Source organism: Coloeus monedula, assembly GCF_965178545.1.
Source record: "Coloeus monedula genome assembly, chromosome: 5".
NCBI lineage: Eukaryota > Metazoa > Chordata > Aves > Passeriformes > Corvidae > Coloeus > Coloeus monedula.
The window spans coordinates 6,370,546-6,513,908 of NC_138785.1; the positions used below are offsets into that span (position 1 = coordinate 6,370,546).

The 143,363-nt window shown below is 40.1% G+C and overlaps 5 protein-coding genes across 9 annotated transcripts; 3 read left to right on the forward strand and 2 right to left on the reverse strand.

The window, feature by feature from the left end:
* Positions 1-12,587: 12,587 nt before the first annotated feature.
* Positions 12,588-24,432, forward strand: PLK4 (polo like kinase 4; the record flags this gene model as incomplete). Its single annotated transcript, XM_082281246.1, has 16 exons — positions 12,588-12,617; positions 13,116-13,211; positions 13,663-13,758; positions 13,853-13,967; positions 14,822-15,854; positions 17,399-17,499; positions 18,691-19,064; positions 19,500-19,604; positions 19,976-20,078; positions 20,530-20,679; positions 21,048-21,178; positions 21,572-21,663; positions 21,881-22,019; positions 22,808-22,948; positions 23,849-23,955; positions 24,333-24,432. The coding sequence occupies 16 exons, from the start codon at positions 12,588-12,590 to the stop codon at positions 24,430-24,432; spliced, it is 2,913 nt and encodes a 970-aa protein (XP_082137372.1).
* Positions 24,433-25,542: 1,110 nt separating this feature from the next.
* MFSD8 (major facilitator superfamily domain containing 8) lies at positions 25,543-35,681 on the reverse strand. 2 transcript variants are annotated; one of them, XM_082282398.1, is made up of 12 exons: positions 35,550-35,681; positions 34,401-34,486; positions 33,414-33,457; positions 32,134-32,374; positions 31,704-31,817; positions 30,933-31,077; positions 30,263-30,321; positions 29,626-29,734; positions 28,515-28,649; positions 28,038-28,141; positions 27,676-27,935; positions 25,543-26,951 (listed from the first exon to the last, which is right to left on the reverse strand). In XM_082282398.1, the coding sequence occupies exons 1-12, from the start codon at positions 35,651-35,653 to the stop codon at positions 26,736-26,738; spliced, it is 1,617 nt and encodes a 538-aa protein (XP_082138524.1). In that variant the 5' UTR covers positions 35,654-35,681; the 3' UTR covers positions 25,543-26,735. The 2 variants fall into 2 exon arrangements, with proteins under 2 accessions (XP_082138524.1, XP_082138525.1); XM_082282399.1 differs by lacking the exon at positions 31,704-31,817.
* A 146-nt stretch (positions 35,682-35,827) lies between these two features.
* Positions 35,828-56,050, forward strand: ABHD18 (abhydrolase domain containing 18). Of its 3 annotated transcripts, XM_082281221.1 has the most exons (14): positions 35,828-36,025; positions 38,083-38,237; positions 39,165-39,273; positions 41,870-41,954; positions 42,446-42,546; positions 44,203-44,281; positions 44,373-44,467; positions 44,983-45,000; positions 46,882-47,020; positions 48,787-48,876; positions 49,151-49,252; positions 50,147-50,525; positions 52,536-52,698; positions 53,313-56,050. In XM_082281221.1, the coding sequence occupies exons 3-14, from the start codon at positions 39,182-39,184 to the stop codon at positions 53,362-53,364; spliced, it is 1,395 nt and encodes a 464-aa protein (XP_082137347.1). In that variant the 5' UTR covers positions 35,828-36,025; positions 38,083-38,237; positions 39,165-39,181; the 3' UTR covers positions 53,365-56,050. The 3 variants fall into 3 exon arrangements, with proteins under 3 accessions (XP_082137347.1, XP_082137346.1, XP_082137345.1); XM_082281220.1 differs by lacking the exons at positions 44,373-44,467; positions 44,983-45,000; positions 46,882-47,020 and adding an exon at positions 38,682-38,840; XM_082281219.1 differs by lacking the exons at positions 44,373-44,467; positions 44,983-45,000; positions 46,882-47,020.
* Positions 56,051-58,926: 2,876 nt separating this feature from the next.
* On the forward strand, positions 58,927-88,011 carry LARP1B (La ribonucleoprotein 1B). Of its 2 annotated transcripts, none has more exons than XM_082282073.1 (19): positions 58,927-59,403; positions 67,051-67,112; positions 67,858-67,917; positions 69,744-69,912; positions 71,343-71,486; positions 74,243-74,386; positions 74,493-74,661; positions 78,479-78,623; positions 78,822-78,996; positions 79,796-79,968; positions 80,138-80,509; positions 81,358-81,478; positions 81,995-82,200; positions 82,592-82,698; positions 83,177-83,334; positions 84,836-84,980; positions 85,473-85,582; positions 85,800-85,927; positions 86,133-88,011. In XM_082282073.1, exons 1-19 carry the CDS (start codon positions 59,181-59,183, stop codon positions 86,352-86,354), a joined length of 3,033 nt encoding a protein of 1,010 aa, XP_082138199.1. In that variant the 5' UTR covers positions 58,927-59,180; the 3' UTR covers positions 86,355-88,011. The 2 variants fall into 2 exon arrangements, with proteins under 2 accessions (XP_082138199.1, XP_082138200.1); XM_082282074.1 differs by having other exon boundaries at positions 83,180-83,334.
* Positions 88,012-91,708: 3,697 nt separating this feature from the next.
* PGRMC2 (progesterone receptor membrane component 2) lies at positions 91,709-104,391 on the reverse strand. The gene is made up of 3 exons (XM_082282130.1): positions 104,040-104,391; positions 94,195-94,350; positions 91,709-93,144 (listed from the first exon to the last, which is right to left on the reverse strand). The coding sequence occupies exons 1-3, from the start codon at positions 104,365-104,367 to the stop codon at positions 93,047-93,049; spliced, it is 582 nt and encodes a 193-aa protein (XP_082138256.1). The 5' UTR covers positions 104,368-104,391; the 3' UTR covers positions 91,709-93,046.
* Between the last annotated feature and the right edge of the window lie 38,972 nt (positions 104,392-143,363).

Here is a 143,363-nt window from a genome sequence, read left to right on the forward strand (position 1 = left end):
TCAAGTTCACAAACACCAAATAAAGTTTACCAGACTGGCATCTCTGGGCCTTAGAATGACAGTGGAGGAAGTATTCAGTGTGTCAAACAGAAGCAAGCTGTCTACCACAGGAAACTTTCATTTTCTTCCATATTACAGAAAGTATGAAATACACATTTATAAATCTAATTTGACAGGTAGAACTATAAAACGTATCTAAATTCACTAAGTTGCCAAGACTGTGGAAATTTTAAAGATAATTATCCTACAACTTTTAATTAGACAAGAGAGTATTTGCATTTGTCTTTGCTTGCAAGAAAATAAACAACCATAGTCCAATTTGCTAAATTCTCATGATAGGGCTTTTTCAAGACAAACTAACTGAGCTCAGACAACAGAAACTTATTTTTCAGTATTGTCTTGGGGGTGCAACAAGCCACTAGAGAAGTATTTTATCTTGCTTTCCTTTAATACAATGTCAGTAAAAGCACCACTACAACCTGTTTGCCCCAAAAAGGGCAGTAAGAATTGTCATTTGTCTTAATACACTAAACTGTTGATCAAAATCCTTTGTAAACAACGGGATATATACAAAAATTACACCTTTATGCTCAGGTGACATTTTGTTTTCATGGATGACGCCAGTAAACCAATTTTCAAAGCCAGAAGAGCAGACACGTATCCTGACGGTGAAGTATGAACTGAAAAAACAAGAGAAAAATATTATTATTGTAGTATATTATAGTAATATTATTTTAGTTAGACTTAGGACAATTAAATTGTATTTTGTTGAGGAAGCCTTCAAATCTCACACTGCATCCATTGTTACCATCTTGAAATCCACCTGAATGAACTAAGCAGATATGATTACCCAAGGGATTCAGCTTCTTTGCAAATCCAGCTGCTTGGTTGGTAACTGAGTGCTAATTACAGCTAAAAATTTTCAAAAATTACTTCAAAGGGAGTCAGTCAAGATTTCCAACAGAATAGCCTAGGGAAACACTGAATAGATTTGTATTTAAATTGGTTTTTAGCTCTAGGTATCCGAATAGCAGTGTTGCTACACAGAGAAATCTGTCCCCTGGTTTTCAGTTTGTCTCACTTTGCAAGGCAGAACGTCACTCACAAGCGCACATGATGCAAGTGCTGACCCCTGAGTATCTGCACTGATTTGAAACTCCTTAGCTGTGCTGTGATGATGTTATTTTCACTTTGGGGTGAGGAATTCTTTTTACTGATGTGAGTTGGTGCAGATTGTGTGATGAATTTAATGATAATTCTACACTAAGCCAGGTCTTCTTAATACAGTTCAAATACTGAGACCAGACTTTTTCACAGAATTTATTTTGACTTGCAAAAGTTTCCTCTATTAGAAACTACCACTTAGTGCTCACAAGTGCTGTACAATCAAAAGAATCACAGAAAAGGCATCTGGAAAAACTTGCACAGTGGTTCATGTCCTGCTCAGGAACAGGGCACAATCTGGTGCTGTGTTCTATACAGCAACAAATACAGACACCTACAACAGAGGCATCAGCCAAATTAGCACATCATTCCAAAGACCTCATTGTTTCCATAACACAGGCATGATGTCAGCCTGGCTCTAGTGGTAAATCACTGACTGAGCTCACCCTTGGTATCTACAGAGACAGGCTCGACTATACCACACCAAGTTACAAATTCTGTAACTTCACTAAGATGGACAAAAGATCTGAGGGGAAAAAAGCTTATGCTCTCATAAATGGTAAAGTACCACTGGACTACCAAATGCTGGCATTGTAGTCCAACACAATCAGTAAAAATAAAATACCCACCAGTCTTTGACAGCATTAATACAAGCAACACAATATTCCTGTAACATAGACTCAAGGCCACTGCTGCAGGGCCATTAACTTCACAGGAGGGTTCAAAGTTGGAATGTCCATAAAAATGTGTTAGTCATTGCAACAAAGCCTTATGCCACACCAAGGATTTTACTCAAAACAGATTATATTTAATAGCCAGCTTCTCAGAAACAATCATTCTTTCAACAAACTATTTTTTTCTTCACTTATATTACAAATGACTTCCCTCCAGCCACACTCCTCAGCTAAGGATGAAACATGTTGTCAGTTTTACAGATGAGTAAACTAAATCACATGGCTAACAAGTTTGACTTGTTTCTTAAAGATACAGATTTAAATAAAAAATTCCTTCTCTGAAATAAATGGAATTTCACTACCAAAGAAGTAGGAAAGGTGAGGAAACAATTTTTCTTCATCTTTCTTTCTTGATGAGCACAGCAGTGGCACAGTCAGTTCCAGGATGAAGAAGTTTTCAGTTACTCTTTTCTGTCTGAAACAGATGCTCCCTCTGGAGAAGTTGCCATCATACAGACAGAGGAGAGCCACAGCCCTTTCCTGTGTGAGGCAAAGCATCAAAAGTGATACAGCTCTCAAGATATTTATTCAACACCCAGCCTCTCTCAACACAAAGATTCTGCCATCTATGAATTAACATTTCCTCTGAGCATGCTGAAGAGAGAAATGCCAGCCTCCCGAGCCACATGAAGAATCTGCAGAAAGTATAAAAAAACCAAACCAAAACCTGGGCTACTGAAAGTAAAAACAGAGACTGTACTGCACTGTAGCTATGCTACTGTTAGTCAGACTTAAGCAATAAACATGCCATGGAAAGTTCTCAAGGAAAACCAGTCCGGTCTCCCTGGTAGGACAGAATATCAGGGAGCAGAACTGAGCTCAATAATTAAAGCTGAGCATAGGCTTTTGCTTAAGAAAGGAGTTTCAAAGCTAAGCTTTGAACACACTGCTTCACATACCTCCAAACTTCAGGCACACTATACCCCTGCAAATATACCCCTGCCAGTTTGAAACTGCCTTGATCAAGTCCTGGTGCAGCTGCAGCAGCACAAAGCTCAACACAGGCTGCTTAATCCCCAAACACAGGCCCAGCCTCAGGCTCCAGTAAAACTTGGCACCCATGGTTGTAAGAGAAGTGGCACAGATGTGAAGCAATTAGGTCAAAGTATTTCCGAGACTGGAACATGAAGGGGAAAGAAAAAAAAGTGAATTTTACTGGTGAAAAAACCACCCCATTATTCTGATTTTTCCTCCTATTCACTATGAGCAGGCCTGTTCACTATTGAGGTGCAAATGCCACAGAAGCAATATAACATCCCCCTTTTTGAAAAATTTAAATCCCAACCTAGGAATCAAATTGCACCTTTGTACAAAGCTATACAACTTTTCTAATTTCAATGGAACTACAGCTGCTTATGTTTAGAGCTGAAAATAGTCCACTACAGTTTCTGTCTTTGGAAAATGCTGTCCTATGATTGCTTCAGAAGAGTTGCATGGTGTAAGCAGGCACTTTAAATTCATTTTCTGCCAAGATGACAGAAAATAACCACATTTATTTAGTTAGTGATTGGTTCTATTGCCGAAACTGACAGAAATCTTATTCTCTTTTCCTAAGCTCCTCTTATTTTAGAGGAAACTGAGGTTGTTATAGCCCTGCAGCTACATGAATGTCACAGGTTGTTTGGGATCCCGGGATACAGCAATGGTCACTTCAGCTTGTTCATTCACACAAGGTTTCTACACTTCATGTGACACAAGGCAATACCTGATGGCTGTGTGAATGATCCTATATATTCACAGTACAAATAAACACACCTCATACTGTGCTGCATGTGACAGGTACATGTGATTCCTCCTTTGCTGGTTGTGTGAAGCATATAGACAGAGTAAATCTGTTCATTCTCTTCTAACAGAAGAATGAATAAACAGTTCTACCAAGGCAGATTAACTCTATCTTTTTACCCAGGATGTCTTAAAAGAATATCTGTACTCAGTAAGATGTGGGCTTTTTAACTCTAAAAGACTGTTGAGGTATGAATGCCTCATTTAGTTAATATCAAACCCATTGCTTACTATGTCTTCCTGCATGGAGGCATTAAACTGCCATTCAAAATCCAGTTGTTTTTTTTTCCAGGTCTTTTTGCATTCTGTGGAACAGAGGCAAACTTCATGTGCTCACAGTAAACTCAGGGTACAGCTAAGTGCTAATCCCTGAGTTCTGAAAACACATATAAGAACAAACACTAATTAGAAAAAGGATTAAAATATAAGACAATAATTACTCTCATGACTCTTGCATAGTTCAATATGGCTTGGAAACTCCATTAACAAAGGAATTGTGCCTAAGGGAGCAGTCCGCCTTTGCAAGTAAGATTGGCTGTCAACACTGGCAGCTACACTCACTGCTGGCAACTGAATATTCATCAAGGGCAACCAAGGAAATCTCCAGTGAACACCTAAATAAACTGTGAGGAGGAAGGTGGAACCAATGCTGGCATTAGGCAAGGATAAAAACAACAGACCAGTGAATCCTGAGACACCAAACCACGCTGAGCGTGCACTTCATCCAATGCCTATCTGCAGGGTTGCATTTCCAGTGACCATGGCACTCAGCTGCCACGAGAAAGGCAAAGAAACAGGTGAAAAGGTTTACAGAGCAGAAGACAAACAGGTAAAATTCCACCTGAGGATAAACGAGACCAGCGTCACCTTTGGATATTGTGATGCTCAAGATGGAAAGAGAAAGAAATAGCAGACTGAACCTTTAACATGAATGAAATGCATTTGAAATAAATTGATGCTGCAGTCTTCTCACTTTTCCAGGCTGAATTCAGCTCAGATTAAGTCCAAGGTGGAATGTGCCTTGCATACGCCAAAAACTAAGCATTTTTTTGTTTAGTTTGGGTTTTTTCCCAGGTTATCTTCTGAGTCATAGAAGAACACTACATTATTTGAATAGTTTGCGACTTAGAACACAAAATAAATTTACAGACAGTGAAGGTGTGGATAATAACCACAAGGAATATGCTCCTAATGGAGCACAGCCAAAACAAAAACTTTTAATGAGTTTTACTCCAAGCTTCAGTATAAACAAGACTCAGAGGTTTTGTTCTCAAAGATTTTGGCACAGTGGCTTTTAAGATAAAGTATGTGAGTGGAAACACCTTTTTGTGCTCATCTGTAAGATGTACTTACTGCAATTATGACATTACTACATTTTACCTAAGAAGCAGGGTATGAAGACTCCAGATCACTGTAAACAGTGAACATCCAGCAAACACATTCCAAAATTCATGATTAAACTGCTGAAATACCAGACTGAAACAAGTGCCTGGTAATGAATTGTTACTGACAGAAATTTTGCTTTTCACCACTCAAGTTTTTATCAGACAGGTGATTCTAAATGACAAGAGCAAGGTTTCTCATCTCTGAAAGCAAAGCTGAAAGGTGAACTCCAAAAGCATTTGTGTGGGTGGGCACCAAATCAAAGAAAATTCTCATCTGATAAAATTTTATATTCTTTGTAGAAACACAGAATTCAATTTAGTCAAAAAAGAGACAGAAGCAGCCAAGTCTCCATGATCACGTACTTTCTCTTGAATAAATTAACAAAAAATCCACAACAAAACCCACCACAAACATAATCTGGGTTTGATCCAGTTTTGGTTTGGGTAAATCAGTCCATCGCTGACCAACTTTTCTAGCATTACCATCCAGAATGAAGAATATGGGAGAAAATAATCTGTAAGGGATCTTCCTTCACAGGTCAGTCATGATAAAAAGGAAAACAAAACATGCATTTCAGTGGTGTTAGGCATGAAAATACCCCACGGAAGTTTTGTGACTGTGTAACTACAAAGTTCAATTTTTAAAAATAAATTGTTCTTGACAGCAGCAGCTGGCAACAGAATTGCACTGACTCTCTCATGCTGCTGACACACCCTTGCAGGCTCGCAGGACTGCTGAGTGCTTGTCCTGCTGTGCTTTCCCAGCTGCAGCGCCACTGAAACACGCACCCTGCCCAGGCACGCTGCCGGTGAGCTCATCCCTGGCAGGTCACAGCCATCTCTTGAGCAGATGCTGGGGAAGGTAAGGCAGCATTTATTAGGATATTTAGAATAGAAAGTTAACATATCAAAGCAGAATCAGACAGGGATCCTTTCAACACCTTCCTGTGCCACACCTTAATTGTCTTAAGAGAATGAATGATGCACTATGTGGTTTATTTCCTTTCCTCCCCTTCACCTGAGCTCGAGCTGAATGTGTTATTTCTAGCATCCTCGCATATTAAGGCAGTCATAAGTGAGAGCAGTTATGCAAAACTTAAAAAAAATAAATCTGAAGTAACGAAAAACTCAAATTTTGCCATGTCTAAATGACCTTTCTTCACAAGCACAGACATCTTCCCAGTTCTTCAGGGATGAGGGAGGCTATGACTGAGTCCTCCAAACCATTTGTGCCTTCTTGGGGAAGAGAATAAACCTTACTGGAATACTGTTACCAGCCAGCAAATCTGCACTCAATACAAGGCATCAGCCTGCCCATCTCTACGGTACACCCAAAAAATTGTTCCATGAACATTTGTCACTAAATAAGTAAATCCAGTAATAGGAAATTTGTACTTTTGGCAGAAGAGAAACACAAAGCTGAATGGTTTGAAGCCAAAGATAGGTAAAGTCACTCTAGGAGAAACACATACATTTGAAGTGGGGTGATTAACCACTGAGACAATCTAGCTCCAGGCACCACAGGGTCACTGGCACTGGACATGTTTAACATGGAAATGAGATCCCTGGAGATGGAATTGCAGAGCTGTGGGCCCACAGACACACACACTACCAATGCTCTTCCTTCTCTTCAGTGTAGACAACAATGTAGTGTGATTCTGTCTGCTCATGGCAGCTGCAGTAGAGTAACTCAAAGATTTCTTTATTTCTCTCTTGGTTTGAGCACATTTTAGTAACATATGTCTGGCAAAACTTTGGGTCCCACATGACAAATATCTTAATAATTACTGCAAAAAGCCTAAGTCAATTAATTTTGTTGTTAAGATTGTACAACATGTTGGTGATATGACAGACCAGATAAACCAGAACTACTATCAGTGATAAGGCAGGGTCAAATCAACTAGGGGATTCCAAACTGGAATTCAGATACTCCACTGGGGTGGGGTAAAAAGTCCAGAAGAGAGAGAATCAGACTTAAAAATGGCTGAAGTGTTCTTGTGTGATTAAAAGAAGAAATAATACAGAGAATAGTGCCAGTGTGAGAAAAGAGTTCAGCAGTTTAAAAGAAGCTCTATGATAGACCTTTTCACAGACACACTGACACAGAGACAGGTGGCACTACTTGGAATCTGGACTAGCAACCAGCAAAAGGACCATTAAAAACTCCTGTTTATAGGAAATAATCACAGAACTACCCTTTATGTCTCAGTTCAGCAAAAATACCATTGTTTGATATGAAGATTTTGGAACTGAAAAATGGAGAAGGCTTAGATTTGTATTTTATCAAAGGTGTAAAATACTGAAAATTTAGAAGACCATCAATGGCTCTGTTATGAAAACATGAGGGCTGCAAGAATAAGCTTTATTGGTAACATAGAATTAGAAGGGATCATAAAACCAGAGTGCTGGGTATCCTAGGTGATGAATCAGATGACACTCAGAATTTCAGTAACAGAAGTGAAATAAAATCCAGTAATACACATTCAAGGGTCATGCATGTGTAGATTAATAAAAAATAATTATGCTATAAGAAGATGTTTCTAAATTTGAAAAATTGTAACAAAGGAAGGATTTGAATGCAATTGTTATGAAGACCATTATAAACTGCCAGTATAACAGGACTGAAAAAGTAAAATGTGATCTTCCAAAGTACCAGGAGGAGTATTTCTAGTAAAAGAATAGCATCACTCACTAAGTGTTAATATAATACCAGCAACTCATGCTGAGAAAAAGGTGGATTTATTACACAGGAAGTGCAAAGAAAATCTACAGATTGACCTGGGTAACAGGAAACATAGCACATGCCAGGAGTAAGATAGCTTGGCTTGTCTATAGAGGTAAGATAAAGGCTTTAGGAGGTCAGAAATGTTGTCTGTAGGATGCTGTTAGAGAAACAGACACTAGCACCACATACACTGGTAAACTAGACTGTTCCAAAGCATCTGTTTGACCACTGCTCTGCTGCTCAACTACCTGAGCAGCATAAACACAGTTAATAGAAATAAGTGAATAGGAAGCATTGTTCTCATTTAATAATTTTCATGATGCTCAAATTACAAAGGGACACATGAAGGAGCTGTAATAACAGCACACTTAGCTAAAGAAATCAAGTCTTGGCAAAACTATTGCAAGGATGGTGACAGGAAGGGGCAGAGGGGAGGAATACATCTGTGAAGCCATTGGTTGCCTTATCCAACTGTTCCTTCTCCTCCTCGAGCAAGAAACAAACCTTCAACACACCACAACCTAATTTTTCAGAAAATCACCAACTAGGCCTTATTTTTTGTTTCTTTGCCAAAAATTGATCCATTGTGATTATGGTTTAGTGGGAAGGTAAATTTTCTGAATAAAACCATGAGCCAATTTGAACTTGGAAATAACACCAGCGATCAATGTCCATCACAAAAGTAAAATGTCAGGAAGACTGAAGTTTTCATGATACTTGAGTGTCATTGAAGGAGAAAAGTGTAAAACTGGGGTAATTTTTTTTTTTTTTAAGTCCTAGTGGTCAAACAGAAGCCAGGGCTGATGGATCGTTATATGCTCACAACTCATCATCTACCCAGGACGCACCAGCAGAGCAACCAACAGCGACATATTTGTAAAATGTAACTTTATTCCCTGTACTGATTGCTTTTTATTGTCCTTCTTACTCAGTTCCTTTTTACTTTTGTTGCTAATCAGACTTCTCCACTTGATGAAGTGTGATCTAAATCTTCACATTTTGGTCATGCAATGAAGTTGCAGGAAGGCCTGCATGCCCTGTTTTAAGGGAGTCCTATTACTCTCATAAAATTATTTAAAGAAGAATTCACGACAGGATTTCTTTCAATGCTTAAGCATTGAGAAGAAGAGTAGATTCTCTGCGATAAAGTTACCAAGGGATTTGTTACATCGTTGGTTTGCCTCATGAGCTCTGCTCGCAGCAGATGCTGACCCCTGCAGTCATAAACGCAACCCAACAACAGAATAGTGATTCGAGCTTCTTTTGAGACAGAAAGCATCACTTCACTGCATGTCGCAGCTTGACAATCAGTGGAGGTGCAGCTTCTCACTTGCTGAAAGGCCCTTTTAAAGGGGAGACATGAGAGTAAAAGAAGCCAAACTAGACATTGGCATCGACATTGACCTCCCAATCTTACGCAAGAAACATGATCATTTTCCAAAGACTTCCTATTTTTAACCTCCCAACCACTGTGCAACCCCAAATATGATACACACTATGCAACAGAAATTCAGAGAATTCCATGCCTGTGCCCTAAAGAACGTACAGCTTTTCAACGGTGATGGCTAATTAAAAAAAACAATCACTTCTACCTATTTTGTAGAAATCTACAAATTTTGTCTCCTGTATGGTCTTGCACCATATTTTGTATGCTGTTGGTTATCTAGTTTGCCCCCAACATCAGTATGTATCAGTCATACTTTTAGCTCATGAATTCACTCACACAACTCTTCTCATCACTCTTCAGGTTAATAATCTAGCCTTGAAATTAAACGGAAAGTCTCCTTTTTGCTAATCTTCCAGCCCAGTTACTCAAGCCAGTGATGACTGTTAATGTTCCACAGCTCCACAAACCAGGTCTATTTAATCACTCACACAGCTTCTGGTTCACCTTTAAGGATTCTCAGCAATTGACACATACATTTATCCACAATCTATTTCACACCCATGACTGCACAAACCTTCCCAAGAGCCTCCTTCTCTGAAGAAGAAAGTGCTGCTTGATTACAAGCCACCTCTGTATTTTATTTCAACAATGAAAGTTGGCAGGTCGTGGGGGAACTGCTTGAGTTTATAGCCACAAGCTGGCAAACACTGGAGAAGGTGAAGTGCTAAATCACTCCACCTCCTCCTCGCATCCTGGATGCCTGCCCTAGCAAAAATAACTTTGGGAGCACTCCCCTGGTACAGAAGGAGCCAGCAAGACATTTATGAGGTGGGATAATTCAGAGGGCAGGCTAAAAAAATAGAAACCAATAAAAATAAAAATCTTTTTCCCAGTCCAAACCAATTCCTTGATCTGCTTCACTGTGTAGCTACATGAACAGTCCTGTCACACAAAAAAAGCAGAAACAGTGCTTGAGCTTGTGTAAACAGTGCTGCATCTGAACATCAAGAAAAAGATAAAAACACAACTGAACAACCAGTTGAAAAATAAGAAATGGAAAAAAAATTATTCTCAAAAACTGGGGAAAATTTGTTCTGTGCAAGAGACTGCCACCAGCTCACTATATGGATTGAGTCTGAACATTGTTTGAAGGCATGCTTGCCCAAAAATGAATTTAATTTTTAATAGAGCAGCTAGGAATATAAAAGCACATGAGATTGCAAACAAACTGCTGAGGTAATGGAACTTGAAGATGTTCCCACACATTTTAAATTCACCTTAACTGCAGAAGGGAAATTCATCAATGACACCCGGCATCCAGTGAAGGCCTCTAGCCCATAAAAATAAATTTGTTACAATTGTGTTGCTTTGTTTCACATCAGCCATGAAGTGCTGTTGACCGGGTCTAATTGCTACTGTGACAAAGTAAACAAAAGTGAAATGAAGGAGCCAAAGGACACATGAGAATCTCCATACACAGCTCCAGGATTTCGTTTTACTCTGTATTTTAGATAAAACACAATACAAAAGAGTCACTCAATACCTTTAAAGTCACATCACTCAGGGGCCTCCTCAACAACATGCTAGTACCTCAGGTTAAACAAAGATTTGTGTCAAGAAGAGCATGCTAAGGACAGGTGATGGAATGAGGTTCATTCCTGATTATCTTGACTTGCGTTTTTCTTTAAACTCACCGTTCAGAAATTATTTCAGCAGAAAAATAGTTGGAAATAGCATTTTCAGAAAATTAAACAAGGTACTTGGGAATTAAATCCACAAAAGGATTAAAGCAGCTGCTCTGCCTTTGCCTCTCAGTTTTGCTTGTACTTGACACTCATTGTACCTCCTTGTCATAGAAGACAACTCAAAGAAAAGCTGTGCTATATTCAAATAATAATTACAGCAACGACCACCATGAAACCAGCACAATTCCTGTCTGGAATCCCTTCTGTTAGTCTGGAACACACTAACAGAAGTGGGAGTCGCAACGCCTTTGAAAAAGGTTTAGGACCCAAGAGGAATTTGTTCACAAAACCATGACTTGCAGCTGAAAGCAGTGTCCCTTGGGTCAATATTGGGGCCAATACTGTTCAACATCTTTGTCGGTGACACGAACTGTGGGATCAAGTGCACCTTCAGCAAATTTGCTGACAGCTCCAACTGCATGGTACAGTCAACATGCTGGAGGGAAGCGATTTCATCCAGAGGGACCTTGCCAGGCTTGAGAGTGGCCAAATTCAAAACTCATGAAGTTCAACAAAGCCAACTGCCAGATCCTGCACCTGGGTCGTGGCAATCCCAGGAACACCAACAGGTTGGGCAGAGAAACGACTGAGAGCAGCCCTGCAGAGAAAGACTTGGGAGTGATGGTTGGTGACAAACTCAACATGTGCTGGCAGTGAGCACTTGCAGCCCAGAAAGCCAAGGAAATCCTGGGCTGCAACCAAAGGAGTATTGCCAGCAGGTGAAAGGAGGTGATTCTTTCCCTCTTCTCTGCCCTGGTGAGACCCCGCCTGGCTTATAGTTCTAGTGCCCCGATACGAGGGCACAGAGCTGTTGGACAAGTCCAGAGGAGGGCCACAAGGCTGATGAGGACTGGAGCACCTGCCCTGTGAGGACAGGCTGAGAAAGCTGGAACTGCTCAGCCTGGAGAAGGTTGACTGGAGACATCGGAGTAACTTACCAGTATCTGAAGGGATCCTAAAGGGAAGTGGGAGAGGGCTCTTCATCAGGAACTGTAGTGATGGGACAAGAAGTACTGGATACAAATTGAAAGGGGGGAAATTTCGGTTAGATATTAGGAAGAAATGTTCTACTGTGAGGGTGGTGAGACACTGGAACAGGCTGCCCGGGGAGGTTGTGGATACCCCATATCCAGCAGTATTCAAAGCCAGGTTGGGTAAGGCCTTGAGCAACTTGGTCTAGGGGGCATCTCCCTGCCCCTGGCAGCGGGGGTTGGGACTTGAAGACCTTTACGGTCACCCCTGAACATTCCATGACTCCACCATCCTGTGACACCCCGGGCTGAGGCGACATCGCGCGCGCGCCCCTCACCGCGCACGCGCCGTAACGGCTGTTCGGGGGGGGGGGGGGGAGGATGGACGGGCACGCGCCGCCCCGCGCACGCGCGGCAGCTCCTCCTCCCGGCCCGGCCGCGAGGGCCGCTCGCGCCGCTGCGTGACGCGCTTGCGTCAGACGCAGCCTCGTCCCGGGGCGGGGCGGGGCGGGGCCGGGCGGTAACGGCGCGACTTTTCAAAATGTCGGCGGGGGGGGTGCGGAGCGGCCGCCCCCGGGCCCGCGAGCGAGCGGGGCTGCGCCGGGGCGGGCGGCCCGGGGCGCCCTAATGGGCAACCGTGGCCCAGGCCTTCGGCAGAACCGGTAGCGGGACCCGAGGGAGAGCGGCCGGCGCCATGGCGACCTGCATCGGCGAGAGGATAGAGGTGCGGCGCGCAGCCCCTCCCGCCGTCCGTCGGGGCCGCGGGGCGCGGGCTCGTCCCGCTCCCGGCGGGTGTTCGTGGGAGCGCGATTCCTCCCGCGCCTTCGCCTCGTCCCCACGTGTTTGTGGGGAGCGGCGGCTCCGCGGCCGCTGCCATGGCAGCTGGGGGCGGGTGTATCCCGCGTCCCGGGAGCCGCGGCGGGAGACGCGGCGGGAAGGCGGCCGGGCCGCGCTGGCCCGGGCAGCGGCAGCGGCAGTGCGAGCCGTGGAACGCGGTGCCGGCAGGAGGATGCAGCGGGGCTGGCTGTGCGGCCCCGCCGGGCCCCGCTGCCGTGCCCCGGAGAGCTCCCCCCAGGTACCCCCGGGCCGCCTCGCGGTTTGCCCGGATCTCGGGGCTGTGTGGGCTCCCCAACCCTGGTGGGAGGGTCCGCATCGGGAGAGGCGCTCCGAAGCCTGACTGACAAAGCCCCAGGCTAACAAGGCTGGTTTGTTCGTGTTGCAGGATTTCAAGGTGGGGAACCTCCTGGGGAAGGGCTCCTTCGCAGGGGTCTACAGAGCAGTATCCCTGAAAACCGGCCTGGAAGTGGCCATCAAAATGGTAAGGCAGGCGGCCAAGGAAGTACCCGTCTCCCTAGAGACCAAATGGAAAGTTGCAACAGGTTGGGTTTATGCAGTTGGGCATTGATGTTTGAGCTGAGTGTTTGTATATAACGGACATTAAGATTAGGATTTGATCCTGAAAGATGCACCACGACCAAATAGACTTGCTAATTAACAGAAATGCTTTTTAGTATTGACTGTATTTAGCCCATCTGCCTGGCAAAATCAGAATTAGGTTTCTCTGTTCAAGTATTTCAGAAAAAAAATTATTAGTGTTAGTATTGATAATGTTAACACTTGACTACTTTCAGTTGTGGTGTTCCTCCAATTATCTGTTATACTTGTTCATTACAGATCACAAGTTAAACAATGTGAAAACTTGCTTATACTTAGAAATTTTCAGGCAAATATGCACTGAACATCTAAATTATGCTGTGATCCACTTACAGATAGACAAAAAAGCCATGCACAAAGTTGGAATGGTACAGAGGGTTCAGAATGAGGTGAAAATACATTGTCAGCTAAAGCATCCATCTATACTCGAGGTAAGAATCGTGGGGTTTGTAGAGAGGGCTGTATATGTGACTTGCTGCATAGTCTACAAAGTGGAATTTCAATTTTCCTTATTTTATGTTCCAGCTTTATAACTATTTTGAAGATAGCAACTACGTATACTTGATACTTGAGATGTGCCACAATGGTGAAATGAGCAGATACATAAAGAACAGAAAGAAACCCTTTTCAGAAGATGAAGGTGAGGTTTGTTTGTTCTGTGGAGCCTTCTGCATTAATGTTTTGGTTCACTCAATAAATATTTAATTCTAGAGGAAGAGTATTTAAAACTGCCATTAGAGTTTCTATACCTCAAAATTGTGTGGGAAGTGATAATCTAGAGATTAATTATTATTGTACATGTGTTCACTTGCATTTCTATATATATTTGTTTCTGTTTGTGCTATGTGGAGTTTAAAAAAATAGTGATCTTAGAAGGCAGAGGTAGATAGAAGGTAGAGCTTACCTTTGTACTTAGAATTGTGCTGAAATGTGGTTCAAGACTGGGAAGAGGAAAGAAGAACAGGAAAACCAGCAACTTCGGCCTTTATTGCTTCCAGATGCACCTCACTGCTCACTTCTTGCTCAGTTCTTCCATCTTACCTGCTTCTCTATCAATTTCAAATCTAATTCTATGAAGCTGCTATAGATAGGGATTTTTTGCACCCAGGTCACAGGACTGGATTAAAGGGGTACTGCTATACAGGCATCATCAATTTAGCTTGTATCTGTTTCCAAAAGTGATGAGCAGCTTAGCTTTAATGCTTAAAAACATAATTTTAAAAAGTTTAGGCCAACTGAAAATATTTCCAGTCCTGTTTCCTGCATTAGAGAAGTTTTCATGAACTTAGAACACAGTTGTGCCATTTTGCTTAAAGTAGAAAGGAGAAAGTTAATTCCAACTTCACTAGTCTGACACCTGAACACCCTTGTAACATTCTTTTTATTAAAAACAAAAGAAAACAGAAGCAAGATCACTAGCAGACTTAAAGCTGAGTTATTTTCAGAGCTATGACTTCACATATAAGACTGCAACACCTGTTTTTGTTTTGATAGCGCGGCACTTCTTGCATCAGATTATCACGGGTATGCTGTACCTCCATTCCCATGGAATACTGCACCGGGACCTCACCCTCTCCAATATCTTGCTCACAAATAACATGAATGTCAAGATTGCTGATTTTGGATTGGCGACTCAGCTGAAGATGCCTCATGAGAAGCATTACACCATGTGTGGAACTCCGAATTACATCTCTCCGGAGATAGCCACGAGGAGCCCGCACGGACTGGAATCCGACGTGTGGTCTCTGGGCTGTATGTTTTACACTCTTCTCATTGGAAAGCCGCCTTTTGACACGGACACGGTCAGGAACACGCTGAATAAAGTGGTGTTGGCAGATTATGAAATGCCAGCCTTTCTGTCAAGAGAGGCGCAGGACCTCATACACAGGTTACTGCGCAAAAACCCGGCAGATCGCCTGAGCCTTTCCTCAGTGTTGGATCATCCTTTCATGTCCAGGGGTAGCTCTGCACGGAGCAGAGACTTGGGAACCTCTGAAGATTCCATGGACAGTGGAAATGCCACCATCTCTACAACCTTCACGGGCTCTTCCAGCATCAGTACCAGTGGTTGCTTGAAGGAAAAGAAGAAGCTGTTAGTTGGACAGCCACTCCCAAATAAAATTACTTTTTTTCCTACAAACAAGAATTCCAGTAATAATTCATCGGGGGACAGAAGTGATTCTTTCCAGCAGTGGGGAATTCAGGGAAAGGAAATGGGTGTAAGTGGCAGGGGAAGAACCATGCAGCCTAGTGAAGAGAGGCCACATTCCCGCTACCTCCGAAGAGCCCACTCCTCCGACAGGTCTGGCACATCCCACAGCCAGACTCAAGGCATATCCAACATCACCGATCGATGTCACTCTTTGGAAGTGCTTTCCAAGCCTAAAGTAGGAACAAGGGAAAACACAGAATACTTTTCACCTGCCAACAGCTATACTGATATAGGAGAAATATTTAAGGAGAAGACTTCTAGTACTTCTGGTTCTTTTGAAGAGCAGATATCTCCACCTGTAAAAGATCAACCACAGTAAGAATCAGTTTTTATTCAGATGAAATTTAGAGCTGGTATTGTCCATTATTGTCTTCTTTCCACGTGCAGCAAGTTGAGCATTTCTTTCCCCATGGTAATTGTAGTAGAGAGCCTTGCAATTGTTCTTTGTAGAAGAGACAGATGAGGGGAGAAGGCATTCAAACTGCAATTTACAAACATCTTCACTTGCTGATCTCTTTAGGTGGTTTTTTTTCTTATGCTTAGAGAAGATAAAACAAAAAATCAGAAAAGATTAGGTAGTAGATTGTAAAAGTGGTGTACCAGAAAGGGAAGTGTCAATCATAGGTAATTATCTAGAAGTTAGTTCTGTACTTAGTTGTAGCTTCTGTGTGAAAATCCTGGGTTCTTTCTATAGACTTTACATCAACAGAATATCGAAAGTACCATTTTCTGTTTTGATATAAGGACTTCCATATCTTAGTTCCTGCCTTTCTCTCCACATTAACAAGTGGCATCATTTCCTATATTTTGTCTTTGCAAATCAGTTCAAGGAAAAGACAAAACAAGCACTTTTCCCTGTAGGAAAAGTAAATGGATTAGGAAATTTTTCTTGACTGTTCTCAAGTGTTTGACATAAGCAAAGTTAAGTGGGCATGTACATTCTTTCTACTTTGAGAAATGTTTGAGGAGTCAAAAATTTATGCAAATGTTAATGTAATGCTTACTTTGTTCCCCATGACTCCATAAAGCCGTGCTGAATGTAAACATGAGAGAATATTAATGTGAGTGTGGGGATTAACTTAATGGTTACCACTTTTTTGCATAGTTGATGATGGGAAAGCCTCTTGCCTCTGTAGTTAGCTTGCACAGCAATCTTAAATGCAAGGTCATAAGACCTAAATTAGATGCTTTATATTCTGTGGGTTTGGGGTGGTCTTGGTGATAAGTGAGCCCTTGCCAATGGTAGTAATCATCACAGAAAGAAAGTGCAGACAGGTACAGACTATGGAGATAGAAAACCTCACAGGAGCTTAGTGTGAATTTACAGCAGGTCAGTGACTCTGCAGTAACTGGTTTTGTGTGTATTCTTTATCCTTCAACATGTGGATTATATCTTGAGTTCACCTGCGCCTACATATATGTCATCATCTAAAAAGCTGGTAAAAAATCTTTATAATTTCTGGGATTGACTGTATTTTATAGAAATTCAAATTATTTTGGGTGGTAGGATTGGCATCTTTCAGCTGCGTGTTTGTTGTGCTGAGTGAGATACAGTGGGGTCATGGGTGTCATGTCATCACTGTGTCTTCTCCAAGGCTGGAGGATAAGAGCCAGATGTAAGAACAGCAGATGCTGGCAGCGTTATCATAACTTTTCATTCCATTTGGAAACTATTTTATTTTCTTATGCCTTACCCCATGAAAAAGAAACGTGTTCTGTGCTGCCTAGAGCTACAAAATGCCACCTGCATTTCCTAAATATTTGAAGTGTTGTGGTTTCTGCAGCTGTAGCATTATAACTTTTGTTGTTCAAGTGTCTTTGATGCAATCTTGGTTATGTGTGTAACTTTTATTTTGTAGCTCAAATTATCTGTGCCCAGTGAAGCCCCAGGTTGGTTTGTTAGAGCAGAAGTCCCAGGCTGAGACGATGCAGCAGTGGCTTGGAAGCATGCAGAAAAATGGTGTGTTACTCATCAGTTGTTTACTTTTGCACTCAAGTTAGTGACTTGTAATAGTTTCAGTGGGATTTTCTATTTTTATATTTCTTTGTACATCAAATGTGAATACTAAGTTTCCTAAAACAAGCTCGTTACTTTCTACTAGTATTTTAGAAAAAAAACCCAAAACCAAAAAACAAAGAGGAAACCAGAATTTTAGACCCTGACATAATTACTCAGTTGTGTAAATGTGTAAGTGTAAATGTATGACAAAATATTAGTAGGTGACTTGAAAGCCCTGTTAATTTAGTTGTGCAAATACAGCTAAATAAGAGAAGATGGGACCTCAGTGAATGAGAAAGATAATCAGGCTGCAGAAGGAGGGGTGGAGGGAAGGACAAAGGACACAGAAGGGAAGGAGGTGTTCTTTGTTGTGCATCATGTTACATCATTAACAAATAATGTAATTTAATCATAAAAATAAACCACAAATCTATTCTGGCCTTTTTTGGTTTGATATTACTGGACTCCTTCCCTTCCTGTCTACAGGGAATTGGAATCAGAGAACATATGGTCTGAATAATCTTATTTGATTTTTGGTCCCTTCTCAACTGTTCGGCCACGTGGCAGAAGGAGCACAGTAGTGATGTGGGTGAGGTGAAAGTTGATCAAGGGCTTAAATATCAAAACGAGGGAAGGAGTTATAGGAAGGTTAAATATAAAAATAGTAAATACAAGGATTTTAAAAATAAAACAAGGGATTTGGAGTATGCATTTAACATTTTGAGTACCAAAACCTGTGGTTGATGGTAAAACACTAGTTAGACAAACTGGAACTTACATGAAACTCGTTACTAGTGGTTATCTGAATGGCAAATAAGCAGTCTTTCAACAGATTAAAGTAACTATTTTGTAAGAATCTATTTGAAATCTTAGTATTTTGTTTATAAATTATTTTTCTAAATTATTTGATGTATAAAAACTGAAGACCATCATAAGTGAAATATAGGAACAGCTTATTTTAAGTAGCACTGGAATTTTGCTAGCAGTGACTAAAAGGCCTGATGATTTGGACTGAGGATTAGAGAAATCCCATTCTTCCCTTAAATAAGCTTTCTAAGACAATCCCTTGAAAAGCTTTTAAAGCTGTACTAGAATTTTTTCTTTCTGGCTATGACTCCTTGAATTTACAATGTCCCTTTGTGATGCTTTCAGTTCCTCTGAGACCACCTGCAGACCTGACTGGCAAGAGTAATGCACGTGGAGGTTTTCGGTACCATCTGGATGTGCAGCAGGATGCACCAAGAAATGCATGGAACACCTTAAAAGATATAAGGAATCACGATGCATCTGGTGACTGTCCACATTCTTTAAACCAGAGAAACCCAAATAAATGCATCCCTGGAGTTCTCTGCAAAAACGAGAAAATTCAGCCATCTCCTACCTGTGGCCTTTGGTCAACTCCAGAACAAAACCAAACTTGGGGCCAAGAACATTCAGCACACCAGAAACCTACACTGCGAAGTGTTGTGTCACCTCTCACTGCTCACAGGCTGAAACCCATCAGGCAAAAAACCAAAAATGCAGTGGTAAGTATCAGTTCTTAAAATGGGAACGAGTGAAGCGCTTAATATAGTGTGACTGTCTCTTAAAAATCACTTGGTGAACTAGAAACATGTTTTTGGGAAACTAAATCTAGAGTAATTTAAAATCATATTAATAAGATGCATCTTAGTTTTTGTGTAGAGAATACTTAAAACATAATGGAGCAGACCTGTCTGTGTTTGATTTGTCACTTGAGAAGCCACACCTGCAGTGACCAGGCTGATACCCTTCAGTCATCTCAAAGTGCTCTGTTGTAATAGCACTAATAACAAAAGTTACTGTAAGAAGCATTTGTAAGTTTGAAGTGCTTTTAAGGAAAAAGAAAAGCATTTATTAAAGCATTTGTGGAAAATGTAAAATCTTACACTTGCGGAAAGTAAAGGTCTTTTTGTTTAACTTGTATATTTAATATATTTTAGGTGAGCATCCTAGATACTGGGGAAGTGTGTATGGAGTTTCTGAAAGAACATCGTTCACAGGAACTTGTGAAAGAAGTCCTCAGAATATCTTGTGATGGAAATGTGGTATGTTTTTGATTTCTTCACTGTTGTATAAAGGGCTTAGAGTTCATTTAGAGCTGTTTTTTGCTTTTTAAGTGATTATTTCTTTTGAAATCAAATGTTTATATATGCACAGCTGTAAACTTTCCCCCTCCATAATAAAACCATATAATATAGGGAGCAAGCGATTATTTCACAGAAAAATTGGATTTGACTTTTGGAATAGGTGAAGTATTGCTGAAAAAGTGCTGCTGTTAAATCATTACTTAGAGGAATAGAGCTTTCATGGTAAATCACAGTAATTAATTAAAATGTGTCTAATTTCCATACCTGTTAAAAGTGCAGAGTGCTGTAGTAAGTTGCAACTTCACACAATTTTTGTTCCCTTTTTGTAGATTGCAGTTTATCATCCAAATGAAGGAAGAGGTTTCCTTCTTGATGACAGACCTCCTGCTCCTCCTGAAGGCATCTGCATGTATAGTTTTGACAACTTGCCAGGTAACCTGGAATCTATTTTAAAATTATTATGATTAATGTGATATTTTAAGTGAATCTTGTGACTTTATCCATTTAGCTATTGCTTTTCAGATAACTCTGAAGTAAAACTCCTCTCAGAATTAGATCCAAACTACAGTTTAATAGGAAGCTGTTTTGAAACTTCACAGGAAAGTGTAACTCACAGGTTTTAATTCCTTTTATATGGGAGCTTATAAGGACTCTCCCCTTTACAATGTAGTGTACCAAAATTAAAGCTCTTATAATCTTTTCCTCATTCATACTGGGAGCTGTTGGTGGAAATAGGTCAGTTTCTTTAAACGTACTTCTGTCAGGTACTTAAATATTACTCAAAACCTTTAGCTATCAAATACATAATTACTTCTCTTCAAGCTGATGCACAGTGTTTAATCTGCTAACTTCTAAAAAAGCTTGTTTTAATTTTCTTTTTTAGAAAAGTACTGGAAAAAATACCAGTATGCAGCTAAGTTTGTGCAGTTGGTGAGAACAAAAACCCCTAAAGTGACATTCTATACAAGATATGCCAAGTGCATGTTGATGGAAAATTCACCCCCTGCAGATGTTGAAATTTGTTTTTATGATGGTATGTATTCATTTTTGCAGTTATGCAAGTAGGTAAATCATGATTTTAGAGCTGCACTAAAATATTGCCTAACACTAAACAACCACCACTCCAGTCTGAAGAAAATTGTGCACTATGAACAGTTTTTTGGCCACATTCTAGCACTTGTAGATTAGTTGATTATTTAATTCCTTACAGATACCTTCTTCAGGAAGTACATGTTGCAAAAGTGTTATTTAAATTATACTTTGTTTTTATTCATGAGCTCTTCTTTCCATTTACCTTTGATAGGTAACCTACTTTGTGAGAGACATATCCCTACCCCAAGCTTTCCATGGTTAACTGGTATCATAACAGCTCACACTGAAAGGGTTCACATTTCCTTGCAGGTGCAAAAATACATAAGACAGCTGGTGTAACTCGTGTGATTGAAAAGTCAGGGAAATCCTTCACTTTGAAAGGAGAAAGCGAAGCAGGGTTGGAGAAGGAAATCCAGGCTTATATGGATCATGCAAATGAGGTAAGGTGTTTTACATAGACCTTTTCCAGTGCAAAGCAACTTCGTGAAAACTCAGCTTCCCTTTCACAAGTGGGCTTCCAATGTTGCTTTGCTTGTTTTTTATGACACTGCTAAGGAGGGAGGATGGTGTTTCTTGGAAGAGCAATATCAACGTAGAGGTAACAGTTAAAATGCTTCACAACCAAGACTGAGAGGAAATTCTCACTATTTTGTAAAGCAGGTTTGCCTGTCTGGTGAAAGGATTAAACACAACAGATGAAACTGTTTAATACAACTTGAAAAATTCAGTACCATTGCAATTGCCTTGTGTGGGCTCACTTGCCACACTAAACATGTATGAAATATTTATACAGTTCTCAATTTCAAACTGTAATAAACCCCTTCTCATTTCAGGGACATCGAATATGCCTTGCACTGGAATCTGCTGTTTTGGAAGAAGAAAAAAGGAGTGGAAGTGTTCCATTTTTTCCAATAATTGTTGGAAGGTAATATCTTTCAGTTCAAAATACTGATGTATTTGAATATTTATGTGTTTATTGAATACTTATGTATTTGAAATGGAAAACAGTTCTGCAGAAGACTTCTGCCATCAGGTGCTTTGGATGGTCCATGGTAAAATGAAGGAAGACCTAAGTCTCCTCACTTGTTTCTTTAGTCCCTTTTGGACAGACTTTTTCTCAGTTTTTCTCATTATTTTTCCAGAAAACCTGGTAATACTGAATCACCACAGGCTGTAGCACCTCCACTGTTGGACAAGACAAACTATTCAAAAGAAGTTGTGGCACTGGATAGAAATAAAGCTGCTAGTTCTACTCCAGTTCAGACTCCAAACTGTGCTCCTGTAAGTACACAAGGACACACCATATTTTACTTGAACTAATAGAATTATATTTGTATGGACATAGGCTTTTATTAGCCATTTGTGAGCATATTGACTAGAAATGTTAACTTTGATTTCACCTAACTTTTGATATCTGAATTTAAGATCATCTGAAAAATCAGCATACTTCAAAACTTTACCACAAATATCTCCTGGGAACAGAGTTTGAAAATTGCTTACTTGTGTTAGACACAAGCAGAGTCTTCAATTTGAGAGCTCTGATGTGGCCTCAGTGGTGTATAACAAATGGTATCACAAGGGTTATTGGCACTTGAGGGTGTTCTGAAATAATCGAGTGTTAGTGTGTATGCAAAAACAAGGGCAAATGAAAATATATGTGTAGCCAGTAAGACTTTGTGAGCAATTCCATCTGGTTTGTTTAAAAGGCCCACCAGGCTTTGGTTCCTGATAAAACTTCCTCAGCTGACTGAATTATATTGGGGTCTTGGCACACTGTATTGTGAACTTTGTTGAATGTACATCAATCTACATTTGTTGGATCTGCATGTCTGTTTGGTTGTGTAGCTCGTGTCCCTAGTACAGAATCTGACCATTTTCACCTGACTGAAATGAACTTGACAACAGAAGGCTGTGTTCCTGTGGGGTTTTTCTACTGTAATGCTGTTAAATGAAGCATAGAGGCTAATCTGTCTGTATTCATGAACAGGTGGCAATTGACCACTACAGCTGGTACCTTATCAGGAGGATTAATGCCAAGGCTGTTAATTCTGTGCATCTCTGGGTTTTAGGTGGTGTCCTATGAAAAACCTACATTTCTGACTAACCCTGTTGAAAAGACGTGCTCCTCTGTTCATCAAACGGAATGCAGTCCAAATTCAGCCCAACTTGTCAAATCTGTTTTTGTGAAAAATGTTGGCTGGGCTTCTCAGGTGAGAAATTAATAAAGGAGGCATATGCCTATTCTCTTTTCCTATTAGATCTGAGATATGTATTTTTAAGTCATTAACTTTACATTATCGTTAAACTTGGTTTGTGAGGAATCATTCAGTTGTGCGCCACAGTTTAAATCTAAAGTTTGTATGTGGAAAGGTGCTTTTAAACAAATGGCTTAGATAAATACCATGGCAAACTACATAAGTAGAAGAAAATAATAGTTCAGTATCTCAGTTACCACGATTTTCCTGTGGCTATCATTGCCTATTTCAGTGTCTTTTGTCATTTAAATTTGACTCTAGTAAAAAATTGAAAATGTTAAACTTCTCTGTTCATTATTATAGATGCAAAGGTGTCATGACAAAGTTTTTAATAGCTTTGTACCAGATCTGTAAAAGAGAAATGCATCTTCCTCTACAATAGGAAAAGCTGTTTCCTTGCAAAACCATTTTCCCTCTGCTCTTCTGTTGGATAAGCTTTAGGTTTAAAAATTGTTCTTGGCAATCCAGATAAAGTAAGCTTCCTGTCCTAACAGAAGAAGTTATCTGTATATAGATATTCTTTAAATTGTGTGTAGTTGTGAATTCTCACAAATGGGCCTCCTTTTAGTGTTTGGCCCTGTATAACTATTCTTTAGGAGTGGTTAAGCTAAAGATAATTCTTTATCTGACATTGACAAGGATAACTAAAGCTGAGAATCTGAAACCTGAGGAAGTCTGCATGAGACTACTTCCTCCAAAGTAATATCCATGCAATCTTTATCTTTAAAAGACTGACCAAAATACCTAAGTCTCTTCAGCAATTTTAAAAGCTGTCAGCTTCCATTTTTAGAAAAGTTTGAGGTGTGGAATTCTGTATTTCTTATGCTCAAACCATAACATAACTTGTCTCGTCAGCTGACCAGTGGAGCAGTATGGGTTCAGTTCAATGATGGATCCCAGCTGGTAGCCCAAGCAGGTGTCTCTTCCATCACTTACACTTCTCCAGATGGCCAGACAACCAGGTGAGTCTGTTCCTGCCATAAAAACAGTCCAGGTAACTCAGTACAAGGCTGTTGTACATCAGGTAACTTCATAGCCACTACTGATTTTGCTTTGTAAATATTAAACCTTAGCTTTGCCATCACTTCACAGTTGAGTAGCTTATGTAAGCTTAATAAATAAAGAGAAGCACCCAGAGCTGTGACCAAATTCTGGATAAAAAATGAATAAAACAAGTTGGGCATGCATCTACTCGGTCTCCAGAGTACAGCCACTATTCCTGCATAATATTAAAAACAGGGAGGGTGAGAAAAGCAATGTTTTGAAATAACTATATTGTCATGAAATACAACAAGTTATTTAAGCATCTCAATTTTTCTATGCTGCTTTGCCTCTCTAGATATGGAGAAGATGATAAATTGCCAGAATACATCAAAGAGAAGCTGCACTGTCTGTCTTCTATTCTTGTAATGTTTACCAGTCCAGCTGGTCCTCACTGATTAAAGAAAACTGGGTGTCACAGCACAAAATCTTAATAAACTCACTCACTGACTCCCCAGTAAAGTGACTGATCTTACTCCGCTTATGCAGAAATTCTTCCAAAATCTGGTAAAAGGTTAGGAAGGGGAGGGCTGCTCTGTTTATGTGTAGCAAACTGTGTGTGAATTATCATACAAAACATTCTTTTCATTAAAGTGATGGATAAACTGGCTCAAGCAAAACTTCAAGCAACTTAGTTCTTGACTGCATTAAGTCTTTGGAAATAATCTGAATCTGTTGTATTTTTTTTCTTACTCCACTGCTTACTCAGTGCCAACAATCAAGGAAAATGCATCTGTTCAAGTATTTGTATTTGTAAATAACTTATATTTTTATGTCTTACAAGTAATATATGTAAATATGTATATGTTTTATAACTCTGTTTTTATTTTTTGTAGCAGCAGCTTAAAACGTCCCTGCACAAGCATGTTATACAAAAAAAAATAAATGCAGTGGTAATTGTCTGGATCTATTCATTTGTTTCATGGTCAAGTAATGGTTAAAGGGTAGGAATTAATAACTTTAGGTAGTTTTACCTTGTTTTACACCTTGAGTAATACTTACAGCAACTGAAGTAGCATTAACAGTAGCTTTTCTCCTATGCATTTTGCTTCAAGTGTGCTAACACTCCTGCTGATGCTTGTGTCTGTACTTAAATACTCTATGACTTCCTTATTAGGCAGGAAAAGATCTTAAATGGAGTGGGATCTAAAACGGTGTTGGAAAGGGGAGGGTGAAGAGTTTCAGAGGAGCCTGGTGCTGGCTGTGTGCAAGCACAGCTCAGCTTAACTGATTCAAGCCAGTTCTCCTTATTCAGCTACTGTTTAAAAGACAGAACTTGGATTACTTTGTCATGTCCAAATCAAGGAACTAGCTTACAAATAAAGAATTTAGCACTAGGAGCATCAAGAACAATATACAAGTAGCACTTACTATGAATTAGCTTATAAAAGTGAAGTCCTTTTTCACAACATTTTGTGATTCTGTAGCAGGAAAGCCTGTGAGGGAATAAAACTTCTGTATCCCCTTCAGTCAGTATTGAAAAAATCATCTTTTAATTCAGTAGTCTCTTAGTATTTGAACAAGTGAGTACATAGGAATCCACAATTACATTTATTAAATTCAATAAGCATCGAATAGTAGGGACATGAAACAGCAGCCACAACTCTCATACTGGAGTTATTCCAGAGGTTTTTTTCCCAGCAGCATTAAAACAGCTAAAGAAACCCATATGGATGAGCTTAGGCCCCATTATGAAGGAAAATTACAATCTCACTTCTTAAAACAAAGTCTGAATGACTAAGTGTAAATTCCTGTTTCTTGTACCCTAATAGCAGAAAAAATAGAAGTCTGCAGGTAACAGTGAATGCCAAGGAGCCAGTTTTTTCCTTTCACTTAATTACCACCTCTGCTCAGCACAGTGCATTCATTCTCACCGAGCACAAAAGTGTAAACTATTGGTCTTGGACTTTTCCCTTGTAGTTAAGAAAAGCTGCGCATCTTTCAACTCTGTGCAGGTTATCTCTCTTGCTGCAAAAAGGCATTCAGCAAAACAGGAGAGGAAATATTGCACATATGGTTCACTGTAGTTCAAGTAACAGCTGCTGAGACTGATTTTCAGTGGCTCTTGATCAATTTAAAGGCCCAAATCCCACACCAACTACCTGTGTGGAGGGTACCTACCTTCCTCTATGCTTCTGTCACCTGTCATTTGAAATCCTGGAGGAGACATAACAGGTTCCAGAACCAGATGGTCTGTATTAATCAGTGCTTACAAGCCAACAAACCCAACATCAGAAGGTTTGCTCAAGTAGTGGTGTCTCCGTACAAAGTGCATGCAGCTCAACTAATCTTGTAGTTACAAAACAGTTACCAATCCTGATTCACAGAATCAAGATAATATTTTTCTTCTTTCTGGAAAGGATGCACGTAACCTGTGACCTTCACAGCTGCATTCAGTGCACACATGCACCATTTAAACTGTACACACTTCAAATGTGCCACTGTATCGCTCTAACCTGTCAAATTCCTTCCTCTGCTGCTAGAAACACAGAACACAAAAGCTCAGTTGCAGCAGGGGTGACCAGGTATTAGGGTATGACCAAGTTAAGTGTTCTGTCAATGTGTAAGTAAAGGTGTACAGTCATTGACACACAGCCAGCAAGGTCAGTGGTTAGGTACTCCTCATTAAAAAGCAGTAATAAACTAAGTATTACTTCTGGTTGGTTTTTCTGTTTGTTGTTGTTTTTTTTTAAATACATATTTAACAGTTCTCTTCCTGCATCCTCCCATATCTGACAGAAAATGCAATTAGTCTCTTGTATACTATCTCCAAGAGTAAGAGAGAGGCTACAACTACTCCACAGATCAAGCTGAATGCCCAGCGTGGCCCCAGGTGAGTGTAGATTTGGCTGACAAAAACAGGCCCAAGGATCCGTGCTCCACTTCCAGAGGCAGTCAGCCATCCCATGTAGACACCCTACAGCAGATCAAGAGCTTATGTAAGTGATACAGGAATTATTTGGCTGGCCATTAATTCCAACCCATTAGCCTAACTAGAAAATTTAGAAGTATTTAAACAACCACTTATCTTTCTTAACTCATTAAGACACTTCGTTAAGATTACTTTGTTTCCAAGAGTACTGCTCAGCCTCTCTAAGCATTAATTCCAAGGGTCCACTCATAGGTGCTCTACTGGTTTCTAACAAAATGCATTCTGGCTCAAAGCATTTAGTCTCTTTCACCAAAATGTAACATGAAAAAAATGGGGAAAAGTGGAATAAAATCTTTTGTTCAGCAATAATGTAAGTTTGCTATAGTGTTTCACTACTAAGAAATGCCAGTACTGAAGGTCTAGTAGCATTTGTAGTCTTTATATAATAACCTTGGTAAGAGGAACATTATTTGATATTGGTATTCCAAATACATAATTGGTAGTTACAAAAAGGACTCTGCCAGAATAGTCATGACATTTCCACATTGTAAGATTTGCATAAATAGCACAAGCTTTGCTTTCTAATTGCCCTAGAGACTTGCCTTGGATTTTAAAAAAGATTGGAGCTCCTGCAAAGTTCTGCCCTACTTAAAACACACTATTATTTTGCTGATGACAAAAAGAATTTTTTACTAGATCCCTCATTTTAATAAAGAGAGTGCAAGTCTTGCAGAGCAAATGAAGTAAACCATTTAGGAATTGTGCTTACCTGAGGCTTTGGTCCCAGGACTTTTGAGTATAAAGTGTAGGACATGACATTACAAACTGGATAGCCCAACCCTATGAGCACATCAGAGCTGAGGTACTGGGCCAGGTAGATCATGGGAGTATTCAGGCACCAGGACTGTGTGACAGGGCAGCCCACAGGGTCTCCTGTGTGGTTGGATGGCAGCTGCATCTCTTGCAAACTCCAGAAAGGCATTAACATTTCAGTGGGGGCTGTTCTGGGAATGGAGTTGTTCTTTATTTCTGTAAAAGTAAGTTATTCATATCATTAAGAACAAAAGTGCAATAAAAGGCTTTCAAAAGAACACTACAAAGGTAGGCGGTCTAGTAAGACTTGAACTATACCTTGCCACTGGATATTTGGTAGTTTCTTCCCCCAAGGCAGTAAGATAAAGAATCCAATCAAGACAATCAATAAGCCTGCATGGAGTATGGCACGCTCACCAGTCCTATCAAACATTGAAATTGCAATTAAATGTATCATTTAATAATGTAAAATTTATGTAGCTGCTAATGACATAGCCCATTAGTTTGTGGAAATTGTATCAGACCAAAACACCGACAAAAATGTTACAAAAGCACAGTAACTTAAAACCTGCTTTTCTTGTGATTCAAGAGTAAAAGACAGTCAAATAAGGGGGTTATGTTAACAGAATAAAAAAACAACCACAACATCAAGGCTGTGCCAAAATTGGAGGTATTTCATTGTCATAGTAAACCCAGATCCATTACCAAGTAAAAGATTTGAGTAACACAGATTTGGCCTTGCCATAAAACTTTCCACACATAGCCAACATAAGTAACAAAATTCCAAGAACTTACTTTTTTGATAGTATTTTAACCACCATGAAAACAGTAACTGATTCAATGCCAATCACACTGAGGATTATTCCATTATAAAAAACAGCTTCTTTCCTGGTCCAGGAATACATGTCCATCGTCAATGGAGTAGCTATACTAAAATGACAGAACAAAAATACAGTAATCATAAAAAGCTGCTTCTACACATTCATTGCCATACATGTATTATCCCAAACATCAGTGCACTACACCAGCCATACTCTGAAGCATCATTAATCGATTTCTGATAGTTCAGGTGGAGTTAAAGCCAAGCCAGGGTAATAGAGACAGAAAAAAAATCAGACCCTGTGAGAACAAAAATAATAAACTTTTAATACTGTTTCAGTTTTAGCAACCAATCAGTCTCTAAAACCTCAGTTTTCTAAAAATAATGCAGTTTTACAGAGCCATATTGTAAAACAAATTTTAGCTACATTAGAGCTCAAAAAACTTGCAGAATAAATCTTACATCCTCAAAGTATTTTATAAGTTAAAAGAATGAAGTACATTTCAGCCTGAGATAATACTGTCATGTTTTACTTACTTTCTTACACACAAAAATTTGGGAGTGGATAACATACATCTTTAGGCTAAAAAACCCCCCGTCATATAAAACAGAGTATTTAAGAATACAATTGCATTAACTCTATCAAACAATTGTTCTAATCATTACCAAAATAAGAGACACACTGAGGCTTTTGGAGCTAATCAGAATCATACTAAGAAATCATACAAAACTAAAATAAAAAATATAGAACAAGATACTCAACTGAAAACATGTTTTCTCTGAAGATTTTAGGTAGCCCAAACTAAGCTACTTTTTTTTTGAACATTCAAAAGGTTGAGGATATGGGTTTGCCTCCATTCAAAAGCTTTTACATGAATGTTTCCTATACCACAAACTCCACAGATTTTTAGTTACCACTGACCTTTAATTCATTACTCTGTATTACACATCAACTTGATTGCATATGGTTTTGGACTTCCACTTAGGAAGTTAGGAAGATGAATGGAAGAGAAAAGCTTCTATATGCACCTCCAGTCTAATTACTCTACATGTCTGAATATTTTGAGAGAAAATAGAAAAACTTACGTTTCAAAGACAGCAAACACAAACAAGATGACAAAGAAGAGAACGTTGAGTGCTACCACAGCAACGTGGTCAATGCTTCCTTCTGTGTTCTGATCCAGAACATCACTTCCTGCAGCAACATAAAAGAATTACCAGAACTGCACACTTGAGCAAGTTGGTGGGCAGCTAGGCAGTTCTACTTTGAGAATCAAAGTATAAAGTTTTTAAATCAAAATGGAATTGTTGACATTTCAATTCCACTGACAATTAGAGAAAATTATTTCCAAACTGGTTACACTGTCTGTTTTCCCAATGAGTCCTGAGTGACAGCAAAATGAGCATACTTCTTTAAATATCTTAACAATGGAAACCAAAACATTCTTTTGAAAGGTCAAAATTACACAGCAGAATTCTCAGGATGAAAATATGGAAGGATCCATACAATTTCTTTTTTTTTTCTTCTTTGCTACGAGACAGCACTATGGACACAACATGACAAATGAAGCCATTTCTGGATCAGCTAGGGAGAGATGTAGCCTGTTTTCCGCATCAACTTCCCAGTGCCTCAGACTTTAGAATACTTCTAAATGCTTCTATGTAATAAGAGAGTACTTCAAAATTAGAATCACAGAGTAAGTTTTCAAGGAAACACTGGTACCTTCTCCATCAGAATTGATACTTTTGTACTGGCGTCCCATGTCATCCACTCGGTGCTCCCTAGAAATTTAAAACTTTTTTCATTATTCAAAATAGTTATTTGATCTACTATTGAGTCAAGTTTCTGGTAAAATAATTGTAAATGGTATCTATATGGTAATTATTCACAGCTCCTTTAAACATCATCTACCAAGCTCACATCTGACTGCAGTGAATACCATCCTATTCAAGAAAGGAAATATTCTAGTGGGATAGTATCACATATCCAGATGCATCTGCACCAATGGGAGAATGAATAAAAATCCCCCCTGAGATTCTTAAAGGAAAGACACAGACAGTGAGATCCCTACAGACAAGCCAACCTTATTCCTCCTTACAGAAAAAACATGGGCAGCAACCACCAACACTAAAACTATATCAAGGCTAATAGTCTAAGATCTTTAACTTTTTAAATCAGTTTACATTCTAACCACAACATCACCAAGATTCATTTATGAGCATAACAAAAATACAGGTATTAAAGAAGGTAGGAACACTGAAAAAATAAATAACAATTTATAGTTTTAGCACTCCAGGTTTCAGGTTTATTACTCCTGCTGAGCAGCGTATTATTTGCTACAAGTCACCCACATGAACGAAGTAGGATATTTAATTTTTTTTTACTTGATTACCTGAATATGGCGAAGATGAGAATAATATTAATAACTCCTAAGAGAGCTCCAAATAAAACTGGTGCTGTGTACATGTTCAGCTGAAGACAAAGGAATTTCCATGTTACTCCTTCTTCTCCAATAAGTGTAAAACATGTCTGAAAAACTTAAAAATATCAATGTACTGTGAAAATTTTGAGAATCATTAAGAAAATATTAGAACATATGTAGAGCATATTAAACTGGATAAGCACAGTTATTCTAATTACCAAGTAAAATTTAAGTATTATACCTGTCAAACCTTTTACATTTTGAGAATCCTACTCTAAATAAACCAAACGGATACTAGTGGGATCTCAGCTAGCCAGAAGACTGCTTGGTTACATACAAACACACTGTATAAATAACATTATGACACATAAAGAACTAAATTCTGAGTGTACCACTGGTTAATTTTCTTGGCAGACAGATGATTTACTTTTTTCCTCTTGCTTCTACATGGAAAACCTCAGTCCTGGGACTGGATTATCTCTCATGCTAAGCGCAAACTAGAGAGAAAAGATGCAGTAGGGGGGTTTAAATGAAACTTTAAATTGGTGCAGAGCACTTGGACAAGAATGTTTCATTTTTATTGGCTTACAGAAGTACAGATGAATGGATCCCATTTATTCAATTGTGATATCATTGACAAACTATGCCTTAAGATCCCCTACATACAGCTGCTGAGGATTCCTACTTCCATTGCCCAATTTCAACCTAGTAAGAGAAGTGAGGAAAGAAGACATGCTTTACCTGGCCCTAATATGAAGCCAACTGCTTGGCAGGCACTGGTATTGGCCATGGCACTCGTTCTTTCCGTCAGAGAAGTGGCACCCGCAATATACGATCGAACTACAGCCACATTTCCTTCAAAAAAACCCCAAACCCAAGCAAGTGTTCATGTAAATATCAAGTCATATCGTTAAACTGTTGTTGAGTGACATTTATTTTAAGGGTTTGCTTCTTATTTTGCAAGAAAATAAAACCCAGCACTCCCTCTAGTATTTTTGCACAACAGCACAATTACACAGTTTTGTGACAAATTGCTATGGGCCAACTCTTTGCTTTGTTAAATATTATCATTCACATAATGGTAAATCTGGTACTAAAATACAACGTTACCCATCTTACAGAAGACACAGAATGTAGTAATTTTCAGAAATGTAAATTCTGCTGTGGTTACCTGCTCCAAACCCCACGAGAGCACGTGCAGTCAGCATATAGTACTTGTTGTGGGAATGGGGCACGTGGACGTAGGCATAGAGACAATTTGCAGCTACTGAAATAGCAGTGGAAATGACCAGAGGTTCTCTCCTGGGCCTGTAGTTGGACCACAAGCCAAACAGGGGAGAGGCAACCATTTGGCCAATGCTGTATGAAGCTATAATCCAGCCCAAGAAACTCGCATCCGCTGTCGGATCAATCTGCAAGAACACATGAATCAGTTCTGTGGGTAAAGCACTGGAGTGGTTTTTATTACCAGTAACACCCTTTTAGACTTAGTACCTGGGATACCAAGGACTCTGTACTGTAATGTTTTGTCTGGGGTAATAAACCTTGGCTCACTCCCTCCAGCAATGCACCAAATCAATGAAATCTGCTTCACTTCCCAGCCTGGGAATGGCTCACTTGCAGTAAACTCCAGCAGTTTTTATGCAGCACTGCTGATGTTCTGGGCTAGAGACAGAACTTCAGCAATATGGCAGGCACTTTCCATGCCAGCAGCAAGGAGTCACTTCCATTGTCTCTGCACATGCCTGAATCTGTCCTGATTTACAAGGCTGGTAATGCATTTTCTTTTCTTCTGCAAGAATTCTGCACCAGCCTTACTTTTCAGTGACACCTCTAGGTCCCTGTCCAGGGTATGTCCTTCCAAATTTGCATTTAAAACTGCCTCCTACAGTTCCAGGGGCACTAAAATCCTACCACAGATTAAATTCAAGGTTTAGAGACTTTTATGCTGCTTCTAAGATCACAACTAAGAGGTGAAAAACCCCCAAAGAAACTAAAATCGCTATACAGGAACAATGGCAATCCCCTGTTAGGAATATCAAGATCTACGTGCAACAATGTGACATTTACAGAGCAACTTGTACCTCCAGTTCCCTTTTTCTTTTTCTTTTTTTTTTTTTTTTTTTTTTTTTTTTTGCCAAAATGCAGACAAGTCTTGTGCATGATGTTTTAATAACAAGATTTCTATTGGTTTGTTGTCCAAGAAATCATGATATTGGAAAACCAAACATTTCAGGATTACGATGCACCCTTGCTAATTCAGGAAAAAAACCTGACAGATTTTGCAAGAAATAATAAAAGCTAAGTGGATGGCAGAATAAAAGTCTCTTAAAGCCACACACTTCCCTTCACTTTTTGTTTTCCTAAACAAAAAGCCAGTTTTTGTACGACCTACTTTCTGAGCAGGAGTTTTCTGTTCTTACTAATTAAAAACCAAACATATTTACAAACCTTTTGGAGATACGGCCACACAGACATAATTACAATTGAGAAACCTGCAACACAGTAAAAACAGAAGTTATTTTATTTGCCATTTTTATCAGTAATTTTTTTTCCTGAAAAAGTTAGTACATGTTCCTTCTTCTGCCTCTAAGTGTATTATAGTCTAAACCTCTGCATTTCCTGCTTTCTTTAAAGAGTGGTAATTCCTTCTATCAGGAAGAACTATTTTTAAAAGATCATTTTATAGGTGCATACACATTAAACAAAAAAACTCCTGTGTTGTCCTCACAGTGGAAAGCCGATAAGGTCCTCAAAGTAAAAGAATTTCTTGATATACTGACATATCTATATTCATTAGTCAAAGACATTTTAATTCATTAAAAAAAAAAAGTTACTGGAGCATTCTATCAACTTCAAGATAATTTCTTAGCCCACAGAAAGTCATCACAGATCAAAAATCAACAGAATCTTTGTTTCTGGGGGGAGTTATTCAGGAATAAAATTTCAATCTGTTCTGCAATGGAGATGCAAAGTCCAGTAGAAGAAAACAAGTTTTGATACATATTTTGAAATAGCATACATTCCCCTAAAGATCTTACCTCTTAAGAACTCCACATTATTTCTGTTCTCATTCCCTAGAAGTTTCACTTTGGATGATAGAAGTGCATCCTTTGTTTTGTTCGGTTCTGAGCAGTAACCTTACCTTGCCACTACCTTTTGCCACTAGCAAACCATTAAGGAGTCATAAACCACAGACTTATGCAATATGTCATTTTGTGTAAAACCAGTTTTATTACTTATCTCATTAGATGTAACTTTCTGTTTGATTTGCTAGTCATATATTTTCTATTAAAGAATTAAACAATGTACCTTTTTTGAGGTTAGAACAGTAGCATTAAAGAAGCCCTGTAGTTGAAACCTAGAAAACCCTGTAATTTTCAAAACAAAGTATACTCATTAAACAAATGACATCGAATTCCACATGTGTTGACTTACCTACACTACTGAGAAACATTGTCAGGTACATGATCCAGATGGATCGCCATCTGCTCTTATAATGCTCCTGTGTTTCAACATCATCTCTGTTTTCAAACCAAAAAGCAAGAAAGAAATCATTATCAGGTCCTCTTCTAGTTGCTCCCACATGACACTGAAAACATTTTTCACCAACCTCTCAATACAGTTGTGTAACTTGTTAAGCAGGAGTGGATTTTTGCTCAGCAAAGACTATAAAGGATTTATTTTTCTCTGGAAAAATACTAGATTGATAAATCAAACAAAATAACAGAAATGCTATCAGACACCAAATGTTACGTACAGAGATCTTGATCTAGGGGAGGTCTTCAATTCTGCAAACTCTTTGTGTAGACACTTTGGATTACCACACATCATATGAACGTTTTAAAAAGTGTGTCTTAAACCATAAAACCTCAGACATTTCCTCACAGCTGTACCCTTAAAAGAGCCACAAACCTGAACAACTCTTGATTTGACTAAAAGCTACAGCCAGTCTGTTCTTATGATGAGAAAATAACAATATACAATGTAAAAGTTGTGCGTAAAAGATATTGTTGTAGATTGCGAAGGCTGAAAAAGAAGTTAAATTAGAAGTTACAACTTAAATTACAAAGTATCTCTATTCAAATTATGTGGACTCAGGTTATAGATACATAGATGCCGGAACATAGTTTATAAACACTGTTTATGTAAGTCATAGATTTCGGCACATCTGCGATTCTAAGTTCAAGACACTTGTTTTGCTGTCAGAAGGGGAAAAAAACCCCAAGTGACCACCTGCTGCCCACACATGAAGGCCGCTATTGAACACCCAGACCTCTGCCCCACATTAATCCTGTCTGGTGTCCTTTAGGAACTTCCCAAGCGAGCGGGTTTGTGATTCCCTACACGGGGCAGCAGCCCCCGGCCCGCTCCCGCAGCCGGGCCCGGGGCGGTCCGAGACACGGGCTCCGGGCTCCGGAGCGCTGGGACGGCGGCTCGGGCCGGACCCCGGCCGGGCAGCGCCCCCGGCTCGGGCTGCCCGTGCGGGGCGGGGAAGGACCCGGCACCCACGGGCGGCTCCGCGGGGCACCCGCGGCGGTGCCGCCCCAACACCTGGCGCCGCCTCAGAGCGGAACCAGCCCCTACCTGCTCTCCCCCTCCTCGTCCTCATCCGCCGCCGCCTCTGCGGACCCCAGCAGAGGCTCCTGCCCCTCGGGATGCGCCTCCGGAGCGGAGCCCGCGGCCGCCATGGCCCCGCAGCGCCGGGCCCCGCCCGCGGCCGCCACGGCCCGCGCCGCCCGCCGCCAGGGGGCGCCCGAGGGGCCGCTCTACCGCGTGTCCGCCGCTGGGGGCGCTGCCGGCTGGGGCCGGGCCGGGCGCGAGACGCGGAGGGGCGGGGCCGGCTGCCTCCCGCGCGCGCCCCACGCCTGAGTGCCCGCGCGCGCACGCGCGCTCGCCAGGCCCACGCGCGTGAGGCGCGTCCCGTCCCGTCCCGCCCGTCCCATCCCGTCCTGTCCGTCCCGTCCCGCCCTTCGCCCGCCCTCCCTCCTCCTCCTCCTCTTCTTCCTCCGCTTCCCGCTCCCGCCCTCCCATGTGGTGCCTCAGCACCGGCAGCGCTTCGGGTGAGCAGCAAGTGACCTTCGCGGGCCGGGCCGCGCTGGGGGTCGCCGTGCCGCCCGCCCAGGGAGCGGTGCCAGAGCGGCTCCCACTGAGGGCAGGAGCTGCCGCCGCTCCCCCCTCACGGCATTGCCCGGCCCCGGGGGCGGGCTCGGGGCGCGGGGGTGGCTGAGGGGGGCGGAGGGGCCGCCGTGTCCGTGTCCTGCCTTCCGCCGCACCTTCCCGCGGGCGCTGCGGCAGCTCCGCTCCCGCGCGGGCTTGGAGGGGGGAACTGCAGAGATTTGGGATCGGGGGTCCCGCCTGCCCCCTTTGAGTGCTCGGGTCAGGCTTGCAGGGAGCTGCTCGCACCCTGCTTTAGGCCCCGGTTTTTATCCTCAGGCTCCTCCGTGTCCGTCCCGTTGTGTGGAGTTATTGTGGGGCTTGTGTCTGCCTTGACTTGAATATTTCGTGATTTCTTTGATTTTTAAGCAGTCATTTCTTCTATGAGAAAAAGACCTGGCGTTAATTGTAAGAGAGATTTTTTTTAAACAGAGAGGGAGGGTAGGGAAGTTGGTAACTCCGCCTTCTAAAACAGAGCCTCCGTGGTTTTTTCAGGTTGGCTGCTGGGTGGGAGCTTTTTCACATCCATGTATAGAATAGAAACTGCACTGTGGGCTTTGAGTGAAGTCCTCATGTAATTTCCAGGGGTGTCTTTCTTGTAACTGAAGCTATTTGCACTGGATAAAAAGCAATAGCTGATCTTTTATGTGTTGGATTTTTGGATGAATTTTCGTGTCTGTTTCTATGTTTCTTCTTAGTGTGCTTTTGTATCAGAATGCAGTTTCCATTCACAGCTCAAGATTATGTAAAGCTTTCCGTGTTAACAATATATTCGTTCAAGATTCGTAACACAGATCCTGTCTCTTGGGCCACACAACTCCACAGCATTTCTATCAGGTCACTGCTTCCAGCTGACCTGTCTCACAGAGGGATTGGGATGTGGCACGTGTACTGTCAAGTGGCAGAAATCAAGTCTCATTCTGAAATGGCCTTTGCTGATTCTTTCATTTTCGTTTCGAATCCTCACTGCTGAAATATTCCCGTTAATGTGACGTTATAAAACTTCAGTCTCCAGGAGTTGGATTTGCCTTTCCTGGCAGTAAAAGTGTTTGTAATTGTCTTTCCATGTAGGCATGGATGGGCAGTGACTGAAGCATGTCCTGCCCTTTTGTTACAGAGATACAACAGGGACCATCCTCCCAAATTTTTTATCTCAGTGATATTTCTGAGGAGTTCTATGCAGCATACTTCACATACTAGGAATATCTTTTTTGCTTGTTTTAGTGTTTCCTGTACTCTTTCCAGTAATGCTTTTATCTTGATTCTGATTAATTGAAATATCCCAAGTTACTTCAGAGTCTCCACTCCGTCAATGAAGCAGAAGAGACAATGAGACAATACTTTTGCCTCAATCAATATTACATTTAAATATAATGTACTTGCCTAGAAAGATGTTTTGGCACATTCTTGGTGCAACAGAGAGCTTGTCAGGCCAGACTTTGGACTCCAAGCAAAATCTACATCTTCATATTTTTGAAACAAAAGGTGCCCACTATGACTTTCTGCTCATTTCATGTATTTATTTTTACCCTGTAATGATTGAACAATCCTGGGGCCATTGTGGCTTTCTAGGATGCTTGTTCTAGTATTTGAGTACCTTAAATTGTCTATAATTTCTGTTTTGATAGTAATTTATTCTAGGTGTTAAAGAGTTCTCCTTTTTTCTGTATATCAATTCTTAAATATTGGCTTTCTAGAAGTGCAGAGGAATGTTTTTGTTTATCTGACCAGAATTTTAACTTGTTATAGTCAAACAAGTTTATTTTTAAAAATGGCCATATTGGAGTATGGCAGAATAAATGCTTTTGGATGAAAATAAAATTTAAAAAACCCCATAGATTAAATCACACTGTTTTGGAGTGTGATGAGATTGAGTACATTTAGTATGGAGGGAAATATGAGAAAATGCCTGAAATGAACTTACTAACCAAGCCTTTGATTATTAAATCTGTTGTTTTCTTAGGTGTACACGGATCCTGGACCTTTATTTTTAATTGAGTAACCTGTATGCTGCTGACCAAGAAACCAGACTTAAATTCTCCTTTTTAGTAGTGGGTTTTTTTTTTATTTTTTCCTTCCTCATTGGAAGAGCTCAGCAGTGGCTCCCTGTTCACTTCAGTAAGTATTGCTTTGAAAATAATACTCAGCTTGCCTAAAGTCTTGTTAGATTTAACTCTACTTGAGCTGGTGTATTTGTTGAAAGAGAAATGATCCTGGCAAGGGTTTTGAGAGTGTGATTTCTTCCCAGAAAGGAGTCAGAGGAGCATTGCTTTGAAAACCGTAAGAAATGGCAAAATCGGAACGGAATGGATAAAATAAGGATTAGGATATGTGTTTAAAACACCAATGAAGGCAAAACCAGTGCCTGGAACTACATTTTCTCTCTCCTTTTTCTTTCCTCTCTCTCTCCTTTTTCTTTCCTCTCTCTCTCCTTTTTTTCTCTCTCCCTTTTTTTTCTCTCTCTCCCCTTCTTTCTGTCTCTCCCCTTCTTTCTGTCTCTCTCCTTCTTTCTCTCTCTCTCTCTCTCTCTCCTTTCTCTCTCTCCTTCTTTCCATTAAGAAGATGAAGAGATGAAGTCTTCTACTTGTTCAAACCCAAGCATTGTTTCAAGCTTCCATTCTGAGATGTGTTTATGACAGCCCACACTGACTGAAAAGTTTTGCCATCGTACCTCTATTGAGAGGACAGAGATCAGTGCCACTCTTTGTTTTATCACTTCAGGTAAAGTACAGTTAGGACTGGTTGGAGATGCAGTTCTGTGACCTGATGTGCCTCTTTCGTCAGCTTGTCATCAGTGGTGTAATGAATATCTGGTTATAATTAGCTTTTTAAATTCCTACAGGTTGTATAAACTGCCTTTATATTTTCTTCAAAACAAAAAGAGTTGACCTGAATATCAAGGTTAACTTTCTTGGAATACATTGGGTGGCTTTTCCTTAATTCAGAAACCAGAATAAGAAACTACTTTGTGTTACAATCAATGAATTTGCCACTCATGTTGACAACCCCTTTAATTGCCTTGTTTTTACCTCTTCTTTTTCACAGATGACAGTGTGCTGCTAATGGGTGTAAGTAAATTAGATGTCTTGTACCGAAAGCTTCTCCTCACTAAACTTTTCATCAGAGGATGGGGAAAGCCAGAGGATCTGAAAAGGTGACTTGTTAAAAAGTAATGGCATTAACAATATCTTACATTAAAAGAAAAAAAACCCCAAACCTTGAAGTAGCAACAGTAATTGCTATCCTGTACTTAAAATACCAGAAGTGTTTAAGTTGGTTTTGTTCAGGAAATCATGTGTTTCTATACCAAGGAAGTAACTGGATTTAAGAGGAGCCTTAAAAGCATTTGCATTTTTTTTCCTGTTTAAAGAGGCTCTTCTTGAGAGAATGTCTGTGTGTCGAACTATATTTTTCACTTACGTTTATATGATGACATACTTCAAACAGCATCTCTGGAAGTGTTTTCTAAAAACAACACTTGATGAATTTCTGCAGAAGAATTGTTTCTGTTTAACATTAAAGTGGCTCTTGCTATCTCTCTGTAACTTGCTAATTAGTTTTAAAAGTGTAAGATTTAATCAGAAGTTTCTCTCACAGTCCAAAGTAGTAAACTCTTTCCTTCTAGATGTCTTGAAAGTAAGAAAAAATTGGAAGTACCTCTTAATTTTTAAGCATTTGATTATTTTTGTTAATTACTATTGAGATTAACACCTGGAAGTTGAGCACTTTTATTTCTTAAATTTAAAAATGAAGTGACAATATATATATATTCTGCATTGTGCAGTATTTAAACAGGAAATGATAAATCTGCATTTATTAAGCTCACTCTTATGTATATGAAAATCAATAAAGAAAACTTTGAAAACTACTGAAATAAAATTTTGTGCACTGGATAGCAGTGGAGTTTTATGGGAGCTTGTTTTTTAAGTCCACGTGAAAGATCTGATCTGGAAATGGCACTTGGATTGCTTCGTGTGTCTGTCTTCAGTTGATTTTTCTCTTAAGTAGCCGACTGTCCTGCAAAATGAGAATGCTGGCTTTGGTTGGAATAACCAAAAATAGTGGGGTTTGTTTTGGTTGCAGCATTTCTGTATTCTGTTCCATCTGTGTATCCAAAATGGGATATTTTAATGTTTTCAAAACCTTCTCTCTTAAAAACTTTTGGGCTCTTGGTGAGACATGGTGAAATTTCACTGCCCCATGTCCACCTCCCTCCAGTACAAGTGGTGTCTCTGTACGGGGGAGCCTCTGACTGATGCTGCTGTTCACCAGTGCAAGGGTAAACTGGGCTCTGGAGGGTGATCACACCCACACCAAATGGCAATAAGGGAGTGTTGCTGGTGCTAATGGTGATAGCAGCTACAGCTCCTCCTTCTTCATTCAGGGGAAAAACCTCTCCCACCAGATCACAAGTGGTGAGGGAAGCAGGAGGCAAGCTTGCTGGTCTGAAAAGAAGAAAGTTTTCCTCTATGTGTTGCCCCTGACTGGGAAGATGAGCTGTTCCCTAGCAGCCTGGCTTCACCTCGATGAAGGAAGAATACCAGCTCCTCCTGACCCCTCACACTGGCTTGTGGGAGGAGGGCTTTTATTTCTGTTTGTTAACTCATCACTGTGAAGCCCCATTATTAAGTTATTATTAAATTTTTTATACTTCAAGCATTAACTGAGATTGAATGACTGACTGCTCTGCCTAGGTGTAATCTGAAATTTTATGTGCACACCCTTGATGTGATGAATGTTAATATCCTAGCTCTTTGTCCTCAACTCATTAGCAAGGGTTGAAATTCCTCAGCAGAGGCAAGATTTAGCCTTCACTATCCACCTAACTATAGAAACAAGACATAAATGCAGTATTTTTAGAAGATTTATTGTCAAACAAAACATCTCTTCATTTAGCATACCCTCCACTCTCATCTCTTAACCCTTACTTTCTCAGAAATACTTAATGCACTTGCTGTTCTGTATAAGAAAAGCAAAGGTTATAAAGTAGAGCTATTTTTTATGTGGTGGTTAACTGGATTTCCTTTCCATTCTTTGGCTTTTCTGTGGTGTTCGGGAGGTGAACAAGTCATTCCTCTGTACTTGTCACTCAAAACTGTTTAGCTGGTCAGGTAACGTGTGTATTTATGACCATAAGAATGAGCAAGTTATTCTTAGCATAGAGTATTTAAGGTTGAGAGGGCAAATTTGAGGGCATCAAGTCAAAATCCCTGTTCAAAACAAAGCTGACTTATTTCTTCAAGTCACTTGGCCATTCATTCATTTGAAAGGCCCTTGAGGATGAAGATCAATTATAGTTTCCCTGGGCTATTTTTCCATGTGCTTAACTGTGAAAGCAGTCTTTCACTTTGCTCCAGTAGGGATTTCTTACACTGCAACACACAGCCGTTGCCTCTGCAGTATTCATGTCCTTCAGTAATCTTGTCCTCTCACTGTACACCTCTGAGAAGAGTTTTGTTTCATTTTCTTTGTGTGACTGCAGCCCATTTAAGTAGCAGAAGAAAGCAATCAGATTTGCCCCTTAGCCTTCTGTTCCCCAGCAAGATATCTGAGCCCATTTTTTTTAACTTAAAAGCATCCTATGGTAGCTACCTACCCTATGCTGGCCTGATTAATCTGTGAATGGAAAGCTGGCTTCATGACTTTTATTTGTTTGTGGCTTACTTTAGCTCCTGAAATGTTATATAAATATGTCTCTTCTTTTTTTTAGATTAAAAGTTGAATCTTCTCTACTTGTTTCCTTTCAACAGAATATTTGAATTCAGAAAGATTATTGGAAACAGGGAAAAATGCCAGACGCTGGTTTCGAAAGATTACCCAGTGTTCATTGACAAGGTACTTAAAAGCAAGAGATGACGTCATTTAACTACATTTATTTTCCTAGTGCTAGATAAAGGTACTTAACACCAGGCTACTTTTATAGCTTCGAGCAGAGAATGGAAGGAAACAGAGACTAAAGAAGTGGCTGTACAGATACTGTTGTTTCTTTTTTTCCCAGTAGTACAATAGTTGGGAAGTGAGATGTCAAATATTAAAACTCAGAAAGTGTTCAAAACTTATTATGTGTTATCAAATGTATTTAAAATGGGACAGCATTACCCCTTTCTTTGATGCCTGTAAAAGTTTATTTAATAAAAGCAAAGCTGGAAACAAATGTTTTGACTGTGTTGATAACGTGTATCTCTATATTTGAGGAGTAGGCCTCTGCTCTGGGTTTTTTTAAGCAAGTTTTTATCCTACAACAAATTCTACTTTAAGAGATTTGCTTTCAGAGCAAGTTAAAGACTGACATAACATTTATTGCTATTGTCCCATTCTCTCTGCAGGTTGAGGGGCAATCTGACTGTAAAATCCTCGAGGGGCACTTCATTTCCCCCTTGGCTCATTGTGTCCCAGGTATCCTGCCAGTCGAATCTCTTGTAGCAAGGTAAGAGAAACCAAGAGGTATTTCTTGCTGGAATTAGTGCTGCAGAGTAATAATGGTCTATAAGTAGTTTTATTGTGCAACTAATTGATTGTAAAGCAAACTATCTGTAAATTATTTCAAACTGGGGGTATTTTGGACTAATGTGTTAAAATAGATTTGTTTTTAAATGTGAAAACAAATCTTATTCATGTGATAGTTCAAACTATGTATTTAAAAAAATCCACTAGCAAGTATGACTTTTTTTTTTTTCTTTTTTTTGTGTGTGTGTGCGCAGAAATAATATTGCACAAAGCTGTGGAATACCCTGGGTTTGTTTTTTTCCAAATGAGGGGGATGCTGGAAAAGAAGAACAGTAGTTATTGTTTTGTATGTAGCAGGAGAAGCTGTTTATATCAAAGTATATTATATTGTATTTGAAGGAGACATTCCAGCTTTCCATTTACATTGAATACAAAAAATGTTATATGTGTGATGAAGTAGCAAGCTCATTTAATTGTTGCAAGAGAATCTGGTGCATTTCTTTCTTGGTAAAAAAAATGAAAAAAAAGCGTTCTCACAGAAGGCTGGAGGCTCCCTGACAGTGCTGGTTTCACACTAACAATGCTTTGCAGATGAGGAGTGGGTTTGCAAAGGGAGCATAATTTCTGTTTGCTTTTAGTTTTGAGCTGAACTGTCATGATGAATTTTTCGTCCTAGACTTCATTAAATGTTTAATAACATAAACATAAAAGTTTGTCAGCTCACATTGATACTGACGTTGTAAATTTTGTCAGTAATACTGGTTGGTGTTTTTATATGTGTGCTTAAGCAGGTAACATTAAGGAATGTGAGACAAAAGGTTGGTAGTCAAGGAATCAGTTCTATTCCACCTTACCTCTGACTGTCTGTTAACATTATCAAAGTAATTAATACCATATTGGAAAATACAATATGGTCGTTGTTTCCTTATCTGTGTTCTCTTGTGCTTTGTAGCCAAGTTATGATATTGTTGCTTTAGCCAGTGTTGTGACAGTTTTGTAAAGCTGTACAAATTTCCCTTAAGATGGTAAGAATGAAGTGTAACAACGCTGTTGTAGGTAACAGTGCTCCATCTTGTGGGGAATAGGGGCGTCTCAGAAGGGTTTTTTTTTTCAGTAGTTCAGACTATGAATAAGTAGCAGCAGAAGACATTAATTGATTGATGTTGGGTATATAGAATAATTTCATGGTTTGTATGTTGGGTTTTTGATTTTTTTTTTTTTAATTTATTGCTCATCTTAATCTTCAATTTCAGCTGTTGTGCCTTCAGGAGAAAAATAGCAATGATGCCTAGGACAGCTGGACATGCTTGTTTAGGCTGCTCTTTATCTGAAGTTGCATTTCTCCACTCTGCAAAGTTTAAATTGTGATGATGAGGTAGTAGTCTTTTTTAGGAACATGGTCTTTCATCTTAGCTCCTTTTCTTGTTTGGCCTTTCTTCTGTCCTACTTTCAGATTCCTTTGTTTGCTGAATGTGTTCATGAAAAATGATGTTGCTGAATTTCTGGCAGTTTGCCTGCTTGGGTTACAAATACTTTATTATGTTGTTTTGTTTTTGGTTTTTTTTATTAATTTCTCTTGATGCAGCTTGTAAGTAGAAATGCTTACTCTGCTAAAATAGGCATTCATTTCTCACAGATTTCAGTTCATCATACCCAGAAGATGGAATAGCAAGCACAGACCTGTGTGCATTCATTTAGCAGGCACTGGAGATCATGTGAGTGTATAAAATGTAAAATTGGTTGTTATTGAGAAATTAAATTATCAGATTTTGTCTTACCTGTATTGTTTGTACGTCTTGTCTTTAGCACTTCTGGAGGAGACGCACATTAATGGCACGGCCAATGATTAAAGAAGCCTGTATGGCTTCCCTGTTGCTAGAAAATCCTTACTATATCCTTTTGTGGAAAACACAGTAATTATTCCTAATGTCCTCTCTGGAAGGCAGAAGAGTTACCACACTCATAAAATACCTACTTTTTGGATCCATTCCCAGGGGGTAGAAGCAAAGAAAGTTATGACCATTACATGAAACAGTTCTGTGGTACCTCAGGTAAATTTTGAGAAACTTACTATTACCACTTAAGATGTGGTTTGGTTTTTTTTTTTAAACAGTTAAGTTCTGTTCTGTCATCTTGTAAAACACTATTATTCTGTTTCATTAAATAGGATCTTGGGTTACACTTTTTCCTACCCATATATCTGACAGCGGTAAAATGTTGCAAACTACATCATCAAGGCAGATTGGATTTGATTTAGTGACAGTAAAACATTGGGAATTTAAGTTCCAAATTTCAATTAATTTGCTATTTATGTATATTATTTATTTTATCTTTTTTTTGTTGTTGTTGTTTCAATGACCAGTTTTGATAAAGCCTTTTTTACTTTCTTTAACTGGGGTCTTTTACATGGCTGTAGGAAACCTAAGGATCAGTTGTAAGTATTTCTGTTGCATTTATGGATACTGTCTTTTTAAAATACTGCTTTTCTTTTTTTCTCTTTTGAGCCAAAAGTTATCAAAACATGGATAGCTTGTTAAGAAAAAAACATTCTACAAATGATTTGTAACGTGCTAATGTGAAATTGTCTGCTCTTTACTAAACTGCTTTGGAGTTGTGTTAGGCGATCTCAGGGATCAGGAAAGTTTGCACAAGATGGACTTGCAGTGTGAAGTGACATGCAAACATCTTGTGTGAGTACAAGTCAGGGCCATTTTATTTTCCTGACTCACAGCTGCACATGTACAAGTGCTGCTGTCATATTTCAGTCAGCTGTGAATATTCTTTGGTCTGACAGTGTATTTCCATTATAATTGCTAGGGTTTTGCTTTTCCAAGACCTTTTAAGGATTTACAGACGTACAAATAAATCTAGCGTTGGTCAGTTTTTAGTCAGTGGAGGCTATGCAATATTCAGTGTTTTATAGGATTTATTCCTTCAATCAGTTTCTTAAATGTGAATTTAGAAGCCTAATTAGGAAGTCTTGGTTTTTTACTTTTTACATTTTCCAAACCACAGAAGTATTATCAGAATTCAACTGGATATGTGTCTGAGGCAAAGCTGTGCTTTTAGTCTCCCAATATTTCTGAAAGTCCAAATATGAGCCAGTGTTTTAATCCTTTTTAATCCTAACTTGGACATTTAAAAAGACTGGAAGACACAGGGAAGGTGATTTATGTAAGATTATAGGAAAGTGACAGGAGAAAGCGTGGGCTGGAATACATCCATTGGTAGGTTTATTTCCAGTTATGGGTGATCTGATGCAGAAGAATGGATTAAATAACTCTGTTCTCAGTTGTCCAGTGTGTCAGCTTTAGTAGGTCACGTATCATGTAGAGAAGGATTGTTTCAAGGGGGGGTGCTCAGTCTAATACCCCATCAGGTAATTGTCACTCTCCAATACAGGGTTACACACCACCAGTGGTTGTAGTTAATATGCTGGTGACAGTGTTCAGTAAATACAGCAGCTGCAGAGGAATCTCATAAAGCTGTAGGAAAGAGTTGCATTAGGCTGTAAATGCTGCTCTGCAGCAGCTATGTTCATTTCTGTGTGACTTCACAGTGAGCTTTGTCCTTGTGCTTCAGAGTGTCGCAAATGTGATGGTGGCATGCTGGCAGGGGAGGCCAGGAGCCCTTTGTAACCTGGCTGTGGTACTGAAAATACTCAGTGCCCCTCCCCAAGTTAGAGGTCTATTATTTTTAGAGTCCTTCTGATGGCTCAGCCAGATAGATTTCTACTTTTTTGTGTGTCTTCTGTTTTAATGCTTTGCAGTACACTGCCTGAATTTCTCAGCACCGTGACAAACTTCCCACTTTACAGTTTCAGTCTTACTGTGACACTGATGAGTGCTTCCAAAGCTGACATACTGATTGCTCTTCAAATGTTGTGTGCAATTTTTCAATGATGTAAAACAGGTAAATAAGAAAAAAAAAAGTTGTTTCTGCAAACAAGATAGTGTATGCCTAGGACTTTAGCACTTTGATTCTATTTCTAAAATGTCTGTGACAACTTCACAGGACAGAATATTACTACTAATGAGATGCTAATATTGGTAATAACTGTTTCCAAAAGACCAAGTTGTCAGTGATATTACATTAAAACCAGGTGTCTATTCCTAGTCCTCATTTGGGTGAAAAATTACAAGTGCCAGAAAATCTGGGCTTGCTTTTTCCTCCTGTTGAATCAACAGGATTTCAGCTCCAAAATTCTCTGGGATTGTGATTAAGCTGTGTATAAAAGTATGTATATATTGATAAGAACTGTCAGAGTCTAATCTTAGAAAATAAACCCTCTATTTTCCTTTTCTGGGGAGAAAAGACGGTCATGTTTAAAAAATGTCTCGGACCTGTTTGTGATGGGAGGAGCTCTAATTCTAGAATCGGCAGCTCTTTTGCACTGGCTAGAGAGAGAAGGCTATGGACCACTAGGGATGACTGGAATATCCATGGGAGGACATGTAAGCTTTTATATCTCCTGTTCAGTAACTTTTGTTTTAACTTCTCATTTGATCATGTAGCATACGGGAATGATTTGTTTTACAGTGTTGATCTCAGAAGTACTTTAAAATAAGCACTTAGAGTCATGAGAAACAAATTGTTGGCAATTCTCATGTTCTGTGGTGCTGAATTAGTATAATCCTTAATATGTACTGACAAACCATAGAGCCCTTTGTCAGCCATCTCCCAGCAGGCTTAATAAGAATATAAACTTCTCACATAATTGTTTTTTTTTCCACAAGGAGGGGTGGCAGCAATGTTTGCTGAAAGAAAGTCTGCACTGATCGATTGCTGATTCTCCCTCTTTTCCTCCTTTCTTCTTGCTTAAACCTTTGTGTTTTAATGCACTGTGTGAAATACCCCCTCTTTCTAGGCAGGTTGTAATTGAGGTGACTTTTGGTGTCAGTTCTGTTCTCAACTCATCTCTTTTTTTCCCCTGATCATTGGTACTGATCAGAGGTTTCTGTGGTGAGGTGGCTAACATTTTCTGTGTGAGTCTGTGCATATTCAAACTAAACCAGCAGTGTATCACTAAGGTGCTTGAAAGACTAATACACAGTCAAAATGTTATTGCTTGTGTCTCTGCAGATTAGCATGGGTCTGTGAGACACAGGTGCAATACCTTTATTTCTTTGTTGTTAGGAGCTCAGTAAATAATGTTGGCAATGGTAGTGTTTACTGAAAGGAAAATATTCCCCTAGAGCACAGTTTTATAACTCTAAATGTCATAAATCTACAAAGTACCTTTGATTTCCATCAACATCACCCTGCTGAGTCAGCAACTGCTGTGAAATAAATAATATTTGATGTTGATCCTCTATAGAATGTGTTTTACAATGGAAGGTTGTACACATTGATTCCAGTTCTACTAAAGGGGAGAGAGTTCTACTACTGGAGAGAATCAGAACAAAGATGTGTGGTGTTCTTGTAACTTTTTATTAATAGTTAGAATAGAATTATAGTTCAATTGCATAAATCCAGTTATTAGAACATCTAGAACAGACATGAGGTGTTTTGTATTAATAAAATAAAACTTGTAAAGAACATACCATATAGGGAACTTCTGTACATTGAACTTTCTTGCCCTGTTTTTTTCTGGTATAAACAGAATAGTCACAAAAATATGTTCTGAGAACTGATGCAAAAGTAATGATTCAAACTTAAAGGACAGAAAAAGAGTGCACATAACATGTTGAATTACTTCTCCTTCAGATTTTGTTTCCAGTACACAAAGTTTAAAAGTACAGAAGTTAAATAGTCCTTCTCATAGATTGCCTTTGTTTTGCCTTGAAATAAACTTGCCACTTGCAAGAGCTTGGTGAAAAGCTTCATAGAAGTTTTTTATAGTTTTAAACAACTAATAGCTTGTATTAGTTTTTGTAATTATAATGATAATTAATATAATTACAAATATAATTAATTATAATTATAATTATAATTAATAGAATAGTTAGTAAATATTCCATTGGGAACTCTTGCAACCAAATCCAATTCAGCCTTGAAATGAGTCCTTTCCAGAGCAACGTTTGTTTTTAAAAAAATCACTGGAGAATGGATAGTAACTTCCAAATAGGTGAAAGCATATCCACCTGCCACAATCCTTAACTCTCTGGCATCATGTGTTTCATAAATACCATATAAACAAAGAAACTGAAGATGAGAGAGTTCTTTTTTACCATATTGGGAATTCAATATTAAAATGTGTAATAAGTGCCTTTGATTCTAGATGGCTTCACTGGCAGTGACAAATTGGCCTAAACCATTGCCTTTGATTCCATGTCTTTCCTGGTCAACAGCCTCTGCAGTCTTCACTACGGTAATTAACAAATTACAAAATGCATTTTTTGTTAGTATATTAGATTGTAGTCAGAAATGTAAGATAAAAGATTTGGGCTGGCCACAAGGGAGGTGGGATTCCATGGCCTGTGTTATAACGTGCCTATGCTTCGATTGCAATAATTCTGAGGGCTGTCTGGGAACAGAATTCCACTGAAAAAATCAGGAACAGGTCAATTTCCTGCATGTATCATTATTTTAGAATGACCTCTGGGTTTTGCTTGTGTACTGAATGCTTTTATTTATCATCTCAGGGTGTGCTAAGCAAGGCAGTGAACTGGAGAGAGCTGGAGAAACAGTATTTTACACAAGCTGTGTACGAAGAAGAAATCATTCAAATGCTTGAATATTGTGGAGTAAGTATGGTCTGTTTTCCCTATCTGCTAATATTTGCGTGTGCCAATCTAGCAAATATTGTAACTTCTTTTTACTTTCACTTAAAGTAGACAATTGTTAGCTAGAACATACTGGCATGTTGTTTCTTTATGCTTTGATAAATTTGGTCTTTGAAGGAAAAACCTGAGAAACAAACCTAATATTTTGGTTGTATAATGAGTGTTAAGCGTAGCCCTTGCTACAAGTTTTCCCTTTGATCACACTTAGTGTAATCTGCAACATAAAATGTATTCAGTCAAAATTCTGATAAATAACTTTTTTTCCCCCCCTGAGATTCTTTCCCTTGTGATAGTTCTTTTTCTAATACCTTACAGCAGGAGAAGAGAAGCTGGGGTGCAGATAGTTGTTTCCTGGGTATTTGCCATTTTAAAGTTAAATATACTCCAGCAACACTGATGGAGAAGACAAAATGAAAAGAAACTTTTCAGGTTGTTCAGCTTGTGTCTCCCTAGTATTTAGAGACAGTTGATTTTTCAGTTCTAAACCTGACATTTGACCTGGTCAGATATGTTATTTTTCTATTATTATAATTAGGTCATTTAAGCTTAAATTACTGTAATTATAAATTCAGAGTTTAATTTAGAAAGAAAAACAGTTTTTTATGTCACAAACTACTGTATATATAAGAACTTCCTGCATTTTTTTAAGCTGACAGATATGTAGAATGAAATTTTCAAGAGGTTATGATGATCAGGATTTAACTGAGTGACCTGCAAGCTGAAAATAGAAGTGAGCAGTGCTGTTTGTGTCTTTAATTTTTCTTTTTTTAAAATAATGAGTTCATCTTAAAAATAAGATGAACCAACTGGTCTAAGGGAGAAACCCTTAATAAATGGCCTGTTGTCTTTGTTTAGACAGATTCTTTCAAGATGGGACAAGACTTTGTTAAAAACTTCCCTGACAGTGTGGACAGTCTGGCGGATATGGACATGACTTCCAGAATATTCAGCTTTGAGTCCTTGAATGACACTGTATCTAAGGAAGCCGTTCACAGCTTTACCACAAACAGAAGTGCTCTAAGTGCCTCTTCAGAAAGACTCTTAATACAAGATGCTCCTAAAATGCAGTGCATAAATCAAACCTTTTCGACCAGTAGCAGTAGCAATAAAAACTTAACCAGTCCACAAGGACACAGGATAAATACAAGGAGAAGGAGTGACACTTTACAGAGAGAATCCTTAATGTTCATGAAGGGAGTAATGGATGAATGTACCCATGTAGCTAACTTCCCAGGTATGTATCTCATTGTTTCAATGTGCACTTTGGAAAGCTGAACAAAATACAGTGGAGGGAAAGGTATTTTCTTCATTCTCCAAGTGCAAACCTGGTGGCACCTTTGCTGAAATACGGAAATATTGTGACCATTATTCTGTAGCATCTATTTACTACTCCATTTCCTAATTGTTTTTTCTGTTCCTTCTTGATGGCCAACTAATGACAAAGTGAATTAAAAATTTGCCTCTCAGTATCTTTGCTCATTTTTCTCCTCTTCCTTGCTGTAGCTCTTTTCAGATATGAGTTAGTGCATATTTGTATTATCTAAAGGAAGAAAACACCTGTGTGATGTGAATAATACTTAAGTGTAATTAATCTTAATTAATCTGCTAATAAGGTTTTTCAAGCAGAAATCTCATATTGACTTCAGATAGAAAGTAGCCTGCATAGCTGAGCAACAAGCTTGAATGATACTGCCAGTAAAAACATTTTGGGGGTCCTTCTGGGCTGGTGCTGGCTGGTGAAGAGAGTTTCCCAGGGCAGGCATAGCGTATAGGGGGAGCTGTAGTCCAGCATTCCTTGGCGTTCAGGACAAATCCTTTCCAGCCCTGCAAACAAGTCATTGCTTCCTAGAGCCGCCTTAAAAGGTTCTGCTGCAGTGGGGGCTTGGAATTCCTTTTGTGGCAGTCCATGGTCCAGCTGTGCATGTACCTGCTAAAGGCATCTCCTACAACGTGCTTTGACTTCAGACGGAGCTGTCTTTTAATGTCAAAACTTTCCTGATACTGGGCCCCTGTGCCACCTCATTTATTAATTCTGGCATTCAGTACTCCATTGGTACAAATGTTTAAATTTAAATAAATGTTAAAATTAAGCAAAAAGGAAACACACAATAAAAGGAACCTACACTAGTGTAGATTCTTTCACTGCTAGCCAGAGATGTTTTGTGACGAATACCAGTGAAGTGCTTTCCTTAAAGCTTTCAAAGTTATTTCAGTAGACAGAAAAAGCCCTGTAAGTTTTATTCTAAGTGCAGATATTCTTGTTTATCTAGACTTATCCAGGTATCACTTAGCTAAGCACTGACCTTGGAACTTAAGAGGATCTGTGATCCTGATGCACTTGTCAAAGTGATGAATTTCACCGTGTCAGTAGTTTCCCAGGTCTTGTCATTCCCTGGGAGACTTTGCATTCCCTGCCAGTATGGCCAGAGAGAAGCTTCAGAAGATCTCCCTAATGCTCAGATTTCATGGAAAATTGAATGGAAGACTAGGATTTATCTTAGCATTGCATATTCTCGAAACATGATTTAGTATGAAAGAAGGAAGGGTTTAAATTATTGCTGACACCCCACTGCCAAACATCTTGGCTGGTCACTCTTTAACATATCACTTATTTTCTTTTTGAAGAGAGAAATATTCTGTGTTCAACATAATTTTGGTGTAATTTTGCTCAACATCATATTGGTGTTATTCCTGTTAGTAATCTGATTGGTGCAATTCTGGTTGTGAGTAATAAATATGTGTAACAATATGTTGGGATTTCTATGTTGCAAGTAAACCATGTAGGAAACAGAAAATAAAGTGAACGCAGGCTGTACTTTCTGACCTCTTGTATGAAAAGTTGTCTTTTTTCCTCCTTGAGGGAAAAAAAATATATGAAACTTCTACACTGTTGAATTTCATAGTTCTTTTTGCCAATAAAAAGGAATCTTAAAGAACTGACATGAATGCTATAGAGTTTTGTTGGTAAGAGGAAAGACAGTTCTGTCAACTTCACAAGTCTTTGAGGAATTCCTGCTTTAGGGGTGGGAATGGTAAGGGTTAGTTTGTTTTTCCACTGATGGCCTCACTACTGTAACATCAAAAACCAGATAAATTCTGCTGGAGATTTTAGAATATGTACTTTTATTAAAGCTTAGAATAATTTAATTTTTTGTGAAAATAGCATTTTTACAACAGAAATCTCAGCTGTTGTGTTTCTACTTCTTACCACAGATAAATTCAGTTTTGCTTTGTTTTCCTTTAGTTCCAGTTGACCCAAGTTTAATCATAGTTGTACAAGCTAAGGAGGACGCGTACATTCCTCGCACTGGGGTGCGCAGCCTCCAAGAGATTTGGCCGGGGTGTGAAATCAGGTATCTGGATGGAGGTCATGTCAGTGCCTACCTCTTCAAACAAGGACTCTTCAGGTAAGGTGGACAGAAAAGTTTAAAATTAAATTTTAGATTTAATTAAAATGAAAGCTTGACTGTAAATAAGTAGTATGTGCATGAATTCGTGCCTTAGTAATATTAGGTGTTGATTTTCTAAAGACAGTTACATAAATCAGTTATATGAGTGCAGTTCTGTAGTTTTCCAAAAGTTTTAAATATTTGTGCTTCTAATTTTAAAATATAAGGATTTAGGAAGACTGTACACACCATTTAGGAAGTCTAAGCAACAACAAAAAAGAATAGCACTCTATTGGGTCAATGTATGCTAACCACTAGCTTACTGCTATTTAAAACTTCAGCCCTATTTTTATGACAGTTGCTCAAAAATTTTAAGTTATGCATGTCTCTGATGTGTTTGAGTAGAAAACTCCAAGTCCATCTACATTTGCACTTGCATTAAAGCTGGAAAACAGTCCCACTCATTCCTGGAACATCAATATATTACTGGTGTGAAGTGAGAGATCCCAGAAATAAAGGAAATAAATTGTGATGATAGCTTTGTAAATATATTTGTAAATGTATGGAAGGATGCCACTTATATCTGCCCTTTCCCAAATTGTACAAATTCTCTTCTCTTTTACTTGTTTCAGACAAGCGATTTACGATGCGTTTGACCGCTTTCTCCAGAAATACACCATGTGATCTTTCTAATGCATTCAGACCGATCTCATTTGTAATTCAGCTTACTGGAACTCATGTTTGGAAAACAAGCCTCTTGTAGTGTTGAGCAGATGGTCACTGACTGTTGTAAGCAACAATTACCAGAAGTGGTAAAGTACCAGCATTGCTTTCATTTCAACCCAGTGCCATTCTGACACAGCTGCTTCAGCATTACCTGTGAAAAACCAACAGCAGCATTTGTCGGTGCATGAATGGTTCGTGTACTTCATGTCTAATCAGATTGTGTATTCCTTCAATTCTGAATGAATTCTGAATTGTGTGTCAGTAGAAAACAGACCAGTCAAGTATCTATAAAGAATGTAAAATGTGCTGTGGGGCTAAGCTGCTCTCTTGTGTTTAGTGTAGTTTTGGTTTGTTCCAGATACCTCGGTTACCTCTGGCTTCCTCATGGCCTTGCTGTTCCTACTGTGTTATACTGTGGCTTTGCCAGCACTCAGCCTCTTGTGTTTGTCACTTCTTTTCTTGTCAATTATGAATTGAAAATGAGCCTTGGCAGAAGGCTCAGCACCAAATCGTGCAAATCGTGCAAAAAGAAACTTTGCCAATTCAAGGAAAAATGAGACGTTTTCATTCAATACATCCATGAAGTTTTCCTGCCACTGAATTGAACTGTGCCATTACAGAAGGATCATGTAGCAAATCTTCAACCAGGTTCACAAAACTGGAATAAGTGAAAATCAAGTGTCTGGTATTTAATTGTTTACATAATTCAGTTGGATAACATAAGCTTCCAGATTTCTTTTCTTTTTTGGAATGATAGATGAAATAGAAATGTCATCATTTTACTTTCTAGGCACTGGCTGATTCTAAGCAGTTAAATCGACAGCAATTATATGGTGCTATAAAGACCTGTTGCAAATACTTCAACAGATGTCCTTTCTAAAGTGCACTCAGCGCTGATATGCAAAATACACTTGCACTGTATAATTTAAAAGATACGTGAGACTAAAGGTTACTGAAACAGTTAGGTTTGCTCCTTATTTTTCAATACTTGTCTTTTTTAATTAGATGGAAAATAAAGAAATTTGGATTTTGAGCACATTTAAGAAAGTCCAAAGTCTGTTATTTCCTCTTTTGGGATCAAAAATGCCAACAAATTGCAGTAGGATAAAAGGTTGTCATTTACCAACTGTGTGGATATCTCTCCACATCTTTTTTTTGTGGTAATCTCCTATAACATTCTTTTAAAACCAGTTTGCAGAGAAGTAGAAAACTGAAACACTTCAGTATTCAGTACAGTCACGACCAGGATTACACTAAAATGAACAGAAAAATCCAGCCATTTCTCAGAATGTGTGACTTCTGCACCTTTCCAGTCAAGCACTTTTGATCTCCATGGTTACTGTAAAGGAGCAAACAAAGCTCAGTGAATTTTTGTCAGGTAGACAGGACTAGTAACTGTGAAGAAATTATAGTTCATTTGAAAATCAGGTGTGTTCAGATAAAACTGAAGAGCAACAATTCTGAATAACCCAAATTATGTAACATACAAATTTACTGAAAATGCAGAAGAAGCTCTGATCAGTCGGAAGTTAAATTGCTTCTTTCAAGTGGTTTTTCATAATTTCTTTGGACAGTGTTGGTTTTATATATGGGGAGCAAGTGTGAAGTGACTAGCACATTTGAGTAGAGTAGAACACCAAATATTTGGAGGGTTTGAAATCAAATATTAGTAAGTTTACAGATTTAAAATTGAAGTCTTGAATAGTGTACTAAAAGATTCACAGGGTTTACAAGCATATTCATCAACTAAGAGTGCTTTATAAGAGCACTGTCTGCTGTGCAGCAGCTTTTGTAGCTCTGACATTTTAATGTAATTGTGTGCTTTATGCCCTGGTTCTGTTGCAGCTATGAGAAAGGGAGATAACTGGTGGCAAGGGGAAGGGCTTGAATAAATGCAAGAGAGAAAAGACAGATTTTGTAAAGGCCGGGAGTAAGCACAAAAAAAATCAACTATGCTACAAAGTATAACATGCCAAAGTAAATATTTTCAAAGTGCACAATACTGAGAATTACACAACTGATGGGAACTCTGCATCCTGAGGTTAGTGTCCTGATGGAATTACTAACAAGGTTTAACTTACCAAAAGGGCACAGAAGGAGGTTTAGGCTAATGCCACTCCTGCTTGTGAGAGTGTCTTTTGGGACAAATGCTCCTCCTGGTTGTGAGAGTGTCTTTTGGAACAAGCAGTGAAAGACTGGTTTCTGACAAGAAAAAGGAATCACACTTTGCTCTGTAACTAAAGTCATGTTGCCAAATATGAAAGCCCAGTAAGCATTATTTAAGAAATTTCTCAGGTTAGAATAACAAAAAAAGGAAAAACATGCTCAGTGGTCTATTTCTGCCAGTTATCAGACAAAGGGAGCTGGTCTGTGAAGGGGGGAATCGTGCTGTGTACGTGTTTTTAACCCTTGGAAAATTAACTTTTTAAATCATATTTTAAGGTGAACTCCTAAGAAAGTATAAATAATCCATTTTGATGTTAAAAGAGAATGTGGTTTTAATCCAGGAGTTGCATGAGAGAAATGTTGTAATAAGGTTTCTTCCATGTAGCAGGTAAGCCATTCTGTATGTCTTAAATTTATTGTAAGACTGGCCTTGGTAATTTTTTGGTTTTAATTTTTTTCAATAAAAGTCCTAAAAACATTTAGGGGTGAGGGTTTTTTTCTCTCTTGTTAACAGGATTTCAAAATGCATCCCACTGTCATTCTGTAATCCTTTCTGTTCCTACTAGTGCTGTACCACAAGGAGAGCGGGTAATCTACAGGACGTGATAAAAGCTTCACACAACAAACACTGGTGCTGCTTTGATGTTTTCCTACATGCAGTAGTACCCAGTCAAGAAAATAAGCTTGTATCAGCTAATTAAGATACCATTGTGATTCCAGTTTTACACTTTCCAGTGCAGGACACATCTAATAAATGTCAGGTGGAGCTTCTTGTAATTTTTTCCCCAAGGCCAAACAACTCCCAAACAACTCAAAAGGAACCACTCAGGATTTCTTTTTTAGCAAGGAGAGATCACTTGTGTTCTATTACTCTAGAAAGTCTGCAGAAAAGCAACATATGAAGGAATGGAGTCTTGCTGCTTTTTCTTACTTCTTACTGGAATGTCAAATGCCTGTAACAGAGATACTCTCTAAACAGTAGAAAAGTGAAAATCCTTGGATCCTCGGAATATTATTTTTGCTTGATAGCTGCTAACATTTTGAAGCAGGTATTTTTTTATTTATCTTAATTGTTTCTGTCTTGTGTTGTTTTGGGGTTTTTTAAAATGTTGATCTGAATTGCTGTTGGTTGGGCAGGGAAGTTTCTTTATCTCAGACTGTCAGGTTCTCTGCCAGCTTGGCTGTAATGATAAGTTACACGGTATGGAAAGGAGCTTTGGGGTGGTCTGTAGCCATGTAATTCCTCCTGAATTTTTACCCTATATGAGTAAAATGCTGCTATTCCATGCAATCCTGGAATTTGCAGTGTTCCCTGGTACGCTTGGATGCTTCCACACAAGATAAAACATGAGCATTAAAATGAAAATAAGAACTGTTATTCTCTTGGTTTCACTTGGTGTGTATCAGCCCCTTTTGCAAACATGAGCATTTTAAGAACTGTGTTCCCGAGGACAATTTTGCCAAAGAAGTCTGACTTGCACTGCTAGAAAGTAATAAGGAGGATACAAGTGGACGAAATGCGAAGGATGAGTCTTAGCAACTTTTTATATCCTCTTCAGTCCCAGTCCATCCAATAAAGTCAGCAGGAAGCTCCATCCTACAGAGCAAAACAAGTATGGAAAACTTTTTAAGTGCCACGTAACTGATCAACTTCAGTGCTTTTTTGCCCCCCACATAATTAGCCCTTAATTAGTTCCCTGCTTTTTTCCTGTTCTGTTTAGGTTCCTGTGCTGTAGTATTCCTGCAGTCCCAGCTGGCCTACTCCTCTGCTTCCTTGTCTTCTAACACTTGTATGGGAAAAAGAGGAAACAAGACGTTAATCCCCTTATTACTGGTGACTTAGGTAGGGCCTTTTTACTTTCATGTCACTCTAACCTCTGCTTAACTTCTGAGTTTGGGAAACCAAATAAAAGACATGGAAATAATTTTAAACAGTGTGACTGATACTCCTGTTTTCAGGAATGTATGCAATCAGCACATCCTTGATTAGTAAACATATGGAATCTGAAACAAATTGAGTTCTTGGTACCAAAGAAAAATGCTTCTAAGTGTTTGAAGATCTGCTGTAATTCTAATCATTCCACCTGTTTTACTCTTGATATAAATTTTGGAAGAAAGAAAATGTGTCAGTTTCTATACAAAAAGTGCTTAGAAGCGGTACTGATGTTTTTCTCTGTGAAAATTCCTCTAATGTTTGGAGCTGAAATCTGCAATTACAGGAATGTGCATTAACGTATCTATGTGGTTTGCTCCTTGTCACATAACAATTGTTTTAGATGTTTTAATTTCAAGCCTTTACCACAACAGGTCATTAATTTCCGAATATCTTGAACAAAGCAGCAGGCACCTGAGGTTTGCTTTGAGGTAGGCCTGGACTTCCACCAGGTGATCAGATCTGCTGCTGGATACACAGTTCCAGAATAATCTTAAGAATGTTTCAGTGCCTGAAGTGTCAGCTGTGGTGGGCATTTGTTTAGTTCTTGGTTGATTTTGGGTGGATTTTTTTTCTGATGAAGGGGTGAAACTGCACACAATCTCATTAGAGCGGAGAATTACATTACCCCAAACAGAACATCTTTTACTGCTGCAAAACCCAGGAAATCTGGTTACTTGTCACATGACTTCAAACATATTTGACTAGCTTTATAGAAGACTATTTGGGAATTTGCTTAGTTCATTCAAGAAGTGTTGGCATTCTTTTTTGGAAGACCTCTTGTAAGAAAGGGAGTAAAACATGGCTCAGAGATGAATGAAATAAATGGGAGAGGAGCAGGTGTCTAAAGGTGTAATCAAGGAGAATTCTGGGAGCACTGGGAGCTGGCAAAAAGGGAAAGGGGTGATTAATGTCGTACTGTGGTGGCTTTCCTCATCCTGTGACCGTAGTGCTTGTGGGATAACGCAGCGGCAGAAGTGTGGGTATAACCAGTGAGCGTGGTATGAGTGCACGTGCTACTGTGGGATGATTTTCTGGGGGATTTTTGGCAGAAAGTAGAAAGGCAGAGGAGAGATGGTGTAATGGCAGAGGTACCTGTCTGTTGGAATGCTTAAATGATACGGGATTCCCTCGCTGCTGGGACCTCAAGTATGTTCTCATGCGCCTGTTGAACGCGTTCTCGAGGCTGTGCCCCGGGAAGTCCCCTTCGCACCAACGAAACGCGCTCATCCCCCCGCTCACCGTATCGAGCTCCTCATCTCGCCGTGCAGGTGCGGGCGAGGCCTGCAGAGCCGAAATGTCCGAAAGGCCCTGGAAAGCCTCCCGGCCGCGTGAGGTCACGGCGCACGGGAGAGCCCCGGGTCCCTCCCCCGCGCGGGCGGGGCCGGGCCGGCCGAGGCAGCGTGCCCGGAGCGCCGCCCGTCCCTCCGCAGGCGGCGGCGGCCCCGGCGGGTCGCGGTCGCTGTCCCTGTGCCTCGCTCCGTGTGCCGCCCCCCGCGGCAGCGAGCGGCCGCAGGGCAGCAGGGAGCCGGCGGCGCTCGGCCCGGCCGGGGGGCGCTGACAGCGGCTCCGGGGCGGGGCGGCGAGGAGAGGAGGCGGGTTCCCCTTCCCCCGCCGCGGGCTCCTCGCCTCGGCCGCCCCGGCTGCGGCCCCTCCGGCGGGCGCACGGCCGGGCATGTCCGCGGCGCAGGTGTCGGAGCGGCGGGGCTGGGGGGCGGCCCAGGAGCCCCGGCAGCCCGAGTCCGGCTCGCCCCGCGGGGAGGAGGTGGCGGAGGAGGGCGGCCGGAGCAGGGAAGCCCCGGCGCCCAAGGAGAACGCGTGGACGCGGCGCAGAGCCCGGCGGGACAGCCCTTCCCCGCCCGCGGGGCCGGACGGGCGGCTCGGACCGCAGGAACCAGGTGCGGGGCCGGGAGCGTGTGCACGGTGCCTCGATGGCATCGCGGTGGTTTTGGTTTTGGTTTTGGGTTTTTTTTTGTGTTTTGTTGGTTTTTTTTTAGGAACGAAAAGCGCGTGTTTGTCGGCGGCCGCGGAGCCGGGCCCGTGCGCAGCGCGGCGGGAGCCGGGCCGGGCGCGCTGGGTTTGACATACATGGGCACAGGAGGGAGCGCTCGGGGCGGGGGACACGGCCAGGGACAGGAGCGCCGGGCTGGCTGCAGGTCCCGGGGCTTGCGAGTGGCCACCCCGGCCCGGCGGTGACCTCCGGCCGGCCCCTGGCGCTCGCAGAGAGGGCTGCTCACCCACTCGTCTCGTTTAGCCTCCTTCAGAAATGCCGCTTTGCCGCAGCTCTTTTTGGGCTAATTATGTAGCAAGGCCCTCGGAACGATCCGTTACCTGGGTTCGGTCTCTAGAATGGGGTTGCGGAGGCTTTAAGCACTTACAAGAGCAGACAGTTTGCTCCCTGCTGGGATTCGGTGTGTTTACATCGGAAGAGATGGGAGCGAGAGTAGCCACGGGATAATTTCCTGGCCTTAAATCACTACATGTAAGATAAAGCTGCTTTATGGCACCATACTGACTGAACAGGCGTATGGCTTTACAAAGCTGGTCGTCAAAGACCTGACTTGAAATTGCCAGGCTTTATGCTTAGGCTAGCAAAGTGTTCCTAGAAGTTTGCAGCTTCTTGGAGTATTGTTCTTGGCTGCAAATAAACTGCTGACCTCAAAATAAATACTTCAACCAGTGCTTCCCGAGAATTTCAATCTCAGCACTTGCTCCCGAGGGCACCTGACAAACCTTTTTTGTGATCTCACGGTCACTTTTATCCTTGAATTAAACATGTACTTCCTTGACAAAGAGAAATACATAATTTACAGTTTCAAGTATCCAGGTCATACAAACAGAGACCACATTCTAGACCACAAAATCTCTACTTGGCTGAACAGCAGAACTTTTGGCAACGTATATACCCATCTTTATTATCTAGACTGTTTTGTTTATGTGTACTGACGCGCTCCTGAGTGCATATTTATGCCGAGCTTCCACAGTCCGGCTGGCTGGGCAGTAGCTTGCGGTCTGCTTCATGCATGAAAGGGGACTTGTCACTCGTTTGCCTTGCTGTGGCATAATAACAACAGTGCTGCATCAGAAGCACTGGGAAAACTGCTTTTGTCACGTTAGCACCTTGTGCTTCACCTCTGTAAGGTTTGCTTTTCCAGCAAAGATAAAGCTCACAAATAGTTGTCGAAAGAAGGAGGAGGCAGAAGGCAGTGCATTCGTACACTGTGCACGTTGTCTGCTTCATTTCATGATTTTGGAGAGCTTTTTATTGTTTTTCTTCTGCAAGAAGTTGTGCTTACCATTTATGGAATTAATAATTAAACTGAGGAGTTGTACTAGAACATCATTTTCAGTGGCCAGGTGTATAACTGAGCAAATAAGGGAGTCAGTGTTGCTGGCAGTGGCACTGGTGAGGAACACACACCAGGGCGTGTGTTTTGGTTTGGCCACCACCAAAAGCACCGTGAGGAAGCCACCGTTCTTTCCCTTGTAAAAGACAAAGTAGCTGATCCTTCCTGGCTGTTTGAAGGAAGGAATTGCCATGTGCCTCCACCCGCAACAAGGGATGCATTTTGAAGAAACTAATTGCATGTTGGCAAAGCAAAATCTGTCACACTAGGCCCTTATGAATGTTGTAGTATGGAAATTAGTCATGTGAAATAATAAGTGGATGAGCAGAAATACTACCGGGATGGAATGTAGAACTATCCGTAAAGAGGATAATAAAATGTAAAAGGATCTCACATCAAAGCAGTGACTGGATCCTGTTAGACTTGTTGATCCTGGCTTAATTTGTTAAAAAGTTTCCTGAGACATGCACCTATGGTATGTTCAGTGATAGTTACAGACTTGAGAAAATTGGCTCCAGCCTCTCATCTTTGGACTTTCAATTTATCATGGGATAGGTTTGTGACAGAGGCAAACCTGGCTCTTGTTACTGAAGCTGTTAAGGTCACCAAGTACTACCAGGAAAATGTAAAATTTTGGCAGAAGAATTCAGTCAAAGAGTTGTTACTACAACTTACTGTATTTTTGTCTCAGATACCTTAGTAGGTTTTAGTCATTACAGTAAACCAAACACCCAGTGCAAACATATCTGAACTTTTCATGGTGTGTTTGTTACCACAGTTCAGTGTTTCTGGCCAAGCCTTTCATTTAACTTTGCTTTTAAGCAGAATAACTTCAGCATTACACAGCTACTTTTACATCCTCACCTGCTTTTAACTTGTGGGGAACGACTCGTATCAGTATAAAATTGCTGGTGAAATTAATAGGCTTCAGTCTAATTCAGGAAGAATTGTTTCCCTGAGAGAGTGGTTAAGCTTTGAAACACACTGCCCAGGGAGGTGTGGAGTGTCAGTCCCTGGAGGGGTTCAAGAAATCACTCTGCCATGGTTTAGTTGATAAGGTGGTGTTTGGCCAAAGGTTGGACTCGATGGTCTTGGAGGTCTTTTCCAACCTTGCTGATTCCGTAATTCTGATCCTGGTGATCGTGGTCAGAGGGAGTGAGCTTTAACAGAGGCTGCCAAGTGATGAAAGGTGCTTCTGTGATGTGCCTTCCTCCCCTCATAGTGCCGAGCCAATGTATTGCAGTAAGTCCTCACTTCTTTAGGTTGAAACTGTGAGTTACCCATCCTCCACATAAATAATTCACCCAGAATCGAATGGTTGAAATAATTTTATTTCCAAAGTTCTCCCACGACTTCGTTTGATGAAACCTTCAGCACTGCCCTTTTTGTGAGGTTGCAAAAAGGGAATCTGAATGACAAGTTCTCAAGTCTTCATGTGATTTGTATGAGCTGATGGGGGTCTCTAATGATTTATCAAATGGTTATTCAAAAACTGTTCATGAAATTCACAAAAATATTCAATGAAGCAAAATACTTGTGCTGCTGAAGTGGTTGAAGTAGGTTTGCCTACTAGTGTGTGCTTGAATGATGTACTTAATTAAAATAAGTGCACACTTAATTCTTTTATTTTGTGCTCGGTTTGTCTTTCTCCATTGTGTTTATTTCTGAACATCAAAGAATGCATTTTATCTGTTTGATATTTTGGTAGCAGAACCATTTTGCTCTAGTGCTACTGTATAAATCAGTTTGCTTTAGTCTGAGAGCAAAACAGGTTGTAAAGGTACAATTTGGTGAAGATGTACTGTGTTGCTAGGAATAGCAAACCTTAGATTAGTAAATTCATAAATGATCTGATTATCTGATTTTTTGGGTGTATTTAAGGCAGGTGTTCTCATTAGTTCTTATGAATTCATGGAATGCTTTAATAGCAGCTTCTAAAAATTATTCAAAGCAGTATCAGAAGTTAGAGCATTGACAATTTCCCCAGCCCTAAAGGGATTAAAAACATTTTCCTTGCAAAGCTGCTGCCTGTATTTTAGTTGTACATAACAGCATGTGTAATTTTGCATGGTGGGTTTTTGTCTGGGGTTTTTGTTCCTGAACTGGAGACCTGTTCTGAGACTGAAACCCACCTCTCTGTGCTGTGGCATGTGCTCCATTAAACTGTGAAAATTTTGGCAGCAATTGAGTCACAGGTTTCAGTTTTCTATGAAGAAGATAAGGCAAAAACGAGCTGAGAAATGAAATATAAGGAAAATAAATAGCATAATGGTGAATCAATCATGTGTTTGGATTCCTCTCCCCTCTCCCCACCCCCCCTCCCCCATCCCCTATTGCTGGTTGTATTGAAAAATTGACTGGTTTTGAACATAAGTAGGTGGAAAGGTGCAGGTGTTGTAACTTGCTGCCTTGGTTAATTGTTCAAATAGTGTGTAGAAGGTCAATCTAATGTAGTTTTTGCTATAAAATGCTAGAACTTTGTAGGGCAGGATGTTAGGATCACAGTTAGGATTTTTTTTTATTGTTTTGCAGAATCTCAGCTCTAAATCCATGCTCTGGATTTAAATTAATTATATTCTCCAGGAGATTATTTTGTTACATTTGCAATACTTCATCTTTTAAAACAATAGATTAAGCATAGCTTACCTTGTTTAAAAATGGAATATACTGTCAAGTTTCAAACTGAGCATTGAAAGGAAAATATTGTACAAGTTCAATGAACAGGCTCCAATTAAGTTTTGTAGAGCTGTCTTGCTGGGTGATTTTGTCTGCTCCCTGAAGCACTTCTGGTATTTATGTGATGCCCTCCCTTCACAAAAGGGAACACACGAGCAAGTAAGTCCAAGTAAAAATAAAACCTGAATATTGTCTAGAAAGCCTTACAGCATAAACAGTGTTTGTATCGAAACTAGAATGTCTTCCACCTATATTAATAGACTTTGCTTTCAGAAGAAATTGCCAATATCACGCCTCCCTTTCTAGCAAAAAAAAAAAAAAAAAAAAAAAAAAAAAAAAAAAAATTACTTGCTGACTATTCATTTGCAGAGCTTCAAACCATCCTTTTTGAGGTCCTGTTACTTATGATCCTACTGTCTTGTGATCCTGTTGTGATCAGGGGTACTTTGGTGACACATCTTACATACAAACGTTGCTCCTCAGCCATCCAGTCTGCTTTTCCTTCTCTGTTGCTGTTGTCCCAGAGGATTGCTGCAGTTTTGGTGGTTCCAAAATTCACCTTTCATTTCTCAGCCCTGTCATTCCGTTTATCTTGACACGCTGCACATGGTATGCTTGTACGGCCTTGTCTTTCTGCAGAAAATACCTCCTGTTAGGATGTGGTCTGTTAGGAAACGTGGAAGAACCGTAATAAAAATGGCTTTGGAGGCTGATTTCTGGTTTTGTGTGAAGGGCATCTCTGCTGGATGGAGTTCAGTGATTGAAAGATGATCATTGGCAATTAAACTGCTTCATCCTTGACTTTTATTTCTCCCATACCCTCAAAACTCTAAAACCTAGCGAGTAAAATCATTGAAGATCAATGAATTCTTTTATCAACACAGCATGCCACTACTGAACAGGTTCCCTCGTAGCCTATCACAGAATAAACCATTTTATTGCAGTTGGGTTGGAATTAACAAGTGAAAAAGTTTTTTTGGAAAGGCTTGTTGAGTTCTGCTGAGACAATGTACTAAAGATGCCATTTCAGGGTCGTGTTTTGGGATATTAAAACCAAACCCCAGAGTGATGTTAAGCAGAGGGCTTTTATCTGAACACACTGAACAGTGGCTCTAGGCTTGTTCGTGACAGCAGAACAGGTGTGACCTGGGTAAAACCTTTCAGTGACCTGATGTTATGTTCATTTACTCTCCCACCCTCCCTGTAGTTTTTCCTTCCCCTTTATCTTCCCTTTCATGCTTCACGCTGAAGTCCAGCTCCCACGTGATAAGCCCCAGAAAGCCGGCCAGGAAAGACCTGTTAAATTTGGTTTTGAGCATGCCTCTTTTGGGAGGACAAGGAACTTTGTGGAGGTGTTGTCAGGTAGGGAAGTACAGGGTGAGATGAGCTCTTTGAGTTCTGAAAGGGCATCATCCACCAGGCGGTGTGTTGCCTAATATTTTCTTTTTGTTTAGCTTGCAAATGCTTCTTCCAAGTCTTGCATTACTCCATTCAGATAAGAGAGATTCCTTAAAACGAGTTGGGTCTCATTCTGCTCGATTCAGATAGCTTCCCTGCCGCCTGGAATAATTCCCATGACTAAGGTAGTGCAGCAACACTGAATTTTACACTTCTGAGTGCCTCGCTACGCCCTGCTGACACACGGAGCAGAAGTTCTGGCAGAACAGTCCTTCAGCAGCAATTTAAGTAAAAGTGCTGTGAGGTGGAAAAAGGGCTTCAGTCAGGTAATTGGACAGGGACATGTGTTTACAGCCACGCTGTGGCCACTCAGTTTACCTGCACGGGTAATTGGCAGTTCTCTTGGAGAAAATTACAAATTTGTTTGCTGCTCCACCCCTGCAGTCGTTTGTCTTGTTTTGTAAAAGGGCAATTAGTTTACTACTGAGTGGCAAGTGAAAATTAGGGTTACACGGTCACTGTGCGTTTCTTAAAGCTCAGTCTGAAGTTAATTGAGGTGTGTGTTTTGTCTTTGTTTTAAAAAGGAGATCTGTAAGGAGAGGCAAAAGCGTTCTGGTAAATGGTGATCAGGATTCACTGGATTCGTGTCTGGTGAGATATCCAAGTTGTATATAGCATATACATGGAATTCATAATTTGTATGACTATAAATTATATTAAAATTTAGAGTGGAATGTGGAGTAAGCATTAGTTTGTGCTTCTAACATTTGCTGTGTATTCCAGGAAGCAGACAGAGAGGCTTTCCAGAGTCACTGGGGCACAAGGGTGGGGTTCCCAGTGTGGAGCGGTGATAAGGGAGATTAGTCACTGGATGTGAGAGAGATAAGGGCTGAGGAGGTGATGTTATCCCCATATAAAATAATCCACTTGTGATTTCAGACACGTTCAGTGTTTCAAACTTGTCTTGCAATAAAATACTGAATAAGAAGTTTCAAGGAATGGTTGTGACTCCCATCTGAATGGGAAAACATGCACTGGGAGAGCCAGGGCTTAACAAAAGAAGTTAAGAGATGGTTTCCTTTTAATTCTCAGTTCTAATCTCCAAGAAAAATTGCCAGATGCTGGTGGGTTTTGTTCCCCTGAATTGCCAATGCAAAAAGTAGAAGGCAATTGAGAAGGGTAGGGGAAAATTGCACAGAATAAGAAAATCAGATTCATGTACCAAATTGCTTATTTGTTAAGACATAGAAAATTTAAATAGACTTTTGGTTTTCATTGTAGGTTATTGAGCCTAGATTGTTAGGCCCACTAACAGTGCTTATAAAAGAGTTATTTCCAAGTATTACAATAATTCCTGGTAGAAGCATAATGGACTCTTGATCAGGAGAGCGGGTGGGGTCATTATTATAAAGTTTAGGCCTTAACTTAGGCTGGTTCTGAAAATGTATGGGTGTCAGCTTCATGTTTAGCATAAACATATCCACTGAGGAATTTAGGCATTAAAATTTATCAGTCTTAATATAGTTTTACAGTCATTTTCTCTTTTCGTATTTTCCTTATTTTTTTTCTCTTTGTTTGTTCTTGTTTGTTTGTTTTGGCTTGATTTTGAGCTATATGGCTAAACTCTATCTGGCATTTGAGTAATTACTTGTAAAAGGAAATTACTAGGAATTTGGGAATATGTAATTGTTTCTATGTTTTTTTTCCTTGTTAGTGTAATTACAGATTTCATGAATTCTGCCTTATAAATGTAGCTTCTAATAGGAGAACTTATTAAATGTGTATCAGGGGCTTTCTTTGCTACTTGTTAGGTTAAAATACCAGCATTTTGACATAGTCTTGACCTTCTTAGCTGAAAAAATGCTTAAATACAGTGTTAGGCAGTATCTTGTACACCTGGTTTGTGAGAGTATTTGCACTTATGATGAATGTGAGTTTTTCAGTGTCATATACTATTAGTGACTTCATTCACTAAAAAAAAAGTTCATTGACTTTGATATCAAGCCCTCAAAAACACTTGGGTGTAGTATGATAGAGCATGGCAGAGTTGTTAAGACACACCTGCCTTACTCATTTAAAGTGCAGCCTAATTCTTCACCTGAAAATGTTTTTCTTCCTTTTCAGAACTACAAAATTCCACTAAAGGGATAAAAGCGGGAAAACCCAGGACAAGAAAAAGCAGCAAGGTTTGTATTTGTGCCTGTAAATATTTAATATGATAAATAGCTGCTACTGCTCTAATAAAAAGGTAGAAGGTATTTTGACGTTCCAGCTGGATGGAAGTGTTATGTTATGTCTTGCTAATAGATAATTTTGAACACAGAGACAAATAAGGAAGGGAAATTTGAAATTAGGAGGGTTGCTAAATTGGTGTATCCATGAGGGATAAAGAAAGGCATTTTGGTTTAAAAAAATCAGTGGGATGACATAAAACTGTGAAGAGGCTGCAAAGAGCACAACTTGAGCACAAGTGATTGTGCTCAAGATTGGTTTTGGAAATGCTTTTTGCATCTTATGTGGTGTGTATCCTTTATGTGCATAAAATTACCATTATGACAACAGGAGACACTGAAGCTTTTTATTGAAACAAAAAGTTTCTAAAATTTTTACAGCCACCCCTTTTTAGGTTGGTTAGTACCTGTCAAGGTATTCCAAAAACTAAAAGCCTTTAGCAATAAATACCTTTAAGTCACATATGTGTAAGACAGCATTTAATCTGACAATTGTTTTATGCGAGCTCAAAAGTCGTGAGACCTCTTTCAAAAGTTGTGTGCTTGTTTTCTGTTGTATATCTTGGCTTTTTAAGAATTGCTTCTTCTAACAGCTCTGCTCTAGGGGGTAGTCTTGCTATCTGAGCCATGACTGACATCTTCCCTGTGCCAGAAAGGGCTAAATCAAGGAAGGAATATAAACTGTTTGTCACCTTTGCAGGCTGATGATTTGGGTGATATCGCAAGCTGGCCGACACCAAGTGAAATAGCAAACAATGAAGTGAGTGTCCTTTGTTATCCTCAGTATTATTTTTTTTTTAAACCATATTGGCTTATCTGTTTAACACTGTTTCCCCCCAGAATGTGCTTTGGGTGTTGGAGGGTTTCAGTGGAAGTTTTGTCAGTAATTCAGGTTACTGGTGTGTGCTGAGCTGTTTGCACTGGTACTGGAATTTGTTAGTGGTCTGCCACGGACATGTACATAAAAATGTGCCTTATTTTTTAACTCCACTGTTTAAAAAGTTTCATTTACCTTTTCTGCTGTTTCCATCTATTTGTGCACAGATGAGGAGGCCTTTGGAGCTGTGAACGCACTGCCCTCTCTTGTGGCTCAGAGCGCTTTGTGCCTGTTGTCTGAACACAATTTAGTTATTCTTAGTTATCTTATTCTTCTGATATATTTTCCCCCTCCTGGGTTTTAAGTTAACATCTATTCTGTCAAATTATCTTCCTTTCTCTTTATCTCAAGTGATAAGTGCATAATGTATTTTAGACCTCTCTGATGCTATTTAAAACAAGAAGAGAGCACAGATTATTTGAAATGGTGAGGTGCCATTTCACTCTGCTCTAGCTCTGCAGCAGGATCCCTGTGGTGCTTTTACTGTGTTCTTGGTGAGGGAAACCAGAACATTTGGGTTTAACAACATGCATTTTATAACTGAAAGTGTCCAAATTCATGTAGTGTCTGTAAAACAAAATGACATTCCGTTTGTACTTAAACTTAGCTTATTTGTCTAAGGGAAGGCTTTGTGTTCAAATTAATTATAGCACAGTACTGCAGTATCTGCTGTATGTACTCCAGCAGGTTCAAAGCTGTCTCCACAATATAGGAAAATTCTTTCTCTTTAGCAGAAATGTCTGCAAAACTTCCTGTTTTGCAGGTAAAAATAATATGGCCATAGAATGATTTGGGTTGGAAGGGACCTTTAAAGGTCTTCTAGTCCAGCCTCCCCAACCCATGTGGAAGGGATATCTTCCACTTGATCAAGAGGCTCAGAGCTTTGTCCTACATGACCTTGAATGTTTCCTAGGATGGGACATCCGAACACCTCTCTGGGCAACCTGTCCCACTGTTTCACCACTCTCATCATGACAAATTTCTTCCTATAACTTGCCTGAAACTCTTTTAGTTTAAAACCATTCCCTCTTGTCCTGTTCCTACAGGCCATGCTAAAAAGTCTGTCCCCATTTCATAATCCCCCTTTAAGTGTTGAAGGACCATCATAAGGTCTCCCTGAAGCCATCTTTTCTCCAGGCTGAACAATCCCAGCTCCCAGCTTGTGTTCATTGGAGAGGTGCTTCAGCGCTCTCATCATCCTTGGCCTCCCCTGGACTCTCTCCAGCAGGTCCATATTTTTATGCTGGGGACCCCAGAGCTGGAGGCAGCACTGTAGGTGGGATCTCACCAGAGTGGGGCAGAGGGGCAGAATCCCTTCCCTCCCAGTATTCTGTAAGACCAGCTTTTTAAAGATAATCAGTCTGAACAGTAGATACTAGTGAGAATATTTCTCTCTTTCCTATAAAATAAATTTTCATATCTGAGGGATTGATTAATGATTTTTGTGCACGCTGTCATTTTACATCTTCTGTTAAAAACCAAAAACTTTCTTTTCTTAATCTAAAAATTCATTTTATATTCTTGCAAAGTTAGCAGAAGATAAAGCTATTTAAAAAGATGCTTTATAAAACAAGACAGTTCTTAAAGTTCACCCTGCTGAAGAGGCTGAGAACAGGTAATAAAAAAGGATTTTTAATAGGTAAAGGAAATGTGCACCTCCTGCTACCAGCAGCTGTACTGCCAGAAATAATTACCTGTGTCTCTTACAGTGTAAGACTGTAAGTCACAGTAAGAAGCCAACAAATAGAAGAGAAAAGGAGGAGAAATCTGATCAGAAAAGCAGTAATGGAATCAAGGACAATCCGGAGGCAAAGCCAGATGGTCCGGCAGAGAACACGAGTGAAGATGAAGCTCAAACTAATAACCAAAGGAAAAAAGGTGAGCTAAGGCACTGTGTATGATGCAGTAAGTCACTGTTGATACAGCTGCATCGATTCCAGCTGAGTGACTCGAGAAAGCTTCTCATGATTTGCATTTGCTGGGTGAATGCAGAATATGTTGCTGTCTCTGTGTGGAAGCCTCAGCCAGGCTGCCTCTCTCAGGGTTTGGAGCGTTCTGCTTAGTCAGGTAGGAATTCTGGGGCAAAAGCAGCTCGTGCCCTGTTGATGGTCCTTGGAGCTCTGACAGTTTCTGGAAGATTTTGTCATGGCTGTACAAGCCAGTACTGTCTCTGATATATTTATTTCCCTTGATAGGTAGCACTGTGTTAATTTAACTTAATATATATATGTATGTGTGTTACTGCATATACACTAGCACATCAGTTTTCATGTTCTGCTGTTAGCTTACACATTGAAGTGATCATTTGAAAACTAAGCCAGGTTATTTACTTCCTTTCGATCCAATCTCTTACATTAAAAATGGGAAGCAAACCTGATTCGCATTTGGTCAGGAGATTGGAATAGGCTGAAGAAACAGCAGAAAGAGTTTCAAGATCTTGCTGCCATCAGCTGCTTTTTTGCCTTGGTGCCCTGCTGGTGTTTTTCCAGATCCTAAAGACCTTTGCTGTTTAGATTTATTAATCTTCCTATATACATCTATTAAAAAACAAAACCTATATTGCTTTTAATTTTTTCAGTCTAAGTGGAAATCTAAAGCAAAGCATTCCACAGGTAAAACGTGTTTTTCTTTTCCCCCCCAGTGCAGATAGCACATTTTGTGTACTTGCTTATATTTCTTAGCCACAAAAGAATGGACCCCACAATACCAATCAATACTATAGTTAAATGAATTGTTAGTGGATACTTTAGGCCATAAAAATAAAACAAAATACTATGAATGAAACAAAATGAAGCTTTGCTAGTAATTTTTGATGCATGTGAATGAACTTTGAATATCTTGAGGTGAAAATACAGTATCACAGCTAAATTCTCAGGAAAATTTGTATGATCTGTGATTGAAATCTTTATTGTGATGGTTAATTTTATATCGGTTTTTTTTACCTCAATGTTTCATATACAAGTTGTGGAATTACATAGCAATGAATTTACTGTCTATATTTAACACTGACATAGCTATAAATTTTTGGCCATGGAGCATCTAAAAAGCCATTAAATAAAAAAAATTCACCTTTATTTCTTATATTTGAAGCTTAGGTAAGGTTACCTTTGAGTTTGAGAAATTCTTGTTTAATGCATTTATTATTTAGTCATTTGTAATATCTTAAAATTTCAACGTTTAGCTTCTCCCGCTTTTTAAAACTTGAAATTAACTGTTGCTAGTTTTACAAGAAGAATTCTATAGAGTCTTTTCAGGAGCTGAAACCTCAAGTGTTAGTATAACTAAGAGTAATATATTAACTTTTCAAGGTAACAAGCAGAAATGGGTGCCACTTCACTTGGACGATGTGAGGTCAGACAGTCAAGACAGACCAGGCTCTCGAACGAGCTCCAGATTTGTGCTGGAAACAAACAAGTTAATACCTCACAACAACAGAAGGAATGAGGCAAGAAGTAAGTAGTTCTCAGTCTCTGGGTCTTGCTGTTGGTGGCAAATAAAGTGTAATATCACATGAGCTGGCAGTTTATGTCGAAACTTAGCTCTACCTGCAGTAGGTAAAACTGGCTGTTTATATTTGCCAGTAACCAGCAGCATCTGTTTTCCTCTTCGTGTCTCCCTGCGCAATCTTGTCCCACAATTTTATAATGCAGAAAGTTCGGAAATAGCCTCAGAAGGTGTCTGCTCTGTCCTACTCTGCTGCTATTCCCACAGCTTGTTGCTACCAGAGCAATTGCTTGTGGAGCTACACTTTGAACTCTGCTTTGGCAGTTCTACTGATGTTGTTTTTTCCTTTGAGCTGGACCGATTTCCTCAGCTCCCTGACCTATTTCTCAGCATGGCAATACAAAAAGCTGTATTAACACCACAAACTGGTGCTGCTTCTGGTCCTCAGGTGTTGTGAACAGAGCTTGTTGGGTGGCAGAAATCTTAGGCTGAGTGTCTTTGGTTTAAGTTTTAAAATTGCACTATACATGAACAGTTCGAATGTTTGCTCATTATAAAAAGTACTGGATGCTACTGACATGGAATTCATGAAGTCATTTTAGGAACTGGATGTAAGAGCTTGATCTGGATTTTTGAAGGATGGGCAAGGGGAGGATTTTTACCAGTTACCACTTCCTTTAAGTTTTTCCTTAGGATGGTCAAATGGCTGAAAACTTGCAGCATGAATTCTTCCTCAAGGTTTGAGTGATTCAGGACCAGTTTCAGTGTGAGAGAACATAAAACATCCTTGCTCCTTTCAGGAATGTTGTGTTTAAATTAAAAACTTCATTTTGTGCTAAGTGCAGACTTGCTCATGAGGATGTTTTATGTAGGACTTCTGCATGAGTCTGAGCCATAGGCAAAATTAGGATGCAAAATTTAAACTGGTCTGGAAAAACAGTTCAAGCAATACTTATGCATTTGGGATCTCTAAGGTCCAAATCCCCAGTGAGATACACACATACAGATTATATTCTCTGTAAATTCAGGGTCTTGTTTGACAAGACTTGAGTGTATAAGCGTACGTGTGGGGTTGTAGGGTTCACTAAAAATGGTTGCTAACCAAGATTTTTAATACATATCTTTAGTTAGTCCTTTGTTAAATTTAACAGCTCTCAATTGGATCAAGTAGGGGCTGTATCTCCAGGCATTCCTGTGGCAGAGTGGTCCCCCTGGCATCTGAAAGACTATCCAGTTACACCTTGGAGAAACTTTCAGCAAAGGTGACTGACTGAATATGGAAGTCTCTGCGAGTCTTAGGGAACTCTGACACAGTTCCTCTCACGAGTGAAGTGGGAATTACACCTGTCCTTAAGGATGAAGCCAAGGTCCCTGGGGTCTGGTTTGGACAGTTGCTATTCAATGGGCAGAGCCAGGGGAGTGGTTGACAGCTGCTGCTGGGAACAAAAGGGAGATTCCAGAGAGCCACTGCTGTGGGAATCCCATCATCAGGAACTGGGCAAAGGGATGGAGTGCACCTTCAGCACATCTGCAGATGACCCCAAGCTGAGTGCTGCAGTTGACATGCCTGAAGGGCAGGATGCCGCCCAGACGGACCTGGACAAGCTTGAGGTGTGGCCCCTGGGAATCTGATGAGGTTTAACAAGACCAAGTGCTGGTGCTGCACCTGAATAAGGGTGATCCCTGGTATCAGTCCAGACTAGAGGATGAGCAGATGGAGAGCAGCCCTGCCCAGAAGTACTTGGGGGTGCTGGTGGAGGAGAGGCTGGACATGCCCTGGCCATGGGCACTCACAGCCCAGAAAGCCAAACATGTCCTGGGCTGCATCCTGAGCACCATGGGCAGCAGGGGAGGGAGGGGATTCTGCCCCTCTGCTCTGATCTGCTGAGACCCCAACTGCAGTGCTGCATCCAGCTCTGGGGTCCCAGCATAGGAAGGACATGGACCTGTTGGAGTGACTCCAGAGAGGGCCACCAAGATGATCAGAGGGATGGAGCATCTCACCTGTGAGGCTGGGAGAACTGGGTTTGTTTAGCCTGAAAAAGAAGAGGCTTTGGGGTAACCTAATTGTGGCCTCCCAGTACCTGAAGGGAGCCTGCATGATGGAGAGACACTATTTACAAGGGCATGGAATGACAGGACAAGGGGGAATGGTTTTAAAATGAAAGCAAGTAGGTTTAGATTAGATAACGGGGAAAAAAAAAATTTACTGTGAGGGTGATGAGGCCCTGGCACAGCTTATGCCAAAAAGCTGTGGATGCCCCATCCCTGGAAGTGTTCAGGGCCAGGTTGGATGGAGCTCCAAGCAACCTTGTCTAGTGGAAGGTGTCTCTGTCCATGGCAGGGGGGGTTGGAACCAGATGGTCTTTAAGATTGCTTCCAACCCAAGCCATTCTGCAATTCTGTGATTGCCATCTTACTCTAGTGGAGGTGGGAGTTGTCCACAGGAGGAGACTGAACTGTCATGATCATTCCTTCCTGCCCCGAGCTGATCTTTGAGCTGGCACCAGAGTGTCCAGTTGCTTCAGACTGACTGCCAGTCAATCGATTGCCACCTTACTGCTGACCCCTCCTGCCTGACTCACCCTCTGGCAGGGCTGGCAAACCTTTCCTGTTCCTCTCCTGCAGCTTGAGCTCTGACCCCCTGCTTCAGCCAGCATGGCTGAGGCTGTGGATTGCCTGGGAGCAAGCTGAGAACTCTGGGGTCATGAAACCAGGAGGTTTCATTGTGATTGCAGGTATTTTGTGTTTTTTTCTCTTCAAGATTGGCGTCGCGATAGAGAAAAGAGAGACGACCATGACGAGGTGTGCAGCGTGAGGAGTGAGGGTGGCAGTGTCCGAGGATTCTCCAGAAGCAGAGGAAGGGGGAGAAGCAGAGGAAGAGGACGAGGCAGAGGAAACCCCAGCAGTATGCAAAGAAATGGATACTTCGCAAAAAATTTTAAAGCTATGTTTATAATGTTGTTGTTTTCATTTTCTAATGTTGTTATTTTATCTTCTCGTCTATGTTGCAGTGAACTTTGACTATTCAGTTGGTTATCAAGAACTGTATGGTGAAGGAGTTGACCAAGTATTTCAGCCTGAGCTTAACCCTGGTGTGATTTATTACTATGGTGATGGAACAGGAGTGCAGATGTATTCTGTGGATGAAGCACTTCTCAAGGAATATATAAGGCACCAAATGTAAGTAGATTGCTTAATGTATAAATATTTTCAGAGATCTAGTTAAGAAAAAATAACTCACTTCAAACAGTGTTGGATCCTTATTATCCGTATCAAGTTGGAGATTAAGGCGTTTCAGCTTAACTGTTGGAGTTAACTCTGACCATTACTAGTGTCAGCTCGAATTTATTCACTGGTGGGGTGGAAAAACTTGAGTAATGTGGAGGAGTTTTAAGGAAGCTGTTTCTGCATCTTGTGCTGTAGTCTGGCTCTAACTCGTATGACTGCTTTATTGATGGTACACAGCCCTCTTTATGTTGTCACGTAATTGAGATATGGATGTCTCTGAGCTTGTGCTTTTGAGTACTGTTGGTCTGTTTGCCTATAAAGCTCTTCTTGGGTGACGTTTCCCCTATTTGCTCTCAATTTCACTTTGAGAAGTCTTGTTAGTTTGATGTTTTCAGTGTGGTTCACCTGAAACATGTAACTGAGAGAGAGTAGTTTTGCAATGATACTTGATTTTTCAATAATCTGAAATGTTTACTTTCTCGTGTACACCATTAGGCAATGAGAAACCATCTGGAAGACTTGATTATCACCAGGAGACAAGTCAAAAAGGGCCTGGAAAGCACTAGTTCATTTTAAAGAGACAGTTTCCACCGCTGGCAGATATTTCATCCTCATTTCTCTGCAATGCCTCTGTGGTGGTTTTTGATTGCCCTCGTGTTCCGTACAGCAACTTGCTTATTTTATTCTCGCTTCTTTTGTTACAGTTGACGCAAAAAGGAAGAGAAAAGCCTCTTTAAAGGGCAGAAAGTATCTGACATGTGGCTATCAACTTCAAAACTTCTATTGCAGTCTTTTTTTACTCTTGCTGCCAGGCCCCTATGAGACCTGACAGTGGACATGTACCCCCATGTCAGGATAATCGGCCTGCACTGTCCTCAGACAAGTGGGGGAGGAGCACAGCCACTCCACTGTTGGCCAGATTTCTGGGCATGCAGTGTAGAATCCAGACCTCCTAAGGTAGGACATGACGATGTCCCCCTCTGCTGAGAAAAATGCCACTTACAGCATTGGTCACATCTGACTTCTGGGTATATTTGTATTTCCTTTTGGCACCGAGAGGTTGGCAGATGTTGGTAGAAGACTTGGCATGGCTGGATAACCACAGCCATTGGCTGCTTGCCTGGTGTGAACTCCTAAGGCAGTTTGGTTATGGAGTTTGCTTTCCATGAGAGGGAGATTCCTGAGCAGGGTTAGAACATAACCCCACTAGTTTTATTCTCCCTGGACAAAAACAAAAAAAAAAGAAAAAGGTGGTTTTTTATCTATTCCCTTCTTTTATGACATTAAAACTTATGGGAAACAGACTTTATTCATCAGTTACCTATTATTCACCTCTAAATGGGGGTGGCTTTGTCTGCCTTTCATAACTTAGCTATAAAATATTAAAGTGAGTATGCCAAAGAAGGAATTATACATGGAATAAAGGTACACCAAATTGTTATGTCTCAGAGCTCCTATTGGAGGCCAAAATAAATCAGGATATATTAAAGAAGTGAGATTGAATCCTAGTGGATGAATAAATTTTAAAAGTTTACCTGCTTAATAGAGAAAAATCTTAGACACTGTCCAACTGAGTTGATGTGTAATTACAGGAAGAAACACACTGCTATCAAGCAGTTTATGCTTGTCCCAAGAACCATCTAGACCTACAAGAGAGTAATATTTGTATTGCATACCAAAATATCTTCTGTGTTGTTAATTACAGGCTGAAGTTGTCAGCCTGAAAAGTTTCAGTGCTTAGCAGCTCCTCATTCCGCAATGTGCAGCAGAACCCTATTTAAAAGTCCTCTTGCTTTAGAAAATAAATAAATAAAAGTTCAAATACCAATTCAGGAGTAAGCAAAGGGACTCTGAGGAAAAAGGCAGAAGAGGAAAGCTGGAGGGGGTGTGTGTGTTTAGGTTTGTCCCTCTGCTTGGAGCAAACCTGTGCATTGTCTTCATTTATCATTAATGGTCTTTCACATTCCTTTTTCTAGAGTGATGGACATCAAGGGAGGCAGTTTGAGTCAAGTTCAGTCATTGTCCATTTCTGCTTATGGAATTTTTATCTAGGTGAATCATTACAGGATTTTACCTTTACTGTATGATTGTAAAGGTAACACTAGTAAAACATTGGTTATGGCATTTGTGTTTGCTTATCTTCTAGACTGGGAGGGGAAAAGGAACGTTGCAGCTCAGAACAGCAGACAGGATATTCTTGAAAGAAACTTCCTCTTTGTGCCCAGTTGCTTCACTGATCATACTTGGCTCTGAGTAAGAGCTTAACTCTCCAAAAGCCTTGTTCTCTTCTCTGTTTGCTTTGACTTAGTAGCAGCGTTCCCATTTGTCCCATCTTGTCCAGCATTGAGACTTTAAATTCATTCTGTCCTAGAGCCCAGTGTTGGTGAGAGCACAGTGCTGGGAACGCCAGGGTCACAGGTTCGATCCCCGCCTGGGCCATTCACTTGGGAGTTGGACTCGAGGATCCTTGTGGGTCCCTTCCAGCTCAGAATATTCTGTGTGTGATTCCATGTGTTTCATAGAGCCAGCTTTTGCTTCAAATTCTTTCAGCTACACAAAATTGGAGAAAGAAATGGTATCCAGGTGCTGCTTGGGTCGTTGATGGCATCAGAGTGCTCTGCTCTTGGAGACTTTGGCCTTGATTCCAGCTTCAGTGGAGAGACTTAGTGTTTTTTACTTTGTTGAAATTAGAATGATCGTTATTTACATTTGCATGTGCAGCTTTTTTCTTCAGCATTTTAATACCCTCTCATTTTCTTTTTGCACCCCTCTATTTCTGTAACAGAATTTTAACTGCTTTCTGTTAAGTCTTTCCCTACTTGCGTTTTTCTGAACACCATGAGGGGTTAGTATTCCTTGGATGTAATGTGCAAAAGCATGGTATGATGTGTAAGCTCTATGAAAGGCCTGGATTTCAGTCATCATGATTAAACTGAGGGGGCTTTTCATTCTTTTTCATAGGACGTTTTCTCATTCCCTTGCTCTGTGTGACAGATCATGATACGAATTCCTTGCTTTTTGTCTTCGCTAAGTATAAAACATCTTGACACCTGGGTTATTTCCTAGAGCAGCTTCATTGTTGAAGATTTGTCTTTCTGCTGTTTGTCCCTCATCTCTGTGGTATTACCAGATTCCTGAAATGTCCTTGTCCTTCTTTATCCACTAAACACCATCTATTCTGTAAGACTTTTTCTTCTCTATGAACTGTTGTGCCTTTTGGTACAGTTTCATGCCAAATACAACATTACTGGTTTTGTTTTCTCATCTTCTCACAAGCATGCTTGATGATTCAGAGTATATATCTGTGCCTCCACACTCAGATAGGATACTTAAACCTTCCAATGCACTGGAGACTGGGACAATAAAAGATGCAGTTCAGGATGAACTTATATTGCTGTGTGGGACATAACTTACGCCCTGACTGTAAGCAGTGCTTGTCCTTCATCTGTATGGAGGCCAAGACAATGTTGTTCCCTTCTGTCCATGTAAGTAATGAGGGAGGGGGTAGGTGAAGGAAAACTGGAGGATAGTTTTTGGTTGTGCAAATGTAACAAGGCTTTGATTTTTACCCTGCTGTACTGAGTCATAAGTCTATCTTAAGCTGTCGAGCATGCTTGCTGCTCTGTGGGTCTTCTGTAGTGATACAGCTGTTGAAGAATGATTCTGTTGATGTCAAAATACACTCTGTTTTTTAATGGAAGACATTAACAAGGAATCTAGGTTGCTTGAAGTGTAGAGTAAGCTCAGGTTTGTATGTTTTATTCTGCAGTGAGTATTATTTCAGCACAGAAAATTTGGAGAGAGACTTCTTTCTGAGGAGAAAGATGGACCAACAAGGATTTCTGCCTGTGTCACTGATTGCCAGTTTCCGTCGGATGCAAGCTCTGACAACGAATGCTGCTCTCATTTTGGAGGTAAAATCATTCAGAAGCATATATTTGAAAAGTTGCTTGGTTAAGTCTGTGCTGCCATTTAAAGTCAGCACTATGAAGTTAATAAAATTTTCTGTTTGTAATGACAAGGATTCTATAAAGAGGCTATAAGTGGCCAAGTTGGTGGGCTTTTTTCTTTTTGTTGGTAGTTTTTAATGTTATAATGTGCTTGTCACACAGGCCCTAAAGGACAGTACAGAAGTTGAAACTGTGGATCAGAAACTACGAAAAAGGGTTGATCCAGAAAAGTGGCCAATTCCAGGTCCTCCTCCATGCAACCTGCCTCCAACTGACTTCTCTCAGCTCATCAATTGTCCAGAATTCATACCAGGACAAACTTTTGGCTCACATACTGGTAAAAGATTTATTTTACAGAAACATAAGTTTAGTGCCGTCGGTCTAGCTTAGGAAACTTGCCTCCTGATACTGATTTCATAATAGAAGTTGTACTTTTGGTAACAGTTTATTCAGCTGCTCTGCATGCCAGCCTTGCACTTGCCAAGTCACATGGCTGATGTTAAGTAGATAAAAATGTCTCTTGTGTGTTATGGCTGTGACCATTCTCCAGAATATAGAATGGTGGACTACAGTCCTGTAGAATTAGTAACACTAATCTTAAACTAGTCCTAAACTCTGCTTCATTTTTGTGGCAGCTGAAAGTTCACTCTTTATTTGGTGCCTCCTTGTTTTGGATGTGAAACTCATTCACATTATTAATAGGGAGATGGATTTGTTTGCTGACAACCCTTGGCAAGGAAATCCTTTACTAAAATGTTGGCTGAAATTAAAGGGGAAGAATGAAGATGGAGTTAGGCACCCATCCACAGAGCTAGAAAATGATGTGGAGAAAATAGGATCCTAATGATGTTGTGCTTTTTTTTCTCCTCAACAAATGTAATGTCTCACAGCCTGTGAAGAAACTTTCCATGGAAACAAGTTCTCAGAACTGATTTTATTCTGAAATGTTGGGTGAACTGTGGAAAGCTGTCTCTTAAAAATGAAAAGAAATTCTTTGATCAGTGTTATAGTTATCCATAGGGGTAGAAAAATGGTAGCTGTGGTTAAAAGAAAGACCAGTGAAACAATTAACAAACAAGCAAAATAAAACCAAAACAATCTACAACAGGAACTGAACTACTGTTTTCTACTGCTAGAGTCTGCACCAAGTTCTCCAAGAGTGGGAAGCCCGCTGAGTCCAAAGGAAAACGCTGAAACAAGTAATTTTCAGACAATGTCTAAGGGACTGTCTACAAGTTTGCCCGACTTGGACTCCGAACCTTGGATAGAAGTGAAGAAGAGGCATCGTGCATCCACTGTCAAGCTAAAGGTAAAATCAAAACCCTTGAAGTTATGTTCAAATAAACACATGCAAAACCAACTTCGAGGTTACACTGTAAACCAGGGTTTTCAACATCTTAACATATGTGATGCTTGAGAATGCAATACAGTTTGGGAAATCATTATCCAACTCAAATATAAAACCTTTTCCAACTCAGGAGACTGTTCCTGTACCTGATCAAACACCAGATCAACACCAGCCACCCCCACTTCCCGAGGAACAAGAACAGGAAGAACTTGAATTTTTGTTTGATGAAGAGATGGAACAAAATCAGTGTCGGAAGAATAAATTTACTGATTGGTCAGATAGCGATTCTGATTATGAAATTGATGATCAGGATGTAAACAAGATTTTGATTGTAACACAGACACCCCCATATGTGAAAAAACATCCTTGTGGAGACCGTGCTGGCAACCGTGTGTGCCGTGCAAAAATCACATCAGAACTTGCTAAAGTCATTAATGATGGCTTGTACTACTACGAACAGGATTTGTGGATGGATCAGAGTGAAAATGATGCCACGGTGAAGGTAATTCTCTTTAATTTTTGACCTGAAAACCATGCCTGTCCAAACAGTTCCCAAATTAATTTCAGCCTTCTGCTATGTAGTTGTAAAATGCTACAGAAAAGTGACAGTAATTTGCAGGTCTGCTGAGCTACCTTTACAGTGGAAAGCAGACGCAAGGTTTTCATACCGCAGACTTGACCAAAAACATTGAATGAATTTTTTTTTTTTTTAACATTTTGGAGATGGTTCAAGTTTTCCAATGTTTTCTTGTTCTATGAATAGTTTGTTTCATAACAACTGCAAATCCCTACCCAGAGAGGAAGGGGGTACGTGTCAGAGATGAGATGATGAGAGGGAAGTAATACAGTCATTTTAAAGTAGTTTTGTATTAAGGTGCTGTTTGCCTTGTAGTTTGTTAGAAGAATAGTTAGAATGAAGTTACCTACACACTGAGTGGTGAGGGAAAGGGGCTTTATCTATGCCCAAAGAGGGGGTAGTGGCTTCATGGACAAATGGAGCATACAAAAGCGAGCGGACAAAGGTGGAAATGCATGTTGAGAGTAAGAGCAAGAAATAAAGGTAGAATTTAGAATATGAAATAAATGGACAAAGAAAACCAGCAAACATGAAGAGGGCAGTGAGAAATAGCAAACTGCAAGGGAGAATATTTTCTTTTTTGTTGCTGTTACGGACTTGGCAATGATTTGATGAGATTTTTCACACAGAGCATACACACGTCCCACCTGAGAGAGGTGTGGGGGTTCTTGTGTGTCAGTTCTGGCTTATTTTCTCTTCATGAAATGCATCTGTTTCTCAGGGTGGTATCTATTACCCTGCTTTGCATTTACAATTTGCTTTCTCTAATTCAGCAAGAGATTGAGAACTTTAAGAAGCTAAACCTCATTAATAAGGACAAATTTGTTAGTCCTGCACCAGAAACTGCTGATCCAACGCAAGAAGTTCCTCCAGGACCTCGAGGGTTACAGAAAGGTAAGTATGAAAGTATTTGTTTTTTAGAATCTGTAATAAAGAACAACTCTGTAGGTGTTTTGACTGTTCCTGCCTGTGCAGTATTTTAATTTTGGTTCAGTCAGCAGTCTGAGGGGGCATTTTCTTTGCTAATTTTTCAAATTGCCAACTGTTCATGGGTAGCATGGTTTCAGTTGAATGACAAGAAGCTGGCGCTTGTTCTGCTTTGTTGTCACTCTCCATCAACACCAGGTGCTCTTTGTGTGACTTGGAATTTACAATGTGTAAAGTTAAACTGAAGCTGTGAAACATTTTTTAGAAACCAGTGTTTTTATGGGACAAAGGGATGGAAGGAAATGAGATAAGAAGAATTTACTACTTGTATCATAGCATTACTGAGCAGTCACAACATCCCAATCTTATCTTTAGAGGTATTTCTTTGAGTAGTACTATTAACATTTACCGGGTTACAATGCTAATAGCATCTCTAAAGTAGCTCAGTAAAACCACCTTTCTCCTTCCTGCCTCCATATTTAGCAGAGGAGCTGGCCTGTAATTTCCTAAGTACTGAAGTACCTCCAACAGCAGGAATGGCTCGGTCACTGCCAACAGCAGTCCCAGATTCTCCCTGTTTCCACCCTGGCTTTACCCCACGAACACCTCGCACCCCAAGGCTCCAGGATCCCAACAAAACACCCAGGTTCTACCCTGTTGTTAAAGAAGCACGATCCTTTGATGTAAAGGTAAATGAAAAAACATATTTAAAAAAACCCCCAAAACCAGCAAAAGCCTACAAAACTCATCTTTGTGCATACAGTTTAACAAGGATTGAAAGGCAAAAAATTAAATGCTTGTACTCCTATTGTTATTTTCCAAAATATTTACCATATTCACTTTCTTATTTCTATTAAATGTTTTCTGAGTCTTCTTCCTTGAAAGTCTTCGTTAAAAAAAGTGTAGTGTTTAAGATTTTTGGTTAGTTACATAAGACTAATTTTCAGGTTATGAAACTGTGGTCTTGTGACTTTATAACTTGTTAGATAACAGAATATAAAACTTCTAGATCTCTGTTTTAAGTGGGAGAGAATGAGTGAAGTCAAATTAGGGAAATAAATCCTTCATTTACTTTCTTAGACTCCAAGAAAAAGAAAAACGCGCCACAGTACAAATCCTCCCTTGGAATGCCATGTTGGTTGGGTGATGGATTCCAGAGACCACAGGCCAAGAACTTCCTCTGTGAGGTAAATGTTGTTGTTGTTATTCCAAATTTATTGGCAGGTAGTTCTCACTGCTAGTGGAGAAACAGGCTATGAAAGGCAATTTATAAATACAATGGAAGCAAGAAAAGAATGCTCAAGAAAGACAAAAATATGGAATACTGTCTGGAAACAAGCTAGGCAGACTAGTGTTCACAGCGTTGTTTGATCCATGATACAGCAGCATTAATGTTACTTGAGGCACTGATGTTCACTTCAGCGGTCATTAAAAATCAGGCATGACCACAAAATCAGTAATGTTTAATTATCATTGTCCAAACCTGCCTGTTTTTGACATATTAGCACAAAATCTGATTTTCTTGAGGTGCAGCCAAACCCAGATACACTGCAGCAGTCACCAGGTGACCGTACCGCAGCTCTTGCATAGGTCAGGGTGGGTGAAAACTGATTGTGCAGAAAAGCTCTGTTTATAGGTCAGAAATATGTTGGTTTTTTTCTCCAGCAGTTCCAATGCCTCACCTTCAGAAGGAGCTCCACTGGCAGGTTACGGCTGTACTCCAAATTCTCTTCCCAAATTCCAGCATCCATCTCATGAACTGTTAAAGGAGAATGGCTTTACTCAGCAGGTGTACCACAAATACCGGCGAAGGTGTTTAACGGGTAAGCTGCTCCATGCACTTCCTCAAATTTTAGGTAGAAGTTTCCAGGTGTTGTCTGATACCAGTTTTCTTCACATTGTTCCTCATCCTTAATTTTTCTTGGGAAGGTGTAGTGGTTTGGTCCAAAATACTCATTACTGTTTATCTGCTGTGAGATAAGAGTGAGGAGAAGCACAAAGCAGGCACCAAACTTGAAAGAATATAAAGAAGTTTATTAACAGACCTAAAAGAAGAAAAAAAATTATACCACCTTCAGAGCTCTCCTCCCCCCACCTTCCTCCCTTCTCCCACTGACAATGGAAAAAGACAACCCTTAAGATGTTCAGTCTGTTTACCACTTCCATAATAACCTTGTTCAGTCCATTTAGAAAGAGAAGTCTCTTCTTGCTCGCGCTATGAAAACATTATCACAACGAGCCAGCCGCCCACTTCCAAATATTGTTCAGTCCATTTAGGAAGAGGAGTCTCTCTGCTCACGATGTGAGTCCCTTCCCCCGACTTGCAGCTTTTCCCGCAACTGCTTTCGAGGGTCCACTCTTGAAGGTTTTTGGGGTACAATTTTAAGGTTGAGCCGTTCAGAAACAAAAGTTCTCTTCACCCATCTCTGGGAGCATTTCATCTCTAAGAACAGAGGCCCTTCTCCTTCCCTGGGAGCAAAGGGTCCTCCTCATCTTCATCTCTAGGACTATCTCTGGGAGCATCTCTAGGAACTGAGGTTTTCTCCTTTCCCATTTGGAGCAAAAGTCCTCATCAAGTTCATCTCTCCCTGTCCAAAATTACAGCTGTGTCAGCATCTGCCTATCTCAGCGCAGGTGCTTTTGCTTACGAGCTGAACACTCCACCCCCCATATCTTCATGGAATTACAACAGGATACTCTGATATATCACAGCTTCACAATAGAATTTCAGCTTTAAGCACCTCCTCTCTTCCCTCAGGTTTTCAGCTCGGGGGGGGGGGGGGGGGGGCGGGGTTCCACGGCTGGAACAGGTCCATGGCTCCAGGATGGCCGTGGCCCGGCCCGGCCCGGCCCAAGCAGGGCCTGGCCGGGCCCGCTGGCCCCCACACGGGGCCTGCAGCCACCTGTGCCAGCGCCGGAAACGAGAGAGAGCTTGAGGGGGGAGTTTGCCTATTCTTAAATGTGGATCACAGAGGTGGTCACAGCTTTAAGTGGCTTAGAGAATTGTCCATATTCAAACTGGCCAGCTGATAGGTTCTATCAGGTCCCAGAGGAAACTGTAAGCAGCCCTTAGCAAGGACATCCCTTCCGGGACTATGCTTGCTAACCTATGACAGAAGGCAAACAAAATTTATTTGGTGCTTCTGTTTTAGGAACCCTGCTTTCCATTTAACTTTATGTTCCCTGACAAAAAAATTACACTCAAATTTGGACTGAAGTTCCCAGAAGATCTGGTGTTTTTTTACTAAAAGCAAGGCACTTTAAAATACTCTGGTGAAAAATTAAATTATTGGTTTTGTTCTTCCCTTTCTTTTTTTCTTCCAGAGAGGAAACGGTTGGGAATTGGCCAGTCCCAAGAAATGAACACACTTTTTCGTTTCTGGTCCTTCTTTCTAAGAGATCACTTCAACAAGAAAATGTATGAAGAATTCAAACAGCTTGCTCTAGAGGATGCAAAAGAGCACTACAGGTATTTTTTCTTGAGGCTTTACCACTCCTTTTAATGACTGTGAAGTTTACATACATCTGCAGTGAACATTTTTAGTACTGCCTTTGCCTTTTTGTAAATCTTTAAAATAGCAGTGTTTCTAAGTTTTAATAGCAAAAATCTGTATATATTTGTGCTTTGCAGATGAATAGCTAAATGGGCCACATTTCCTGACCTGTAATCAATCAGTTGTGAGTTCCACAAAATCCTGTAACTTGTTGACCATGACGAGTCAGTTCTGTACTAACACTCCTAAGATTCTTCCTTCCATAGGTGAAGACATTCTTCACCTCATTTTACTTGTTCAAACTGGTTCTTGCCTTACAAAAATACCAGAAAAATGACCACGAAGGAAATTGTCACTGTCCTTTAGCTCTTGGATATAATTCCCTTCCTTCCACCCATTTCCCCCACCTCTATTTTTCTGGGCCAAAGAGACACGGTAGATTTTTGTACCTCTCTGTTCTGTTCCAGGTACGGCTTGGAATGCTTGTTCAGATTTTACAGCTATGGCCTGGAAAAGAAATTCAGGAAGGAAATATTTGAGGATTTCCAACAAGAAACAAAGAGGGACTATGAAGCTGGTAATTATCACAGGCTTGTCACTGCTCACACTGTGGTAACATTAGTTGAAGATAATCCCAGTTCCTTGGCACTGACTTGTTACCTGACCAAGAACAGCTTTTATTCATATTCTTTTTATCTTCAGTTCTCTTAAAAATATCGCTACCAGTGAATAATTAAGTTTTTAATTAAATTTGACCTTTGTAAAGTGGTAAAATTATCTTTTTCTGTTACTAGGTCAGCTGTATGGACTGGAAAAATTTTGGGCTTACCTAAAATACTCTCAGCACAAGACTCCAGCTGTTGACCCCAAACTGCAAGAGTATCTGAGTAAATTTAAGAGACTGGAGGACTTCAGGGTGGATGTAAGTTTCAGTGCCTGTTTTAAATAATATTTGGTGTACTAATATTTTTGCTTCAAGGTAATCTGAGAGCAGCACTTGATTTCATGAAAAAGCAGCTTGATAAATCCTAAGGGCCTAATCCTTTCAGTCCTACAAGTTGTGGAAAGGCAAAAAATACCTGGCTTTATGGCAAAACACGTAACAGGTTGCCCCTGTTTATTTTCAGCCTCCTATTGGTGAAGAATCTGGCAGGAGGAGATCAGGTGAGGATTCAGGTCATCGCAGACATCAGTCTAACTCTTCTAAAACACTTTCCACCACCAAACCCCCCGCTGCCTGTCAGTCCTGGCCGCTGGGAAGCGTTTCCTGTGGGAATACCGTGCACGCCTCTGTGGGCCACAGCACTGCTGCCACAAAATCTATAGAAAGTGATGTACCAGAAAAATAGACTTTGGATGAGCTTGTGCCCTTGAGAATCAACTTTGGCATCACTCTTCTAATCTGGAGATCTTCAAGGCGAGGCAATCTCTACTACGTGATTAAAAATGTATGGAAAGACAAAGAATGGGATTCTTTTTCACGGGATTTAGTTCCAAAACACTTGCCCTAGGAGAGTTGCTCTTGGTTATGGGATCATTGGAAGGATCCTAGGGAAGATTCTTTGGCTTCAGTATTGCTTTCCTCAAGCTTTTGTTTACAAAGAACTGCATTCCTTGCATATGCAAAAAATACTTCAAGGGATGCCTTACATTTCAGCTCAGATTTCTTAAAAAAGGTATGATATATATTCATGTTATTTACTGTGCTTTCCTTACCCATATTTCCCCATTATTTGTATTCTACCAAAGCAAAAAAGATTACATTATATGTAGATTATTAAATGGAAAAGAAGGATCTATGTAATTGGTTTGCTTTCAAAGCTAACTATCAAAAAGTCTGTTTTTCTGCAAAAGCACACTCGAGAACATGCAGCTGTATATGAAACTGCATTTCTGGATTCTATTTAAAGATATAGCTTCTATTTTTTTCAGGGTCTCCATAGTTAGTATTTTATTAAGTATGGAGTTTGAGTGGACTTAACTGGGATAGTTTTGCAGGTATTTCCTTCAGTACTGGTTCTTTAATAACTAAAGCAACAGAAAACTACAGGGGAAAATCAAGCTTTTGATTTCATAGTGTCTTAAATTAACATTCAGTATCTACAGTTTGTGCAGATTGTTAAAATAGCCAACTATTCGTACTCTGGGCTTGAGAGGTGTCTTCATTTGAATTCTCTTACGATTATGAACTCTAGCAGGAGAGGCATAATTTTGAATTTTGTTTTCTCCATATTTCAAGTAATAATTAGTTTGGAGGGAAACAAAGTATTCCTTGTAAATTTTAATTTTTATTTGCTTTGTTTTGCAATATCTGAATGAAGTTCTGCTTAAATCGTGCTCGCTAAGCCTAAATGATTTCAAACAGGTCTAAAGATAATTTCACTGAATGTAAGTTATTCAAATACAAATCCATTTTTGTAGCTGAAAGGGGGGGATGTTTATAACCTGTCATGTCTTATTAACTTCATTACTTTGCTTTTAAAGACTCAAGAAGAACCAGGTGAATAACTTCTCTTCCAGGTGTAGGTGAGAGGAATTCCAGCTTTTCATTAGTTAACTGCAGAATTACTTCAGTCAACTTTTAAAGTTAAAAAGTGATATCTAGCACAGATGCCTTAAACTGACTGCACAGCCATGGATGGAGCTTTAAACTATCAGCTCTCAGAGGTTATAATGAATCTGTTAATTTTTCATTGTCCTGTGAATCTCACTGAAACAAATGATGGATGTTTGCATTGAAAGGAGCGGATGGTAGCAGTGACCTTCCCCACAGTTTATACCATTTCAGCACAAAATCCAGCCTTTCATCAGTGGCCTGTTCTCAATAAATTTAAATGAACACATACCAAGATTTTAAGTAAATATCCTATAAATATGCTGAAGTGACACATCTCAATCCTGTGTTTGATCCATGCCTTTTGCTACCCATGAAAATGATGCGAATGTAAATTTGGATTGAAATTGTATATACAAGTAATAAATTTATTTCAATTTTTCATTGGAAAATGTGCAGATTAAGCTTTTAGTGTGTGTAATTTTGTGATATCTTGGAAAATTTTATAAAAACAACAAAAAACCCTAATAGTGTTGTATATCAACTTTTTTTCCCCCAAAAAGTGTGAAGAAAAACAGCTTGAAAGAGTGTAAGGATGTAGATTTGGATGGGAATTTCTGCTGCACTGAGGGAAACCCAGCCTGTTAAAGGTGGAAGTGCTTCTTGGAATGGGAGCCAGCTTTCTGCAAGTTCAAGATGGATTTATTTTTGGCATATGATTGGGTATCTGTCAAAAATACGAGAAGTGAGTGATAAATGTGGGGGAAGGCAAGGAGAGTGAATACTTTACCTGCTGGCCTCTGGAGTTGCTCAGACACTGTCCCTTTAGTGAGCTGGACAAAAACACCACCCAAGGCCATCCACAGCTCTGGCTGCCTCTCAGGAATGCGCCTTTCACTTCCCATGGGCTTGAATCTGCCTTCTTTTCCCTTGCAGATAGGTGGGAAAAACGATCCTTGCCTTGGCTGCTTGTTTCACTCTCTGGCTTCAAGTGGTTCAGCACCTCAGTAACTGATAGTCCTTGTTGCAGGGCTGTAACTTTGATGTGTATCCAACATCCCTTCCCACACCTCTTACATCCATTTATTCCAACCTTAACTATGTCTTAAGCTGAGTTGTGTTCTAACAGTGGTCTATGACTGACCACTTTGCAAGCTTTGGACCTTGTGTAAAAATTCTCCCATGTGCTTACTGAAGAATTTCTAGGTTTTTCTTCATTTCTTCTGTTGGCAAATAACCATACAAATACTTCAAGACACTACCCTGCCTAAAATCTGATTTTTGTCATGCTCAAAATCCTGGATTCTAACAGCTTTTTAAAAGGGAAGACTCAAGCTGGCTCTTGTTCCTGTTGGAGACCAGATGATGTTTTCCTACACTGAGCAGCAGTAGCCTGTCTGTGTTTTAACAGGGATTTGGATTTCTGTGGGAGATAAAGCATTCGAATGGATGGAAAACAGTTTGCAGCCTTTGCCTCAGGCACTGCTGAGGTGACAAACGACACTCCAGGCAGAGAGGACACTTAAAGAGTAGCTGAGGATCTCTTCCTGACCAATCCCACAGCTACACCAGGCTGGATCTGTCAGCTCAAGAGCTTTCTTCTCTGCTGTCCCCTCTGTGCTTTTGGGGTTTCAGGTAAACAACGCTTCACCTGCACTTCAGCCAACCCTGGCACACAGGTTCTGTCAAAGCAAGATTAAACCAAATCTGTGAGCACCTGTTAAGAAACATTTACCTTTAACCATAGATTAGAAGCCAGGAGAAGGATTTGCTTTCCACCTATAAGTCAGTCTGCAAGGCCAGAGTTACATTAGTACTCATGTTAAGGAGGAAGGGAGTAAATAGCCAAATCTTTTGTACTGTTCATACAGAGGAATAGCACCTCTTCCTAGAGGAAATAAAACCACAGAAACTCTTACTGTATTGTCAAACAGACTCAAACAAAGCCTAAGAAAGGTTTAATGGCTCCCTGCCTTTTACAGTGAAGACAGTAAAATCAAACTAATTTTGCAGGAATAAAAAAAAAAGTTAGAAAATAGCTTAGACCTGAGATATTTAAAGTGAAACAACCCCAACAACAGAGTGCCAAACTGATTTTATGTGCTATGCCCAACTCTGAATGATAGAAATTTAAACCTCAAAGAAAAGTAGATCTAGCTCAATAAAAAGATACAAACAAGTACAAGCATGTGACATAATTCTGTAGTCCTCACTGAAAATTCAAAATGTTCAGACCATGTAACAACATGGTGCTTTTTTTTTTTTTTTTTTTTAACCTAGGAGGTTTGAAAATATATCTCCTGCCAAAATGAAGCGGTTTTGGGGAGCGGTGTACAAAATGAGGCAGAGGTGTCAAAAGCAATGATGACTAAAACTAATTTAACACCAAGTCTAGCCTAGGAAAACAAGTCATATATTAAACTGGAAATGTATTTTGGTTCTAAAGATGAGAAATTCTTCCATCAAGACCCTCATCTTGCCTAAACAAAATTTAACACAGTATCAACCTGTCATTTTATTTAACAGTGAATTTTGACCAAATGATTGACACAAGTATTCCAAGGTTGAACACCTCCATCAAATTATTAAAATTGCACTGGAGTTTGGATGGATCTGATGTTATGCTAAATTATGCTCTGTGTCAACTTTTTATAAATATGAAAGCTACAGTGTGCTTTAAAGCACTTTTTTTAGGTTGCCAGCTTTAGATCACCAGTGACTTTGTATGTAGGATGGATGAGGTTAATTTAAATCCACTAGACATCAAAATTCAGTCTATGCAACATTCTGCTGCTATGGGACAAGTTTTGTATTCTTCATAGTTACCATTAAGGTACTTCAAAGAAAAACTCACCCTTTACCCATCTTGTTCAGCTAATCCTAAAAGTTAAAATTTAAGCATTGTCCTTCTAAAGCAATTTTAAAAACCCAGTAACAGAACTATGTGTAACTTCACTGTGATTAAACTTTGCTGCCTTTCCAATAGCAAGGGAGAGGAAAATTCTGCACTTGGACTGTAAGTCACAGCAGATGCAAAACTACTCTTCCTTCAAAAGTCACCTTTCTTTCTCCAGTAGGAAGTTAGTCCATCAAGCAGATACAAGCATGAGGAACAGCGAATGTTACAGCTGTGCCAGATGTAGCAATACCAATAGCTGCACTGACTGAAGAGCAGAGAAACTCACAGCCAAGTGTCAAGAACCTCCAGCTATGACTCTGTATAGTAGAAGCTGTACACATACATGTATTTTCACGTGGAAGCCTGGGGAAAAACAACCTATCCAATTGTCCTAAGGGTGAGTTGGGCAAGCTGCCTTTTCTTGTTCCACAGCTAGACAAGCTGGGTGCCATGATGAGTTGCAACAGCTGTGCAACAGCTAAAAGTGAAAGGCATACTGTAAATGTAGTGTAAAACCTTTTATAGCGGGACTTACTTAAAAGAAAAAAATTCCCTAGTGAAGCATCCAGATATAGAACTGGTGTTTAATTACTCCCAGCCCCTGTCTTATGCAAGGAAGCTTTTATTTGTCCTTAGTTCCCTCTGTTCCATCTAAACCACATATTTCTGTGGTTAGTTACAGCAGCATGCCCAGCATTTCAGCAGAGTTAGATGAGTAGCAGACACTCAATCCTGGCCTGGACACTGCACCATTGCTCAGCTTATAAGGAAGTGACTCAAGCAGAAGCCAGCGCTTACTGAATTCACACCTTCCAGGAGCATCCAGCCTGTACAGGAGCCTGTAAACATAACTTCTATGGAGAAACAGCCCCATTTCTGTTACTTCTTCCATGCTAAAATGATTCTATTCCAAGGATGGAGATGCAAGAAAGAGAATTCAACCTGCCTTCTAGGACATGTCAGTTACACACAATTCCACAGAGGAGTTTTTGTTTATTCATTTCATTTACATCAATATGAATTTCTTTCAGTCAAATAGGAATAAAAAAAGTAGTCATCCCTGGAATTTCAGAGTTTACAGTTCAAAAGAATGTATATATATAAAAATTGTTACTGTAGACTTATCACAGGTGAAATCTGCAACCAGAGGTACAAACATAAGCCATGACACTGCTGTTCTTGTCCTGTTAATGCCATGAGACATTTTCCTTACACTCTATACAGTCAGTTCCCCCTTTTTTCCCCCACCATAAATTCACTGGCATAGGTTTAGTCTCAAATACAGCTTACCTGAGTAAGTCTTCAAGATTCCTCAACAGCTGGGACTTGAAAGGGAGAATAACTCCACCAGTACAAGGAGCAGTATTAATAGTGGCAGCTGCTTCATCTAGCCAAGACTTCTTCCCCTTTTTATTGCATCATATTCCAGCTCTGCTTAACAGCTTCTACACACAGTCTGACAGCACATGTGGTATTGTACATGCTTTATTAAAATGGTACTCGTATTTACAATATCTGCAGAAACAATCCCTCCCAAGTCTTGCATTCAGACAGACACACACACAGACACACGCGCGCAACGCCCCTTCACTCTACGGGGGTGCGAAGGCTATGCTCCCAAAAGTTAGGCAGCTTCTGGAAGAGGAGGAAGGGAGACTTTTTTGTGTGTTTGTAATTCATTAAAAAGAAGCATGGGAGTATGCATTTGGCCATCACAATGCTAATTTAAGTATATGTAGTATTAACATATGGCAGTAACACTGAGTACTCCTCTTTTACATTCTATACACAGAATGACATCAAGGTTTTCCAGTCAACAGAACATTCCAATTCAGTCTCACTGCTGCTTGTAGTGACTATGAAACCGCAATTTGGGGGCTGTCCCTTAAAACAATTCAAGTCTATGTAAGCGAAATAAGGCACAATTAATATTTGATTTGATTTAGAGGATGGGAAAAAGGGGGAGAGGCAGGCTTCAGATAATAGTTGTTGCAGAAGAAACTTTTTTACCCAATCCTTTTGAGAAAAGGATGAATTTTATCCCCATCCTAATCTACACGGACTTCTCTTAGAGAACTGAAGTATTCTGCCGGGCTACTAACGCCCACATACAAAACAAAATTGGAAATTCACATTTTTAACACCGGCTTCAGTAGCCTAACCTACTGATGCTGATGTGGATGAGTACATCTTTCTTTAATGCTGAAGGAGAAGACACACACAAAACAAGATTCAAACCTTCCTCTGAGCTTGAAGACTCACGTCTTTTAGAGAGCTTGTAAGATACACTAGTTGAAGGCTTCAGCTTACTGATAAAAAGGAATAGCATGTTTGCCTTTAAATCCCTGGCCCCTCTTCACTAACGAAGCCTAACCAGACATTACAAATAAACTGCAACAAAAAATTTGGCAGCACAAAGAATGTCTAGTATTCAAATCTTCATTTGTGAGTATATTATTTTCCTTGTACAAAACCTGTTGAATGTTTTTCCGCAGCAGATGAACTGTACCCAAAGATGCAGGACATTCTGTGATGGGGAGTAAGAGGTTGCAGTTCCGAAGGCCCCTGACTTTGGTTGTTTACAAAGTTCATTCCTGTTTAGTGTGATCCTTGGTATCTTCCTCATCTGTGTATTCTGATGGTTCTTCCCCTGGTTTTAGGAGTCTACCTACGTAGTCATATTTTTCTGAAAGAGATTTATGATTCCATTACAATTAAATACAGCTGCATTTGCTTGCTAGCCCATACTACTGCAAATTCACTTTTTCTCCTACACACTACAGTTCTAAATCTCAATCACTGAAATTGATGGTAATTTAGCAGCAAGCTTGGCCTCCGAAAGCAATCTTTCTACCATTACTTTCTGTAACTGTGAGTACTTTGTTTCCATTCTCCTCTAGCTGATCAGGCAAGATTTATCACCCAAGGGCCAAAAACTGCTGCTCTTCAATTCTTCAGCCCGTTTTGATTTCAATTCGTGTGAAAAATGATTCCCCCTCCCTCCAGAAGCATACTTCCATACTTGTCAGAAATTATTTCAAGACAAACTCATTCAACCTTTTATCTTAAAACAACTTTTAGTCCTACTGATAATTTCATGGCATCCACAGCCAACAACCTCGGGGAGGAGTTCCACCAGCTAGGCTGATGAGATTTTGAGAGTGAAATTCTGTGCTGAAGAGCGAAGAGAACAGTTTTCTTGTATAAAATTAAAAGGTTAAAAAAGATGTAGTAAAATATAGTGAAAACCCCTCTGTGGAAGAAAGGCTTGAAATCCCTGGTCTTCTCTTAACGAAGTTACATTGCACACACATTAGGGGGGACATCGCTGCACTCTACAACTTCCTCACGAGGGGACAAGGAGGGGCAGACACTTCTCTGTGGTGACCAGTGACATAACCCTCAAGTTTTGTCAGGGGAGGTTTAGGTTGGGTGTTAAGAGAAAGATTCTTCACCCAGAGGGTGGTTGGGCACTGGCACAGGCTGCCCAGGGTCACAGCACAAGCCTGACAGAGTTCAAGAAGTGTTTGGACAATGCTCTCAGGCACAGGGTGGGATTCTTGGGGATGGTCCTGTGCAGGGCTAAGAGTTGAAATCAATGATCCTTGGGGGACCCTTCTGACTCAGCATATTCTGTGATAATATTACTGTCAACACCTCTTTAAAAGCTTCCCCAAGCCCAAATCAGTAATTTTTATTAAAAGCATTTCCTTAAGCTGATAATTTGAGAATTTACCTTTAAATTGCATTTCCCATTCTCTTACACTTTCCATCTGTACAGCATTTAAGTCCGATAGGTCATCATATTCATCTCTGAGTGCATCTTTATCTAGACAGAAAGTTGCTAGTCCCCTGGAGGCATCTCTGCCAGCAAATATTCCATATGGACCCTCTGGAAACAAAAAGACAAAATTGATACCTTCACATCTTTGTTTATGGTGACCAAATCTCAGTTCCTTACATAGTCTGCCAAAGCCATATATTAAATTTCTGCAGTGATGGGAACAGCAGCAGTTTCAATGCCATGGCTGTTTGACATTCAACAGCACTGCAATTCAATCTTTAATATCACTAGGAGATAAAGTCTGCTGAGAGAAGCAGAACCAGGAAAATAGCTTTGAAGGGATATCTGGAAAAATCCCTGTCAGTTGATGCAAGCCAGTTGATGCAAATTCCAAAGGGACCAGAGGCTGGAATTCAAAAGAAATATACTTCTATTAAGCAACACATTGAATATTTACAAGTCAGCTATAAACAGAAGCAAACTGCATAGACATCTTAATTAGAAATCCATTATTATAAATAAATAGAACGTAGGAGGGCTAATTAGTGATTTCACTTCACTGACAGAATTGTAAGAGCTTTCTACATCTTTTGTGACATTTCTTACTTCTGAGGATATCATCTCACTTATTTTGGGCAGCAGATTCCCCACACCCTTAGCCTGTAATGCTCTTGAAAACAGCACAGATTTGTCACATTAGGAATATAAAGTACCTGCTTCCTCTGTACTTTTTGGCCAGTGCAAAGCAGCACAAATATCCCAATAAAATTTTGAGCAATGACTGTGAAGTAAACATTATTACCAAGACAAATAGATGATTTGCAAACCAACAATTTGCAGGATAATTTGGCTTTCCCAAATTTTAATTAACTGAAAGAACTTTAAGCATATTGTTATTTTAGATTTTCTTGACCTAAAACCAAATACCTTAAATTCAGATCAATTAAAAAAACCCAAACCAATACAAGAAAAAAAAAACACTTTAAAATTTTCTGCACTAACTGCAGCAGCCTAGCACCACAGAGTACCCAAGGCTTGCTACACAGTGCTCCCTACTTGGTGATGACCAGGCCAGAACCCTTCTCTGGCTTACCTCTCAACAGTGGCCGTCAGCCTGAAGAAAAGGCAGCACCCATGGGCAAGAATGAACACAATCAAGTGGCAACACACTGTCCTTCACCCCCTCTATTGCCTGCTGGAGCACCTCAGACCTCTTCTGCACCAGGACGAGCCATGAGGAGTCATTCCGAAAGGCTGGTTCCTCCCAGGCCGCTTGCTCCAGCCACCACACCTATCTGCTCTTGCCAGGCACTGACTCCAGGGCTGAGACAGAGGCTGAACGCAGCAGGAAGAACTCCTGAAGCAGGGAACCCCAGTACCATACGGATTAGAAGAAACTACGTCCTCACCAGAACTGATGTCGTCTCTCCACCCCGGAGTGCTTGGCACTGTAAGCTGCTTACAGCCAAACCTGAGAACAGAAGGTTGTCCTGTGTGCCAAAGACAATTCCCTTGTCTCTCTGGAAATAAACCAACCGATTTCAAAGCACAGTTTCACAAGAAGTAGGTATTAGAGAATGAACTATCAGCTGGAAGTTTGCACTGTACCACTCTGACCATAATGATGAACAGCATCTCTGTGCTCATCCTTTCGGGTATTTAGCTCCAGGAACAGCGTTCCTAAGAACTACCTCAGGGATCAAGGACTACAGGTACAGTACTTCAGAGGAACAAAGTCTAGAGAGGTATCTTTCCTATTTGCATCCTGAATTAGGTATTTATTTGAAAAGCAAGATTTAGAGACTGAAATCAATCCTACACCAACGCACTCTGCGTGCTCAGTCACTTCCACAGAACAGGCTAAGAGGCAGCAAAGACCATCATCTGCAATACAACACAGAGTTTCTTCAAACAAAAAGTCCTGCTGCAAGCAAAACAGCAATCATTCAAGTGATCTTGGTTTTGATGTTCTGATTGAAGAACAGGGGACCTATAAACAGGTCTTACAAACACCACAATTAGTAAATCCTTAAAGCAATTATAAATTGTTAATTAGTGACCCCACCAACGGTATGCTGTTCCTGGTTTTTCCTTTCTCTGAAGTGTTTCAAGCAAATACCTCCATAAATCCTACTATTTGCACAAGGTGTTTTCCAAAGTCTGGCTAATCAGAGAGTAGCACCCTGCTCCCCTTCCCTTCTACCCTGCATTTAGTGGTTAATGGAGTTTCACAGCACCTGCTGAGATGCCACCTCTTGGTCCACCAGCTTGATTCCAATTATTTATATTAAAAAGAGAATGATATTATATTTATCTGTATCAAGCACTGAACATTCTTAAATCTCAGTAATACGCTTAATTGAAAGCATGAAAGATTTTAGAATTCATCAGTTTGCATTAGGATTAATGGATGCAAATTTTCTGCAAGTATCTTGTAATCTCAGATGCTATTACACCAATATCTCTTTTCTTTTCTAAAATTGAATTTGAATGTTAACATTCCAGAATGTTTACTGCAGAAGTATTCAGAAGTCAAAGAGGAATCACCAAGCCAGGTCCAAGCACTCAATGGAATGCTAACTTGTAAAATCCAACCTTTGGACTCAGTAGACAGCATTTTAAATTCCACCTCTGCAAATGTAACTTAGAAATGCATCCTATTCTTTAGTCCTCTACTAAAAGGTAAATACTGAATTGTGACTATTAATAAATGGTGTAAGCTTGGCTTCACCTGAGCTGCTAAGCAGAAGTTCAGAGATCCCAGTATGAGCAATCTACTTCAAGATTTAAAGCTTCCATTCAGGTGCTTCTACAGAGTTTAAGTACAGTATTTTATATGAATACAAAACATACAGTTCTGGGGTTCTGCTCTAAACCCTAGTCTATTACTCACTTTTATATCAAATACTGGTGCAACAGTCTTAAAAAGGTATTTTGCATATCAGATTTCATTGCACTTGGAGAAGTGTCCAGGAAGGTGCCAGCACATAAAACCCCAGGGAAAAATATCCTTCAGGAACATGACTGAGGTAGAGACATCAGTGCAATCCTAGACACACTCCCACAGAGTTCTTTCACGGTCTGATGCAAGCCCTACCCACAGTCCTTCTTTCCTTTCCTTTTGTCTGCCCACCTATTTAGCCTGGCTCCTGCTGTAAATAATTGATAGCAGCATGACATGACAGACATGCTGAAGAGAGGGCAGGAAGAGCAGCCTGTAGCACAGGTACGTAAACCAAAGCAAGTTTCTGAAACCGTATCACAAAATTTCAGTGGGTTTTTTTCCTATATCCCCACATTAGCTATTTCACAGTCAAATATGCCTTTAAAAATTCTCCTCCCTGCCCTATTTGGCATACCTCAACAACAGGAGTCAGGGAAGTGTCAAAACCAATTAAAACACGCCTGCTACACTTTACTTGGTTATATGGAGGTACGAGTCTTCCATAAAGGAAAACTGTTCCTTTAAGAATGCTTTTCCTCCCATCATGGCTTTCACATATTAAAGCACTCTGTTTCAGAGCCTTTGTTTATTTTAGCCCTGAGACCAGTTATCAAGCCCATGTATTTGCCTGCCTATCTCCACATCTATACCTCCATGTTCATGCACCGTATTTCCCCTGTATAAAGTCCTCATTGATCTTACAACTCCACCTTGTATAAAGTACACCCTTCTCTAAGCTACAACACATGCAAAACGTTGCTACCCACCACCTGCAGAGCTTCACTTCCCTTCAGAATCCAGTTAAGAATCTAGCAGCCTTGATGAATTTGACATCCTGTTCCAGCCTGACACTTGTCTTTATTCACAATAAACTGGGTAGCTTGAGAATTGGTTTTATTCACAATAAACTGGGTAGCTTGAGAATTGGTTTTATTCACAATAAACTGGGTAGCTTGAGAATTGGTGAAGTCAAAGTCTCTTCAGACAACAAAAATGCACTTAAGATTTCTGCATCTCATTTTTGGTTCGCTAATGAAGATTTAATTTCTCTTTGCAGACAAGGAAAAATCTATTCAACCTAAAGCACCGTATTAAAAATTTTGAACCATGAAGTTTGTATTTGGAAGCACTACTTCTAATCACTTCCTCCAAAACAGGCTAAACTGCATCTTGGAACAGCACACATTTCAATTTTCAGCCAGTTTGGCCAATAGCTCCCCCAGCAAAACCTATGCTGGTATCCAACTTCAGAGTATATCCCTGGTTGCCAAAGAGGCTCTCTGACCATTTCAGTTCAGTAGCAGCTTTGTGGAACATCCCAGACTATTACTCCAACACCAGCAACAAAGGTGAACGTTGTACACTGAACTTTGGATCACTCCAAGGGGCAGCACGGGGAATACACCACAGACAGCCACATGTGGACTTTATAGCTAATGAAGTGATAGGTAAGCTAAGTACTCGTTTTCACAAGGTCCATGTGATTTCTCTAAAGAAGCCACACAGGTTAACAACAAGATGCAGTTTTGAACCAGCAGCTTTGGTTTCTTCAAGTAGTCAAAAAGCACTTCAAAGCAATCACCAAATATGCATCTGTGGGATCCATACAGCTACTGTAAATAAACCCGTTTTGGCTGAAGCTCAGCTACTCATGGACAACATTTGTTAATCTGCAGACAAGAATAAGGACTAATCTCCCCTTTAATGTGAACTAGAGCAAAGGGAGACAGGCTACAGAATTTTTAACAACTGCATTATTCTATGACTTTGCCTGCTTCTTCCACTCCAAACTGAAGTGAAAACTTCACTGGCTGTTTCAAATTTTCTATCTGAATCCTGACGTGCTTATTCAGTTTGTTGCATTTTTCACGAGAGAATGAAAAAGCTGAAAGTTAGACTAAGCCATTTGGAGATGTAGCTTGAAAGCAGAAGGCTTCTAACAACATTTATCACTGGGAATTCAAGGTGACATAATTTTAACTTTACTGCTCCAGATTTACATGAAAGGAAAGATGTGGGTCAAATTTAAGTTACAACTTGCATGGAAAGTAGGAGACCAATCCACATGCTAAAATGGGAAGTCTGCAGATGTGAAGTCTATGTGCTACGATGGGAACTGCCTAGAAACAGGGGTCCAAACCTTACTCCTCAGGCACAAGGCCAGACAGTCTCACTCTCTCTTTTGCTTACTTGCTTTTTAACTCTGAAAAAAAAAAGTGCAAGAATCAATGACCCAATTTCAACTGAAGGGGCAGACAACAAGCATTGCTAAGAGAGCATGTAGTTCAGCAGTCAGAAGCTTTCTGGAAGATAGTTGCATTCTTGAGAAGGACCAAGATTCCACATCATGGTTTAGTGAGAAATGCTCTGACCACTAGTTTATTTCCTAACAAGACAAGCTGGCCAGGTTTTTTGGTTCAGTGAGAGCAATGCTGCTGTGTACTGGATTTAACATCTACATATCACTAACAATGATGTCCCTATCACATTTAATATATCCTGCTTTGAGTGTACCTGCTTGATCAGGCCCCACAAATGTCAGGTGACTCAATGATCTCAGAGCTTTTTTCCAGCCTAATCAATTCTGTGACTGGAACATCATTGGTTTCAGTAGGAACCAGGAGTTTACACAGACCTTTTATCAAACACACAGTTGTTCAAGTTTTAAGGAATATACTGAGCTTGTGAAAAAGGGAAAAAGAAATTTAAAAAAACAAAGAGAGAACTGACAGACACACAGAGCAGAAGCAGAGGAGACAGAGTGCTGATCTTCCTGCACAAAACCACTTTACTGTTCTCCACGAACACGGCCTGGAGGCTCAGAACAACCTCCATCCTGGCAGCAAAGGCACTACTCCCTTTGAGCAGAAGGAGGGAAACAATCTCTCACCAATATGCCTGCATACACCTTTTAGTTTTACTGCTTCTGGCTGGAACTCCACTTCTTTATCCAGAAATGCTATTTCCCTGAAAAGCTGAATCCCAAGGTGAGAGACACCTCTACTACATAGACAACCAAAGAGCTGACAAACATCAGAACCACTAAGACCTCATGCACTTTACAGAAGGCATTTCTTTCCCCCAGTCTTATCCTCTGTACTTATCTGTAACCCCTCAGCCTGTTGTGTTCTTAAGATAAGGCCACCCGTAACAGTATTCTCCAGATACAACATATGTAGTGTCCCTCCTACATTTCACTCTAACCATACCCTTGGAAAGGATGGAAAAGCACCACTGCCATGTGGTCAACAGAGACACAGTGAAATTTACAGCACTCAGTTCCGAAGGAAGTCTAACACCAGCAGATTATTTTTATACAAATTATCAGAAAAAATGATGCTGTTTACTACAATGAAATAAAGGCAGTTTTCCCTTCACAGAAAATGAACTATGATGGAATATTTTTTGTGGAAGGAACTACTACTATCTAATCTATTCTTCTTGGCAAACTTGGAAAATCAGGAATCTTCATGACATCGTGAAAGATGAGTGGGATGAGAAATGAGTTGACAGTGACAACATACTGCAGTGAAGGAAAGTCAGGAAATTGATTCTTTTAAGATCATGAAACATTAAGAACCAAGAAGTGACGCAAACAGTTGCATACTCAGGGTTGCACATAATCTTGCTTTGTCATGCTCAAAGATGCATATTTTTCATAAATGCACGAAGTATTTGCTAAGTTAATCAAAAACCTGTTTAAAGCATTACCTTGGCATGCAAATTTAAATGCTAAATATTAAGATTTGCAGACATAAAGTACTTTAACTCTTACAACGATCTTCTACTGACAAGTTTACAACCTGAAATCTTGATGCAAACAAGCACAAAGTTCAATGCAACAATAAATGAAAAGTAAAAATCTGTCTCTCACTATAAGATATAAAACCAACACAGCACACACAAAAGGTATTAATGACTAGACCCTAAGTCATGAGATGTAATTACAGATGGGAAATCATCCTAATAGAGGTTCTCTGACAGTCTGGTTATGTGATATTTTTAACAGTGAACCACTAATTGTTTACTTTATTTCTTTTGGAGCTTGTGGATGATAAAAGGAAAGGCAATTAATTAGATTTAATAATCAGTCAAAGCATTCTAGGTCACTTAGTCATCTGGGCACAAGCAGAAGTGGCATTTAATACACCTAAGTGAAGTCTTGAAACAAATGGTGTATTTGCAGGACAGAGCAGCATTTTGGAAAAGAACTTGGCAAGTAAAGTTTTAAATTAAGAGCTCAATGTAAGCAAAGTGGTTTTTGGAAGCACAGACTGTTATACGTACAGCGTAACCCTTTCTTGCTCTTAGCTGAAATACATAAAGACATACCAAAGACTAACATAAACTGTGGAAGGCTTAAAGAAGACAACTTGAGAAAAACAAAAACAAACTGGGAAACATTTGGATTAAATGTTAGAGAAAATGAAGTTTTCAGTTCATGGCTGTTTGAAAGGATGGCTTCAACAGTCTACCATTACTTAAAAATACCTTAACTGTATGGACGTAAAGGGCTCTTCAATGAAATGGACCAAAGTGTAACAGGATTCACTGGACAGAAACTTAAAACCAGGACAACTTTGAATAAAATCAGAAGTTTGGTGGAAACCTTGATGAAATCTCCACTGTTGGGACAAAAATCTGGACTAGATGACTCTTCTGTGCATTTTAAACTTTCTGCTGTAAGTAGAAAAATAAGGAACATCTTGGCATCCAAACTACACTGAAGGAGAAAATACAGACCTTACTATCAAGACATGAGAAGCCACCTGAGACAGGTTATTCAACATTAACCCAGCACTCTAGACTTGCTGAAGACCGACAGTGAGCCCTCAGCCACTGCTTTCCACTGCCTTCAAAGCTGAAGCACTCTTTCTTCACATCAGTACCTCAACAAACTACTAACTGCCCACAGTCAGAAACGGAAATATCAGCAAAGCCAATGTTCTCAGCTCTCTCTTCTGTTAAAATTTGGCCATGCTTTGTTGGTACGCTTTGCACTTCCCTTGCCACACTCCAGCTATGAGACATGAAATTGCCATGAGAACTGCTGTGGGCATCTGGCTACTCTGGCTGAAGCCTTTCTGAAAAGATCTCAACCGGCTGTAGGAGACTTTTCCACCTGAACTCTTCTCAGGTCTTTAAGGCCTGCAAACTATTTATTAGTATTTTTCTTTTCAGCCACAAAACAGTTGCAAGAAAAAAAATCCCTAATATGTCTCCAAAGAGGGAAACCATGTCAGGACAATTCAAAAATCAGCACATTTGGCAGAGAACACACAGCTGATGATGCACTGGTTGAGCTTTACATGCAACACCCCAAGTTACAGATCTCATAGACGAAAATGATGTCACTTCTGTTAGAAAAAGGCAATCTTTCACTACAGGGACAAAAAAAATAAAAAGCCTTTGTCCCTCTTCACGAAAAGCTAGAAGCACTGCTTTTGAGGAAACCAGCTGCTACCAGTTATCAAAAAGCAGACTGATGTCCTAGAACATTAAGTTTTAGCTTCCTCATAATAATAGGCTTCCAGAGGTTGACAGTGTGAACCACTGATGGTATCTAGAGAAGAGAACCTAACATTTGACTGAAGTTTGATACACAAAAGGGAGAAAGCGAAGGTTTAGATCAGGGTTCAGTATTATTTCACAGAGCACTCTGTCAGCTTACTGGTGTTTCAAGTTGCACGCAGCATATGTATTACCTGCATTTTATGTCAGCACACAGGTCTCACTTTAAAAACCCCTAAATAAGAGAGACAAAAGAACTAGCCTGATTAAGTGTCATGAAAGCTGCAGCTCACCAGGCTACATTTTCTCAGCTTTACTGGTTAATAAACAATATAAAGCATGGCAAGGTACTTCAGATTCCATTGTGAACTTCTACAGTAGCCAGCGAAAAAAGCATTTTGATTCAATTACAGCAGTTTCAAATTCTGCAACTGGCATCACAAACTTTGAGGGTGAAGTGGTTACAAAATTCTAGCCCAGTTCAACCACAGAACTGCTTGTGCCTTCCCCGCCAAGAACCAAAGGCTTGTAACATGACAGCTCTGTATTTTTCTTTTTTGTAACCCCAATTATTAAATAATAATAAATGAGTACTTAATTTGAACTATTTCCTGGGGGAGTGGGAGGCATCCTCTCTCCCCTCCACCCCTCTCACAAAGAAGACTGCCATGCCTACTATGAAAACTCCTGCATAGTTTGATTAGATCAAGTTTTTCAAACCACCATTGTTTGAAGAAGAAAATTATCAGCAGTCATAACCCTCATTTCCTTTGGCATCAGTTGTGAACACAGTAAGTTTACCCACCTCATTATTAAGAATGCTGTTTATCATGAGAAAATATGCTGCAGTTTCACAGTGTACAAGCTGAATACAAAACCAGAACATTTCTTTGAAGCTTACTTTTCTGAACCTTTGAAATACACATTTCCTCTCCGAAGAGAAGTGGTCTGTCTGTCTGTTTACGAGATTGGCTTGATTTCCACTCTTCCCAACAGCAGCAACATACTAGTCCCAGAGCCCTCCTTGCCTGTCTCTATCCCGACTAAAAGTCATACTCAATATGGCATTTACACCTAAATAAATAACCAGCTGTTTGGTTTCCTCTCCTGAGCCGTAAGCGCTACAACGAAGAAAGCACTGCTCAGCTGCACTTGGGAAACCTACTAGAAGAGACAGAAGGAAAAAAAAAAAAAAAAATAGAATTAACCATGGCACATCCAAATCAAGGCATCTGGGAAAATGACGGCTGCCTGAGGACAACCCAGACCCGCTGAGCATCACCAGTGTAACACCGCCGGCGGGTCGCAGGCCAGGACTCCCCCATCCCCCCCGCCGTCTCACCGGGCCCGTAGAACTTGCTGCCTTTGGTCACGTCGAAGACTTTGCCGTTGACAGCCAGGAGGATGCGAGGGTTGCGAGCGCCGTCGAACTCGCGCAGCTGCTCCAGGGAGAAATCCCGGCGCTTCATGCGCGGCAGCGCGGCGGCCTCGCCCTGCCGGGCCGCGCCCCCCGGCCCGTTCCGCGCTCCCCAGCGCAGGTACAGCCGGTAGGCCGCCAGCAGCGCCAGCGCCAGCAGCCCCACGCTCAGCAGCATCTCCCCGGCCGCCACGACCGCACCGCCCGCCCGGCCGCCCTCAGTCCGGAGCCGCCCCTGCCCATCGTCCGCCATCGCTGCCCGGACAGCGCGCGCCCGCCCGGGACACGCCCGGCGACGGACACGCCCCCGCCCCCCGCCCCTCCCGCTCCCCATTGGCTGCCGGCCCGCGCCGGCCCCGCCCCCGCCCGGCTCGCGCCCCGCCGGCGAATCGGGACGCGGGCACGCCCCGCGCCGAGCCCAACGGCGCGCTCGCGCCTCTCGCGCGAGAGGCGCCGCGGCCCGCAGCGCGCGTGCGCGCGCACCGCCCTCCTCCCTCCCCCCCCCCCCCCCCCCCCCCATGCCTCCCCCCTGCCCGCGCGCCCAGGTGGCGTCGGCGGGGCCGGGGGCGGTGCGCGGGGGGCGGCGCTGTGCCGTGAGGGGCCGCGCGCGCCCCGCGGCAGAGGGCGGGAACCGCCGGGAGCGGGGGGAGGGTCTGAGGGCGCCGCGTTGGACCCGCGGGGCGGGAGGGGAGATTGCCAGAGGTGCCCGTCCCTGCCACCGGGGAAAGGGTCGAAGGCCGGCCGTGTTTGGCCACCGCGGTGCGGCCACGTCGTGCAGCGCCCGCTCGGCAGCTGCCGAGAGAGCGACACGTCTACCTGCGCAGGGCTCTGAGGCGGCGGCGCTGCCCGCTCGGGTGACACAGGGCCGGTCTGTGAGGCGGCGGAGGCGAAGCCTTTGGAGTCGGCTCAGGGGGCTGTTGGGTGGACTCCGCTGCTGAGGGTAAACGTACCCTTCCATTTTTGGCTGTCAGAAAACAGGGTGATTGCTAACAGAAGGCTGATGCACTAGGGTCACCTCCCGTGCTGTGAAATACATCACTGGCAGCACATAGATGGCTCTCGTATACCTCCTCACGTACTACCCGTGCTCGGGGGTGAGTTTGCTCAGTTACGCGAGGAGAATGACTTCTTAAGGGTTTTATTATTTCCAAGGGGAGAGAGGATGCCTGTATATCGTCTCAGTAGGACACCTGCAGAGAAGACAAAAGACCGGAAAGCAGAATTTAGCCCTTCTGCACCTATCACTTTGTGAACGTGTTCCCAAGCAGCCCTGACCGTCTCATGGGATAATATAGAAGAGCTGCTCTATGGATGTGTAGCAGGGCCCAGGGAATGTAAGCCTGGCTCAGCAACTCTATCTGCGGCTCGTACAGGGAGTACTTCGTACTTGAGAAACGCTGTTACTCGACGTAACTGTGGTGCTGAAGCATCCCTGCCTAATACCAGCTTTAGGAGAAATTCACAACCATGTAACTCGCTTGGAAAACTCAGATGTTTTTCTGGGAAGACAGTGCAAGGGACTAAACCAAATGGGAAATGAGCATTAAGGATACTTGGCATTTACATGAAGCCCCGAGTTTTCAACACCCTGTGTAATGATTAGGTGCTTAATCTTCTGCCCTCTGAGCCGGTTCGGTAATGACTACCTCTGTGAGGAAACAGGATAAAGTTCTTGCTAGTTAAAGACCTGCAATTAAAATACTTACCACTATTCTCCTTAACCCAGCAGGCTCTATTTAATACATGTATAAGTAAACACTATTAAGAAAGTCCTTTTATCTGAACAAGTCACAGCTCGATTGTGGTTAACAACAGTTTTTATTGCAGAATTATAACATGTTTAAATTGTCTGGGCACAGCTATGGTGCAGATCAGAAAAAGATGGAGTTGCAGCTGTATCTCTGGATTTCCTTCCCTCCTAAGTTTGATACAGATTTTTCCCCATCATCTTAATGTGTTCTCTTAACTTCCTTTGTATTTCAAAGATGGGTTCAGAAAACAAAAACAAGTGGTAAGAGATGTGAAGTATTTTTACCCATCTTCCTAAAAAGACCTTGCCTCTAAATTCATCCGGAATGGCTAAATCATTCTACATGTTTCTTTGAAAACCTGTGGTTTCCCACTGCATGAATGCCGTGGTGTGCTCAATCCTGGCAGGAATACTTTAAGAAATTGGTGTGGCAACTTCAACCGTTCATTTTAATCTTCGTTTCTTCTGTTCTGGATGCCTTCTTAAGAGATTATGTTGCTACCTGGGGTTGGCTGGGGCACCTTGGCTTAGGTTCTGTGAGCCATGGTGGCTATTTTTGATCCCCAGATAAGAGCTGGAAACCAAGAGGAGACACTGCAACCTGCCCTAAGGAAAGAAAATAATTTAAAAGACTACATTTAGAAGAGTTGTACTTGAAGGAATTTAAACACCAGAAAACAGACAACTACTAAATAAATCTGGATTAGACTATTTCCAAACCTGTCAAATTTTATTATGGTGCTGTTAGCTTGACCTGCCAGAGAAATGCCAGAAAACACAGTTTCTCACTATGACTTTCCAGTGTTTCTTCCTTGCCTGACTGGTTTGCCAAGACAAAAAGTCTGTCCCTGTACAGTGTAAGAGTTACACAACTCATAAATGGTCTTGAAAAGTCTCTCAGCGTTACTGTGCTGCTTCTGCTGTTCTTTACCTGCCCTTCTCAGTGATTATTTAGGTGTGAACAAATCTTACTTGGATCTAATTGACAGCCAGCTGTCATAGATCCTGATCCATGATTGGGAAGCCCAGGTATAGCTAATGTATATAACTGCAGGTGTCAGGGGAGTAATTGCAGCAATATGATTGAAGGAGTGAAAGGAAAATTGGGCACTGTGGGTTTTCTGTGGGGAGAAAACCCTCAGAGTTTTTCAAATTCTGAAATCCATGCACAGCTATTTCACTCATATGGATTTGATCTGAGGAACAAACAAAATAGTAATAATATTTACATATGACAGTTTCCCATGAAGTGCTTAGTAAGACCTGAAAAAATGTATGAAAGAGGTTTCTAATTACAGATGTTATATCTTTGGTTGTTTCTGAGTAATTCTTTAATTTTACAGGGTTCTTTTTCCCTAAGAAAATTTGAAGAACACCTAGAAAGTGAATAACTCATCACTATATTCACACACAGTTCTTGTTCTGCTTCCTCATCTTCTGGATAACTTACCCATTAGGAGGTGAATGCCTCAACTCAGAGTTACACTGTTCACTTTTTCTTTTCAAACACTGCTTATTACAGCCTCTGGAAAGAGGACTGAACTGAGGGAAAAGCACAGGGAGAGCACAGATTTACGAACAGAAATTGAACTCTGACACCAGCCACTCTCATGGCTGAGGCCTATTTTCCATTGATTTTGAAGCTGGAGAAACATCTCTTATCACACAAGGACAGGCTACATTCGGGATAGATTAGGAGGTGGACTGTGTGTGAAGTAATGTAGGGATTTCTGAATAAATTTGGAGTCTCAGAACAATCAATCAGCTCCATTGATTTGGGGTATTTTTAAACACATCTTAATGTATGGGATGCACTGACAATTTTGTTTTAAGCTGATACAGCTTGGAAACATTGATGAGGTCAGTGCAGTGTTTGATGTCTTATTTCAAAATTGTACCTGCCCGAATTCCTTTACACATATTTATTTTATATTTATTTAAAGTTCTACATGTAGACCTATCTAAAACTATTTAATATCATGTCTTATAATGAAGGACTGCTGAATTATTCAGGAATTTCATTAAAAAATTTGAAAATACAGTATGAACAGTCACGTAACAAAATTCGTATTGGCCTACTGTGCTGGTTTGGGCTAGGATGTTTCTCAGACTTACTGGTATGGAGCTCAATTTTTCATTGGTAAAAAAGCAACTGTTATTTCTTAGTCTTTATAAATGGTGTTTTTCATTTTAACTCTTGGGATAATCCTTGTAAAATGCTGTTGTGTTTACACGTACATACTGTTTTGTAGGATCAAAGCGAAGGAACCAGTGTCTCAAGCCAACATAAATTTTTTTAGCCATATCTGTTACAGTGTTGGTTTTTCATGGAAAGATTGGCTTCTGTAAAGGGCAAAAGCTGTTTAAGCAGTTTACATAGACATTTATGGTGCCTATTCCATCCCAAAGTCCACCTCTTTATCGAGGAGGGAGAATGGTAAATACACAGCCAAGTGTTCGTGTGTCATAGCAGTGACCTGTGTATTTTAAATGGGCACCATTCATACCATTCGATGCCTTTTCTTCAGTGTGGTGTCGTAATGTAGAACTGCATCATTCACACATAATGGGAAACAGATTGAGGTAGAGTTGTCATGATAATTAGACCTCTTCATTGGACAAAGTGTGTCAGGGTTCAAAGTCACCAAAAGTCAGTCTGTCCTTGTCAGTAATTTTTTTTCTTCTCCTTTTTGGAGGGGTGTGTGTGAAAACTGTGCGCACACATACAGCTCCAGTTCTTTGGCAAGCAGCCATAGGAAGGAGTAAATTGTTGAGGTCCTCTGTGGCAAAATCCATGTTCATTTCAGTATTTGCCCTTTGTATTTTTCTATTTTTGATAAGGAAAGGGGAGGAAGTTGAGGAATACAGTCAGATTTTTCTTATCAGGTAGGATCATTTACATCAGCAACTCATCAGTAGCCTTTGCTGCTTTCTAATAAATACTACCTACAGACCTATTGCACAGCCAGAATTTTGACTGATTTGATGAATAAGGTGAGTTTTGCTGGGTCATTTCTGTTACTAACACTCACATTCACTGATACATGGTCGTGGTATTGTCACCAGAGTCTACAAAACCTTTCCATTGGCTGAAGACATTCCTCTACCAGAACAGAACACCTTTTCTTTTCGTAGACAGCACAGCCTTTGTGTTACAGTTTGTAAACTGGGGCCTTTATCAGAGAGAAGCCTGACAATATTTTTCTTTGGAATCTCAGATCAACAAATTCTCTTTCTCTAATTTTGCAGGTGCTCAGAGAATGGAAGGGCCTGTTAGGAGACTGAGCAAAGCCACTGGTACAGATAGCAAAAAACTGTATCTCATTCCCATTGACATTGCTGTGGAGATGCCAAAGAGGAACACCAAATTCCAAACTTGCGGCAGGTACAACAGGAACAAAGGACAAGAAACTGACAACTTAATGGCATGAGGAAAAATAAGGAAAGAAAGCACTTGCTAGAAGGGCAACAAATAATTTCCAGCATCTAAACTTTATGTGCAGATAAAAATTCTATAAAGACTAATTACAAGGTCCCTGAGCACTGACTTGTATAGTGGAGCACATAAAAGTTATGACAGTGCATTTATAGAGTTTATTTTCACAGATTTCACTTTAGGTTTGGTCTGCCAAACTCTACTAGGTAGTTAAGACGAGGGTTTTGTTTAGCTGACAGAAGGTTTGATAGCCCTGCTCTTAAACATTTCCTTTTGTATGTTTTTAATGTTAATGAAGTTGCTTATTCAGACATTTTTTGTTCACTTAGTGATAAAGCAATGGCCATTATGCCAGAATTTTTGAAGAAGAGTAAAGCAAGCCAACCTGTAAGATCAGATATAACAGCATCCCATGCTCACAGAAAAGCACAGGCCAAGATTTATGTTTAATTTGACATGTCATCTAAAAAAGCAATCAACCCTTACCTGGTGGAAACTTTACAATGATTGTGGTGCTTTACAGCCAAAATTTATGGCTACCTAAGCTAACGCTTTTTAAAGAAGAAGCACCACAGGCCTCTATAAAACCTCATAACATACAGACATGTTCCAAATGGTTCCAAACCATTTTTCTAGCACCAGACCACCCCATATATCAGCAATAAACTACTCCCTAAAATGGCCTCATCTGAATGCATGCAGTTGTTCTAATTTTAATCTTCCTGATTTCTTTTCAAAAGCATGGATGCTTCCCAGAAGTGTGAGTCAGCTTAAACCAACTCCTAGCAAAAGTTTACAAGATCCAAACCTTGTCAGAGTCCTCACTTTCAGTTTCTCAAATGAAATGAAGTAGGCTACAGACAAGTGTAAACTGTTGGTAGCATAAAAGGAAGTGTTGTCCTGCCTGCCAAACCCATGTTCTGTTTCAGCAGTGGCTGAGAACAATAGCTGATATTTCTCTGCAGGTCCCACATTGTCTGGGACTTGCTTCTAAGATAATGTCAGGAGAACATAGATGAGGTTTACCCGAGTATGTTAACAACTGCTAATCCACAACTGCAAGCAATGCCACTGGTTCTGAATAAGGTTCCAGTTTGTCCTTTCAGTGATTGACTCTGGAAAACAGTGTTTTTGACATAAGCGTGACCAAATTCCTCAAGACCTTCAGAAGTGGAGTTATATTTCTTCTGGTGTTAAAACTTTTGGGAGGAAAAGTTATTGGCCCGACTTTTTCTGGGGGGAAGTACCCCCTGTGGTAGTTTATGTAGACAAGCCTTATTTGAGAAGAGACAGCCATATCCTTTTGGGGGTAATCTAGATCCTAGAGTGATGAGAGGAGTGTAATTATTGTACATATAATAAATACATTAAGTATTTAAAGATTTGAAGGACAACTGGAAAGAAGAAGAATGTAATTTTTGTGTTTTGTTATGTTTTCTTGATTGTACACATTAGTCTGAGAACATCTGAGGCTAGATTCAGAGCTTCTAATTCGCAAGTGGGCTACACTAGATACCTTGCAAATCATTGGTTATTAAAACCTCTTTTCAATAAGTAAATAATACTAAGAAATTAAAATAGGAGCCCTTGACCTGTGTTTTGCACTCACCTAGCAGGCCTGTGTATCGCTAAATAAAACAGGAGACACTGCAAAAGCAGGCTCGGTGCGTGTATATCCATCTGTTACCTCTGTACCCCTATGTCTTCCTTTTGGTTTTGAGTCATGACCAGGACTAGGCTGAAACTGAGTGAGAAATCCATGTTCCAAAGAAGCAATGCAATATTATAATTTAATGATCAGTTTGTTAAAATTGGAAGCTGGATGGACGTTAGAAACAGCCTGGAGAGAGTCAGAAAGAGGCGTCTTTATTAGAGGTAAGTGTTTGGGAACTGTGCTGTTAAAATCTATGTTTGATGCAGTCTTGCAGAAGTAATCTCAGAGCCTAAACTTTTCCTCCAAAGGTAACAGCAACCATGTACTTACAGTAATTTGTGCTGAAAAGAGATTCAAGTATGCAGAGGTGCATAGCAGAGCTCAGACACAGCATAAAGCCTGTGCAGGACTACGAACTGTTGGAAGTCAGAGTAACCTGTTTCCTCCATTCCAGTGCCATTAGTGCCTGCAAAGAGGTGAAAAGCAGCACAAAGGTACACGAGTTTGTCTCCAGTGGGACAGATACACTGCCAGTCCAACATCTTTATTGCAGAGGGATGTCACAGTCTGCTTTGCCTTGTGTGTGTTAACTTCTGTAGAGACCATAAAGATACAAAATCATGTACACCAGTGTTATGGAAGAGGCATTGGTACTCTCTGGAGATCGTGTTTTTTTTCCCTGCTTGAAGAACCATTATGCTACAGTAGATTCATGGCACACAAGTATTTGTCAGGGAGATTTCAAATAATGCTGTAATTCTTTATTTGTGCCCATCATAAAGTAATTACAACTCAATTAATGTGTAGAAGAAAATGAAGCAATGTAAGAATGTGGTTCTGCAGTAAGTCATATAAAATTTATGAATATGGGGTTTCCTGGCAGTTGAAATTTGATCTGTATTGGTGTGAGCACACGACTGCATTTTTACCAAATGAGCCAGAGCATATGTTACATTGTTTATTCAGGGTTTATGCCAGCTTTCTGTCAGTTGAGCTGGGTAAATTATGCCTGATCCAGCACAAAGTTAGAGTGGTACAAACAGACAGTCTTGCATCTGATAGGACCTCTCCTGGGACAAAATTATTTCTTCAAGCTATTTACTATCACGCAGAATGATAGCCTACCACCCTAATATGCTATAAACCCTGCAAAGACCTTAGAAAAATCTGTTTCAAGTCAAAGCTTGTCTATATCTGATTAGCTGGAAATAGACTGACAATTTTTTCCTCAGAGGGAAAGAAGGGGAGAGTCACAAATTCACATTATATTTTACATCTTAGCCAGGTACAGAAATGTTCCAGAATATGATTTGTATAGAAATCTTGAGTGTACTCATGTGTGAATGTAAATAATGAGGTGGGAAAAAAATTAGTCATAATGATAGTTAGAAACATAATTCTTGAAATTATTTGCTTAGGTTTGGGCCCATATTGTGAAAGAAAACAATTTGATTTTGTGTTTCCCACCATATTTCATCTTTTAAATATGTAGCTTCTGTGTCATATTATGAATCCTTGACATTTCGTTCTGAAGCTGAATTGTCATGACAATAGTTGTGGCAAAGTGAAGATAGCAAACCAGAACATTAGAGTGTGAACCCAATGACTTTTGAGATCTAAGCTGGAGGGCCAAATCCATCAGTAAGTATATGCAAGTATTACCAATTTTCATATAAAATAGACTGAGGTCATGTAAGACTTTTGTTGGGAATTTGTTAATTTTCATTCGAATTTCCTTAGAATGTATTAACTTATTTTTGTCAGTGCACCATTGTCAGTCTTTGGCCAGGGATTGTGACTGAATGCAATGCAGCATTCAATGACAGCACTGCTTAGCATTGTTTAGGCCACCCTGGCTACCTGTTTCTGCCTGCACCTGTACTGCAGTCTTTACTGGGCTAGAACAGCAAGTTTTGGGTGTTTTCTAGACTAGCCTATGGAACAGATTTAACTGAAGAATAGCAGGGATTATGGCAGCTTGTGCTGCCCGCTGATTTTTTTTCTCCAATCTGCAAAGCGTATGAAAACAAATGGAGCTGGGAACTTAGAGCAGACCTGGCAAAAGGGATGGCAGTGTGGAATAAACGGAAAGGAGTATTATCCCTGACAAACTTAAGGTAAGAACATACCTGTACCTCCATCCCAGGCATAAGTTAAAGTAGGAAAAGGTATCCTGGAGCAGATGCAGTCATATGGATACAAGAACACTTGAAAAGTACAGCATGTACTGGGGGCTGTAAGTCCCATTTGTTGTGGTATGACTACATCTATACCAATGGTGGTGGTATAACAGTGTGAATAAAAGTGTCCTCCTAATTGGGAGAGTGATGCTAATAAAAGTTTTCCAGGTACAAGACCCCTAAAAATTAGAATCAATAATCAATAAACAACATACTCATCTAATGTAAACATTGCACACCCCAAATTAAACAAGAAATCCTGTTATGCAGGTCTGAGCTTGTAGAGCTGTTACTCTACTAAGCTAGCACTGTGGAAGAATGCAGAAGTTACTTTTTTTAGAAGTTGAAGAGCCATTTTATTTCCCTGCATGCATTTTGGTGAACTTTCCAAAATCAGTCTTGGCACAGCTGAAGCATCTTTAGCGTTCTTCCATTACTACTTCTTCTACCACTATTACTTCTTAAAAGCTTATGTTTGTTCTCCAAATGGGACCAGATTGTACTGAGAAATTGGTATTTTTAACGCAGTTTTCTGTGGAGGAATAACCTGGGCTCCTGGCAGTACACCACTATTCAACTCCTACAAAACACTCCCATCACTCACTCCAGACACAGGCTTGGACTCCAGACCATTCCGATGTAATCTGCACCAGCGGTGCTGTTTTAACTGTAATCACATTACATTATATGCAAGTACAAAAGCTGTACAAGAAAAGAAGTTCAAACACCCTTTGGGGTTGAATTTTGCAAAAAGCTCATCAGCAGAAAACACTTCCAAGTGAAAGTTGATGAAATACACTGTTAAGGTCTGATGATACATAGCAATTTGCTACATATGAGGATACTTAACCCAGAAAGTGATTTATATATTTGACTTCTACCTGCAAGAGAAACACCTGCTGTGCTGTTTGTGATTCCAGTGCACTTGGGATGGAATGGATCCAGCTGCTGTGCAGCAGATATTATAAAGGCACTCTCTTAGACAGGCTGTTGTGGATGCTCACAGTCTCAGGACTGACCACAAATCCTGAAGTAAAGGAGCTACCGAAGATTATTGAGTATGGCTGACCCAGATACTCCAAGAGGATCCAATTTCCTTGAATGATAAGGCCTGTTAATTTGGGGTAAACCAGGTGGGAATCAGAGTCATGTGAAAAAAGAAACCCATGCATGTGATTTCTCCTGATGCATTTTCTTATGGAATAACAGCAAATTTGTGTAACACCACGCTCTAGGAGTCAGAATTTTCCCCTGCCACTTCTGTGCCCTTCCCATGAATGCTATGCTGAACTCCTGCATCTTCTTGCTCTTTGCGTAGGAAAGGCAAAAATACAGGGAAGACTAGAATTCAAACTTTTGGAGGCCACTTGTGAATTGAGCTTGGTGACAGGCCCTGGTGCAACATTGCATTAGAGCAAAAGATGTGAAGATATCCAAAAGGAAAACTCACATGTGCTGGGCCTTTATCAGAATTCAAAATAAACAGGATATTTTGAAAAGACATTGACAATTTACTCCTCCATTTTGGTCATGGACAATATGGAAGAGAATAGTTAGTGGGATGTGACTACACACCTGTGGGAGAAATATACCAAGGGATTTTTGATATGCAGAGACTTGATTTCTCAGGAATGGATGTAGCCCTGTGTTCCTCCACCTTCCTATTTCCCTTCCTCCCAATGTCCCTATTGCTGTCTGGTCTTCTCTCAAAGAAATACTCTGGCTGTACGCTGCACTGTAGAAGAATTTATTGAGAGCCATTTCTCTTACCATTGTAAGACATTGGTGTAAATATGATGCTGTGTGCACATAGTATTTATTTGCTTTAATTCCTGATGCGCTTAACATGTCGTGTGTACAGGTTTTGTATAGGTCTAATTAGCCTTTTTTAGATACAAATCTGTAAAAACCCCATAGCCCTCACATTGCACTAGTGGGGCAAAATGCACAGAAACATTTTACACAATTTATAATTATATACAATTATTATAATTGCTATACTGTTAACTCCCAGTGTGCTTAGAGCTCATTGCACAGCGATGATAATGACACACCTAACTTAGGATTTGCCCACAGATGATAGAAAAGGAATTCCCCCAAACAAAAAGTGCTTGGAAAGGCTCTAATGCAAGGCAAAACCACTTTCTGATTTCCTGGGTAGGTCTCTTAAGGTCTTCCAGCCTTACAGAAAATAAGAATAATATTGTTCTTGTAAATAAGAATTTATTTTACTTCTTTTTCATGTTGGAAAGGTAAGTTAAGGCCTTTTACCTATCCTTATCCTTCTCAGTGTTTCCTGAATTGCACTTGAGGCTTTGCTTCCCCGATGTCAAGGCTTGCCATGAGCTCTGTACTAAGAGATACTAAGAAAGGGTGAGAGCATTTCCTGTGCTACAAACAAGCTCCTATTTCCCTCACTGCAATTTCCAAAGCATTTGAAATAAGAGGTGGGAAAAGACATGTGATCTCCACTATCAGGAAGGAGGCTCAAAACCCAAGATCAAAACCTTTGCTACTATTAAAACTGAAAATTGGACAGAACTCTTCACCTTCCAGGTATTGCTTCTAAACACTGAGCTTCTCCAGCCACCTGTGTTATCAAGTGCTTACCTGTCATAGTTTAGTGGGGAATTAAAGTTAAGAGTAAGGGGGTTTTTTGGTGACCTTATGAGCTTGAGGAAATGGATAAGTGATAAAAAGGATAGGCTGAGGCTTTGCTTTTTTTAGCTGCTCTTTTGGATTGTTCCTGAGCATTACCCAGTTCAAATCCTTGAAAGCCTCATCAGTCATGCACATGGCACTCCTTGGTGACAGAATTGCAGAATAATTTAATTTGAATGGATTTAATAATTTAATTTGAAGGAATCCTGGAGGTCACTTGGTCAGTCTCAGACCAGAGCAGGACCATTTGAGATGAGATTGACTGGGGCCTTGTCCTGCTGAGTTCTGAAGAATGGAGAGTCAAGAGACACCTTTGGACAACCTGCTCCAGTGTTGGACTATCTTTATTTAGATTTTTTTTTTTCCCACAATAGCTGTTCTGTCTGTCCTACAATACATCTGTCCTGCTATCCAGTCTATGACCAAGACCATTTTTAGGAAGTAATTTTATCACTTCAGAATCTGCTGCACTTGTCTGTTCTTCAGGTCCTGGACTCTGATGTTCAGGGAGCACAGCTGGCAGGAAATCTCAAGTCAGGACACCATAGTGTTATCTTGGGAATCCTTCTGGACCTTAAAGCCGGAGAGGATTTTGTACAGGGCTTTGGATGAGACCTTAGGATAACTCCCACTGAGCAGCTGAGCTGAGGAGCACTTTTTGCTAAAGGTAGTCAGGAGGGTCAAGGTTTGCACTTTGGTGGAACCCAAATTTGATATGTGTTACTTTTGTTTCCCTGCTGGTGGTTTCCAGTCAGGTGCTAAGAACACTGTCGTTTCTCCAATCCCTGCTCTGCCCCCAGAAAGGCAGGCAAATTCCCTGACAAACACTGCTAAAGGATTTCTGGTGCCTCAGCTTACTGCAGTACTTGAAGTTGTGGACCACAGCCCTGTAACTGGCCAGTGCACATGCAAGTAAGCAATGCCAGGCTGGACAACAGTAAATGTATTGTTCCATGCACACTTTTGCCAGCAGGCTCCTGTTTCCAGGCATTGCCAGAACCCACCTCAATTGCTAGCTACTTGTTCCTGAAACCCTTTCAGCTGTGCCAGCACAGCTGTATGTGTTTATGTTTGGGAACTGGATGATGAGACTGAATCAGGTTAAACTGAATAACAGTGCTTTTCCTTCAGAATTTTTCTCTAATACCCGTTATATCCCCTGGACCTGATTTACAGGGTGACCTTAACACACGGTTGTGTTGATAAAAGTCATAGGGCTCTTGGGAGAACAGGACAGGCAGCAAGGAGGGGAAAATGGTTGGAAGTACCTTAAGTCAATACTGCTGCCAAAGGCAATGTGTCTCCAAACTTAGAGCCTTGTGATGCTGCTGCTGACAACTGAGCTGAGCTATTGCTGTTGTGTCCATCCTACAGTGAGCCTCTGCAATGCTGCCACATCCATGTACTCATATCAATTTGCTCATCAACAGTGGTAAGCTAAAGATTAAATTTAAAGAATGTAGTGGAAAGGGATCCCTCAAATATTTGTGAAGTTTTTAAAAAGGAATTCCTTCCTCTTTACAAGCACATTACTGCTGAATTTGCAGAGCAATGCTTTTTGCAGTTGTGGAATAGAATCTGAATTAGCAGTGTATTTAAAACTGAAGTCCTCATTTAAATTTTTATGTTAATTTTAGTCTTCCACTGATGTCACACAAGTGTACAGCAGGAGTAATTTTACTGAAATCACAGACATTTCTGTGTCCCTTGTGAAGTAATTTCTACCTGTGTAAAATGCATCTGAAATGCTACTAAATCAAGTCAGCATTTTTTTACTGTCTTGACACCCATATTGCAGTGATGTAAATTGTTGCAATATGAGGCATCAGTGAATAAAATTGCACTAGAATAAAAGTCTTGTGTCAGAATTTGATCCCATATAAGTGTTTTGTACTGTTGTTTTAATGGAACATTGCAAAATTGAAAAATCATTAGTAGTCCTGCCAATGCTTTAGCATTTAAAAGGTCCTATTTTCTATTTCCCCGTAGTCCCTTTATGCCACTCCATTAGTTTAAAAAGGCTATAAAGAGAGCACATTTAGCCACTTGGGAATATTTTCATTTCTGTGTTACTCTTGCCTTTGGCATAGTGGATATGTTAGGTTGTGGCTGAGGAGAAAGGGTCACGGCTGGCCCGCCCCCTTGTTCCAGCTATTCTTGGCTGCTGGAACAGCTCCTGGGGGCCCCAGGCTGCCAATTGTACTAAAATTGCTGGTAGCCTTAAGACTATTCAAGGAGTAATTAGCTACCAAATGTGGGTAATTGTGACAGAATCTAGCGAATACTGCTTTTGTCTAACAGACTAATTAAAGGCTGCACATATGAAAAGAAGAGGAAAAAACACTCTTCTTTTAAGGAAAAGAATTATTAAGAAAGAAAATTTGATCTAGTATTTAAAACGAAAGAGTTCTGTTTCTTCTAGCAGGATCTTAGAAGTTTTTGATAATTAACCTTGGAAAACAGAGCACAACTTCATTCGTAGATGAAATGCTTCATTGTGGCACCCTTTCATACTCTTTTTTGATTTCATTTAAAAAATATATATTTTTTGTAAAAGCATTGTTCAGTGCAAGAATGTTTAAAAATTATTATTATTATTGTTATTATTATTGCCTATAAAAAATCAGGAGTTCTATTTGTGCTATCAGACATAGTTTGAATTTAAAGAAGCCCAGCTGGAGATATGTCATTGTGGGTACCTGTGATCTGTTCCTCCCTCTGTACAAAATAGGATGGGGAAGGGGAATAATCACCTGCTGCTCTGGCAAGACTACAGCCCTTCATGCATCAGTAGAGCTGCGTTTGCTGTAGTTTGTACCTGTGCTCCTCCCCTCTGCTGCTCCTGCAATCAGCTGTGAATAGTTCCATTCCAACCCATTTATGTAGTGTGTGTCTTCAGTGGCACTTCGATATTTGCTAATACAATCATAAAATCTCACATCTCAGCTAAATTTTCTATGCCTTTAGCTGTGCTGCAGGCAATAGCAGGTTTCTGAACTGCAGGAGTCCCATCTATAGCTGATTATATTTACTCTTTCTCTACTCTGAAGTAGATCACAGTTATAGAAGTGGACAACCAGAATGAGCAGCAGATTGAAAAGCAAACAGCTCCCTTTCCTTCCTCCTGCCCAGCTAAAACAGATTATTTTAGAAAACAATTCCTCGTGTTCTGAGACGCTGCAGTGTCACTAATACCCTCTCAGCCAGCACTTCCCAGCCACCAGCAGCCACCTGGCCACCCTGAACAGTCTATTTCTTTCTCTTTGATCTGTACAACGTGTCTCAGATACAGCAAACAACTTACAGTGTCCTGCCTTGTGAACTGACCCACATATGCAAACATTCTGCAAAGTTCAAATCAGACTGAATTCCAGACATTTTACAGGCAGGAATACAAGTGTTACCTCATTATGGCAGCTGCCATAAAACTGCTCTTTTATAGCCTGCTTCAAAGAGCAGCTGATACAGCCTTGTCTCCCTGTTTAAATACCTTCTTACTCCATGTTCTGAAAGTGGATTAGAAATAACGTATTGCGACTGCTCTTCACGATCCAGAACAAAAGGCAACAAAGCTCTGTAACTGACTGTAGACTTCAACTAGAATGGGCAGTTTATGATTGTCTTGCTGGGGATCAGCAGAGTTTGTGGCTAATACTTGCTCTTTTCTCCTGTATCCTCTCTATTGATTTGCACTTGGGAGTTCATCTAAGCAAGATGTTCTGCCTTGGTGTGAGAGTTCCTGTGGATGTAGGAGAACATGGTAGCTCTTTGAACTAAAAATTTGGATGACTGAATGGCAGCTCATGAAAAGGCTCTTTGGTAAAGAGCAGCAGTGATACTGGTTTAACAGGACAGTCCAATCTGAAAGAGTCTTCAGGTGTTGACTGCTTTTGAGGCTGAGGATAAAAGTTCTGTGCATGATGTCTGTGGAAAGATGTCAGAAGGCCCATGACACAGGGTTTCAAGCGGTCTCCTTGTTTACAATCTTTATAACAGCAATTCTCTTCTCCTTGGTATTAACAACTGGAAGCATCTTAAAAACAAAAGGCAACCATTGCAGCCCAAAGAAAGGAAAAGAAGTAGAAATTGCTCTGTAGCCTCATCACTCTTTTGTACAATTCAGGAAAGAAGAACCCAAAAAATAGGAACAGTGATGTCTGTACCTTTTCAAAAAGTCTGACAGCTGATTGTTGTAAAATGTGGAATATATAAAATTTTCTTAAGAAAGGGTGTTCTTATATGTTTGATCTTTGTATACTGTCAAGCCTAAATAGCAAGAAAGTAGATTAAAACTGTGAAACAGGTAGCAGCTAGCAAGATCTAAGTGATGTCCAGGTGTTACAAAGACAAATTACTTGTTGGTAGAATTGCCTTGTTAAGGTTTAGGGCTGGAGATGCTTCAATGATCTCAGACCAAGCTCGGAAAGAAGGATGTAGCACTGATAGAGGACACAAAGAATGCAGAATTTAGGGGCTACAAGGATGTTTGGCAGAACCCCCAAGATACGGAGGAAACTAATAACTCTAACTCAGCAATTGTGCTATAATCAGCTCCAACTGGATAAAAGGTAATTCTGGCAGGGGTAAATCTGTGGCCAACCCATGGACCACCAACCCAAGAAACCCACTGACCCAAAAGAAGAGAAAGAGTGAGCATGCAGACTGATTAGAATTAGAAGTGAGAGAATCATTAACCCATGGAAGATAGAGTACTAATTAATAAGAGAACTATGTAACTTGTAGCCAATGAACACTAACCCCTTTGTTTGCTAAAATGTGTAAAATGTAAAAAGTTTTGGTAGTTGGTGTGCTTCATTTGTGGAATATCACTGAGCACCCAGGCTTGTGCAACTCTGAAATAAATAATCAATGTCCCTTTCGAGTGTGCAATTATTGGCTTGTTGCACACCGGGGTAACAAATCCAATTTCTGTGGACAACGATTTAAGCTACATTTTAGAAATACCCGTCATTGTTCATCATTATTCACATAACTTTGCAGAGATGGAAACTGGGGCTTCTGTATGACTGCTGCCTTGCAGTAGAGACTGCAGACTTGATAAAGTAAATTAATGTGAAGTAAATTAAATTAATAATATAATACAATACTTGATAAAGTAAAATTAATAATAAACATGCGGGTTCCACCTGGATGCATGAAAAAAATCCAGACTCTTAAAATTTTAGAAGACAAATCTGTGGTTTGGATTGGGGTTTTTGTTTGGATTTTAATGGACAGTAATTAGTGGCTCACATATGAGAAAGCTGAATCTTTTTTTCCCCCTTGTTCATCTCTGGAGCTGTGTTTCCCATACCTACAGTTGGGCATCATGTCATGAGGATGAGTTCCTTCTTTGTTTCTTTTTACATTAAAGGATTAGTGTTCATACTTTCCGTCTTACCCAATGAGCCTGGAATTCCCTTTTCTCTTCAAGTAGCACAACTTCAAGTATTACCAGTGCCTGACCATTCCCTTTACTCCGGCCCTCATCCAAGAGCAAAGTGTTAGCCTGATGATCAGAGCACAGAGAGGTGTGTGTTTGACTGCATTTGGCCAAGGAAGAAATTAGGCCAAATTTCCTGCCTCTGACCAAGGATTAATAAAAAGTGTAAAGTGGAGCTTTATCACCACAGATCCTTACAAACAGAGATGGAGGACAGGACAGGATGGCTGCTTTCCATGACTGTGCAAACAGACTGCCTTCAGCTGCCTGCGAGACCACAGGTACAGGCTCTAGGTATTTAGAGGGAGAAGTGTTTCTCTATTTTTAGATGAAATAGCATTGCCACTCCAGTTTATCTAAGTAGTCTGGCTACAGAATGCTGCTATATTTAGAAGTCACTTAATGCAAGAACAGCATCGTACAAAAAAAGGTCACAGTACATTCTCCGTTCTATTGGTACTGAGTTCTATTATTTATGCTAAACCACTCTTTTCCTCTTTAATTACCAAACAATTGAGTATACGTTTTCTCTATGTAATTGTGGCCTCCATTTCCATCAATATTTGTCTCAAATGTACCTATAAACACCATTCCACTGATTTTCAGAGTCATCATTAGCTCTGAGCTCATCCAGCGGCTCTGAATGGCGGAAGAGGAAATGCATCCTGGTACATGAAATTAGAATACATATTGGTACATACCAATGCATATTGGTACATGAAATTAATACCCTGCATTGTCCTGCCCACTCCTTTTCAAGGAATCCCTTCCCTTATTAGGGTTGGATTGGCTGGCTAATGAGGGTGGATTTATGGCACGCAATCTGCACATTAGCAAGCACTGCAAGACTTGCAATTTTAAGGGGAAATACACTGTGTAGCACACTTCCACATCTGATTTTCATAAGTTTAAATAAAGAACCAATTAATAAGAAGACATACCTCATTGTAAAGCAGTGAGGATCAAAGTCAGGCATGGATAGCGGGGACACAGGACAAGGAGTCACTGAAGAGCAACAAAATAAGGGTAGGGCTACCCTGGGTCAGGACCTGCTTTGTTGTACCGATGATGTACTCAATTGGTCAGCTCTGGATACATATTAGATAGTGGAGAGATAAATCCATTCTTACCAACTTCTGGCCTTGGAATTTGATTACGCATAAATAAAAGCAGCTGTTCTCCAGAATAGAATCAATTTTTTCTTCTGTTTTTCAGGAGTTGCAAATTACTATTTTTCCTTTCAGATTTCTTCTTTTTCCTTCACATTTGCATGGGAATTTGCTTTCAACGAGAAAAGGTTATGTGTGTGGGGGGTATCAGAAATTAAAGTCTGAACTGAGTAGAAATGTGTTACAGAACACACGGAAACATGTCCTGATAGTCATTATGCCTTTAAAAAGCTAATCTGAAATGTCAGGAGATAAGAAACACTTATCAGCATGAGTGTATGTAAGCACTTTGGATGTGCAAAAAAAAATTTAGCATGAGGTTTAGACATTCCAAATGTCAGGGTTGAGCACTGTGAGCACTATTGTCTTGTTACTTCCTCAGAATGGCATGCACAAATGCCCAAAAATCAAAGCCAAATCTCTAAATTTTAAGAATATGCTGCTAATTTTTTTTTTGTTTTGTGTCAGAGAAAGTACATGATGTTAATTAAGTGAGGGGAATTCATATTGAATGTCATATGTCGTCCACACTTGCAGTGTTCCAAGCTGTGCTTAGCCTGTGCTGCGACTTAATATACGCAGTGGCTTTGCACAGAACAGGTGGGAATCCACAGGCCTCAACACAGAAAAACCAGGCAGCCTTGGCAACAGTTTTCCTGATATTTGTCATTTGGCTGTAACAGGACAGATTTGCTATTACACTTTCAGGTGTATAGTAACAGGAACTGATTGGTTACTAATTTGAACAATTTCAGTGGTGCATCCAATGCAAATAAACCAATTTACCAAACAATCTGTGAGTAAAAAGGTTCAGAGCTTTGCACCAGCTTTGTCATTTGTGAGCCTAACAGCTAATTGCCTGATAGAGCTCTACTTAAAAGCAACATTATAGCTATAGATACTTACTTCATATTTCCTAACCAGCGTAGACTGAAAAAATTGCCGTATCAATAGAATAATGAGATTATTTTGCAATTCTTTGGGTTTAGAATTTTAGACAAATGTTCTATTTATAGAAGTAAACAGTTTGGTATTTAGTGGTTCATGCAGAATAAGAAATCACTTAGACTTTGTCTGAAGGAGGACCACTCCTAAACTGAGCTTGTGTCTCTAAGCAACTTGAATTGTAACATGTAATTTAGAAGTGCTTTAAAAATCTAATTCATGTGAGCCAGTCCCCCATTATATACCCGGTATCATGTGTGTGCCAGAGGCTTGATAAACCAGTAAGGCAGATGATTCACCTGATTTGCTTATGTAGGTGGTTAGATTAGTGGTACCAGTAATTCCATAGGCTCTGGCTACATCGTCCTGTGTCATATTAGAATGCTGCCTCACCCATTTTACTGTCCTAGCTTGGAGCTGGCAGCTCCTGATGCCACCTACCCTGGAAGGAAGTCTGTGACCTAATCTCTGTATGGTGGAAGATTCCCAGTGCCACAGCTTAGCAAAGGCTTCCAAATCAACACTGGTGTGGGAAGATTGCTGCTTGTTTGGTCTGGTGTGATTAAAAGTGGACCAACACCTCGTTCCAGAACAAGGTCAAGAAATTAAAGGAGGTCAGAACAAGCCAAGAATAGCAAGTTATGCTCAGGGGCTTCGCAGGGGGAAGCATTTCTGGCTGAGGTATGATGTTTTCTGGGAGGGTTTTAGCAGGAAAGCACACCCCTGTGACATGACACTGTATGTAGTAGGGAGAAGAGAGAAGGGATCTCATTGCCTAGTGAGTGGTACAGAGGAACCTGATTTGTCACAATTTTGCTTTTAGGCAACGATATGTATCAGGCAGCTCTGGAGTTTCCAGCCCCATTCTTAGTCTCTGACTCAGTCATTCAATATTCTTGTAGCCTGACTTCATTCCTGCAAGATTGCTGTTTCTGTAATTGTCAAGAGGGGTAGGGTGAGAAGTGGGGTGGGAGAGAGAGGAGCCTGGAGCCTGCAGTCTGCAGTGCCAACTGTGGGGCTTTTATGCCAGATGGTATTCCCCCATCTGAGGTCAGGACAGCATATGGCATTCAGGAGTCCTGGCATGCCAGGGACACACTGCATGCTTTTTGTGTCCAGTGATGGGCACCATGATTATTGTCAGTGTAAGAGGTGTCATTCCATCCTGTTCCGTGATTTGTGTGGTCATTGTAGGCAATTAATTCATGAATATCAGCTCCTTGGCTTAGAATGGTGTTAAAGTGCAGGCGAAACTTTAAATGTGGCTGCTCAGTTAGTTTCTTTGGGTCCTGTAAGTGGCTTTGTTTGCTTTTCTAAAAAATAACAGGAATTTAAAGGATATGGTAGAAGGCAGTGAAATCAGTGAGATCCAGAGTGATTTTTCTGCAGGTGTTTTATTATCCACGGAGTTGCTGTTACACACAGTGAGGAAGTGAATTAGGCTGGGAACGGGTTGTTGATTGACAAATGTCTGCAGTGCCTTTCATGCTTTGTTCCAGAAGAGGACTGAAAGCAATAGACAGCAGCACTGAACCTGACCCAGCCTTCCTTGCCTGTGCTTTTTTCTCACTGTCTCTCATTCATCTTGGCTATAATGGGTACCCAGTAAGACTATCCCATGCAATTAAAGCAAGAGTCAGAGGACATTCACTCACTACACAGACTCTGCATATGACCTTCACAACACAAAGACAAAAGAAAGGCATGCAGAGTTAGGTTTGGTGCCGTTCTAAGTTGTTTGGGACAGAATAGGGTGAGGGCAGACAGACAAAATGAGAAAACCACATGATCCCCTTTTAGATCCTAAAAAGTATAATACACACAAAATAGGAGTAATTTTAACACCTGCAATAAAAAAGGAAATAAAGTTTTTATATTCATGGATGACCATACTCTTAATGCAGGGCTTGCTTTACACTTGCTATGGAAGTTCCTGTTCCAGAAAATGGTAAGGGAGCTTAAGCAAATACTATTCTATTTTATTCTTAAAGAACATGAGCATTTTAAGGCAGCATAAGCTTTAAAAATTAAGCAGTATTTTAAATAACTACGATCTGCTTCTGTTCGCAAACTGAATAACCCCCCCCCCCACCCCAGGTTCTCTTCAGTACAATTTTTAGTGCTTTTACCCTAAAACTTTAATGCCAAATAATCACATTTGGAACTGACCTGTATGTTCTACAGACTAATTTTTCTTATCACTCTGGTTCATTTCAACAACTTAGTTGTTCTTAAACTGAATGTGTTGAAAAACAAGTACTCGACTGAAGAGGAGAAGCTAAAATCCCTGCTGGTACCTTGCTTTTTAGGTGCAAACCCTTTTTTTGCAGAAAGCTTCTCCTGTCCAGAAGGGAAATTTCTTGCCAGTTGCTCACTTGATTCTGCATCTTGTCTACAGTCAAAAGGTTTCACTGGTTCCATAAGTCCATCCAGTGGCTGCATATGGGAATTGCATATTTTCAAGGGTAAATTCCAGTTTTGTACAATTTAGTTTATTAAGTAGTGTTGTTAATATTATTACTGGAAATAGACATGAACTGAAATGTAAAATTGGAGTACTCCTGGACTTTGCTGATAGGTAGATACACACCTGTAAAGTACCCTTTGAATAATACTGGGAGTTGATTTGTTATTCCAGCAACAGGAAAAAGATAAAAGTTGATGATTATTTATTAGTATTTAAATTAATTACCTACTAGAACGAGGAACAGAAACCTGCTGAGTGAAAAGTTTTAGCTTATTTTCATTCTGAACCCGAGACAGCTGAGGACATTGTGAGTACTAACTCTTGTGAGTCGTCCTCTTAGATCTCACTCTTGGGTTTGTACTAAAGCAAACCTCCATGAAAACACCTTCTGCTTATTAAGTATGTTTTTTGTCAAATGGCATAAGGTACTACAAAAAGTAATTAAAAATCTGAATGTAAAGAGGACAAGATCTGAACAGAAGTCACATTAAGAATTTATACACAAACCATTTCCAGAAAACCCTGCTTATGTTCAGTATCCAGTCTTGATGGGTCATCAGACTAAATCAGGCCAGCTGATCGTTTGAGAATCTGTGATTAGTTGTAGCATTTCCCCTTGATGATGACAGCAATTTGAGCCTCAGTGCCTTGAACCCTAATTCTAACATCACTTCCATTATTGCTACCAGTGCTGGGGTTGTAAGCGTGGAGAATATCAATGGAATACTTTTACCAGTTAGAAAAAGTCCTTTTGCTAAAAGCCTTTTAATTCTCTGTTCTTAGCAAATACAGGCTTCTAAAATGTTCATCATCATTACTGGCTTTTTTCTTCCCATGAAAGTAAATGTATCTTTAATTTTGCCTTCTAGAGTGAATACATTATGATACAGTGTACAATTACACGATAACCTATAATTTGCCTAGGGGTGCCCTGCTACAGTTAGTGCATAGGCTGGGGAGGCATAAATAGAGAATGACTTTTATAACACCAGCCTAAATCTAGCTTTGAAAAAAAAAATTAGATGTTTTATTTTTTCTATCTACATAAATAAATTTTACCCTAGAAAGTTTCAGAACTGTATCTAAGATACTTTGTACATGTCAAAATTACCGTATAATAACTACGGCATGCTGTGGTACAACAGTTGCCTTCATAATCCTTTCCAGGGTTTTGCACATTTCAGGTCTTCATTATTTTCAGTCTAAAATTTCCACTACTGAGGCTGCTGTGGTTGTAAACTCTAGCAGCTTCTCTTCAACAAGATGTCTGGTTTTAGTATAAAAGTTAGAATATCACAATTCTTTCTTGCTGCAGTGACTGTTTTAGAAATAGAGAATGTCAGTGTTTCGTGGATATAATGCAGCTCAATATTTTCTGCTTTCAGGTTTGGATTTATTTTTTGTTTGTTTTTAACTAGGGCCACCATACATTTATACCTTATTTGGTGACCTAAGTACTTTCCAGACCTGAAAACAGTCCTATATTGGGGCTCCATGGGACTTTGAGTTAAATAAGGTGCCTGCAGAAAATGAATGCAGAAAGCTTTCAACTCATCTCTGGACCCCACTCTAGCAGGCTTTGCATGGCTCCTACTCCTACAACTCATAGTTGGCTGATATCTTAGGGATTCACTTTCCTCTGTAAGGGTAAAGAATTGAGTAACATAGAACCACTGAATGAGCTCCTCCTTTTCCTTTCTCTATAAGCTGTGACTCTCAGCATATTTCTAGTTGGAGCATAACATAGGTTTCCTTAGGGCTGGGTATTTATTTTGATTCTGGGTGCTTGATCAGTCCTCAAAAGCTGTCATTATAACACTGCCTTTGTCCTATCCTTTCTTCTGAGTACAACCAGAGGATCAGTTGGTTATTTTATTTTATTTGCATTTGCCACTGTTGGGATTTTATTGTTCATGTGTTATGACTATCTCATTTACCAGGACCAAAAAGACTCTGCTTCTTAGTATATTACATTATAGCAGCTACAAATCTTTCCAGAGGTGTCCACTATATTGCTTTGGTTGTATTTGTTCCATTAAATATATAGGGAACTATTTTCCCCTAGAATACAAGGAATAAACATGATGTATTTCTGATTTGTCCTGAGCTCTTTACTGAAGATGGGAAGAGAACTCAAAAGGTATTACAGCTTTTCTTGAGGCCATAGTAGAGCCCACTTTTTGACTCTGACAACTTCCATTCTTTCAGTCTGAGGAATATTAATACTGCAGTGTTCTTCTGTTAATGCAGGGCCTGCATTTTACCATGTTCTGTGATGTGGCTGATCGATAAACCCCTTCAGTGGGGAGGTTACAAATAAAACTGTGGAATGTAAAGATTTAGAAAATTATTTTCAAATCACCCATAGTTTTTTAGCTGAACAAAACAAGACTGATAAAGCACCTGCATACCAAACTCCTCCCATGAGAGTTCACGATACTTACAAAGCCCATGGGTTTTTCTTACAGTTTAGTGGGTTTTGTAGTACACCCTTAATCCTGACCTCAGCTGATAGGTTGTTACAGAGACATCAATATGGAAAAATCTGTGCTGTTCTAGTTTCTCTTTCAAAGATCTCCAGCAGTTCCAGAAGTCATGAGATCCATTGCCTACCTCAACTTTGCCCTTTCACAATGACTGCAAACAAGGAGAAGCAGTTTTCTGGGGTTGCAGGCAGCCTCCTTTTCCAGAGTGAACACAAATTAATGATCAGAATTTCTATTTTTGGCATACTTCCCATTAATATGTTCTTGCTGAATGGAAAGACTTCACTATTATATGTATATTTACTTCAGAGTGGAAAAATGCAGAAGGAAAGAACAAAAATATTAGAAGCTTTTCAGACAAAACAATGGTCACAGAATTGCGTTTACAGGCCAGCACAAACCTTACAGGCTGACATAATTATGATTGTCCATTTGTTCTTGCCTTATGGATGAAAGTAAAATATGATATTTCTATTTCTTACGCCAGATTTTCTTTCATCTTTTTCTAAACCAAGCACTACTAATCTTTTAAATCTTCTCCTGTGCACAATAGAGGCCAGTTTGGTAAGGATTATCGAATATGTAATTGCAAAACTGAGTCTTTCAAATTCTAAAATAATTTTTTAAAAGTCTGTTCAGGGTTTATGATGTTATATTCCGTAGTCCTTACACTTAAATCCAGAGATCTGTTTCAATTATATTTTCGCAGAGGTTTGTCCGGTTATTGTTTGGTTATGAGGTTAGAAGTTTTGAAAAATTTGTTTCATGAATATTTACAATCCATCTGTTTATGAATGAAGCACAGACTGAGGAGACAGCATAACACAGATGAGTCATAAACTGGTTCTTCATTATTTCAGTTTGAAGGTTTGCTCCTGTGTGGTCCTGCAGCTGGTGGTGTAGGCTCCTGACCTTCCCTTGAATTAATCTCTTAACAACAAAGCTGGAGGACTTTTGGGTACCCTTTAGTAGTCTTTTTTTGGGCAACTTTGTGTCTTTCAAAGAGGGTACAAGCAGAGACCAAAGGAACTAAACTAGCTTTGAAGCAGAAGGGCTGACTGCAATGATATGGCAGTGGAATTATTTTAACTAAAGCGTGTTTTAATATAATGAACAATCTAGAAAAATCTTATTCCTAACAGAGTACAAAAAGGGTCCAGTGGCATTTGATTTATTCCTGCTGTAAGCCCTAGCTTACTTCTGAAGAAGTGTTAAGAGAATCTGTTCTGTCAAACCCATTTAAAAACAAGATTTTATTCAACATGAATAATAATGGATTCTTCTATGGATAAGATTAGAAAATTATTTTATTTTTATAAAAGTGAGATAAATTAATTAGAAAACTGGCACTGTTTGTGCAAAACCCAAATGTTCTTCTCATCTTTGAACTCTTAAGATACTTGTATCTTGTCAGGCTCACTTTCCAATAGTTTTATTTTTATGGATAGTTTTTAGAGGGCAGCTCCTCCAATTTTTGCTCCATGGTAAATATTTTTGTCCAGGATATTTTCAAGCCTGATTGGTGTTTGGGTACGAACATCAGGCAGCTTGTAGTCAGCATAAAAGGGATGTGTGTTGGCTGTTGTGCATACATTTGGTAGGTCACCCATGTAGAGAGCCAATGGAAAGAAACTGCAAATTGCAGGGTTATAAATGTATGAAGAGTCTCTTGAGCAAAGATTGAGTGCTTTCTGATGTCAGCAGAGCCCTGAGATGAATTTAGTGTCCTGCTTGGTTTTGCTGTTTTTCTATACCCTGTGAAGCAAGGCTCCTTTATAAAGAGCAACAGAAAGCCAATGGTATTTAATAGAGAACTCAGACACTAAAGTGATAACCAAAAATTTACAGGATGTCTTATTCTGTCATGGCCACAGATACATGCATGCAATTATGTTTCATGGATGTAGCTGAAACAGGAATTCTGAACCTATTAAATATAAAGTACTTCATTTCCTGGGTGTAAGGCTGTTGTAATTGAATATTACAAGGAGCAGTCTTGGACTTTAAAATACTGTTGGTATAGAAACTGAAGTATAAAACCAGAACAAATGTTAGTTCACTACAGATTTAAGCAGGCAAGTTAGGAAGATAATGAGTATATATTATATACTAAAGAATAACAGGATAATCTGTTTTCATGGCGATGCAACAGAAAATAATTTTTAAAACTAAGAATCTAAGATTTCCATAAAATCAGTGGTAACCAAGGAGGAATAATCTCAGTCAGTGACATTCAGAAAAAAAGAAACTGATTACATTGTTCCTGGAGAATTATCCATAGGCTTCAGTAATAAAAAATAGTGTATTTTGCAAATTGTACTGCAGATTACTCTGGAACTTGTAGGCAGAATAAGTGTGACATTGCCCAAACTGTATTTGCTTCTGAGTCAGAGCAGGAAGAGTTGTGGTCTGAATGAAAAAGACAAAATAAAAGCATGTCCTGTGTATTAGCCAAAGCTATCAGGCTTAAATTCAGTCACAGCAAATAATAATTTTATTTCTATAGAAATATCTATTTTTCACGTTGCGTCTCATAGTAATCCTAAGAAATCAGTCGTGATCATGTTGAAGGATGTTGCATACTTGCTATAGTTAGTCTGAAGGAGCTTGAAGCATGTAAACAGCATCATTTGTTTCAGAGGTTGATGGTCTAGACCAAAACCAAATGTCTGCTTGGATCAAAAGCCAGTCAAAACATCTGACATTTCACTGTGGGGGCAATCTATGAAACAGTGAAGACCCCCAGGCAGAATTACCTTCATGGCACAGCTAAATTGTGTCTTATCTGCCAATACTTATTTGAAATAACCAAATAATCTATCAAATTCCCATAACGCGTTCTTATCTCAAATCTGAAAAATTAGCTAAGGACAACTGTCATTAGGAGGATGTGATTATTCTGTGCCCCCATCCTTTCCTATCCTTTGTAAAGTTCTATAAAACTAGAACATGTTTTCTAATATTGTTACTAAAATATGTTGCCCTGGCAAAAATCTGGGGCACTATGGCTCGGCTGTGATTTTCAGGTGTGCATGGAAGTAAGTTAGAGGTAATGGGATCACAGTTTGAGATGCTTTCTTTATGTCAGGTCCTCTGTGGTGGTAACAAAAATGGGCACTGTGTTTCAGGCTAAAATGTGGAATAAGACTAAAAGTAATGACTTCTGTGTGACTCCACATCTCCTTCTTCTGACAGTAAATTTATCTCAGGCTCTAAGGAAGTCTACAGACATTGAGAATTATATTTAACATATTCCATATGTGCAAAAGTGAAACAGAAATTTAAAATACCTTTATTCCAGTCACGGATGGGATATAACTCTTAATATTTCCACTTGCACCCTGGACAATATCTCATAGCTCTGTAAAATTTCTTGCTCTAAATGCAGGTGTTTTCTTAGAGCAACCCTGCAGAGAAAAATACCACCCCTTTCCCCTTGGAAATCTAGAATAATAACTCACAGAATAGAACAATAAATGAGTTATATCCGGACAAAGTTACTGGTTGAAAAAGGAAAAAAGCCTACAAAATCCAGATTTGATATCTCTTTCCAGATAATGCAAAAACTTGATTGAGCACATGACTGCATTGTCATACCATGCTTCAAATTGGCAGTCCCACACGGCATTGAATACAGTCCTATCACGGTCTGGCCTGATGAGAAGAGAGGTCTCAACCACTTTCACTCACCTCTTGTAAAATCTTTCTCCAGCTGGGCTTTCTTTCCCTCTACTAGATTGCTTTTAAAACCCACTATAATAATTATGTTAATATTTCTGGGATTAGGTGCATTTCAGAGAAATGCACTGCCCATTGTACTGTACAGAGCTATAATGCCCAGAAATTTATTTGTGTAAAGTATTTTGTAATATATATTAGGATGATATTTTAAAATATAGGTCTTAATGAAATAATTGAAGTTATTTGGCTGCAGTAATACAGGAATAAGCATAGAAAAGGAAACTCCTAAAACTTCAGAATAGACCAATTTATGATGTGTGTATTATCCAAAGATAAAGGATATTCATTATAACAATAGAAGATACTTAGAGGTGTTGATGAACAAGATGAACACATCTAATTTTTTTCCTCTTTCACTTCAACACGTTTGGGAAGATCTATGATGGAACATGCCTGCCACTTTCCCTCTTAGTGGAAACTGATGAAGTATTTGGCAGGATCAGTTACTTTAAGGTGTGATTTCCTGCTGGAATAAGATCTGGAGGCCAAAAGGGAGGTGAGGATTTTATTAATCTTAGCTGGAAGTAGGCGCAAGAGATCACATCATAAAACATTCTGTCAGTGTCAGCTATATGTTCCGAGAGTGGATTAGCATTTAAAAATCTTACTGAGTCTGACAAGCAAGTCTTTCCATTCTTAAAAAAAGGAGCAAACAACCTTCTCAAGTTTGTGGTTTTGTCAGAAATTAAATAACTTAGTTTATTTATAAAGAATGTTCACAAACCAGCTTGACATGATGCCATACCTGTAGATTAAGGAATCTTGGAAATACTACACTTGGAAATACTACTAATACTAATACTAAAACTAATACTAATCTTGGAAATACCCACTGCCTGTGGGTTTATGGGTGGGCTTTTTTTGTATTTTTTGTTTGTTTTGTTTGTGTGGTTTTGGTTTTTTTAATGGCAGCTGGGTCTAGATCTATCAAAGCAAAAGACCAATAGGAACAGTTAAGTGTCAAGTTCTTCTATGTGTCTGCCCAAATAACAGTAGTAAGAGCTTTTTCCTGAAGCTGAGGATTTGAATCTCTTGTTCTCTATATTTGGAGCCAAAGGGACAGGAGAAAACATTGATAGTGTATCCTGAAAAATAGGTAACTCAAATCAACCATGGAAGAGCAAAAATCAAGGCTTCAATTTATCCAGAGTAGGAAATCAGACAAGCCCTTACCCCTGCAAAAGCAAAGTTACTAAGTATTGCAAATTGAGAAACACTGTGAATTTTGTGTCTTATTTTTTATGAGGAGAGCCTGGTGGGACACAGCTGCATTCGAGGGGAGCCAGTAGCTGAGAATCCTGGATAAGGATAGGCCCCTAAATGTCTCTGGGGGGCATATATTAGATCCTCTTTTTTTTTTTTTTTTTTTGGGCATCCTATCCCGGTAGCCTAGGTGTCAGTCTGTTAAGTTTGCTTTTGCTGGTTTAAATGCCTGAATTTCCTGCATTTTATGGGGACTGTTGGCGCCTCTCAAGAAAGTGAATTTTATTGTAACACATACATCCGTGATGGAAGTAAGCCAGGTTACTTTTTTTCTAGTCTAAAAACAATGGAGTTTGTTCCACATAATAAAGTGCCAGTTTTTGTGCTCATTCAGCATCAGGCAGAAAGCAAAACCAGGGCTATTTAAAAATTCAGGTGTGAGAAGTTGTGCACAGCTCTGCTACAATTCGTAACTAAAGGAATGTGGAAAGTTTTAAACCCTGGTGTCATCTGATATGACAGACCATAGTATTGCAGAGTTTGCTGCCAAATCCTCATCAAGGCAGATACATTTCCTTTAGCAAAAAAGTTTCAAATCATGTCAGAAAAAAAAAAAATTAAGCAAGGCAGTGAAGAAGATTGTGATCTGCCTAAGAAAACAAGGTAATTCTTAATCTAGATAATATTTTATTACTTCATTATAAAAGGTTAGATTCAGACTGGGTGCTTATTTAATAGTTGCTGATGAATGATGCATTTATTTTGGGAAGTATAGTAATTAAAAGCTTACCGTACTGACAAAATTATGTCAGTGCACAGCCAGAGTGGGAATTCAGAAGCATGACAGACTACATTTCCAATGTAAGTCTTTGATTTTAGATCATTATAAATCAAAATTGTTTCTCTTCCCATTGGAGCGGAATAGGGTCATTTGGACACTCCATCAGAAACAAACCAATGACATATTGTCTTTCTCAGGCCACCAAATTTGGGAAGTAAGAAAAAAAAAATCTGGGTTTCTCTCGTACCTGGTTTACATAGATGTTTTGTGGGTAAATTAATTATTTTAAACTGCATTAAATATGAACAATTGTGCACAAATAGTAAGAGGCAATAGTAATTACATGGAAGGACTATATAAACCTCTTAGATCTCTTTTATTTTGGGAGGTTTTTTGTTTTTTTTTTTACTGCCTTTATTATTTAGAGTTAGTCATGATTAAACTTCAGGTTCTGGGCCCTCCTCACATGTTTTGTATCTGACCTTTTGGGAGTGGTCACATCCCAATTTCACATCCATGTTGCTTGAAAAGTCCACGAAGGCGTTCAAGGATAAACATATGCAATGGTAATTATGTAATCAGATGCCTGTAGGTTGCTTTGAGTGCTCTGCTGCATCAGGAGCAGAGCAGATCAAGCGGGGTTTGGTTTCTTTTCTGAAACACCTGTTCTGTCTCCATCTTCCTTTCCATGCTCCCTGCCTCCTCTGCTTTCTGCCGGGAGCCGCTGTAGTCCACGAGATGGCACTACGCCATAGCAGGGTGTCGGGACATCAGCCCTCCAGCTCCAAGCTTAAGCATGGATAGATGCCTTTTTAAACTCCAGAGATTTGTTCAAACTGTGGTTTCCTTACGCCACAAATATCCTGCCTTCCAGACTGTCATCAGCTGGGAATTGCTGGTGATTCCTGCTAGGGGACACGGGGGAATTCCAGCGTAGAAAGGGACCAAGTTACTAAAGCATGTGGGAAACATGTTTACCTTCCATGAAAAGGAACGGTTAGGTGAAGGTTCCTCTTAAGAGTGTCTCTGAGAAACGCAGGCACTTAAACAAGACTTTAAAATATTCAATTCATAGGTTCTTGGCCTGTTTTCAGACTCTTATCTCTAAGGCAGAAGTTGTTTTTTAAATAAATAAATAAAGGTTGTATCATTTAGAAGGTGTGTGCTTCGAGTAACTTTTATCCAGACCAGCACAGGGAGAGGAAATGCCTTATCAAGCCCTGGCCACCTGAGACCCACTGGGCTATTCAGGCCAAGTTAATTGGCTCTGGGCAGGGTGATACAAGCAAGGTCAGCACCCCTCCCTCCTAAAAATGAGACGGAACGAGCAAAATCCTTCCTGTCGTGGAGCTGCAGGGAGGAGAGCTCTTCCCTTCTGGAAGGGGAAGCAACCTTTGCAGCTGTGAAACCTGAGAGAACAATGGAGGTTGTGTGGACCAACAGTTATGGGGGGCTGCTCTCAGGGCTTGATGCCAGAGATGTCCCACAGCAGCAATCTTTTCTCTGTAATAAATTCTAAACTTCTCTTGACCTTATTGCAGCATTCTGGGCTGAAATGCATCTGAACAACTGATGGGAGGTACCTCATGCCTTAAAATTTGTGGGTGCATACTGAATGCCAGCAGAACTGTTCTGGACAAGACCAAAATGTAACTGAAAGTGTTTTCCTCTTGTTTCCAGGCTGAATTTGAACCCAGCTTTTTATTCCTGCCTTAGCCATGCACTGGAAGAACATCTCATACCACTCCCTCCAGCTTGCTGTTGTGAATTAAGTTGCTTTTAGAAATGATTGCTAACGTGCAGCTAGGCCTTTGTGTACCATACATGTCTAGTCATTACAGACCATTCTTCTTCGTTGCAAAACTACTTCTATCCATGTACATGCCGAGGCCATAATTCTTCCAGTTCTATGAATAGGCCTAAAATCTATTCATGTGAGCATTCCTATTGATTTTTTTTTTTATATTTTGTGCAACAGGCATGTGCAAAAGTTGGAACTGAATTATTACTTTATCCTCAGAGGGTTAAAACCTTTAGAAATGCCTGTTTCTTGTTAAATGAGACATAGGATTCTGATTTACACCATTGGTTTTCTATACATCACAAGACAAAGGTATTTAAACAATAATATTGTAAAATAAGAAAATAAACAATATAATATTGTAAATAATTATATTTCTTGTAACATATAATGGTGGACTCTCATAGTAAGTGGCCCACTACTGTCAGACTAATATATGTCAGGATTTTTAATTTATGTTTTCAATTACATACCAGGATGGACTGTGCATCTTTTATACATATATATATCTGTGTATGAAGTCTTGGGTTGTAGTCAAGACTGTGTAAGAAATATTGCTTGTGTGGAAGCTCTGAATGGCTTCCTTCTGCAGTCATCATCATGCAGGCATTTTCCCTGTTTAATATCTGCTACCCCTCAATGCTATTTCCTTTAGGTAACTGTATTTCTGGCTCACGTCACACTAGAAAATATTCCCTCCACAGCCTGTCATCTAGTAGGATTCATTTAAAGTGAGGTAGTCACTATCCTTATCTAATGAAGGATACAGTTCTTTGGCCAGTGCAGTTTAAAAATTAGGGGCATTTATAGTTCAGCTGTCTGAACATAATACAAGATTTTTGACAGTGAAATAAGCATTTGAAATTCAAATTTTGTAAATGGGTTCTTTAAAACTATTTGCTGTTAAATCACACTGAAAAAGAACTTTATTACACAAGTGGCTGTAAGACTTTTGAATTCTGTCTGCATTTATACCACACCAACACAAGAGAAATTATCATTACTTACTGAAGAAATAATCTCTGTTCTTTCTGGTTGGATTATATTTAAATCCTAGAAAATTTTTACGAAGATGAAGATGAAAGCAAAGGTCAGTGACAGTTTTAGTCCTGAAATAGTTGAAATGGGGTTCATGGGATGTTTTTTTTATATTGACTGTATGCCAGCTCTGTATTAGATGTGACCATGACAATAACAGAGAAAATAACTACCAAAATTTTCCTTCTTTTATAAAAAACAGCTATTGCTGTTTGACCCATGCAAGGGTGGTGTTAATTTATAACTTGGGTGCTTCTCATACAGCTTCATTCAAGGCACTTCAAGGCAGGTGCCTGTGTTGTGAATTAAGTTGCTTTTAGATTAGCCTTTCTAGAACCCTCTAAAATGGTTAGGAGAAAGAGATTTCTACCACCTAGAGGGCAATTCAGAGGAGGGATTCACCATGGGTAACAATTGCTCTCCTAATGAGGCCCTCTCCCACTGCTGATGCACAGAACACCACCAGCATCCAGCTTGCTACTTTATTGTATAAACAGAAAAAAAGAATGACAGCCTCAGGAAGAAAAACCAAATCAGGATAAGTATATAAGCCTGTGGTACGACACATGCAAAATAAGAGCACTTTAGGCCAAAATTAGAAACCTGAAAAAGCCTGCTTATGTGGTACCAGTTTCTAGGCTTCCTCAAACTGTGCCAGGAGCCTGGTGATACATCACCAGGCATGTCTGGAACTGCTTGAGATGTGGCAGTGCATGTCATGCCTCAATGTAATCCACCTACAGAAACTAGATGTTCTCTCTATTATAAGACAAATTCTTTTATTTTCCTCTATTTCCATGTCAAGACCATTATTAATGATTTCAGTGGTTGAAAGGCCATTCTCATTTAAAAGTTGATAATACAAGTGTAGGAAAATTTTAAGCATTTACAGTTTGAAATTACCATTATGGTTGTAATAGATGCTGCACAGTAACAGAAGGAGAAAACTAGCTCCCACCTTTGAGGCAATTGTATAATGTAATAAGATACAAAACCTGTTTTAGTTCAGAATGACAGAAAAAGTTTCATCAGACTCAAGGAAGAGGGAAATTGGCAATGTCAGTGCCATATTGATTCCATCACTGCAACACAGGCTTGACATTTGTAGTGGAACTAAATAAAAAAAAAGATGATGTTAATAATTTTTTTCCCCTTTATTTCTTTATTACTAAGAGACATTAAAAATAAGAAGATCCAAGAAATAGTGTTAGCAGAGTCAAGACAAATCGTATTTATCAGTGGCAAAGGAAGAGGTAGGTTGAAACTGATGTCTTATCATTCCTTCTTTTTTAAATAAATGTCCAACTACTAAAGGAATCCAGACAAGTCTGAATGAGTGTTTAGAGATAGGACATCAAAAGATGGGTATACAACAGTGCTGTTGAACGACTAGCCAATAATCAGAGCCTACATTAATTCCAGAAAGTAAACACAAATAATATTCCTTGGCTCCGTTTTCAAAGCAGCATTTGGAAAGTTATGCATACTAATCCTGTAACAATAGCAGGATTTGTGTTGCCAACACAAGCACAGCTTTGAAAATGTAACCGTAAGAGTCCAATGCAGCAGTCAAAGTAATCCCTGGCCTTTTACCCTCTGAGAAAAGAAAAAACAATTTTTCAAAAAATTTTGTCATTAAGCTAAAAATATATTCTGTACCCTGGGGAATCCTCACATGAACATTCTCTTTCTGGCTGGAGGGATGTAAGATCATTAGGGAAATGGAAGAGAAAGAGCTGTTATTGAAGGAACCCATGTCTCCTTCTTAACCTGTCTAAAAATCTCCAGTTTCCCCACCTTTCTACAAAAGTGTTATCGTAGAATGATTTGGTTTGTAAGGGACCTCTAAAGGTCATCTAGTCCAACAGCAGGGACATCTTCCACTAGATCAGGTTGCTAAGAGCTCCATCCAACCTGATCTTGAATATTTCCAGGGATGGGGCATCCTCCAGCTCTCTGGGAAGCCTGTGCCGCTGTTTAATCACGCTCATCATGAAAAATTAATTCCTTATATCTAGTCTGAATCTACCCTCTTTTAGTGTAAAATCATTAATTAACCCTTGAGCTATTGCAACAGATCCTACTAAGAAGGTTTTAACTCCAGAGAAAAAGAAGTGAGTGGTCACTTTGAGTGCTTTATGACTTAAACTGATACAGATTTCAAGTGATAGAAGTAAATATGCTAGTTTCCTCTCCTGTTGCCTGACAGGGCAAGGTGTTACCTATTGTCCTTCAATTCCTATTGCCAGAGAGTAGGACCTTTATAAATTTTCAGAACTGGCATTTTTCCTTTTTCTCCCTAGAATGTGAGCTGTGTGTGAATCTTACATGTGAATAGGAAGTTAAGTGAAATTCAGTAATTCATATAGAGAAGTAGCAAATGTAATCTGAGAAGTTTCAGCCTGAGACTTTTCATTCAGAATTCCTGTTGACCTCAGAAAAATGCAAGATGCGGGTCTTTTTCACAGGAGAAAATCAATCCTTGGTGTTAAATATCTGTTGGACTGAATGGATGTTGGTGGCTTTTGTATCATACTGAAAGCTGTCAGTTTCTGAGGATATTGGTTTCCACTTATGGTTCAGAGCGGGGTTATTGGTTGTTGTTATTATTTGTGACACCTATTTTAAAGAAGGACATATTTAATAACTCTCCAGGATAGCAGTATCTAAAGATTGCAGACACAAATATCAGCGTTGTTGCAAGTGTGAATAAAACTGCAATAAAGTTTTTATTTCAAATTAATCAAACCCAAAGTCATCTTAGCATTGTTAAAAAGGAAAATGGCCTAATAATCAAATGCAACAAAGGATATTAAATCCAATATCCAGATACCTCTAAGTTATAAGAAGGGAGAGAGAATTTCCAAGACAGAAGGATTTTATGGAAAAAGAAACAATGTTATGCACTAATGAGGTTTTAAAAAATGGGGATTGAGATTTTGTTGGAGGAAATGACCAAGAGGTGGCAGCACACCCTGCACTGCTGAGTGCCTGGAGCCCTTAGAGCTATCCAGTGCTCATTCCCAAGGGCTCAACAGCCACTTTGCTTTAAATACGCCCAGTCAGACGATGTCCATAGAAAGTAAATCCTTTTGTGGCTACATTTGGATTTTCTAGAATTACACAGGACCATATGAAATTAAATATTTTAATAGGTCTGAAAAATACTCACTTGACACTGGCATTCTGGGCTGCTGGCTCTTACTGTAGTCTCACATAGTGTGTTGCTGTACCACCAGAGTCAGACATATATGCTTGTGGCTTAATTGGCATCAGTCTGGATCCGTAACAAAATTTAACCAGACTAAGACTTGCTTGATCCTTCTACTTAAGAAACACCCAGGATACAGCTCATGTAAAATCATCTTGTATTTAGAAAAGTATCTGCAGGGCACCATTCAAACAGGTTGGTTCTTTATGTCCAGTGGAGTCACACCATAATGGAAATAAACCTGCAGATGTTAAGATGGCAATGGTATCGGGTTTTCCCTGTGGCCATTCCCTCCCACAATCTTCAGACAGAGCCTGGCTGATTAGGAACCCTTTCTCCTGCTTGAGAACAGCATGTGAAGGATCCTCGCTATTAGCAGTGGGTGGTTTCAGCATATGGTGATAATGGTAATAGTTCAGTTCTAAATGTACCTGACACAGTTGCTGGTTCCTGCTGTGCCAGGATTGTATCTGTGGCACTCGGTTTTGCTGTGATCTGTCACAGCCTGCACAGTCTGGCTCTGAGCATAACTGTGCCTCTGTTGCCTTTCTCCTGTTCCCTTTTCCTCTGGCCTCCTCACAGGGCTGGGTCTAGGTTAGCCCTGTGGTTGTCTTTCTCTAATGGCAATGTTCACTCCCTTCCCCATTGCGAGGAGCAGCGCTACTTTTCCCAAGGAAAGTCCAAGAAGAGCGCTGAGCCACCACACAGCTGGTGCAGGTGGAGGTTTGTGTGTCCTAGAAGGCAGTTTGGGTGATAAGCAGTTCAGTGAGGGGGCAGTGGGGCAGGGAGAGGAGCTCCTCCATCGGAGAAAATCCTCTGTAGTGATCTTAGCCCAAAAGCACATTCTTAGCTGTGTGTCCTCATTGATTGCTGTCAGTGTTACAAAGGACACCAGTGATATTCTCCGCTGCTACTGCCTATCATGGTGCAGATTATTGCTTTCATTGCCTAGAAGATGGGCTTATCTTCCTGAGAACTGCAGTTCTTTTCACTTATACCCTTTATACCCAGAAAATAAAGAATGTGACAAGCGTTTCTCTGAAAAACTGTAAATTTAGCTGTTTGGGCAAATATTACAGCCAGCAGTAACTGAGCCATTGGTTATTATCTTCGGTCAGAGGAAGGCTTTGTTCTTGTTCTGATGTTGAACTGGTTTTGTGCCTTGCCAGTGCTGCAAGAGTCAACTCAATTTCCCCTTTCTTCTGGCCACATATTCCTGTTTGCTTCCTTGTGAATGATTGTGTATGTTTGATCCTACTATAATCTAGTTCCACTCACTAAACCAGAGAAAACAAACCCAGCAAGAAAAGTGACTTGTTCTCTGTCATTTGGAGGGAGCTGAAGCACCCCTCACGGGGCTCACACGAGTGCTGTAAGTGGTACAAGGAAGAAGGAAGTGAATGAATGAAGCAGGACAGCCACTCCAGGTAGCAGAATGATGTTACATTGGCTCAGAAAAGAAAAAGAAGAGTCATTAGTAAAGTTATTTTGAAAAAACAGGTAATTAATGAGCACCAAGGTATGCCACCAGTGAAGTAATTAAACTCTGCACTCTCTGAAAATACATGGGAGTTAAATATGCAGGCTTGCCAGACATTGGTTTCCCCAAGAAAGCCAACTTAGGAAAATCTGTCTCCTTCCCTCAGTGGCTTGTTTCCATGTGTCTTGTGTTTAAATTGCCTGCCTTCACAGATCTGCCAATATAGTATTATTTAGGAAGCACTGTAATCTGGATCACTGAAATGACCTGGCTTAAAGATCTGTTCTGTGTCTGGGAATGAAAGGCAGGGAAGAAGAGCAGGATCTTAACCTTTCGGTGGTATTACGCTCTCATACTGACTCCAGCCAGACCAAGTATTTTCACCCTCGTGTGCCTCTCAAAATGTTTCACTGTTGAAATAGAACCAGGTACATTAATGGCTGTACTAAACCTGGAGGCCTGTAATGCTATTTTCCCATCCTTTTTCCCATTTTCCACATGTTGTGCATTAACACAGTGTTTTGGTGTTATGATAACCGTGTATTGATTTATCTGCAGCGTTATGAAGTGTTCTGAGCTCTGTTACTGGTGTGCTCAGGCAGCACCCATCCTCTTTTTACAGCAGGTACCTACTCCAGTGTCAGTTTGCAGGGGTGTGTCTGCAGCCTAAATACAGAGAGGCAGCAGTTGCCACCAGCCAGTATTTTTGGCCTGACAGTATGACAGTATCCCTTTCATTTCCGGCCCTCTAATGTGGAAAGTCCCAGAAATCTGTAATCTCTAAACCATATTTATTGAGCTTATGAGGTGTCAAGGAAAATGCTTTTATGATCAGCAGCAGACCCAAAGTAGTTAATCATCTGAGTGACTCTCTGAAGGAGATTGAGGTGACGTAAATGGAGAAATTGTTTGCTGATCAGCCACAGCTGATTCCCTTGTTCTTGGCTGAGACCAGCTACTTCCTTTTCCTAATGCTTGAGATAATTATTAACTAAAAGGCAACTTTCTTCTCCTCCCTTTTGTATAAGGGAGCATTCTGATATCTCCTAATGTGCATGTGTTCTTGTACTTATCCTTAATGCAAGCTTTACTGCTGTCTGCACCCCCTTTCTTTCTTTCATATAATTATCTTGTTGTCCAAGTGAAAATCTTGCTTGAAGGAAGGCTTGTTGTTTTATTGGAAAAGGGACTGAATCCTTGCACTAATACAGACACATTTGGGGCTTATTTTGGTGCTGCTATAGCATGAACATGTTCAGATTTTGTGCTCATGATGTTACACAAAGTGTCAAACACACGCCACTGGACAAGACATATTTTTAGTTTTTCTTATGTCATTTAAACGTGAAGTTCCTTCCTGAATTCCCACTATGAGAAAGGGAGATCAGTCACCTTTCCTAAGTCTTAAAAAGCCTAAAACTGCAATTCTTAAACCTGTTGTTTGACCCCAGTAGGCATGAATCCTACAAAAATTAAACAAAAATAGGAAGAAGTATTGCTTCTACTCGGTTGTCGTAACTGTAGATGTTTGATAACTGCATGCTACATTCGGTAAGAATTTGATGCTGATATACCTTTAAAATTAGGTATTTCTAAAGGCATTTTGAAATTATTATAACTTAAATAAGATTAGCTTCATCAATGACACATTAAGAACACATTTGAATATATTATTTCTATCTTAATGCACTATTTTGAAGTGTTACAGCTATGCCGTTTTCTTAAAAGTCTGCCATCCTCTGACTATCAACAGTGAGCAGTCAGGACTATTATCAAATATTTAAAAAACCATGGGGAATGCAA

Bases quoted from the DNA above. Each gene is read 5' to 3' on its own strand.
- LARP1B (XM_082282073.1), top strand. From the start codon at position 59,181: ATGTCCGCGGCGCAGGTGTCGGAGCGGCGGGGCTGGGGGGCGGCCCAG. The intron at 67,113-67,857 runs GTTTGTATTTGT...TCACCTTTGCAG, and splicing joins GGACAAGAAAAAGCAGCAAG to GCTGATGATTTGGGTGATAT. The intron at 67,918-69,743 runs GTGAGTGTCCTT...TGTCTCTTACAG, and splicing joins GTGAAATAGCAAACAATGAA to TGTAAGACTGTAAGTCACAG.
- ABHD18 (XM_082281221.1), top strand. From the start codon at position 39,182: ATGGGTGTAAGTAAATTAGATGTCTTGTACCGAAAGCTTCTCCTCACT. The intron at 47,021-48,786 runs GTAAGCTTTTAT...CTTTGATTCTAG, and splicing joins GAATATCCATGGGAGGACAT to ATGGCTTCACTGGCAGTGAC. The intron at 52,699-53,312 runs GTAAGGTGGACA...TACTTGTTTCAG, and splicing joins TTCAAACAAGGACTCTTCAG to ACAAGCGATTTACGATGCGT.
- MFSD8 (XM_082282398.1), bottom strand. From the start codon at position 35,653: ATGGCGGCCGCGGGCTCCGCTCCGGAGGCGCATCCCGAGGGGCAGGAG. The intron at 34,487-35,549 runs GTAGGGGCTGGT...GTTTGAAAACAG, and splicing joins GACGAGGAGGGGGAGAGCAG to AGATGATGTTGAAACACAGG. The intron at 31,818-32,133 runs GTAACCACAGCA...GTTTTTTTGAAG, and splicing joins TCTCGTGGGGTTTGGAGCAG to GAAATGTGGCTGTAGTTCGA.
- PGRMC2 (XM_082282130.1), bottom strand. From the start codon at position 104,367: ATGGCGGACGATGGGCAGGGGCGGCTCCGGACTGAGGGCGGCCGGGCG. The intron at 94,351-104,039 runs GTGAGACGGCGG...TTTTGTTTCCAG, and splicing joins CAGCAAGTTCTACGGGCCCG to AGGGTCCATATGGAATATTT. The intron at 93,145-94,194 runs GTAAATTCTCAA...AATCTCTTTCAG, and splicing joins ATGGGAAATGCAATTTAAAG to AAAAATATGACTACGTAGGT.